Here is a 144,179-nt window from a genome sequence, read left to right on the forward strand (position 1 = left end):
ATATATATTGTACTAACCATATGTAAGAATGTGCTAAATTCATTAGTGTGTATGTCTGTTGGCATGAGAAAAATCAAGGAGGAATAGAGCATCAAGATGGCAGGAGAGTATCACAGGTGTGGAAGACAGAGAAAAGGAAAGAAGTGTCTTGTGTGCCCATGAAATGAGTTAATCACACTCAATTATGTGTATCTTAAGTTAAAAATAGCCAATGGAATAATGAATCTATGGAGATGGACAATGAATTGAGCAAGTCAAAGAGAAGCAAGATATCACATGGAAAATTAATCAGGCCACATGATGAGAAGCCTTACTTGCCTTAGGGCAAATGGGATTCAGTGGATTTTTTTGAAGGAGAAGTAAGGTGTAGAGTCTCATTTTAATAAAAATCACTCCTTTGTGACATGGAGAAAGTCTTATAAGATATGAGAAAAGAGCTTAGGGCGAAACTCAGGGAACAACAAATTTAAAGGCTAGATGAGACAGAAGAGGCTTTGAGAAACAAAGAGAGGTGAGCGTAAAGGTCTGAGAGTGGGAGGAACAAAAGACAGGATGGGGTTCCCTGGGTTAAGGGTGCTTGCAGGGCAGAGAATGATCAACAATGTGCCTGGTGCCTCAGAAACATAAGGGCTGTTTTTGGACCTTTGGATTTTGCAGTTAGAAGGCTATGCGTGAATTCTTCCCCTGCAGTTTCACTGTTTTGATGTGGAAGCCTTATTTTGTGATTCAGTGTGTTAAAAAGGAAGAAAAGGTCCAAAATAGAGTCACTAGCGCTAAGCCCGCATCACCAAACCAAGGCTCAATACCTAACCTAATTCAGCTTCAGCTTTCCCCAGGAATGCACTCTTAACCTGTCAGTCTGGAATTTTCTGGTCAGCACCAGTGAGACACTGCCTCATAGGCCCTCCCTATTCCCCAAAAGTAGCTGAGGTAATCTGCTCTTTCCTTATCCCTTCCAGTTTGTATAGCTCCTTGGAGTTCCTTCCAGCTTGCTAGATGAGATGCTGCCCGATTCCTGAGTTGTAGAATAAAGCCTACTAAATTATCCAATTTATTCAGCTGAATTTTATTTTTTAATAGATGGAAGTGGGATTTGAAGAAGTAGCCATGGTAAATAGAATAAATTTAGTTTTATCTGAAAGCAAGAGGCAGAGGGAGGAAGCAATTCAAGAGTAAAGGAAATTGAAGGTAATAACTTGCTGTTTTAAAATAGAATTTCCTACTTATTCCCAGAGTACATTTTTTAAAAGTCTGAAGGATTCATTGTGTTTGCCTTGCTAATGATAAATTTAAGTATTTATCTTTGGATGTAATCTCAACTAGCTGATGAGCTCTTGGAGGCCATGGATTATATTTTATTCATTATTTTAATCCCCATAGCATGTGATTTCTACATGTCTAAAAATCAAGAACTTGAAAAATTTTAACTCATCACCATATAGTATTTCATCTTTAAAATGATTCTCAAGTATTTTATCTTCTTTTCTTTTTCAATGTTTATTTATTTTGAGGGGTAGCAAGTGAGGGAGGGGCAGAGAGAGAGAGAGAGAGAGAGAGAGAGAGAGAATCCCAAGTAGGCTCCATGCTGTCATGGGGCTTGATCTCGTGAACCGTGAAATCATGACCTGAGCTGAAATCAAGAGTCCCCAAAGTAATAATTTCCAGGTGATAATTTCCAAAGAAAATTAAAATTTATATTTATTCATAAACACTTTTACCAAGGATGTTCAGCACACCTTTGTAATAACAGTAATAAGGAAAAAAAAATGGAAACAACACAACACAAAATGTATATTAACACAAGATTAGGTCAATGCATTCTGGTATATTTATACAAAGGCACAGTATCCAGCAATAACTGAGCCACCCAGGTGTCCCTCAAGTATTTTACCTTGAGTAGCAAATCTTGTTGGTAGTAAAGAGTGGCCTACCCCAAGTACATCTTTCCAATGAGAGGCAGCACAGTATAGAGCAGTGGTTTCCAAAGTGTGGTCCCCTTCTGGGAACCTGTTAGAAATGCAAACTCATGGGGCCCTATCTAGGGGCCCTATCTAGACACAGTGAGTAGAAACTCTGGGGCCTGGGCCCAGCAGTCTGTTTTCTTTCAACCCCTGGAGTTGATTCTAATTCGCCTTACCATTTGAAGACCACCCATGAAAAGCAACAGCAACAACAAAAAATCCTTGGATTTAACCAAACCTGTTTGTCACATACAACCACATGCAGTCAGTGTGTTATTAAGAACTCTAGAATGGAGTTTCCTTAAGCAAGGGGTGAGGGGGGTGGGGGCACCTTGAAGAGTCATGATGAGAAGCCAGTGACACAGTGGGTGGAAGCATTTATCCTGCTCTCTGCTACAATGTCGATATTCAATGTGTATTTTCCTTAAATGTGTATTTAAGATACAATGTATTGCTATTATGCAATTATGTTGTCCTAGAGAAATTTAGAAATAACATGGTTAAAAGTTGGGGCGGGGGGAGTATGGGAATTGATGTAAGCTGAGCATTTACTTTCATCTGGCAATTGTCCTGGGTTTTTTCCTAGTGTCATCCAGGTTTGAAACAAGGTCTGTTTCACTTCAAAGTCTATTTTATTTTTAGCATCAGTCCAGGTACCTTTGTGCCAAGAATGAGTTCATGAATTCCAAAAACAAACAAAACAAAAAAGATTTCTATAAGGAATTCCAGATTTTCACTTCAAAATGTCAAATTCTTTATTTTTAAACAGGGGTGCATTTAGGGATGGGGGCAGAAATATGCTATAGCAAATGCTCTAATAGCAAATTTCTAAATAAGGAAGATATATCTCATATTTGGGGAAAATAAAGGCACTGATGCTTGTTTGCCCTGTTAATGCGTTTTATTATCTGGAGAGGAATCGAAAGATAAAGGGATCAATCACAGGGAAAGGCATGCATTTTTCAGAGCTTTGTCTCTTTCTATTGTTCAGCTTTAGCAAGAGTATTAAAACAGCTCCCTATAAACAGCACTTATTCATACTGTTCACACTTTCATATGGCTTTCTCCCATCCTCTATCTTTAAATGCAAGGTCAGCTCTGTACTGTTATGAAGAAAACTGTTTTGGAATCACACCTCCCCCTCTCTTTCATGCCTCAGATATAACTCTGAGCCCTGTTCTTGAATTGACATACATTTAAAAACAATTCAGTCATGGACTGATCAGCTGATCTAGTGACACAGACCACAGCTTGCTCTTGCCATTGTTTCTTTGTTGCTGGTGGGCTTTTGTTTGAATCCTGCAGCATCAGCCCTGACTGCAATAATTGATTGACTGAGCTATGCCACGGGGCACAACGTAACAAAGGAAGAAAAATATGAACAGTTAGCGAAAGAAGCCCTGGGAAAAGACATAAATAAAGGTAGTGTACCCAAATACTGCAGTGTTTGTAGAATCCTCACCGAGGCAAGGAAACCAGGTGACGGTATCTTTATTTTAATGTTTGGGAGGTGAATTCAAGGAGAGACATTGTGTTCCAAGAGGCTGGTAAGCCTTCAGATGATCATTTCCTAAGCTAATGCGTCAGACACACCCACGTATAGATAAATTCTGAACCTCAATGGCCTTTACAGTTTGTACTTCTTAGATAATATGGTAAGGAATATTTTAGAAAAGTCTATGGTAGACAATAGCCATCAAGTCAATAAATACAGACTGGCTACATCTCTGGTAACATTAGCATATAAATCCATTTGTGTGAACCATTCAGAACTCAGCATTTAGCCTTTTCCATGAATTTGAAGAAGACTTACTAAAATCCTTTAAACTTTCAGTGAGGTTTGTGTATACCTGAGGAAATCACAGCCTTTTAAAAATCTCAGGATGGGAAAGCACCTTAAAGGTCAGATTACCCCGTTACCTTGTAATGAGTTGTTTGGGAAAATGCAGTGTTATCAAGTTATGTCTATGGTAAACTCACACACAGTTGCTAATTGGGCAGAAGCTTAGCATCTGAGGCACTTTAATTGATGACAATTCATAGAGCAAGTTTCAGACAAAATTATTTAAACAGTAAAAAAGATCATTTTGAGCTCTCTGCCTTTTGCAAGAGGACACAGAGTTTATATTGTATTGAATGAGGAGATTTCTTTAAAATGTTCTTGTTTATACCTAAGTGGGCTGGTTTCTGAAGACTTTTCTTCCATCCTCCCATTTTTCCTTCCTTTTTTCCTATTCTCTCGCTATCCCTCCTTCCTTCTTTTCTACAAGATAAAAGCCAGGTAAAAGCTAATTACGGAACTCATCTCAGGAATTGTGTAGAAACACACCTAATAAAGCTATTTAGTCTAAAATATGAGGAGAGAGAGTTGGCTGGGTAAGACTGCTTTACATAAGAATTTCACAGGATTTGTGTGTGGGTATAGTCCACTGGGAGACTGAGAAGAGCCTGGAAAAATTGCTTTGAAATATCTACCTGTGAAGACCTGGGTCAATTAAGCATCTGGCTCTTGATTTTGGCTCAGGTGATGATCTCACGGTTTGTGGGTTTGTGAGTTCGAGGCCCACATCAGGCTCTGTGCTGACAGAGCCACTTGGGATTTTCTCTTTCTTCCTGTCTCTCTGCCCCTCCCCCCCATCTTAAATAAATAAACTTAAAAAGGGGAGAGAAATACCTACCTGTGAAGAATTCCCAAAGACTATGATAGTTACAGATTTTGACCAGTCATATTTCAAAATTTAAAAATGTTTGCTGTAATATAATGCCTTTCTATTTCATCAAGATTTTAATACAGTATGAAATCATCTTTTGTTAAGTGGTTAAGTGGGGTTGAATGAAGAAAAAACAAACAAACAAAAATCTGGGCTTTATCTCTGTTAACACAGTGCAGAACCAAAACCCACAGATAATGAGAAATGATTGAGATCGAGATTTTAGCAGATTTTACATTTATTGAGGAAAAGGGTCAAACATTGTGTTATGGACTTCCATCAAGTTTTTCCCTATACTCTATAAAGAGGGATGATTATTTTTCTTATATTCTACAGTGAGAAATTAGAAACATAAAGAAATTAAGTCATATCCAAAAAGGCAATTGCCCTGCTTCAAGCCAGGGGAGTCTGATGTCAAACACAAAAAATAGATAAAATGATAAAAAATTTAGAATAGAAAGGAAAAGAAAAGAAAAGAGAAGAGAGAGAAGAGAAGAAGAGAAGAAGAGAAAAAGAAAAGAAAAAAGGAAAAAAGAAAAGAAGAGAAAAGATAGAATAAATGAATGAATTGTGGACTAAATGTTTATGTTCCTGAGAGATTCATATGTTGAAACCATAGTTCTCTAACACATTAGACATTAGGCTTTAAGAAATGGGGCCTCTGGGAGGTGATTAGGATTACAGGAGGTCTTGAGAGTAGAGGCCCAATAAATGGGATTAGGGTCCTTAAAGGAGTCACTAAAGAGCTTGCTTCCCCTTTCTGCTCTCCACCGTGTGAGGACACAATGAGAAGTCAGCAGTCTGTATCCCAGAAGAATGCTGTCACCAAAATTCAACCCTGTTGAATTGATCTTGGACTTGATCTTGGACTTCCAAGAAATAAATTCTTGGAACTCCGGAACTCTGAGAACTCTGGGTTCTGAGAACCCTCGAACTCTGAGAAATAAATTTCTGTTGTTTTAAGCCACTTTGTCTACATTATTTTGTTATAGCATCCTAAACTTGGATAGATAATAAACAGATAGGTATTTGTTAAATATTTTTTCCAAATAAAATGTTATTCTGATTTCATAAAATTATGATTAATATATGTTATAGATACATAATGCATTTTTAAAACATAGACATTATGTGCTGTGTAATATAACTGCTCCCACCTGGAGTGGTGGTTTAATGACTAACTTAATCTTTATAGTTCTGACATATTGTATTATTAATTCACAAAAAGAAGTGGTAATGAATTTAAAAGGCCTTTGTTTGCTAAGATGAATCCAAACTGTGTAATAGTAAGAGGTACTATTTCTTCAATCTGTAGTATGTAACTTGGGCCCTAATTACATGTCTGCCAATCTGTTTTGGTCCTAGGATGAGATTTCATTCCTTAAATGCTAAATTAATGATTACAAAAGGAATATGGAAATTGCAAAGACATGCATTTTTTTAAGTTTACTTATTTTTGAGAGAGAGAGAGCTCATGCACATGTGCAGTGGGGGAGGGGCAGAGAGAGAGGGAGAGAGAGAGAGGATCCCAACAGGCTCTGCACTGTCAGAGTGAAGCCCAATGTAGGGCTTAAACTCATGAACCTTGAGATCATGACCTAAGCTGAAATCAAGAGTTGGACACCTAACTGACTGAGCCACTCAGGCACCCCAGTATGTGCATTTATTGATCACGTGGCTCTCAGAAGTATTTTGGTAGTCTAAAGTAAAAGGTTTATCTATTGACTTTTTCTTGGTTTTGTTTTTAATATCTTTTATTTTTCTGCTCCCAGGTGCTATACACATTGAAAGGCTTAGCTTTTTACAAATTCATGTTCTTTACTAAAGGAATTAGAAATAGTTTACTTTAAGAATCAACTCCAAAAAAGTTAGTAGGTACGATTTAACTTCAAAGAAATTTTATTAAAGTAAAAAGAGAGATGTAAAGTGGCATAAACAATGTAATCTTATTACTTGAAAATAAGTACTTAATTATGCTTCTAGCAGAGATGAAAATACAATAACTGGATTTATCTTCTTTCCTGAAACAATTAAGAAACAGGAATAAAATACATATAATAACATTCTCAAGCCATTGGACATCAAAAATGAAGGCCAGGAATTTCTGAGAGGACACAAACAAGGAGATACCTGTCATCTCCACGGTTAAATGCCTATGAAAAATGTCCAGGCCATGAAGTAGAGCCATTAGAGGTGAACAGAGCAGGCCAGAGTCAGAGACTAGCCATCTCCCTGAGTTGAAAGGACTAAGCTGGGTATTCAGGGAAGCCAAGAAGGCTAGAGTTCATTGGCCAGAGTATGGGAGAAGAGAGACTAAAATAGAAAGTGGAGATTTGCAGTGTTCTTTCCAGTATTTAGTTGAGTACTGATTAGCATTTACACATCAGGAAAATGCCTGAGGCTGGGAAAACCACATGGAAAGACTGAGGGAATGCTAACTGCAGCTCATACAAAGCTGGGAATAGTGCCTGCTCCCTAAGCCACATTAGATGGACATTCTTATAATTCAGGAGGTGTTGGTTAGACTATTAAGAATGGTTTTGTCTTCTGGAAGAGAGTAATTAGTCCTAGACTAATGTATAATATGTAATTAGAAGGAGAGGCAGAAAAATATTAGAAGAAGTAATAGGCCACAATTTTTAACCTTTGATAAAAGTTGTTATGTGCATGTGAAGTAACACAGTATCACTTTCACATATATTCAGTTAACTTGCAAATGAATACAATAAATCCATGACAAATAAAATGAAATTTTATGAAAATTTATAATTAATGAGCAAAAAATGTTATAAAATTTAATCATAAAAATGGACAATCCAAAAGAAGAAAGAAAGGAAAAAAAGATATAGAAAAATAAACAAATAGAAAAATGATAGATTTAAATACAATTATATCAATAATCATATTAAATATAAATGTCCTGAATATCTCAATTAAAAGGCAGAGATTGTTAGATTGGATAGAAATGCAAGACCCAACTCTCCATGTATCCTACAACAAATCTAGTTTAAACATAAAGTATAAATAGTTGAAAAGGAAACGAAACAAAAGGAAAGAAAGGAAAAAAAATATGGACCATCCCAAAGCTGATCATGAACACTGGAGTGACTATATTGATATAGACATTGCCAATCTCAAAATAAAGACTATTCCAGGGTTAAAGAAAGAAATTTCGTAAGAGTATATAAGCATCGTAAATGTTTATGCACCAAATAACACAGCTTCAAAGTATATGAAGCAATAACCGATAGAATGTAAATAAATAAATAAAATCAAAGATTTAAAACCTCTCCCTAAGTAATCAAGAAAAGAGAGAAAAAAATAGTAAGATAACATAGACGTGACTACTATAGACCAACATGATCTGATGGGTATTATAGAATACTCCACTCAACAAGAGCAGAATATACATCCTTTTAAATTGCCAGAAAGTATGTATAAGTAGACCACATTTGGGACATGGAAAAATTCTCAGTAGATTTTTAAAAATTTAAGATATATGGGGGCACCTGGATGGCTCAGTCAGTTAAGCTTCTGACTCTTGATTTTGGCTCATGTCATGACCTCATAGTTCCTGAAATTGAGCCCCACGTTGGGCTCTGTGCTGATGGTGTGGAGTCTGCTTAGGATTCTCTCTCTCTCTCTCTCTCTCTCTCTCTCTCTCTCTCTTTTAAGCACACACTCCCTCTCTCCCTCTCAAAATAAATAAACACTTTGAAAAAATTTAAGACATAGTAAGTTGTCTGACCATAATAAACTTAATTAGAAATCAACAACAACATAAGATTTCTGAAAGTCCTCAAATGATTGGAAGTTTAATAACACCATTTTCTATAACCCATAAGTCAAAGAACTCAAAGGGAAGTTAGAAAGTATTTTTCAATGTAATGAAATTGAAAACACAACATATCAAAATTTATGTGATACAGGTAAAGTAGAAATTAGAGGGAAAATTATTTTTTTTTATTTATTTAAAAAAAATTTTAATGTTTATTTATTTTTGAGAGAGAAACACAGAGTGTGAGCAAGGGAGGGGCAGAGAGAGAGGGAGACACAGAATCGGAGGCAGGCTCCAGGCTGTGAAGTGTGCACCAAGCCCAACCCAGGACCAAACTCAAGAACCGCCAGATCGTGACCTGAACCAAAGTCTGATGCTTAAACAAACGAGCCACCCAGGCACCCCTATTTTTTTAATTTTTTAAAAAATATGTATTTATTTTGAGAGAGAGAGATAGAGCATGAGTGGAGGAATGGCAGAGAGAGAGGGAGAGAACAAGTGCCAAGCTGGCACCTCACTGTCAGAGCAGAGCCTGACTCAGGGCTCAAACCCATGTATCGTGAGATCATGACCTGAACCAAAATGAAGAGTCAGACACTTAACTGACTGGGCTATTCAGATGCCGCTAGAGGGAAATTTATAACACTAAACACCTAACTGAATAAAAGAAGTCTCCAATCATTGACCTAGGCATCTAATTTAAAAGCAAGAAAAAAAAAAGAGTAAACAAAACCAAAATAGTCAATACAATTAAATTGAAGATCAGAGTGAAAATCAGTGAAACTGAAAACAAAACCTACACAAAAAATAGAGAAACTTAATGAAATCAAAACTTGGTTCTTTAAAATAAAATCAATAATATTGATAACTGTCTGGCCAGACTGATCAAGAAAAAACAGAGAAAGTATATGAATCATCAATGTTAATAATGAAAGATGGGGTGCCTGGGTGGCTCAGTTGGTTGAGCATGGACTTTGGCTCAGGTCTCACAGTTTGTGAGTTCGAGCCCTGCACTGGGCGCACTGCTGTCAGTACAGAGCCTGCTTCAGGTCCTCTGTCCCCCTCTCTCTCTGACCTTCCCCTCCTTCTGCTCCCTCTCTCAAAAATAAATAAATCATTAAAAAAAAGAATGAAAGAAGTGATTTTACTACATATTCTAATATTACAAAGCATAATATAGAAATCTTTAAAAACATTCAAATACCTATATATTTTTTTTTTATAAAATGGACAAATTTCTTGCAGGAGACAAATTACCAAAGTCCATCCAAGAATAAATCAGTCATCTGAATAGCACTATACCTATGAGATACACTGAATTTATAGCTTAAAATTTTTAACAACAACAACAAAAAAATAACAAAACCTCTTGGCTGAGGTGGTGTCTCACTACAATGTCTCCCAAATAGTACCAGTTTTAGCCAAACGTCCCCCCCAGAATTGAAGAGGAAGCAATCTAACTCAATTCATTATGTGCAAACTGCATTACTTTCATACCAAAACGAGATGGAGATATTCCAAGAAAAAATGTATATATCAAAATTCCTCATGTATATAAATGCAAAAAAATATGAAAACTTCAGACAATAAAATTCAACAATGTATAAAGCTGAAGAAAAAATCCTTTTCATGATAAAAAAATGTTTTAGCAAACTAAGAAGAAAAGTTTCTCAATCTTATAAAGGATGTCAAAAAATCCTACAGCTAATGTCATCCTTAATGAGGAAACATTAATTGTTTTCCTCCTAAGATTAGTGTGTTTGCTGTCTCCACTTGTAAAAATTGTACTGGGGCTTCTAGTCAGTACGATAAAGCAATCAACATAAATAAGTGTCATTCAGATTGGAAATAAAGAAGTAAACTTGTCTTTATGTACTTCAAAAGTGATCATTTATATAGAAAATCGTATGGAATCTACAAAAGTACTAAGTAGGAAGTGACTTTAGGAAGGATGCAGTACAAAAGACTGATGGAGTTGTGACAGAAAGCGAATCAGTAATTGATTGTGCATGGCCGAGCAAGAAGCGATGGGAGAGAGAAACTCTGAGGGACGTGAGGCAACTTTGGAGGTGAGGGCATGTTTATTGTTTTGACTACATTGATGTTTTCAGAGGCATACATGTATGTGCAAACTAGTCAGATTGTTCAGTCCAAATATGTCCAGACTAAATTCAGAGGTTGCCACCATACTTAGATGGAGAGTTCTATGGCATCTACCCCTTAGTTCAGCATGTTTATTAAAACTTTAGGAAACAGGGGTTGAGAGTACATTTTATTACCTTGCTAAGGGTAATTAACCTGTAATCCAGGAAAATATGTCTGGATTTGGTAAATGCAGGCATTGAGATATAGATATAGGTAGACTTTTGAAATACGTTTAAACATAATATTCATCTCCCAAAGTTGTGAAAATTAAAGAAGTTAATGCCATTCAAGTATTTAGAATATTAGCTATCCCAAGGTCAGTCTTCAAATTCTAGATGTTATTTTTGATCAGCTTGGTTCCTTTATGTGTTCATAGCAATTTTTAAATATTTATAATAAATATTTTAAAGGATTTTTCATCTCCTTCTCTTAATCCAACTTTATCCACTTGGTTGATAGTAGTCTTAACCATCTGTCTCAAAATTAGTATTGTAATATACTAAATGTACCTAAGTAATCTGGAGAATGTATCTTTTATATTATCTATTGTTAATAAATTATTTTGATTGCTAAAAGTTTCCTTTGAGATTCTATTCACCTTATTGCCTGTCTACTTATAGAAGTTTCAAATTTCAAACAAGTTTTGGTATAAATTTAGAACCTTAGACCCTCTCAAGATAGTAGATAATTATATGGCTGAAGTTTAGTTTTTTTAATGGAGATATACTATATTCACAGTACAGTGAGAGAAGAGAAACTGATCCAGAAAACTTTACCAAACCTAGTTCAAAATATTGTTTCAACATTTTTATTCCTGATTTGTCTCAATATTTTTCATTATGTGGTGTTGGAAGAGATCATCTGTAAATAATGCAAATATTTATTTATAATATATAACCAATCAGGAAGCAAGAGAATACATATCTACAGCTTTAGTCACCACTTGAAAATTAAATGTTATATTGGTAAGATGATTATCTATAGGAAAGTTTGATAAGCGTCTTACTAAATGAAGAAATAAATATATTTTGCCTCTCTGCCTCTTTTTCTTTCTCTCTCTCTCTGTGTATACATGCATATATGTACATATACACACATGTACTCATATATATATATGTATAAAAGAATGTACAAACCAGATATATAAAAACTGGATATATATAGCTATGTACAAACTATAAATAATATACAGACATATTAATGCACATTTTACATATGCATGTAATATGTTACACTGCATTTGTGTACAAATTCTGATACATCAGTGCATATATACATGTACACATCCATAAGTACAAATATGTATATGTACATGCCATAATTGGTGTATGATGTAATAATAAAACAGTTTTAATTTACTGTCTACCGGCACGTAAACTGTCCTTGATTGTTTTTTAACTACATAAGAAACTATATAGTTAGAACTGATTGACAGGATAAAGGAGGTAAATATGAATTGATACATGTGGACTTGGTCAATGCAAATTTTGCAAGCTGTACATAAATTTTGTAAACCTAATGATTCTTGAAAACCATTTCCAAGGCTGTTTATGTCTCATGTGGAAATCTAAATGGGATCTTACAGGAACTGGATTAAAGAATTTAGCTCTTGTCAAATATTGCTGGTCTCTGCTTTTTAATTTTTCTCCCCCTCATGCCTTTAATACATGCTTAGCCATACTAGGCCAAAAGTAGAACTCTCTAGCTGATATTTTTTTCTTCCTATTGTGCAAAGGAATTCTTCTTTAATGCTTACATGGTTATTTGAGTCTTGCTGTAGAATGCTGTGTACCGCAGTTTTGCTTTGAAATGAGTGATCTTTTTTTTTGTTTCAAGGTAAACAATTTTCTGCACTACTTTTGTTGCTCTTTGTTAGAAGTCATCCTATTGCTTAGTTGTAAAAGGAGATTTAAAAAAGAAATCTGCGAACAACTAGCTGTTTGATCATCAATGCTTCCTTTTTTTTTTCTTCCTCCTTTTGTATTGGTCTTAGCTCCTATCTGTCCTCTATGACACGTCAGTGTATGACTAGCTGGTACCACTCACAGTGGACGCAACTTAATCTTTGTTAGAAAAGCACCCTGTTTCTCAGAAGTCACACAAACATCTTAGGACGAATGGTCGATTGAATTGTTTTTGCCAGCAGTTGTACATATCTGACCGCGTGCTTTCTTTGTGCAGGATTTGGAATTTTTTTCCCCCTTTCAATTTAGAGGGTATAATCAGGCTTGATTTCTCCCTGTGTGAACACGCTTTGTTCTTTGGGTATTTTCTATAGAAAGAGTCAATTTCAGTCCTGAGTTTATCTTTTAGTAGGAAAACCTCGTTATCGTTCAGGATTTTACAAGCAGAGATCATATTCTTGCTTTCCACTTCCAACTGGACTTTGTCTTCTGGACACTGAATAAAATGATTGTATTTCATAGATGGCATTTCACCTTATTATTGACGTCATTTCTTCCATTAGAGTCTGTATACGTATTAAAACTGGGGGAAGGATTTGGTAAGAGACTGGTATAAGCCGACTGAAAAGGCATGTAGTCCCCTGCTGAGAGCCTTGTCTAACACACTCTACCTTCCTGTAACTTGAGAGAAAACTGGCAATTGCTGTTCTTTCGGAGCAAGTTTAAAGTAATCATTGATTAAGGATATTTCAATGACAGTGGGTGTTCTCCAAATACAAGGCAGGGATAGGATTGGAGGCATACAAAATATTTCATCTGTTGAGACAATGAAAGTTTAAAGCAGGGACAAATATATAAGGACTTTTCATTATTATGGTTGAAGTAAGTGTATGTTGGGAGGGCACCTGGGTGGCTTTGTTGGTTAAGTGTCCGACTTTGGCTCAGGTCATGATCTTGTGGTCTATGAGTTCGAGCCCCACATCGGACTCAGTACTGACACCTCAGAGCCTGAAGCCTACTTTGGATTCTGTGTCTCCTTCTCTCTCTGCCCCTCCCCCACTTGTGCTCTGTCTCTCTCCCCAAAATAAACATTTTAAAAAATTAAAAAAAAGAAATAAGTGCATTTTTTAAGAGTATTTATTTTGAGAGAGAGAGAGGAGAGAGAGAGAGAGAGAGAGGAGGCAGAGAGAATCTGAAGCAGGTTCCACACTGTAACTGCAGAGCCTGACATGGGGCTCAAACTCATGAACTGTGAGACCATGACCTGAGCTGAAATCAAGAGGTGGTCATTTAATGACTGAGCCACCCAGGTGCCCCCCAAATAAGTGTATTTTAGTCAAGCTATATGAATGGATAACATGGAAAAGAATATCCTTCTCTGATTAAGTATTAAACCCTTATATGTATTTATAACTATTTTGAATATATTTTTATAGGACTCATAAGTTAGATTTATGTACTTGTGCTTAGAGAGTGTTCTGTAAAATATAATGGTATTTATTTTTTACTAAAAAATTTAATTAAGGTATAGTTGACAAACAATGTTACATCAGTTTCAAGTGCATAACATGGGGATTTGACAAGTCTACATGTTATGCTATGCTCAGCACAAGTATTGCTACCATCTCTCAGCATACGGCACTATTACGATACTGTATTTTAAAAAATATATATGCTAAAGCCTGAGAATGGAAGGCCAGATGCTGACTTATTTAAAAACCCAAAATTAAAAAAAATATATGAAAAAAATATTTGGAAATGGAGAAAATTTCATGTAGTTTTATGATATTTGAATTACTTTAACAAATGAACATAAACTTAACACAAAAATAAGAAAATAATACATTATTATGAAAAATGCCTGAGTTTTCTTGTGAGTTGGTTCCACGAGAAAGATTTAAAATGGCACCCCATGATAAAATTTTGGAATAGAGACTATTGAAAGGGGATGACGGAGGAAACCGCAAAGGTTTGATTTGTAATTGGCATGCTTTTAAAAGGATTAAAACATTCATAATCAGAATATTTGTTACAAATGTGTGCAAAGATATCACTCCATCTCTGTACTTAATGTTCAATTTGAGTAATGTTCTCTGTTTATGTGCTTTATCAGAAAATAACTATACCATTTTCATCACTAAACATCCATATTTAAATACACATTTGTTTCAATGCTACCATCATAGTTTTTTGCCAAAGATTATTTACATGACAACAAAAGAAAAATTCTTACTGTAGCCAAAGCATTTTCATTTTCTTTGCCATGTGCAGATGTCTATAATATTCCTTTAGATAAATGCTTTCTGTCAAAATGGTAATTTTGTGTTCTCTTAGTGAAAACTGCTTTGAAAAAAAAATGAATTTAATTTTACTTCTTTGGAACATGCGAGCAGGTTATTTCTGCATTTCTCCCACTTGGTATTCCCCACCAGTCCTTTCTGATGTCTTAACTGTGTTTTTCCACAATTTCTTTTTTTAGACATACTTCCTTATAAATCTGTTACCCATGACTCTCCATTACTGGGTTAAGTATTTGTTTTAATCTTCTACACTAATGGAGCGCCAACCATTTTTAGTAAGTTGTTAGTAATGTGTTTTTACAAATTATAAGAATGCTATACATTTTTGTTAGCTATAGCAAACAATTATCTATAATTTATTAATTTTATTAATATAGTTCATGTACCTAAATTTATAAGAAGCCCCCATGAGATAGTAATATCATTTTTTCATTTGCAGTACTCTTAGACAAATTACGTTTTCTGTCTGTAATATCAGCAGATGAAACAGAATTGAAAAAAAAAAACAGAATTGATATCTAGCTTGCAATAATATATGAAATAAAATGGAGGAAATTATGAGAAGTTTTGAACCAGAGTAAGAGAAGAATCATATATCTTTGGGGTTCTGTCACTTTCTTTTTGGTAACTCTGAAAGTTCAGAGAGATATAAAGCTAGGAGGGATATTTAAAAATACGAGACAGTGATTCTCTTCTCTCTCATTAAGTATAAATAATACATAATCAGTTACACATTTGCATGGATGGGGATAATTGAAAGTATGTGTAGTAAAGAATTTCTGACTGTAACCAAATTAACAAAATCTATTAGTAGGCCCTATGATATGAATTTAGCTTATTACAGAGTAAATTCTTTCTTTCTTTCTTTCTTTCTTTCTTTCTTTCTTTCTTTCTTTCTTTCTGTTTATTTTTGAGAGAAAGATAGAGAGATAATGAGCAGGGGAGGGGGGAAGAAAGGAAGACACAGAATCCGAAGCAGGCTCCAGGCTCTGAGCTGTCAGCACAGAGCCTGAGGTGGGGCTTGAACTCACCAACTGTGAGATCGTGACCTGAGCCAAAATGGGATGCTTAACCAACTGAGCCACCCAGGTGCCCCCAGAGTAAATTGTTTCTGATAACACTCATTAGGTTGAGAGTTTTTAGACAACATATGAAACTATGTTTTCATTAATCCTGACTTAATAAATACATTTTACCTAACGTTCAGTCTTCATTTTGGAAAAATTACCATGTTCATTATCATTTATAATTCGGATTCCTTGTTGAACTTTTTATTTTGAGGTAACTGTAGATTTACATCCACTTTCAGGAAATAATACAGAGAGATTTCACATATCCTTTACCCAGTTGCCCTGGATGGTAATATCCTGCAAAACTTTAGCATAATATTACAACCAATTCTGACATTGATACAGTCAGGATACACATGCCCATCACTATGGTGATCCTTGTTGTTGTCCTTTTATAGCCACAACTACCTCCTAGACTCAACTCCTGGCAATTACTAATCTGTTCTCTACTTCTATTAATGTGTTATATCCAAAATGCTAAATAAATGGAATTTTACAAGGTGACATAATTCTGGCTTTTTTTTTTTTCACTCAGCATAATTTTTTGGAGATGTATCTAGGTTGTTGCATTAACATAAGTTTTCATTTTTCTGGGATAAATGCCCAGGAGTGTAATCCCTGGCTCATATGATAGCTGCATGTTTAATTTTTAAGCAAACTGCCAAACTGGTTTTTAGAGTGACTGTACCATTTTTCATCACCGCAAGTAATGTATGAGTGATACACATCTTTGCACTCTCAACAGCATTTGGTGTTGTCAGTGGTGTTTATTTTAACCATTCTGATAGGTGTGTGGTCATAGCTCAGTGTGATTCAATTTGCATTTCTCTAATGGCTAACGATGTCAAACATCTTTTCGTGTATTTCTTTGCCATCTGCATACCTTCTTCAGTGAAACATCTCTTTTCATGTCCTTTGTCCTTTATCTACCTGAATTATTATTATTTTTTTAATGTGGTGTTTTGAAAATACTTTGTCTATTTTAGATTCTAGTCCTATGTTGGATATGTGGTTTGCAGATATTTTCTCCGGCTCTGTAGCTTGTCTTGTTATCCTCTTGAGAGCATCTTTTGTGGAACAAAAGGTTTTAGTTTTGATGAAGTGCAATTTATCAAATTTTCCTTTAAAGGATCATACTTTGAAGGTCAAATCTGAGAATTCTTTGCCTTCACCTAGATCTCAGTGGTTTTTCCCTACCACGCCTCGAAAAGTTTTATAGCTTTATGAGTTAAATTTTGAATTAGTTTTGTAAGAGGTAAAGTTTTTTGTGTTTTATTTATTTATTTATTTATTTATTTATTTATTTATATTTGTCTAAAGAAGCCCAAATGTCTCAATACCATTTGTTGAAAAGGCTTTCCTTCCTCCATTGAATTAATTTTGCACTTTTATTAAAAATAAATTGGGCATATTTTTGCATCTTAATTCTGAGTTGTCTATTCTGTTCTACTGATCTGTGTCTATTTCTCACCAATACTACACAGTTTTGAATACTGTAGCTATATGATAAGTTTTGAAATTAGGTATATTTCTCCCTTTATTATTCTTTTTCAAAATTGTTCTAGCCATTCTAGTTCATTTACCTTTCCACATATATTTTAGAATAATTTTATTTATATCTTCCAAAAATATTGCTTGGATTTTGGTAAGAATTTTGTGAAATGTATAGAGCAATTCATGGAGAATCGGCATCTTTACTGTGTTGAGTTAAGCTTCTGACTCTTGACTTGGGCTCAGGTCATGATCTCACAGTTTGTGGGTTTGAGCCCCACATCTGGCTCTGTGCTGGCAGTTCAAAGACTGGTTGGGATTCTCCCTCTCTGCCTGTCTCTGACTTATGCTCTCTCTCTCAAAATCAATAAATAAACTTCAAAACAAAACAAAACATAGTGTATCTTTCCATTTACTTAGGCCACCTTTCATTTACTTCATCAACATTTTACAGTTTTTTAAAATTTTTTAAATGTTTATTTATTTATTTTTTTTTTAATTTTTTTTCAACGTTTATTTATTTTTGGGACAGAGACAGACAGAGCATGAACGGGGAGGGCAGAGAGAGAGGGAGACACAGAATCGGAAACAGGCTCCAGGCTCTGAGCCATCAACCCAGAGCCAGACGCGGGGCTCAAACTCACGGACCGCGAGATCGTGACCTGGCTGAAGTCGGACGCCCAACCGACTGCGCCACCCAGGCGCCCCTAAATGTTTATTTATTTTTGAGAGAGAGACAGAGAGAGAGAGCACCAGTGGGGAGGGGCAGAGAGAGAGGGAGACAGAATCTGAAGCAACTTCCAGGCTCTGAGCTGTCAGCACAGACCCCAACGCTGGCTCAAACTCACGAGCTGTGAGATCATGATGGAGCCAAAGTCGGATGTTTAACTGAATGAGCCACCCAGGAGCCCCTATAGTTTTTAGCATAAAATTCCTGTATGTGCTTTGTTAGATTTACATTTACTTCTGGTTTTTTTTTTTTTTGAGATTATAAATGGCATTGTATTTTAATTTTGGTGTTCTTATATTCATTGCTAACATATAGATAATATAGTTGATTTCTATATTGATTTTGTATCCTGTGACATTGCTGAATACGATGCCTAGGGATATTAGCTCTAGGGATATGTTTCATTAGATTTCTTCAAAATTCCTGCACACACAATCATGTCATATGCAAATACGAATAATTTTTAAAATTCGTATGTCTTTTGTTTAGTTTTATTGCATTTGCAAAATCTTCCATTACTATGTTGCATAAGATTAGTGAAAGTAGACATTTCATTAGTGAAAGTAGTATTCCTGTGCTTAGGGGGAAAGCATTCAGTGTTGCTTCTTTAAACATTTGGTAGCATTCTCCGATGATACCATCCAGAGAAAAGTCTGGAGACTTTTTTTCTGGAGTTTTTAATTTATGAATTTGATTTCTCAATTAAAAAAAATTAACATTTATTTATTATTGAGAGACAGAGACAGACAGAGCATGAGCATGGGATGGGCAGAGAGAGGGGGAGACACAGAATCCGAAGCGGCTCCAGGCTCCGAGCTCTCAACACAGAGCCCTATGCGGGGCCTGAACTCAAACCGCGAGATCATGACCTGAGCTGAAGCCGGATGCTTCACTGACTGAGCCACTCAGGCGCCCCAATTTCTTAATTTTTTAAATGTTTTTATTTTTATTTTTGAGAGAGACAGAGTGCAAATGGGGAGGGGGTTAGGCAGGAGACGAGAGGGAGACACAGATCCAAAGGAGTCTCCAGGCTCTGAGCTGTGGGCATAGACACTGATGCAGGGATGAATGCCCGGACCATGAGATCATGACCTGAGCTGAAGTCAGACGCTCAACCGACTGAGCCACCCAGGCGCCCCTATGAATTCAATTTCTATACTAGCTGTGGATCTATTCAAATCATCTATTTTCTGTAGGGTGAGTTTTGGTTGTGCTTTCAAGGAAATGACCCATTTCATCCACGTTGTCCAATTTATACATGTAGAATTGTTCACAGTATTGCCTCATTTCCCTTTTGAGGTCTGCAGAGACTATTGTGATATGTCTTGTTTCCTGATGTTAGTAGTTGTTTGTTATCTTCCTCTGAGATCTTTTTGATTTTTGGTATGACAAGTGATTTTTTTATTAAAACCTAGATATTTTTGGTAATGTATAATTAGCTTCTTCATTTTATTTAAACATTTTATTTGGTATTCTCTGTATTCTTGCAGAGAAGGCCAGGAAGAGAGTGCCACCTTATTACATCCAGGTTGGGTACAATGCAAGTTCCCCATTGATAATTGTTGACACTAGGGATGGGAAGGTTCTCCCTCCTGGTACTGGAGGGAGGCAAGAGTTCTGGCTTCCCACAAGGCTACTGCTGCATTATCCAGGTTGACAGGTACGGAGTCCCCTATTACTGCTCCCTACATGGCCTCCATTGACACCATTAGGGGTGCAGCCTCATTACCACTGACCAGTGGTGAATGTTCTGACTTTCCACTGACTCTTAGAAAACATCACATACATGGAAATGAAACAATCATGGGATACAAACCACCTATCAAAAAGAATCATGGAATTCAATGACCTATCAAAAAGAAAGCAGTAAGATAACAATACTGTTTTCAAAATAAAATCGTAATGGAGGATTCAAGTGCACACTACACAAAGCTCATCAGATTTGAAGATAAATTAAGGAAATTTAGAGCAGAGACGAAATGGATATAAATTAAACAAAGAAACAAACAAATAAAAACAGATCCGAGGGGCACAGTGAGAGATGGCTATGCATTAAATATGATTTCCAGGGGGAGCTGGAGGGCTGAAGGGGTAGTCGGAGTATATGGGAAAGAAGCAATAATAAATAAATAATGGTAATCAAAATTTTAAAGTTTAAAGAGTTTAACGAAAACTTGAAATTTTGGACTTTAAAATTCTATTTCACAAAGAACAAAAGGAAAATAATTTTAAGAATCCATAAAAGTTATGAATTTTAAAATTCACAAAGTATACATTAAGAGAAATACAATGTAAGAACATGTAAAAAAAAGAAGGGAATTATAATCTACTACTTACAGACAATATACTTTTCTACTTAGAAACTCAAAGAGAATTAGTCCCAAAAATACTTCAATTGGTAAGCAAGCTAAAAGGCCAATCTCAAAATCCATAGAACACTATGTATTATTCACATAATAATGATAACAAAGATAAAAATCATGTGGTTCTTACTGAGTCCAGAATTTTTGAAGTACTTTATAAGGACTGTCATACAGCAACATTATGAGTTAGTTATTATTATTATTATTATTCTCACTTTATAGCTGAAAAATTGAGGCATAGAGAAAGAAAATAACTTCTTCATGGTCACACAGCTGGTAAATGGTACATAAATAGTACATAAAATTTCTTTCCCTATAAACAAGATTAAAATCCACTAGGATTTTGACTCATATTAACATGAAAATATATTTTATTGGGAAGATGGTATTAATCACAGAAACTGAGAATAGAGAAGAGGAATAGGAACTTGCCGGGACATGTGGGTCTTGGCCCCAAGAGACGCTCTTCAGATGCCTCCAGATTTTGCCCCATGAGTCTTTCTTCACAGCATCTGTGAGGAAGGGTCGATTGGTCCAGCTTGGCCCTGTGCCTGCTGCTGGGCTGGTGGTTGGGAGAGGAAGTAGGGTAGAAGTCAGTTGATTAAAAGCTACACTACAAACATGCAGAGTTAGATGAGCAGAGTTCTGCAAGGAGAAAGGGTGTAAGAAGACAAAAAGTATGTATACATTTGAGACCTGGTCTTTTGGGGGAGATGGCTAGTTGGGTTAGGCACCAGCAGGAGTGTATATCCATTACGACAATAATGAAGGGATTGATTTCCTGCTGAAACCTGAACATAATATCTGCTTTAAAGATTACATGAGGGCACATTGAAGAGTCTTATGTTTGTAACTTTCTATCTAGGATTCATTTTAAGTGGCTTTTACTCTTTCTATCTTGAATCAAATCAAACAGATGACCCTGAATAGAAGTATACTCCAGAGAATTTGAGGGATCCAAATATTGTTTTTCACTCAGTCAAACAAGGGAATTTTGAAAGTACACTTCTTATAGTACCATCAGTCATGGCGCAGAAGTTTAAAAGTCATGGAAAGAACTGAATGCATAGTTAAATTATTGTCAGATTACTGTCATCTGTTTTAATAGTGTTGGGATGCCTTTTATTGGAGCTACTTTGATATTTATAGTGCCTTTAAAAAAGACCTTGAATTTAAAGATAAACTTCTGAAATAAATGGTTTTTTGTGTAAACTAGGATTTCTCAATCTTGGCACTATTGATATTTTGCGATAGATAATTCTTTGCTATGTCTGTGGAGTCTGTCTTGTGCATTATAGGAATATACCAGAATTTCTAGCCTCTACTCATTAAATGCCAGGAGTACTGTTCCAGCTGAGATAATCACAGATGCTTCCAGACATTGTCAAATGTGTCCTTGGGAGCAAATAGTCCCTGGTTGAGAGCTACTATTATAGGCAAAGAGAGAGGGAGAGAGAGAGAGAATTCTGGGAACACCTGTTTGGCTCAGTTGGTAGAGCACGGCACTCTTCATCTCTGGGTTATAGGTTCAAGCCCCATGCTGGGGGTAGAGATTACATAAAAATAAATCTTAAAATAAAAAAGAAAGGGAGGTACCTGGGTGGCTCAGTCGGTTAAGTGTCTGACTTTGGCTCAGGTCATGATGTCTCAGTTCATGGGTTTGAGCCCCACATCGGGCTCTGTGCTGACAGCTCAGAGCCTGGAGCCTGCGTCAGATTCTGTGTCTCCTTCTATCTCTCTCTCTCTCTCTCTCTCTCTCTCTCTCCCTCCCTGGATCACTGTCTGTCTGTCTCTCTCTCTCTCTCTCAAAAATAAATAAATGTTAAAAAAAATTATAAAAAAAAAAGGAAAGGCAGAAATTCTGGACAATGCAATTAACAGAAGACCTTAACTATATATAGTAGAATATTGCCAGAGAAGGCTGAAAGGACAAAGTCCTACTGTTCTCAAAAGTGCTAACCTTAATGTTTTGTAGGAACTTGGCATCACACTTTTTGATTTTAAAATCATCCCAGGAAGTGGCTCTCAATGTGGATGCACAGTTAGAATAATCTGAGGGACTTAAAAAAAATATACTGACACTTAGGCCACAATCTAGAAAAATTATATTTGAAATTCTGGTGGTGGAACCAGAGATTTTTATTTTGGCGAAGGTCCCTCAAGAAATTTTAATATACAGCATTATAATATGCACTAATCTAAAGCAACTGTCCTTTAAAGTCCACCAGGACCAAGCCCAGGAATTTAGCACACTTGGAGTTTTGCCCGATTATTCACAAGGGTCAAGGAATTGTAGCACATACAGAAGGTGCAAGGACAGAGTGTCTCAGGACACTGCTCCAGTGATTTGAAGTACTAAGAATCTGGTTGATCATTAAACTGCATAAAGGCAAGATACAATCAGTATTCTCTGATAAACTGGTCATCAAAATGCCAATATAATTTTATATGGGTCCAGGCATTGCACCGGTTTACTAGAAAGCTAGATATTACAATTTTACCATCATATAAGACATCCTTGGGAAAGTTTCAATTCTGTTGGTATACAGTTCTACACGAAGGACAGTATAAGTTCTACCAGGACAGTATACTGTTCTGGATTTAACAGCAGGCCTGATTCTATGTCCATCTATATTTAGCCTATGGATCTAACACCACCATATGTTTGGAATCACTTCTGATCATAGGAGGATTTAAAATAAACAATCAGGAGAACATATGAACTTTCGGCCAAAGGGACTTAAAATTTTTCAAAAATACTGCGACTGGATATTCTGGGTCAAGAGTCCCAGAAGTAGAGTTTTCCACGTGATTCTTGTTCCAGTGACCTTTTAGGGGCCACTTTCAGAAGACAAGGAGTGAGGAAAACAGGGCACTGCAGAGAAAAAAGACAACAAGCAAGACTGTGGTCTTAGGTGGAGACTTGCTTTAGCTTTATCCTAGAAGGGACACTCTGGGGACCAAATTACAGGGCAGATAAAGGCTTACCTTGAGGCAAGGGGAATCAATTTGTTGATTCCCTTTCAGTCAATCAATGGCTCATTGGTGGGGGGAGAAGTCTCCTGAGATCGTGTTTGGCTGAGTGCAATTCTCTGGAGAGGCATCTGGTTTGTTGTCAGCCACATGCACAGTAGCTAGGGGACCAGTGAATCCACTTACCAAGGGGATCTGGGCAGACTACCAGCAGCATTCACTGGTGTGTGCACCGTAATTACTTCTTTTGATGTTTTCTGATGCAGTATCCTATTTTAAACATAATTGAATCAGGGAATTAAGACTGGCAATATAACATTAGGTTGTCTGTATTTTTTCATTACCTGAGCTATCTTCCCTATCATTTTCGGGGAGAATTTTTAGATATAGCCAATGAATGCTGGCGGTAATCAGCTCACTAAAATAAGACCTGGTTTGGAACCTCCTGGTTCCAAAATAAGAGGTAACTTTTATGTGGCTGATTCCTCCTCTTTTTACTGAGAAACAAAAATCCAAAAATGAATATTTCATAGAGCTTGTGTATTCATTTATTCAACAAATATTTATAGAGTACCCTGTATATACTTTATAATGTGATATAATTTGGGGGTATAGAAGTATGGAAAATAGATACTTTCTGGAGACAGTTCTCTTGGAGCTTTCATTATAATTAAGAGAAAAAGGCAACAAACAAATCAAAAGACAATACTTTATTTACCCAAAGACATAAAAACATTAATTCAAAAACATATATACACCCCTAGTTTATTGAAACATTGTTTATAAAATTCAAGATATAAAAACAATATAAGTGTCCAGCAATAGACCAAAGGATACAAAAGATGTGGTGTGGAATATTATGTAGTCATAAAAAAGGATGAGATGGTACCATTTGTGATAATATGAATCGACCTAGAAAGTATTATGCTAAGTGAAATAAATCAGACTGAGAAAGACAAATAACACATGATTTCACTCATGTGTGGAATCTAAAAAAAACAAGTGAATAAACAAAGAAACAAAAAAAGCATAATCAGACCTATAAATACAGAGAACAGACTGATGGTTGCCAGAGGAGAGAGAGGTGGAAGGATAGGCAAAATGGGTGCAGGGGAGTTAGAGACACAGGCTTCTAGTTATGGAATGAATAAGTCACGGGAATAAAAGGCATAGCATTGGCAATATAGTCGATAATACTCTAATAGTGTTGTATGGTGACAGATGGTAGCTACACTTTTAATGAGCATACCATAATGTATGGAGAAGTCAAATCACCATGTTTTACACCTGAAATTAATGTAATATTGTATATCAACTATATTCAAATAAGAAATTTTTTTTAAAAAGATAATACTTTTTAGGTGGCAAGTGCTATAGGGAAAAATAAAATAGGTAAAAAAGGATGGATACTGGTGGAGATGGGACTGAATTAATGCTATTTTAGATGCTAAGGAAGGCTTTCTGTTAAGTTAACAACTACAGAGAGCTGAATGAAGGGAGTAAGCGCTGCAGATACAACATTGCCTGGCCTAGAAGTGTTCTGTTAAAAATATGTAACACAAGGGGCACCTGGGTGGCTCAGTTGGTTAATCATCTGATCTCAGCTCAGGTCATCATCTCACAGCTCTTGAGTTCGAGCCCTGTGTCAGGCTCTGTGCTGACAGCTCAGAGCCTGGAGCCTGCTTTGAATTCTGTGTCTCCCCCTCTCTGTGCCCCTCCCCCACTGGTGCTCTGTCTGTCTGTCTGTCTCTCTCTCTCTCAAAAATAAGTCAGCATTAAAAAAATTAAAAAAATACATAACACAAAATGCCTCAATAAATTCAATGGTGGTTTTCCATCAACAAAAGTTAAGGCATGGACAACTATTTTAGTAAACATGGTAAAACAGCAGTAGTTGTCTGTCACATCTGGTCACTAATAAGTTGTGTCTGAGCTGTACCGAAGGCGTAGGGACATCAACATAGATATCGTGGTTATTTGAAAAACAAATATATTCACAATCTTTTGTAAGAAACCACCAACAGTATGCAGTAAAGTCTAGTGCATGCTTAATAAAATAAACACCCTTTATTTAATTATAAATTTACAGGTTGAGTTTGATTAGAATTTAGTGTTTATAAAACAATTTTTTTTTTGTTAAAGGTCTGGGAGCATAAAAGAGGCTGTCGATTCTAAAAAGCCTCACTTAGAAAGACATTACAGGTTTGACCTTAGGAAAACAGAAAACAACATGACTACATTTTATGATTATCAAAGGGATGAAGGAGGAAGTCAAATGAAACTGTTCATAGTATCTCATAAAATGAATAACGCTTTGAATTAAACTGTGGGCAGTGAACTGAATATCAATTTAATTTCTTAGTTATGTAGGAACTAAAATTTCAATGATTTATAGCACTTTTCCACTTACTGCCTTATAGACTCTTAAAGCTCCTAGAGCATCCTGATGGGGAAAAAAAGATTTTGGAAACTACTTAAACAAATTTTCAATATGGACAGCCTCAACTACTTAGCGAAGCTTTAAGAAACTCAGTCGCCTCAAGAGAAGCTAGTTTTGATGCAGAAATCATAGTGCTATTTCTTTCCTTAATCATATCTGCTCATGTCTAAAAATGTGTCACAAGCAATAGTGTAAGTTGCATATGGCAGTACTGAAGGATTGTTGGAAACCTTGACTGTTTACCAAAGAGCATAGTTTTGTCTTATTTCGAGCACAATAGTAGACTAGCCTAATCATTAATGGAAAGCCAAGCCAAGTTCCTACTGAACTTTCCTTTGTCAAAATTTGAGATCCTTTTATTCCTCACCACCAGATTTCTGAGTGAAATAATGTCCTTGGGAATAAATGGACATACTTAGTTTCTAATAATATCATTTTGTGAGTCAATTATTTAGAGTGTTACGAACAGATGGTTTAATCAGAGAATTGAAGCAAGTAGACTTGCCCTAGTCCTGTATCATTGACAATATGTGGCTTCACAGATCTAATGAGACTCCTTGAATTTTGACTTCTGAACCAGAAATTGTATGCTGCTGAAATGGTTACATTTGAAAAAGCTCAGATTGTGTGTGCTGCTGATAGTATATGGGCCTCTCCTCAGGGTTTACTTCAGTAATATCTGTGTTAAAATAGGTTAAAGAGAAATTGTGACATCTGAATTATTTCCAGAATCTAAAATATTCCCGTAGGCTTGGAGAAACCTCAAAAAGTACTCTTAAACCAGTGGTTCCAGAATAAATATGTTCACATGCAATGTTAAGCATGCCTGTTATAAATAAACATTTTTTAATTATTGCAAAAAGAACTTTAGGACCTTGGTAGGGAACTCCACTTCACGTTCACATCCTCAAGTCAAACACGTGTGTCTTGAAATGAAATTCTTCTCTAAGTCAGACATATTACCAATGGGGATTCTATTCTACTTTATATTAAAAGTGTGAGTCTGCCCAACAGGATTTTTTTTTTACAATTCTAGTGTGACTTTTTTGATATTAGAAATAAGTAGCTAAAAGGTCTTCTTGAAAACAATAACAATTGACTCCTGTGTTACTAAGGTGTTCACAATCCTTAAATGAAAGTGTTGGTTAGAGAACATGAATTAGAATCCATGATGCCTTTTTGATTGGTAAGTATGCTACTTTTTGTATATTTTTATACCAATTAATAAGATTCCTAAAAACAGATTAAAAGATAAAATAAAATGTGCAGACACTGTAAGCACATTTTTTGAGTCACTAAGACATGGTGAGTTTTCATTTTTCTTTCAAATGCTGAAAATCAGAAGGACTGTGACTCACCTTTAAAGGATAGATGAGTTTTAAAAATTTGTGAGCAGTTTATGGGGTGCCGGCATGGCTCAGTCAGTTAAGCATCTGACTTCGGCTCATCATGATGTCGCAGTCCGTGAGTTTGAGCCCAGTGACAGGTTCTGGGTTGACAGCTCAGAGCCTGGAGACTGCTTCGGATTCTGTGTCTCTCTCCCCTGCCCCTGCTTGTGCTCAGTCTCTCTTTCTTTCTCAAAAATAAAAAACATTAAACAAAATTAAATATTTATGAGGAGCTTCTATAGAATGAAGGATATGACTCTATAGGCTTTTTCAAATTACACCAATTCAGTCTGAATCTATTCAGGCTTGAACATCTAACTACACAACCCTTTGTCAGGTGATACTACTTTTTTATGGGAAGAGAAATCCAAGTTCACTTAACCAGATATTCTGTAAGATATATTTATTAACACTGGGAATAGGGCCTCAGGGAAGTTAAGTTTCACATCTCTATTGAAAGTCAGACGTGTGTGACTAAGATGAGACCAGGAAGCAGGAGGAGGAAGATAAGTGTTTTTGGAGAATAAAGACTCATGTGTCTAATATTCTGAGAGTGTTGTATTTCCAAGTATTTCTAAAAAAAAGGTTAATTTTCAGAAACTTTAAGTGAACACATTAAGCCTTTGGCTAATAAACTCTCAGATAGGAAAAGTGTAAAGGAAAGAAATCAGAAACGTGACCAGGAAACATGGCAGGTGCAAGCTGATCGCTTTGACTACATTTTCAAATAATATTCCTTTGTAAAACTTTACATGCTAGCATAAAATTGGACAAAGGAGTATGTGTAAAACAGGAGAGGAAAAGGTTAAAGGTTAAATTATATATAATTTTCCCTAACTAACGACTTGGATTCCCCTCCCTAGGCTCTCTTGCCCTGGTTTTTTTTTTTTTTTTTTCAACGTTTTATTTATTTTTGGGACAGAGAGAGACAGAGCATGAACGGGGGAGGGGCAGAGAGAGAGGGAGACACAGAATCGGAAACAGGCTCCAGGCTCTGAGCCATCAGCCCAGAGCCCGACGCGGGGCTCGAACTCCCGGACCGCGAGATCGTGACCTGGCTGAAGTCGGACGCTTAACCGACTGCGCCACCCAGGCGCCCCTTGCCCTGGTTTTTAAAACCTCACTATGCCCCTGATTGAAATGATTTGGTTTGAAAAACAGGGTTGAAGACTAAAAACAGCAAGCTTTAAGTGCAAGCAGATCCTATAGTTTTAAACACACTTGTTCATTGTTGTTACTATTGTTTTAACTAAAGACTAACTAAAAACAACAACAAAACTAAAGATACAGGGGACAATCCAGGAAAATGTCAGTTGCTCAATATTAGCTCAAGGTTTGGCATTTCCTCCTTCATACTCAGAGTTACGGCTCTTTTCTCCTTCCCCAAGTCCTACACTCTGATATTGACCTTCTAGCTCTTCATACTCTACAGTCAGTGAGTAAAGGGGAAAGGGAAGGTCCTGTGGGTTACCTTTCCCCCACCCCCACCCCAAAGACCAAAGATGACCTTCCAGACAAGTGCATACTTTATTTTGGCTAAAGATTTGGCTTCCAATTCTCAGGCGGTATGTCACAGTGGTGAGCTGAATGGGGCCATATATTATTCCCCAAGGACATTTGCGATCGATCCTCTTGCCTAAGGCCCAAAGTAAAAACAAGCAAAGTGTCGCCATTTGTTACTTTCGCTAGCATGGTTGGTGTTTTTCAATATGTGATACACGGATCAAAGTTATCTGAATCCCCTAGGATGCAGGCTAAAAGCGCACACACTCACTCTGTATCCTTCACTTCCACCCCATACACATATAATGAGTCAGAGTCTGTGGAGGTGGTTTCTGAAAGTCTGCAGATTCAACAGTCCATCGAGGTGATTCAGCACACTGAAGGCTGCTGGTAGCTCTGCTCCAAGAGCCCCTCGTTGTGGTGTTTAAGGTCTTGCCCTCAGGCATGAAGTGACCCAAAGACTTATCAAAGGAAAATGGGAGTATTTGTCTAAATCCACCAGCAGTTAAACTCACCTTACTGAGTTGTCACCTAGTGTTTCTTTGTCGTCTGCATCCTCAGGGAGGAATGGAGAAAATGAGTATCAGGCACCGACCTACTCTAAAATTCAAGGGGATACACATGCCCTGTGTCTAGATACTTAAAGATGATGAATGAAGCCAATAAGCTGTTAAATAAAATGTTTCACCTCCTTCTTTGGTAAACATTCCTTCAGAATGTCCTGAAAGGTCAGGTCTAGTTCAGAATTTTCAGATTCCTTGAAGTTGTACGTGGGGTACTTTGTGGCACAGGCAGAGCTGACGGCAGACACATAACCTCCAGCCCATAGCCCACCCTTTCCATCTCAGTCTGCCCAAAACTATACTTCGAGGGGTCTCGCACATATACCAGTGGATACCACATCCTGAAAATATAAGTGCCATTGTCTCTAACCACACGAAGAGCTACGCTATGGCCACGGCCAGTCTTCGGGCCTCACATTTGTCCTTGGAGGAAAAGGCCCTTGCGGCTTGTGGAAGTGAAATATGGGCTACTTTCCATGGGCTTTCAGAGGTGGTGCAATGGGCTCTTGTAAGCATGTCCCCTTGGCCTCACACCTTCTCATCCTGTGAGAAAGGGGGTGGCTAGTGGAAGGCCAGACCAGGACTTGATAAAGCACAAGCTGCCAGGCAGGGACTCGGGGCTATCTTCTGTGCATGGTTGTTAAAATTTAAATAGTATCTGGTCTAGGGGCGCCTGGGTGGCGCAGTCGGTTAAGCGTCCGACTTCAGCCAGGTCACGATCTCGCGGTCCCGGAGTTCGAGCCCCGCGTCAGGCTCTGGGCTGATGGCTCAGAGCCTGGAGCCTGCTTCCGATTCTGTGTCTCCCTCTCTCTCTGCCCCTGCCCCGTTCATGCTCTGTCTCTCTCTGTCCCAAAAATAAACGTTGAAAAAAAAAATTAAATAGTATCTGGTCTAAGTTTCTGACTGATTTATTCATTTATTCAAGTAATTTTTGAGCTGTATAAGTATTAGCTTAAACATTGGGATACATTAGTGAGTAAAACAGACTAAGCCTTTGCTCTTATGGAGCCTATTTTCTAATGGATTCTTGAGTCCCATGTACAAGATACCTAACATCTGCCGTCTGAAGACAGTCTGAACATATCCACTGATAGGCAGTTCACTTTCTTTCATTGTTGGCCACAGTTTTCACCTGACTTTTTTTTCAATTGGATATGTGGACACCTTCCCAAGATAGTAAAAATTCCAGCTGGGAGACCCTTTGTTGTATATGGAAGAAAACACAATTTCAAGGAGATAATACTTTTTCTAAAGCCGGGAAAAAAATAAAGAAAAATGATACTATATTTTGAACTGCTTCTTGATTATGATTCTGCTGTCCCAATTAATGTGATATGCTAAATTTGTTTTTAATAAAAGGACAAACCAGGAGTTTTTTTAAGAATTTCTAAACTCGTAATATTTTAAAAGTTTGTAAACTTAAGTTGGTGGACTCCAGTGATTTGTGAATTGAAAATACTTTAATCGTTGTTTAAAATATACCAAGATATGAGTTATCTATGCAAACAGCAATCACAGTATCCAATTTCATATGAGAAACTGAAGTTAAGATATTTTAAATATGGTAAATAAATCTGGATTAATTGATTACTCTCAAAAAATATCACCAGGCAAACCTGTTGACCCAAAAAAAGCTAAGTTAGTGAGACTTAGTGCAGTGAAGGTAAATAGTCCCCCGGGGGTGTCTTCGCAGTGTTTCAGAAATGAGAACTCTGGGGAGGATATGTATCATGGTTAAGGCCTTGGGTTATTTTAGTAATTTTAAGAAGTTTAGGACCTGGGTTGGGTGAGTTTCAGGTGAGTCTTGCAAGATGGAATACTGGTTGGGATTAATAGAGTTTGTGACATAGTAGTTTTGATTGGCAGGCATACAACAAAAGGGTTTTTAAGTGCATACTGATGAGTAAGTTCATTATCATATTGTCCAGGAACAAGTACTTTTCCAGAAGGTGGCTAGGCTATTTTTACCAAATCCCTGAGTTGTTTAGATTGTTTAGCACAAAACCAAGAATGTGTGCTTTGTACCAAAACAAATTAGCATGAAAACAGAAAAGTGTGGTGATTTCAGTTCTTAGTTGAACCTTAATTTTTTTTCTTCTAATAAATCAGTGTTGTAGAGAAGTTGAAAGTGATTTAGGTATATTTCATTTAGTAAGAAAGGAAACAACAGCCTAATCCTCTTCTCATTTATATGCAAACATATGCCTACACAGTCAAATAATCCAATTAATCTTCCATTTCTACCAGCCATACTAATATTTCATATTTCTATACACTGTTTTTTTAACCAATATTTCTTTTTTTTTCTTGAATGTCTTGACCTCTAGATAAACCTATGAGTGAAGGAATAGCAAATTCAATAATAAAGAGCACAATCTTGAGAACTCTGGGATTTATGATTGATTTTGATTTTTCTGCTTTTGACCAGGTCTAATCCTGCCATAAGAATGACTTCCTTGGGGCGCCTGGGTGGCGCAGTTGGTTAAGCGTCCGACTTCAGCCAGGTCACGATCTCATGGTCCGTGAGTTCGAGCCCAGTGTCGGGCTCTGGGCTGATGGCTCGGAGCCTGGAGCCTGTTTCCGATTCTGTGTCTCCCTCTCTCTCTGCCCCTCCCCCGTTCATGCTCTGTCTCTCTCTGTCCCCCCCCCCCCAAAAAAAAAAAGTTGAAAAAAAATTAAAAAAAAAATAAATAAATAAAAAGAATGACTTCCTGTAAGTAAGGAAAATAAAGAATTTAAATTTCTTTGCCTCAGAGTCTCAGCTTTAGGAAACTACCCAGAAGCTGCCCTTGAGCTAAAATTGATGTGCCAAGAACACCCTTGCACTTCCTTTATTTGACGCTAAAATAAATCTGCATTAGGTACACAAGAGCAGTTAGGAGAACTGGCTCAGCTCTAGCTGCTTTCGAATTCATGTGGACTTAACTTCCTCTGAGATTCATATCCTTCTGTTACTCTTGGTGAGCAATTATCAGTGTTAGGCTGGCTTGTAACAACTTTAAAAACAAGCATTTAGGAAATTGAATCTGGTATTAATCTATTAAGAATGATAAAACTTTCTGTGTTGCCTGGGTGGCTCAGTCAGTTAAACATGATTTTAACTCTGGTCATGATCTCACAGTTCATGAGTTCAAGTCCCACACCAGCTCCATGCTGTCAGCATGGGATTCTGCTTCTCCCTCTCTCTCTCTGCCCCTCCCCTGCTTGTGCTCCCTCTCTCTCTCAAAATAAATGAATAAGCTTTAAAAAAAGAAAAGAATGATAAAACTTTCAGCTTGATCTTATTTTGTCACTTTATTTTTATAAACTGCAAACTTTAGTTGTATTTTTTTTTCTTTTTTGCATGTTTTCAGTAGTGTTGCTGCTTGTTTGGTTTTCCTTTTAAGTCCTTTAACCACAAATAGCTTTTTTTTTAATTTTTTTTTTTTTTTTAGTGTTTACACTTGCCTGTTCTAATTTTAATCTGTTCTAATGGTCATGTTAAGAGAATATTGGCATTCATTTCTAAAATGGGACTATGAGTGTGTTGCAATGCAGTGAGAATTACAGTAGGAGTCAGGCAACCTGAGTTCTGGTCCTGGCAATCAAAACAGCTAATTGTATAAGTTTGGGAAAACTCTATGGGACTAAAGTTGTTTATTTGAACAAATGAAGGTGTTGGGCTATATGATTGATAAAATTTAGGTTTAATTTAGCTTAATTAAAAAATATACATAGTAAATTAAATTGCATGTGGAAAAGAATGTTAAGAAACTAAACAGGTGAAATCATGATGCTTTTAGTTTATTATTGATTCTAGGATAATGTAATGGATTTATATACAAAATATGAATAAGAAACCAAACATCAAATTAAAATTAAAATTTTTAAGTTAAATTGAAGACGTTAATAGAGGTGTGCATATTTGAGAAAACACTTGAAGAAAAAGCTTTAGTTTGTAAAAAATGAATTTAACTCAGCAAATTTAATATACAGAAAAAAAATGTAATGTTCCTAAAAAAAGCTCTGGCTTTTTTCTTGCCCTTCTGCTACTGGTGAACCGTACCTGAGCTCTGGAAAACAATGATGGTTAAGACATCTCCCCAAGGTTTTGTTATCCAGAATCGCCCTTTTCGTGTTATTGGAAAAAGTTTACCTTAACTACTCATGTGAAATAGATAAAACCTTCCATCTATCCTTTCTCATGACCCCTCTAAGATTTGCAGATGACTCCCTTGTGTACCTGTGACAGGTCTCAAACAGACTTTTTCCCCTTTAGCCTGAACCTGCTGACTAAACCAGACATAGACCCTCCTCCTTCCCATTCCTTGTCTCATGAATGATTAGCTGAAATTAGAACTGTTTGTCCCCTGCGAAACTAGCTAGACACAAGGATAAACATTTCCATTTTAGCTAACTGACTGAGACTTCCTTGATTGAAAAGAAAACAAAACAAAAAACCAAGTGTAGATCACTCTACCTTGAACTTTACTCCTCCCTTTAAAAGTCTAGGGTAAAACTCCACAGTTTAGACACTGGTGTTTGGATGTCTCTATTTCAATAGCCTGAATGAAATCAATCTCCTTACTGATTTGTCTTTGACATTGCCTTCTATTTTCTTCCTTTTCCTCATCTCTTTCTCTTTCTCTTGTCGTTATTGGATATCCATAGATTTTCTCAGGTTTTATTAAAGATGAGGTTTGAAGCACAAAGAAGACACTTCTCTTGCCTTCCTGAACAGTTAAGAATGATGAGTAGCAGATGTGCATGTGTCTTCTAAAATGAGAAAAGAAAAGATTAATTATATACTGAGAAGATAATGCTTCTGAACTGAATAGCATTTTAAGGGTCACATAGTACTCAGTTATGATCGAATAATTTAGTTTGGATCCATCATTAAGAAAGTTTGGATTTAAGATTCCCGATTATAGGTCCTTTAGAATAGCTGATGTTCAAAACTGTCAACTTAAATAAAAGTATTTATATGGGTTTGTGTGTGTGTTTAAAACATATTTCTGACTGTAATGTCCTGCGGATTAAAAAGACCCCAAATAGTGCAAAGTCAAATAAAAGGAAACACATGTGTGTGTATGTGTGTGTGTGTGTGTGTGTGTGTGTCTGTAATGTATACAATCATACGTAAAGTATTCTAACCATTTTACCAAATTGAGGAAAAAATCCCATATATTTAAATTATTAATAGGTTCACAGTTTTAATGAAGTTCTTCTAGCTTAAGAATTATTCTATTTTATATTTCTTTAATCTATAAAAGTAACCCAGTAATAAAGAAATGCTTATTCAGTTCCTAGAATTCTTGATTTCTATAAATTTAACTCTCCACATGCTACAACTCTATAGCATCTTTACTTCTACAAGATTTATGGATTAGCAGATCTCAAAAGATTTCATTTGAATTGGTAGCAGAAAGATATAAACATTTCTATACTCTTATTATAAAGACAGCCTGCTCTTTCTCCTTGTGAAGGCACATTACTCTAAGTGATGAGTTTCATGGCACTACACAGCATGCTTTCTTGGATCAACACCAGCTCTTCAATCCCAATGCATCTCAGAGTGTATTTTTGATGAATAAATTACCAAACTAATGAGACACACTAAGAGGTTAAGGATTGATCAAGTACTTAATCTTTTTAATGAAGGGCACAGCATGAAACACATTCCTCCAAATAGATACAATAAACAATCTTCTAAAACCTAATTAGAATAAAAATACAAAGAAAGGTGCAAAGTCTTAGGATATGTCTACCAGATAATAACTTAGCATTTTCTGCAATAATGGAAAAGCTTTAAGTCATCAACCTTATTAATATTTGAATCAGGTGAGTGCCAGAAATGCACTGGGATACAATAACATTTTGTTTTGTATTATTTTGTTTTGTTTTGTTTTCTGGGTCAGTCTGGAGATAGAAGTTGTGCTTGGCAAAATTAGTAACGATTTATTAGTAAAATAATAACAATAGAGGTGTACATATACTGAATACTTACAATTCTCCCAGCACTGTCATATCTTACTTCAGTGAATTCTCCTAAAAATCATGAGATTACAGATGAGAAAACTGAACTGTAGGTAATGTAAGTAACTTGCCCAAGATCAATACATGGTAGGTGAGAGAAGCTGATTCCAACCCCACACGGTCCAGAGTCATAAACCATTAAAAAAAGAAAACCATTAAACTATGTAAAAATTTTTTTTTGTCCTGGGTGTTTTTCCTGCAGAAATAAGTAAAATCACTTTAAGAATATTCCTTTCCTTAGTAATAAACAATTTGGAATGACAGTGATTTCAGTTTAACCCATATGACATTGTCAATGAAACTTCAAAAACATGGGTCAGCTATACCAATTCTATCTACTCTGGATGTTTGTCATTCTTCAAAGACAGAGATTGTTTCTTATTTGGTTTTGTTTTTTTTAATTTTTTTAAATTTATTTGTTTTTATTACATTCATTTTTTTAAATGTTTATTTATTTTTGGGAGAAAGAGAGAGAGACAGAGTACGAACAGGGGAGGGGCAGAGAGAGAGAGAGAGACACAGAATCTGAAGCAGGCTCCAGGCTCTGAGCTGTCAGCACAGAGCCTGATGAGGGCCTCAGACTCACGAACCATGAGATCATGGCCTGAGCCTAAATTGAACACTTAACTGACTGAACCACCCAGGTGCCCCAAATTTATTTTTTATTAAGGTATAATGAACATGCATTATATTAGTTTCAGATGTAAAATATAATGATGTGCTATTTGTATATATTGCAAAATGATCACCATAGTAAGTTTAGTTACCATCTGTCAAACGATACATAGTTACAGAATTTTTTTCCTTGTGATGAGAACAACTTTACTCTGTTAGCAACTTTCAAATATGCAGTACAGTGCTATTAACTATAGTCACCATGCTGTATATTACATCCCATTGACTTATTTTAAAACTGAAAGTTTGTATCTTTTGACTTCCTTCATCCATTTCAACTACTCTCTACCTCCAGCCTCTGGCAACCATCAATCTGTTCTCTGTATCTATGAACGTGGTTAGGTTCCAGACATAAGTGAGATCATATAACATTTATCTTTTTTTTTTTTTTTGTCTGACTTATTTCACTTAGCATTATGCCTTCAAGGTCCATCCATGTTATGGCAAATGGCAAAATTTCCTTCATTTTTATGGCTGAATAATACTCTATTATACACACACATATCATGTTTTCTTTATCCATTCATTTGTCAAAAAAAAAACCAACACAGGTTATTTCTATGTCTTGGCTATTGTAAATAATTCTGCCATGAGCATTAAGGTGCATATACCTTTTCAAGTTAGTGTTTTTTGTTTTCTTTTTTATTGTTTTTTTTCTTAAAAATATTTTTTTGTTGTTAATTTTGAGAAAGAGAGAGACCAGTGCAAGCAGGGGAGAGGGGGGTAGAGAAAGAGGGAGATCCAGAATCTGAAGCAGGCTCCAGGCTCTGAGCTGTCATCACATAGCCAGACGCAGGGCTCAAATTTGGGAACCGTGAGACCATGACCTGGGCCAAAGTCTCATGCTTAACCAACTGAGCCACCCAGGTGCCCCAAGTGTTTTTGTTTTCTTGAGATAAATACTCAGAAGTGGAATGGCTGGATCATATGGTATTTCTATTTTTAGTTTCCTGAGGAACCTCCATACTGTTTTCCACAGTGGTTACACCAATTTATATTCCCATCAAGGGTTTTCTTTTTTCCATATCCTCACCGTTATTTGTTATCTCTTGTCTCTTTGATAGTGTCCATTCTGACTGATGTGAGGTGTTAGCTCCTTAGGAGTTTGATTTGTATTTCGTTGATGACTAATGATGTTGAATATCTTTTTTAAAAGTTTTTATTTATTTATTCACTTAAATAATCTCTACACACAACATGGGGCTTGAACACAAGACTCTGAGATCAAAAGTCACATGCTCCTCTGTGCCAACCAGACACACCAATGATGTTGAATATCTTTTCATATATCTGCTGGCCATCTCTCTCTTCTTTGGAAAAATGTCTCTTCAGATCCTCTGCCCATTTTTTAAATCAGATTGCTTGTTTTTTTTTTTTTTTTCTTTTTTGCTAGTGTATTGTATGACCTCTTTATATATTTAAGACATTAACTCCTTATCAGATATGTGATTTGCAAATATTTTCTTCCATTCACTAGGTTGCTTTTTCATTTTATTGGTGGCTTCTTTTGTTGTGCTGAAGTTTTTTTTAGTTTGATGTATTTCCACTCACTCATTTTTGCTTTTGTTGCCTTTGCTTTTGGTGTCAAATCCAAAAAATCATTGCCAAAACCTAAGTCAAAAAGTTTACTGCTCATGTTTCCTTCTAGGAGTTTTATGGTTTTAGGTCTCACATTGAAGTTTTTAATCCATTTTGAATTAATTTTTGTGCATGGTGTAAGACGGTCCATTTATATTCTTCTGAATATGGTTGTCATATTTTCCCTGCACCATTTATTGAAAAGATTATTCTCTCCCCACTGTATATTTTTGGCTTCTTTGTTGTAAATTAATTGGCCATGTATAGTTTATTTTGGGTTCTCTATTCTGTTCCATCGATCTCTGTGTCTGTTTAAAGGACAATGCCATATTGTTTTGATTACTATAGCTTTGCAATATAGTTTGAAATTAAGGAGCATGATGCCTCTAGCTTTGTTCTTCTTTCTCAAGATTGCTTTGGCTATTTGGGGTCATTTGTAGAATAATAGCTTTTTAATATATTTTAGTATGTCTTCATATCTTTTGGGTCCATGAAAACTCCTTCAAAATATGGCTTTCGAGCTTCTACAGAACTTGCTGGACTTTGAGAAGATTTAGCAAGTATTTTGGAAATCTTCTAAGTATATACTTACAGTGTGAATCAGTGAGGCATCTGTGACCTTGTGACCTGGATTTAGTCTTTTGGGTATCAGTTATTTTTGACATAATTTGGAATTTAATCAAATTTTTGAGTTCATAGTTACTTTCGTTTGAATTTAAAATTATGCTGTATAACTTTATTGAGAGGCTTAGGGAAATATAAGGAATACATCATTTTTTTTTCACAATACATCTTTAAACAATGGCAATAACTCAAGGGATCAAGTGACACATTCAATCAAGAAACCCATCTGGATTAAAAATATATATATACAGCAAAAGAGGTGGGACTTGAGAAGACTAAATCTAAATAAGAGCCTAACATTTGGGTTGGTGATGTACGAACTTACATAATGCTTCGTTTTTCAAGTACAGAGTAATAGATTATTACTTATTATTGTTAATTGTGCCATAACACTGTTGCATAATATACACTGAAGTCATATACTCTTATGCTTTAAATTTCACACCATCTGCTTGAGTTGAAAACTTAGAGTATATTGCTAACTGGATCTGCTCCAGATATCACTATGGTATTTAACAAGTCACAATTGTGTAATTCAGTTTTCATTCCATAGACTGTGGAATATTTTGTAAATCAATTTAACAAAGGGCTGTGGCCTAATGGTGGGGGGCATCAGGGGTTTTGCTCACTACTGATAAAAAACACGTGAGATAGGCCATCCAACAGGTAACAGGCAGAGAAATTAAACTAAACTGGATTTATCCAAAGTTGTACTGATCTCAAATTCAAATTTTAAATGCGCCTTTTTAGGGACACCTGGGTGGCTCAGCTGGTTAAATGTCCCATATGGGCTCAGGTCATGATTTCACGATTTGTGGGTTCGAGCCCCCATCAGGCTCTGTGCTGACAGCTCAGAGCCTGGAGCCTGTTTCAGATTCTGTGTCTCTTTCACTCTCTGCCCTTCCCCCCCTCATGCTCTGTCTCTCTCTCACTCAAAAATAAATAAACATTACCAAAAAAAACTTGATTAATTAAAATAAATAGATAAACAAATGTGTTTTTTTATAAAAAAATCAGATCTCTATCCAGCGGACTGGTATCTTCCCAATACACCTTAAATCACTGATTAATGTTGAATTTCAATGGTGTGGTTCAAGGAATAAGGGCTGCAGTTTCAAATAGAAGTAACTGTGGTGTGCCCTTACTGTATTTGTTCTAGCAAGAGGCCACCAGGTGCTTAGAAAGAAATCTACTTTTAGGAGAAACACGGGCCTAATTTATTATAGTTAAAAATACAATTAAATACATATTTCCAATAGTCTTGAAACAATGATCACATTGCCTCAGAGACAAGTATTTGGTTTTCATGGAAAATAATTTGTTTCCATGGAGAATAATAATTCATACTCTTAGATACAAAATCTTATTTAGTGAGTCATTTTCTCTTGTTTGTGACTCTGTGCTTTGGAAGAGTTACATTAGAACTGCTAATCAGTTTATCGCTGTAGAATACTAGAATTCCAGCAATGACCTCTAGTATAAACTTATTTTCAAACTGTGCTCTAAGAAGTACTAGTGATTCAGTGAGGACCATGCCGAGATGGATGGACAAATAGCTGACCTGCCCCCGTCCATACTGGGAGGCCAAAGCAGACGCTCCTTGAACAGAAAGCTAAAATGCCAAACCCGAACTCCAAGAAACTTTAAGCCCTCTGAGTTAGAATAGTAAGTAGAGGAACAGTCATGATATAACCTATATTCATTTCATTATCTTAAAACATTTCTTTCTGGAAGCATATGAGTGTGTTAGACAAGTTGTTAGAAGATTTGAGTTAAACATCTGGTTTTGTATTTATCTCGATGTATGAACTTTGAGGGCTAAGCCTCCACATCTGTGAAAAAAGAATGCTGGATCATTCAAATCACCTCTAGCTTTAATATGAAAAATTTTAATAAAGTCAACACCAATGATTACAGACAAGTTGCATTTGTCCTTTGGAGATTAGATTATAGCTCAGTTTTCCTTTATTACTAATAAATAATTACCTCACATGACACTGTTAGTCAACATGACATCTAATATCTGTATGTGAAATTAAAGCTTTCAATTATTCAGATATTTATAAATACCCTCATGTTTGTTTCCAGTGAATGGTATTTGTGACTAGGATTATTTCATTCTAAACTAAGAAGTTCTCGGGCCCACTGAACTATCAGTAGTGTCTGAAGCAGTTACTAGCTTCTGTAGAAGCCTGAAAGAACTTAAAGAATTCATAAACTTTTCAAAGGTGTCCAATTATCTTTGTAGAGCACTCCGCAATTAAAAACCAAATTTGATTATATATAATTTACAGTTTCATTAATTAACAAATTTATAATTGTTTTTGAAAAACTTCATTGCACACAGTTATGGAAAACATAGATAATGTTTTATTTTTTCAAAATATGTGACTCTCTATACTTATTAGTTTGTGGATTTTTATGACTATAAAACTTAGCATTTTTTCTTTCCCATTTTGTCTTTTAGGACTCTAAGTAATGAGAGGTAATGAGACTTGGCCATAAGTATGTTAAATCATTAAAACTTTAAATTTAGTATGTTTTCCTTTTAAAGGTCTACAATACTATTTTACAAAAAAAAAAAAAAATTAACATTTGGTGTTAAATTTTCCCTTTATCTGAAAATAGCACAAACCATAAGTGTATACAGTTCAGTGAATCTTTACCAAGTGAAGGCACCCCTATAAACATATCAGAAAATAGAATATTTCCAGGAGCATGGAAAACCTTGTCAGTGTTCCCACCAGTCACTGCCCATCTCCACGGGTGATCTCCACCAAAAATTTAATATCATAGAAGACTACCTTATTTTAAACTTTATAAAAACAGACTGTGCAGCAACCCTCTGTCGTGTGTGACCTCCCTGGATCTGCAGTTTGTTTTTTAATTTGTCCATGAATTTGTCAATAAGTGTGAATTGTTGGTGTGTATCTTTTGATAGTCAATAATTGGAAAATAGTAGTTAAACTGTTTGGGGAAAAAATGTTCTTACAAGTGATACACAAATGTCTGTTCCTCATTGTTATATATTATCTCCATCTTAAACAGGATTTTCCATACTAATATAATAAAGCTTCACTGAAAATAAATGATGTATAATCTGAGAATAATCTATCCATAACTATATGTAACAGGGTTTCTCTTCCCACATCTTTCAATTTCAATCTTTATCTTAAAGATTTCACAAAATATAGTTTCTTTCCTCACATAAATAATAAGACGTGCTGAATATTTGGGACCAAAAAGAATTTCATAGATGTGGCTTTTGAATTATAGAAGAAAGCTAATCAAATAGATGATATGTTATGCTAATTCCAGATTGGTATTTATACATGTTGTCTTTTTCACCTTGTATTTTGAATGTATGCCAATTTCATTTCCATTGCTTGACTCTGTCTAGGTTCTTTGGATGGGGAGGCATCTATTTTTGTATCTCTCAATATTAGAATAACTGTAAAACAAAGTACACTCTTACTGTTTCTGTTTGAAATGTATAAAATGCTGACATCTCCATTTTTCCAAATCATGCCATAAGTAGTCAAAATCTCTATTTTTGCATTTAATCTATAAAAAGATACCTTTAATATTGATTTTTGCCCTTGATTTTAAATTCTATTATTTCTGAGGCATAGGAGTATTTTTTGTTCTGTGTAATATAATTACCTGTGTTATTCCCTTTAGAGTAAATGAACATTTTTGAAATATTCTTGAATTTTCAAACCAATAACCAAAGCTAAAGTATGAGATTTTCTTTTGCCAATAGGAAAAAAATCTAAGAGAAACTGGTAACTTTACCCTAGTCTTTAAATCAATACAGAACCATAGCCTAAGATTACTGAATTCTGTTGGATTGATAGGTAATACTCCAGGATGCATCATGGCTGACAACTTTTGCCTTGGAAACAGAAAAAAGGCCAATGGGCCAGAAAAAAGAAAAAAAAAAAAAGGATAATCAACTAAGTAATTCCACCTCATGAGAAAAAATGATGAGATATATTAAATTCAATCTTTAGGCATTTTATTGCTAACTCTCAGAAAGTCAATATAACAAAGTAAATATAGTTTCTAGTTCTTTTTGTTTTTAATTTGGTGTAGTTCAGTCTACAGAATAAATTGGAGGAGAAAATAAAAGGAACTATCTCTCATTTCTTTTAGTCATAGTTGGTTTGAAATTGTTCCACGAGGCAGACAGACATTTTGTCGGTAGAATTGGATCTAAGTGACTCAATAGTTTTTGTTCTACAAGGAGAATCTTTATTCGAATTCCCAGCCCTGTGTTTGTCTTTGTATATCACTTGGCTTAAAGGTATTTAACATCCTCCAAGCATCAGTGACGAGCATGTGCAAATACCATGTGTAAATTTCCCTTTCGGTCTGGGAAGTTATTGGTTAAAGTCATCCAGGAAGTATGGTAGAGATTAGTTTCCTTGTCCAGTCTTTCTTCTAAATGGCAGCCATGCTTGAGCTGTGCGGCAGAGGAAAAAGCAGAAAAATCAAAGAAGCCAGCAAGCAGATGGCTTAATTGTCAAGTCCATCCTATCCATCACTGGACCATGTGCTATTTTGGCAGTCCAGGAAATGTTATTTCTAGGAACAGCGGGAGCTGCTGCTAAAGCCAGCAAATACATTTTTGTGGTAACGCCATTGACCAGTAACATTTAATGTCACAGCTAGAGATAACAAAATTTTATACCACAGGTAGTAGTATTAGGTATTTAACATCACAGGTAATGGTATTAAATATCTGCTATCACATGTAGTGATACAGATACCTTTGCTTCTTACTCCATCCTTAAGAAACGGTGGAACACCCACACATCCTTATGTGCCTTTAAAACCATTTTCAAAATGTAGGACATACTTATGGGTTTGATAAACATCATTATAACAATTATAGACACACTAAATTTCACTGGTAATTTCTATTTTTAACTTGAAAGCTATTAGTAATGTCTATTTTTTCCAGGATGATGGAAACTTACAATAGAGAACTATATTTGATCATAATCTGATAACATTCAAATATTCATGGTACATACCGGTTCACACAAAATGACTGATGGTAATCAGGTTGAAATGAAAGCTTCATTTTTGTCAATAATTGGATTTATATTGAGTAATAGGAAACCAAAGTGTTGAAGAGAGTAATATTATATCACTAAAAGAATCTATGTTTCATATATTTTTGCTGTTGTGCTTGAAGAAAGAGAGAGAATATATTAAGGATACTACTTTTAAAGTTCAGTTTGGCAAAGTAGTTACTATAAACACATTTGTTTTTAAAAAAGTAAGATTTAGGGGCGCTTGAGTGGCTCTGTAAGTTGGGTGTCTGACTTCAGCTTAGGTCATGATCTCACAGCCCATGAGTTCGAGCTCCATGTCAGGCTCTGTGCTGACCACCCAGAGCCTGGAGCCTGCTTCAGATTCTGTGTTTTCCTCTCTCTCTGCCCTTCCCCTGCTCATGCTCTGTCTCTCACTTCTCTCAAAAATAAAACATTAAAAAAATTTTTTTAAATAAGGTTTACATATATAATTACTGCCTACAGATCTTCAAGAGCTTTATAGAAGAGCTAGCCAACTTTTGGAAGGAGGGAAGAAAATATCTGTATAAATGAACGGTATAGGGGTACCTCGGTGGCTCAGTCAGTTATCATCAGACTCTTGATTTTGGTTTAGGTCATGACCTCAACATTCATGAGATCAAGCTCCTCGTTGGGCTTTGCGCTGATAGTGTGAAGTCTGCTTGGGATTCTCTCTCTCCTTCTCCTTCTGCTCCTTCTCCGTTCACATGCTCTCTCTCGAAATAAATTAATAAATGAAATAGATTTTAGTATAGAATGGTGTATAAACTGTTGTGTCTATTTACTTGGCAAACATCACTTGCTTTCCTCTAACAGGAATTTCATGTTTATATGGTTCCATAATCACCACACAGAGGAGGACCATTATAATAAAAAATACGACTAGTATACAAAAATACCATTAAAAGGAGGTTTTAAAGTTTTTTACATTTTTAAAATTTATTTATTTATTTTGAGACAGAGAAAGAGAGCAGAAGAGGGGCAGAGAGAGAGGGAGAGAGAGAATCCCAAGCAGGCCCTGTGGTGTCAGCACAGAGCCTGACTTGGGGCTCAATTTCATGAACGATGAGAACCAAATCAAAAGTCGGAAACTTAACGGATTGAGTCACCCAGGCACCCCAAGTTTTTACATTTTGAAAAACATTCTACCAATTCCTATTTCTGAAATATGAAGTCATATCTGCTAACTTAAATATAATTTAAATATTTCAATTTGTAAGTTTCCTTATTTTTAAAAAGGTATCAGTTAAAAAAAAAAAGTTTTTGCGGATAGAGTCTCCTTTGTTCCCTTAAAACAGTTAAGTTAGTCCAAAAGCTATGATGATTTTAGTGAGGAAGAACAGGGAATTGATTACTTTAAGGTTCCCCACCTGAACTTGGAGGTCAAGGACAGTTGTGAAACAGAGGAGCAAGTGTTAGTTGTGTGTTAGGCATCTTTACGTAACTAAATCCAAGGTGCCTCATTCTCCAGGTAATGGGGTCTAACTTCCCTTCTCTTACCCAATCACGCTGAGCAGAGCCCTGTCTTCTATTAATCCTCCCAGAAGCAGTCCCCGAGGCAAGAATTCAGGTGCAAGTGATTTGTTAAGGAAATTCCCCTGGGAGGAAGCAGGAGAGGCATTCACCTAAGCCTGTGGCATCAGTTGAATCCCAGATTCCGCCCCAGCCCTCAGGGAGCTCTGTAATGGTAATAACAACCCAGGGACTGTCCAGGCTTGAGGCAAAGGAGCGGAGCCTGTATATTCTCATACTAGTCAGTCAGCCATACTGTTAGGGATGGTGGCTGGGCGGTGGGGGAATAATTTCCCCTGTACTTCTGGCTCCCCATAAGGGTAAGAGCTCCTCAGCAAGTAGCAAATACAGTCAGCTGCAAAGTGCACTGAAGCTGGGACAAGGTTACAGAGATCATCCACCAGTCCGATTAGGAGGGTGCCATCAGTGTCTGCTACAGCTCCATCTTGCAGGAGTATGTAGGTCCAGCTCTCCCTCAATTATTTCTGAGGAATCCCAGTAAGAGCCTATCTCTTCCTGGCTGTCGCTTGTTTCCTGTTCCTTCACTGTACCTCCTCTGGTTATGCCAGTGTGCTCTCCTGACCATCTGGTGACTGCTGCTCCAAGCTGTAACCCTTCTTCCCTAGTTAGCTATGACCTGAGGGTGGACACAATCCCTTCTCTTTAATCACAACAATGGGGACTACAAGGCTGTGTGGTGAATAGACTTAAGTAAATATTTAAGATAAAGTAACAGAATTACAAAGTAGAAAAGGAAAACCTAACTGGTTCCTGTGTGCTATGGTTCTGCTATTCCTTAGAGTGACCAGCCCTGGGCTTTCTCCCTGTTCTGCCTCTGTGTTCTTCAGATCTAACTTGCCCTCTATCCCCAAATAAGATAACGATACCCCTCTGACTTGTCATATTTAACAAACCATATTTAAGGCACTATAAGAAGTTTTTTTTTTTAAGTTATAAATATTTTTTCATAGAAAAAAAAAGATCATTATAACATCATTTATTAAACAGAAATCTGAGAGTCCAGTCTCAAGTATGTTTGTGTAGAATAATCACTTTATTCTTACTCTTTAAAGGAATAGTGGCTATAGCCTTGCCTTACCTCTGCACCACTAAATATTTGTGTGAAAGGCTTGCCTAAGACATTTTAGCTTAGACCCTAGAATGCAGAAACTGTTGCTTTTTAAATATTAGCTCTGGGGGCACCTACCTGGTTCAGTCGCTAGAGCATGCAACTAACTCTTGATCTCAGCTGCTTTCTCCCTGCCCTACTATACATTACATTTAGTTTACATGTCATTGTAAATTATTTTATAGAAGAGGAAGGTAAGCCTGAAGACTTTACGAATTTTTAGAAGTCACATGATTATTACATGGCAGAACTAGTCTCCCATCATGCATCACTCATCTTGAAATACATCTTTTACACTATTCCACTCTTTTATTTAAGAAAAGGTTTTATAGTGACAAATGTTGTCTTATGTTTGTATACCATCTTGTGGGGGCTTTAGAGATCATTTGACACATAGTGTGGCCTCTTAGGATGTTTGAAACACCATTCTCTGGTAGAAGAATGTCCCTGTTTATGAATCCTGCCTTACTAAAAGACAGGAACTAGACCTGGCCTTTCCAGGCTTCCTAATAGCTCGGGCACAAGAATACAATCCAGGAACTCAAATTTGAGGCTTTGCTACAGAAGAACAATGTAAAGAAGCAAACAGGCCCCACCTTTGATAGAGGGTGGTGGTAAAAGTGGCTGGCTTTTAAGGGTAGCACAGGTGAAGATTCTGGCATTCAGTTCCAAGGGTCAATTCTGTAAGCAATACATTCATTTCCAAATTATTAATTTGGGGATAAAATTCATGCTTACTTCTGTGGGTGTTTAAGAGAATTAAATGATAATTCATGGACAGTGCTTAAACTTATGCATAGCACAGAATATGCACTCAATATGTTAGCTTTTATGGAGATGATGATGATGATGATGGTCTCATTCTTCTTAAATCCTTCAATGGTTCCCCAGATTTTCCAGATAGACATCCAACTCCATAGCTTATGCCACAAAGGCCTTCAGGAGCAGGGCTTTGCCTCCTTTCTTTGCAAACCATTCCTGCCTCCACACAAGATACAGAGATTTTCATGAGTTACATCTACCTACTTCCAGTTTCTGAATATACAATATTTTTAAAAGTCTCAGTGCCTTCATGTATCTATCCTTTCCCAGAATTGCCCTATTCTGGCTATGAAATTGTTTTTCAAACAAAAACATTTCCAGGTAGATTTTGCTTACCAAATTTGAATTAATGCTCCTTCCACTCTCATAGTGTGGTATCTATTTCTCTATCTCAGCATTTAATACAGTATAAAGCCCTTTGGACTTAAAGATTTGTCACACTCCTACTGTCAAGGAGAGTACAGAATATGTCTTACTTGAATGGTTCTCCATACCATTTAATCTTAGAGAACATTATTGAATCAAAACAGTTTAATTGGAGACTTTTGGTAGAACAAGTAGGGAGACCCTGAATGAAAACAGTTAAGTTGATGAAGGCAACATCCACTCCCTTCTGAAATTATTGAATAACCTATTATTTACTGTTAAACGTGTGCAGATCTTCCCTTGTTAAACATAATAGTTGAATTCATCAACCTATCTCCACATAGCCACTGCTCTCTCCCTCCCTTTTCCATGAGTTTTCTATACTCACTGTGTCTACTTACTTCTTCATCTCCAATTATCCTTCCGCCCATTCCAATCTGGATTCACCATCATCTCCACCACAACACCAGGCAGTTGTCACCAATAATCTCCAGATGAGTAAATCTAATGAACTTTATCCATATCTTTACTTGCTAGACTTTTTACCTACATTGAATAATGTTGAAGCACTCCCTTCCCTTTGTAACTATGTTCCAACACTCTCCTGGTATTTCCCCTCGCCTATTTGTACCCTACTTCCCAAGCTCAGCCTCTTCTATTGTCTTTAAAACTTAGAATTCTTTATGATATGATCTGAGGCCTGTATCTCTTTTTGTTTGTTATCCAAAGAAACCTCTTCTAAGACTATGCCTTTAATATGCTCCAGATACCGTTGATACCCGGAGCCTAGACCAGTGACACACTGTCAATTTTTACTTGCTCAGTGTATGATTGAGTAAATGAGCAAACATCAGAAAGCTAGATCGAGTGACTTTTTGTGGTATACTAGGCCTTAGGATGAGCACAAATAGTCCAATAATGCTTTGGAAATAATGGAGAACCACTGTAACTATATGACTAGAATCTCTCAGGAGTTTAGAGCTTGTGGTCTCTGAAAAATATTTATCTATGAGAGGTATATTATTTAATAGCTCATTCCATCAGGAAGCTCTGTTCATAGTTTAAAGCTCATGCTCTATTTATGACCTCTTAGGCCGAGCTGAATTGGCCATGCATACTTATACAACAGAAATCCTGAGTTTAATTTCAGGCCTACGGTGCAGAAAAGAAACAATAGGAAAAGCTTCCTATTGTTAGCAGAAGGTGGAATTTTCCCCAGGGAAGCAGTAGGTTTTGTGGTAAATGGGGACTCGTGGAAGAGTGTGGCATTTTGTGTAGGTTGGGCAATGTGCAAATTGGAGAAGGAAGGATCAAGAGCAAAAAGAATAAAGACACTTCTTTATAATGTCTGTTATGTAACACATAGACATTATGCTATCTTTTGTGCTAGAGAGCTCACACTTCAACTTTAAGGGCAGTGAATTGTCCTAAATGAGAATGTACACTTTAGGGGATCTCACTAGCAAAATATCAAAAAGTCCATACTCCAAAACTATATATATACTATATGTAGGTGCTATATAAATATTGTATATATTTATACCTATACATATATGTTTATATATACATATAATATATAATATATACATATATATGTACATGTATAATACTTCGATATTATATAATGTAAGAGAACAGACACACATAAGAAACCAAATCTTCTGATTTCCCCAGAAATAACCAGAATCTCCTGTTTGTTGAGGACACAGTAGAATATAGAAATACCGAGGTTACATGACCCTAACATTTAGAACATGTCTAAGACCTAGAGGATGCCGTAAGCCTGGTGTGTATTTGACAAATGCCTTTGGATGAACAGATGATGCATTTAGCTTTTAGTTTTTAAGATCAGTATTATTCCTTTTGTGAATTCTAACACAGAAGGGAGTCCTCACTAGTATTTCACCTGAGTTCTCAGGGCTGGCAATCGGGTGAGTGCTTAAATATGTTTACTGGGTATATGAATGTTTACTGGGAGAAAAAAAAAATCAATGAATGAATAAATTAAAAAATAGCCACTAGTTTCTAAATACTAAAGTGCATAATGATGGGACAAAAAATATATACCATGCTGAACTGATGAAACATATATTCTTTAAGAAGCACACTTATGGTTTTTTGTATTGCTAACTAAGTTGGATTATAATAAAATAATGCATCTCAAAATTTCATGTATATTATGCTTACACAATTAAGGTTGGGATAAATTTTAAAATATTGAAAAACAGTTAAGATCAAATTGCTAACGTGAAGCTAAGAGAGAAAAGGAAAGGTTTCTCCTTGGAAAGATTCATTTTATTATAGGTAGTGCCTTAGCCCAGGGATCCATGTAACAGTAATTTTAAAGCTGTTGTTTTGATTGTGTACTGTTAAAGTCATTTACAAATAAAGTCGTTACCAGTCTCTTGAACAATGGAAGAGATAATACATTTAGAAAGTAAAGAGTTAGTTAGTGATGTCATCTATGGATACTAAGTGAACAGTGTAGATCATTCTTGAGCACTACCTTCCTTGGATCATCAATTAGACTTAATATTCTAGACTAAGAGTCTAGAAAAATAATTATTGCCCAGAGGTTGAAAGTTGCTTAATATAATGGAATTAACACAAACTAATCTCACAGGAGACTCACATATAAAAAACAATCTAATGAGTAGTTTCACATTACATAACTACACAGACTTGCCCAGTATTAGAAATTTTAGAAAACTTGAATTTGTTATAAAGGAGTTACTTGGTATATGTGAAAACACAACCGAGAAAGTAGAACTTACAAGGATGTCCTTTTTCTATCTAGGATGAATTATCCCCTGTTATAACAGAGCATATACCTGCAGTGATTAGAAAGTTCTTGTCCACCAGGTAAGGCAGGAAGGGGTAGAAAGATTATGATACTAAGTATATATTTCTGTTTATATAGAGGATTGAAAAGGGAATGAGCTTAAATGGCATGCATTGTCTATATCCCTGTAATTGATGAAGTAGTCCATACTTTGATTGGCTTAAGTTCCAATTCTAAATTTAGGAAACATATCACACTAATCAGAGAATTCATAGAGGTATATTTTATCTACCAAAAAACTCAGGGAGCACAATATAATTTCATTGTCATTGCTCTAGTGTGAAGACTCATTCTTAGATTTATGGCCCTTTTGGCTCTGTCATGGTTATATATGTTCTCCCTAACAAATGCCAATGACTCTTCCCTACAGAGATAACTTACCTGGAAATGTTTCTGAATGCTTCCGTTAAGTCGATCCATACATATAGTACATCGATTCTCTAACTTTGGTGAATATAAATATCATCCAGAATATGTAGTAGAATCTCATAGTTCCTGAAGAAACTCCATAGTTTCTCATTCTAAAGTTCAGGAACCTGAACTTTTAACAAGCACCTCAAACAGTATTTGGTAAGTAGTCCAAGAAACAGGATTTGTGAAAATTCTCACATAGTGATGTCACTGTATCCCGGAGTGTGTATCAATACCACTGCCCTTTGATGTTGGCTGTGCTGGTGTCCATTCCCATGAGATGCCTAACTGGGTTATGCTGGAGCTAATGATCTGGCCAGGAGGGTCAACTGGTGCCCACTGGTACAGTCACTGGTGTGTCAGACCAGCACATGTTCTGACAGGGAAGGCAACTATACTCATCAAGGCTGCCATGATGTACTGAGTGATTAATATTTCAATATTTACCCCTGCTAATGGCACTTCTTGGTCTATTTCCTGAAGGAGAACCCTTTCTGACTTGCCTCTGAAGCAAACTTACTTTTTTCTCTCTCTGGGGAAATATTGCTACTCAGATATCGCAAGAAGCAAGGCAAATCTTTTTCCAAGTCAGTAATAGAGTCTTATGATTTCTTTATAGGTAGGGTTCACATATGTGTGGCTAAAGTTTGACGATCAAATAACTCAGTTTCTTCCAGAGGCCAAATGGCCAAAAAATATCATATATAATATATATATCATATATATATATCATATATAATATATATCATATCATATAAAAATATCATATATATATATGATTTAGAATTTAAGAATTTTCCTAAATATGAGTTGTCATAAAACAAGAAAACAAGAAATAGTATTAGGAGAGGCAGCAGATTGCTTTGTTCTTTTCTTTTGTGTATCACAGAAAGAAAAAAGTTAAGCATTTACCTCTCTGAGATATATGAGATAATAGCTCATTGAGGGTGAAGCATGGTGGGAGTACATGGGTATCAAAAGCCCATCCAGCCTAGTGAACCTATTTATTTGTTCTTTTCCTGTGTTTAGATGTGGCAGTGATGAATGCTATTTTCACACAATACAATGCCTGTAACTGGCACTGGGACCACATTTTTTAATGAGCTGGGAGCAGCCATCTACTTTCATATCTTGGCTACTGTTCTACTTAACATAGACCTCGAAAAAAGCACATTTAGTTAATAAATGTTTAATCACATTTCATAAATGTGGTTTGCGGAAAGCTGTGCTCAAAAAAGTCTAATTTAGGCTATAAATTGTGTGTATTTAACTTGATTTCAACAATCTATACTGTTTTATTTTGTAATATCTGCTTCTGAACATATAAAGCTCCCCTCTTGTTTTCTTGCTTTTTAAATTTCAGCCTTTGATTTAGATTGCTACTTTAACCTGCTCCAACTACTTACCTAAAGTGATTATTTTTATGATACACTTGGAAGCACTTGTATATCCAAATGCTAATTAGGCATACCTATATATTTACATATATATTTATAAGTATGTGTAGATATTTTAAATTGAGGTAAGATTGCTATATAACGTTATACTGGTTTCAAGTGTATCACATAAAATTTGATTTTTGTATATACTACAAAGAGATCACCACAATAAGTCTAGTTAACATTCGTCACCATACAATTGACCCCTTTCTCCCATGTCGCTCAACCCCAACTCCCTTCCCTTCTGGTGACTACCAATCTTCTCTGTATCTATGAGTTCTATTTGGATTGTTTTGTTTTTTATACTCTACATAATTGAAATTATATGGTATTTATTCCTCTGTATCACTTATTTCATTTAAAATAATGCCCTCAAGTTCTATTCATATTGTCACAAATGACAAGACTTCATTCATTTTTATGGCTGAGTAGTATTCTGGTGTGTGTGTGTGTGTGTGTGTGTGTGTGTGTGTGAGTGAGTGTGTGAGTATAATCACATATCCTTTATTCATTCATCTATTGATCGACATTTATGTTGTTTCCATATCTTGGTTATTGTATATAATGCTACAGTAAATATAGGAGTGCACGTATCTTTTTAATTTCATATTTTCATTTTGTTTGGACAAATATTCAGAAGTGTAATAAATGGATCATATGGTAATTCCACTTCTAATTTTTTGAGGTATGACCATACTGTTTTCCATAGTGGCTGCACCAGTTTACATTCCCACCAGCAATATACAAGGGATTCTTTTCTACAAATCCTCATCAACATTTGTTATTTCTTATCTTTTTGATAATAGCTATTCTAATAGTTGTACGGTGATATCTCATTGTGGCTATATGTGGTTTGCATATCTGTGATGATTAGAGATGTTGAACATCTTTTGTGTGCCTGTGACCACCTATATATTTTCTTTAGAAAAATGTCTATTTAGATCCTCTGCCCATTTTTAAGTTGGACTGTTTGCTTTTTCACTATTGTCTGCATTATTTATATATTTTGGATATTCACCTTTTATCAGATACATAGTTTGAAATTTTTTCTCCCATTCAGTAAGTTGCCTTTCCATTTTGATGATTATTTTCTTTGGTATGCAAAAACTTTTTAGTTGGATGTAGTCTTATTTGTTTATGTTGTTGTTGTTGTTGCCATTGTTTTTGTGTCAAATCAAAAAAAAAACTCTCATGAAGACAGATGTTAAGTAGTTTACTGCCTATATTTTCTCCAAACAGTTTTATGGTTTCAGGTCTTACATTCAAGTGTAATCAATTTTGAGTCAATTTTTATGCATGGTGTAAGATAATCAAATTTCATTCTTTTGTATGTATCTTTCCAGTTATCCCAACATTATTTATTGAAAATGCCATCCTTTCTTCATTATGTATTCTCAGCTCCAGGTAAGCATGGATTTATTTCTGGGCTCTCTTTTCTGTTCTATTGATCTATGTGTTTTTATCTCAATACCATATTATTTTGATTACTATAGCTTTGTAGTAAAGTTTGAAGTTAGGGAGCATAATGCCTCCACCTTTGTTCTTTCTCAAGACTGCTTTGGCTCTTTGTTGTATTTTGTGGTTCCATACAAATTTGAGAATTATTTGTTCTAGTTCTGTGAAAAATAACATTGGAATTTTGGTAGGGATTTCATTGAATCTGTAGATTGCTTGAGTAGTATGGACATTTTAACAATATTAATTCATTCAATCCATGAACATGGAATATCTTTTCATTTATTTATCTTTTCTTCAATTTCTTTCATCATTAGGATCTGTCCTGGAGAATGTTCCATGTGCACTTGAGAAGACTGTGTATTCTGTTGCTTTCAGATATAATGTTCTGTATATATCTATTAAGTGTATATGATTTAATGTTTCAGTTAAAGCTGATATTTCTTTGTCAATTTTCTGTCTGGATGACCTATGCATCGATGTAAGTGGGGTATTAAAGTCCCCTATTATTATTTTACTCTTGTCAATTTCCCCCTTTAGGTCTATTAATATTTGTTTTATATATTTAGGTGCTTCTATCTTGGGTGTATAAAAATTTAAAGATGTTATTTATTCTTGTTGGATGGATCCCTTTATCATTATGCAATGCCCTTTTATTAAAATTTTTTTAAATGTTTATTTATTATTGAAGGACAGACAGGGTGTGAGTGGCGGAGGGGCAGAGAGAGAAGAAGACACAGAATCTGAAGCAGGCTCCAGACTCTGAGCTGTCAGCACAGAGCTCAACGTGGGTCTCAAACTCATAAGCCATGAGATTATGACCTGAGTAAAGGTAGGGCACTTAGCTGACTGAGACACCCAGGTGCCCCCACAAACTTTTCTTTTTTAAAGTTTATTTTGTGTGATATAAATATAGATATGTCTGCTTTCTTTTTGTAAAGAAAATGTGTCCATTTGCATGGAATACCTTTTCCATCCCTACTTTTGTCTTTTAACCTTCATAGTAGTTTTATAAGTGGTTAATCTATTACCTTTACTAGATTTGCCTTTACCAGTGGCATTTTTATTTTCATATTTTTTGTATGTTACTTGTTAGAGCTTCTTTTTCAGCTTAAAGAATTCCCTTTAATATCTCTTGCTAGACTGGTTTAGTGGTGATGAACTCCTTTAGCTTTTGCTTGTCTGGAAAACTCTTTATCTTTCTTTCAATTTTGAATGATAAACTTGCTGGGTAGAGTATTTTTGGTTGGAAGTTTTTGCTCTCAGCACTTTGAATATATTATGCCACTCTTTTCTGGCCTGCAATATCTGCTGAAAAACCAGCTGACAAACTTATTGGAGTTCCCTTGTATATAACAAGTTGTTTATGTCTTGCTGCTTTTAAGTGTCTCTCTTTTTCTTTAGACTTTGACATTTTAACTATAATGTGTCTTGGTGTGGATCTCTTTGGCTTTATCTAAGTAAGAACTTTTTGCACTCCTTGAAAATGAATGTCAGTCTTCTTCTCTAGGTTAGGGAAGTTTTCAGCCTTATTTCTTCAAATAAGTTCTCTACCACTTCTTTCTCTTCCTTGTGGTATCCCAATAATAATAATGTTATTTCATTTGATGTTGTCTTAAATGTTTCTTAAGCTACCTTCACTTTTTTTTTTAATGAGAGAGAGAGAGAGAGAGAGAGAGAGAGAGAGAGAATGGGGGAAGAGAAGAGGGAGAGAGCATGGAGCCCAATGTGGGGCTCAGTCCCACAACTCTGGGATCATGACCTGAGCCAAAATCAGGAGTTGGATACTCAACTGACTGAGCCATCCAAGTGCCCCAAACTACCTTCATTTTTTAAAATTCTTTTTTGTTTTCTGCTCTGTTTGGGTGAGCCCTATTGTTCTATCTTCCAGGCCACTGATCTATTCTTCTGCTTCATTTAGTCTGCTGTTGAAGCCCTCTACTGTATTTTGCAGTTCAGTTATTATATTCTTCAGCTCTGTGACTTCTGTATGATACTTTCTTGGTGTTTTGTTTTGTTTTGTTTTTGTCTTTTTCTTGAAGTTCTCACCATGTTCATCCATTCTCCTGAGATTGGTGAACTTCTTTATGACCATTGTTTTGAACTCTATTAGATAAATTACTCCATTTCACTGAGGGTTTTTCTTGGGGCTTCATCTTGTTTTTTCATTTGGAACATATTCCTCTGTTACCTTATTTTGCTTGACTCTTTCTCTCTGTTTCTATGTATTGGACAAAACAGCTACCTCTCCTCCATCTTGAAGAGTGGCCTTGTGTAGGCAATGAACTTTATCATTCAATCTTGCTGCAGCTCTTGGTTATCTTTCAAATCTTTGTGATTGTCTAAGCTGCCCAACTTATTCTTAATAGTTCCCAGTTGTTATAGGTGTGCCAAGCCTTGTCAGTGTTCCAAAGGGAGAGATCTCAGTCAGCATCTAGTTTCAAGCTTATTGGAAGCCAGACTCTCAGGTAGCAGCTTTTAAAGTATGCACACAGGAGCACTTGGGTGGATCAGTTGGTTAAGCATCTGACTTCAGCTCAGGTCAAGATCTCAGGGTTCATGGGTTCAGGCCCTGCATCAGGCATTGTGCTGACAGCTCAGAGCCTGGAGCCAACTTTGAATTCTGTATCTCCCTCTCTCTCTACCCCTCCTCCACTCATGCTATGTCTCTCTCAAAAATAAAATAAACATTAAAAAAATAAAATATGCAAACATATATAGTCCTGTGAAACTACCATCATAACCTCTACTGGCCTTCAGTCCAGGTGATTTGAATATATCTTCTTGGTGACAGTGCAAAAAATAGAGCTCCCGACAACTGGATAATCTCTTTTCTGACAGGTACCAGTGAGATCCACAGAGGCCCAGGGAGAGTGTGACAATGGTATCCCCTGGCCTATGTTCCCTGAGATCACCTCTGTTAGCCCCTAGATGTGTGGTAAATCTGTATTTGCCCTTCAGCCTGAAGCTCCAGGACAAATAGGCCTTTTTCACTGGAAGACTGGGAGTTCAGTCTGCTGTCTGTGTTGTGCCCTGGGGATGGTAGTTTGCCAAGAACTGTCTTTCTGATTGTTTTAGTCCAGACACATAATCCCTTCCCCTCCCCTAATCACTAGAGTCAGGTGACCGAGGGGTGTCCCCTGTGTGGACTACATAAATCTTCTGGCTTTAGCAAGCCCACTGGTGCTAGCAAGGGGTAATGAAAAGGCAAAATTGGTGTCAACCAATGCCTTTGCATCCAGAGAAAGTCCCAACTGATCCCTGCACCCCTGGCAGATGCTTTGGGATTAGCTAAGAAATCTCCTTCATGTTTGGTCCAGGTGTTTTTCAAACTGTTGCTTTTGTACTGGTTCTCAGGGTGAGTGAATCTGTGCATAAGCCCTTTGAGAATGGACTTTCCATTCCCCACAGACTTTTGTGTCTCCTGGCCCCATTGGTTTTCTAAGCTGGATGTTTTAAGGGATAACCCCTCCAGTGTGGACCTCAAGGTTGAGCTGCCTGATGTAGGAAAAAAACTCTTTGGTCCTCAAGGATAAACTCCATAACTGTGATATCCTTCCTGGTTGTGGGTCACTACACCAGGGATGGAGTAAGACTGTGTCTCTGGTTCTCCAACCCCTTTCAGTGTGGTCTTGTTAATCTTTGTTGTGCATGAGCTGTTCTACTAGTTTTCAGGTGTTTCTCAGAGGGAATTCATCCATATGAAGCTGTAGATTTGGTGTGTTTGTGGGAGGAGGTAAGTTCAGGATCTTTTTATTCTGCCATCTTGAGCCTCCCCTCTCCTTTCCATTTAATGAGACTTATATTTATCTCTGTATTTTGTGGTTTAAAATTCTATCTGATAACAAAGAGGCACAGTGTAGGAATGCATGCTGAACATTCATATAGGGTGTATTGTTTTTCCTAGTGGCACATAACATTTTAAAGAGAGAGATAACTGTTAAAAAGGGTAAAAAAAAAACCAAAATAAAAAAGAAATCTACAACTCTTTTGTGCATTTTGAAAATCAAACAATAGTGCAAAATAAACATAAGAATAAAACTAATTTTTTTTCTAGAAAAGTTTTTTTCCAGAAACTTCGTCCTCCTTTTATCTTCTATTCTAACAGTTCCTTAGAGCATTGCAGTTTGTTTCTGCTCATTGGTTTGAAGCTGACAGAAATATTTTGAACTCTTCCATTAGTGGACTATACACTTTTTCCTTTTTCACATATTCATCATCACAATTTTGAAGTCTGGGTATTGGAAGAGCTTTAGGACATAACTGAATGGGTCTTTTAAAATTTCCCTGAAGGCAATGTTGTTCTGATGTGGCTGACGGTAAACCTGGACTCATTGATATAATGGTATCTGTGCTGGGCAGTAAACAATGACTTTAATCAAGATTCTAAATGTTCTTCAGATTAAATTGCTTTCCAGGGTTCTCTGATTTTATAGAGTGAGAGTGGGTGTATCTGTTTCTATTTTGTAGTTCCATTCCCCTAGATAGTATTTCTTTTAACTCTCAAAGCTGTAAAAGAAACTAAGACAAAAACCTTGCTATTTACCTAGTGATCGCTTTTTGTTTCTCAACCCGAAGTACATCAATGTTAGTAATAGTAGAAAGGAAACAAATGTGCTCTAGTTTTTCCTTTTCATTATCATTTCTTTTGAACAGATAGGAGGAATATTACACAAAGGCAAATTTGGTTACTAGTCATGTGATAACTTATCTGAACAATTACATGTTGGTTGGTTGAATGGTGTCACCTTAAAAGGCAAGGCTCTGATTTCACTCAGGCTGCAGTTGTCCTGTGTAGCTTTGATCCAAAATTTTAGAATTGTTTTCAGAACAAGAGGTAGATTTTTATGCTTTCTTTTTATTTTTTTTCTATTATTTCCTTCCTCCTCCCCACCATCCTTTCTTCCCCTTCTTTCACTTTCTACAATCTCTTTTTCCTTCTTTCCTTCTGTTTTCCTCCTGGTTGGGCACCTGGAGGTACAACTCACAAAAGTGTAGGAGCTTCCCTAAGACTGAGGCTCTCTTGAGTTTTTTTTTTTTTTTTTATGTTTACTTATTTATTTATTTATTTATTTATTTTTTCAACGTTTATTTATTTTTGGGACAGAGAGAGACAGAGCATGAACAGGGGAGGGGCAGAGAGAGAGGGAGACACAGAATCGGAAACAGGCTCCAGGCTCTGAGCCATCAGCCCAGAGCCCGCCGCGGGGCTCGAACTCACGGACCGCGAGATCGTGACCTGGCTGAAGTCGGACACTTAACCGACTGCGCCACCCAGGCGCCCCTATGTTTATTTATTTTTGAGGGGGGGAAGGGGCAGAGAGAGAGGGAGACGCAGAATCCAAAGCAGGCTCCAGGCTCTGAGCTGTCAGCACAGAGCCTGACGTGGGGCCTGTGAGATCATGACCTGAGCTGAAGTCAAATGCTTAACTGACTGAGCCACCCAGGCATCCCATCCCTTGAGTTTTTAACTCAGTCTTGTTCACACTGAGCCTCCAGCAATTCACCAATTATAGTTTAAGTGTTCCTTCCCCAGTATTGGTTCTGATGGAAGCTTTTGCTTATTGTAAGCTTTGCTTATTGTATCAATAAGATACACCATATCTTATTAACTTTATGACTGTGTTTTTTCAGACTTCTATAGTCTTAAAATGATGTGGTGTCTTACAGTTGGTTTGCAGTGATTGATGCTGCTTCTGACTTTGACTCAACTAAGGGAGAAGTCCAGCTGCTGTTAGAGTAAGACTTTCCACCACAAACCTCTCAGGTCCTATCTATACAATTATTTTGCAACAACTCCTCTCTGTCAAGCATGAGCCTTAACATCCCTGGATTGGCTTTTCCATAAGGCAAGAACACTGCAAGGCAATTTAGGTTTCTTTGAGCTACTACCCAGTTCTAGTGATAGCACATCTATCCAGAACTCCCTTTATCTGCATATCTTTCCATCTCTTTCAGTTTATCAAGTTGAATAGAGGATGGGAAACCCTTCTGGAGCCAGAGAATCTTTGAAAGAACTTATCTAGTAAGTGGGGGGCAGCGGGGAAGACTAATAAGAAAGCATTTTGTAATAATTGAATTGACAGCATTTACTTCTTCCTGGTAGCTAAAATGGTGTTGTACAATCGATAGCAACTTATATCTGATCAAATAATCCAGTGCTTTGCTGCAGCCAGGTCCTCCCCTTGGCTCATGAAGTAGAGTGTGTCCATCTTTTCCCAACTCCATTCCCAGTGATGCCAAGTTGGTGGCTTGAAGACAGTTATGATAGAAGAAATTTTAACACTATGAAAATCAGTAAAAATTAAAAATCGACACCTCCTCACCAAGAGGAAGTTGTTAGATATTTTCCAGATGACCACTGATTTTATTTCTGAGTTAAAATTTTCACTCTGGAAAAGCATTGTCTGTATGTGATTGATTCCATAAAATACAAATGTGCAAAATATAAACATATTTTAGAAGTTTACAAACCTCAACACATATTGGCATGAACTAGCCACTGGTGAAGTTAAATGAGATTACCACAGATTTTTCTTTTTTAATCTTATTTAGGTTGATGACAACATCAGTAAAACTCTAATTACTTAGTTTATTTATTTCTTTTTTGAATATTAAGTTTAAATGTTTTTGAAGAATTTTTTTCAATAACAAAATACAGTTGAGTGTTAAAAAAGGACCTTAATGACTTCTTTGGACCTTTCAAATTTATAGCAACTGGACATTCTTAGACTTTTAAAAAACTGTGTTTCAGATTTAGCTAGTAGTTAAAAGGTTTTTATTTAAGGAACTTTATAAAGTTGAGAAACTTTTTTCAAAGAGCAGCAATTTTTTTAGCTAATATTTTTCTCTTTGACTATTATTAAACCATGACCTTAGAAAGACCAGTTTCTTTTTCTTTTGAGATCTACCAATGAAGAGGCAATCCTCTGCTTATGGGACAAAAGAAACAATGTCCTCTGGAGAACAGCAGGTGAGAGACTGTCATTTTCTGAGAGTCCAGTACAAATGAGTCATTAAGATGGAAGTCCTTATTATGGTATTTATACCTTCAATGAAAATAGCAAGTAGAAATTTTTTCATAAAAAAAAAATTACACCTAAGTCACTCCTTGTCTACACATTGCTTTAAAATTTTTGTCTAGGTCAAGTGGATATCCTTAGAAAAGTTATCATTCATTTCCTTTTCACATCTTCAAGGTTTTTATTGTTCATCTATTTAATACCTCTTTGATTTTATCTAATATATCTCCAGGGCTTAGGACAATGTCTTATACATAGTAGAAGTTTAAAAAAATATTTTAATGCATGAATATATGTGTGTATCTATTTATAGATCTATCTTAATAAATTTATGACAGCATTCAGATATAATATATGACAAAAAGAGAGTATCTAGAAATTAGGGACATTTAATCTGGACTAAACAAATCTCTTTTCCTACACAAATTCAACTTTAACTTTCCTTTCTTTCACTGAAGTTCTTTTCCAACCCCATTTCTTGCATCCTTTCCTTTTGCCTGTTGCTGTTTTACTCACTAGCTTCTTATATTACTTCTTTATTCATACCACTTCTTTTCATAGGAATTGCTGAATAATACAGGCACGTGAAATATTGACCCAGTTCATTACCTTCATTCATATTGAAATGTATTACTGAGTTACAGGTCACAGAAATGATTGGTGAATAGAAGCTGTTGTATGGTTACATTTCTATGCATCAAAAGATAAATATAGCACATAGTACCAGAAAGCAGGGAAATATAATCAAGGATTTCATACATGGCCATTACTATTCAAGTGGAAAACCATTTCTGAAATGTAAAATGTTAGTCTGACTCTATCATTGATAAATAAATAATAAATGAATACTTCCTTCCTCAAAATGGTTTATAAATCAATATTTTGAGTATCAAATATCAATATAAAGTATTCCATAATTTACACATGGGTATTTATTGAAATAATTAATAAATATTAACCTTGTTTTTTTAAGGGTGTATATATTTTAACCTATTGAACTAAATGATACTTGCAGAAAGACTTCATTCTCTTTTAGTTAATGTAAGTTTATTCATTTTTTATATTTTAAACAAAGATCAATTATTATTCATGTGATATAAGGAAAATTTTCTTCAAATGAGTAAGAAAAAACACTTAACTATGTTTGATGTACAATATAATTAAGAATATCAACACAAATAAATTCAAATAATTTGTTTAGAAAGAAAAATATTGAATGTTTTAAAAAAACAGATGTGTTTACATATATAACATATACCACTTGACAAGATATTTGGTTTGTAAGTATTCTGATCTCTGCAGAAGGTAGTTACTATATAAAGAGTTGTATTCATTTGAAAGGCAAGTAGAGCTGGTATTTAAATGCAATTAATCATATGTTGGTGAAAGTATCAAATTCAAACCTCAAAGTCCATACAGCTTTCCACTGTAGGATTATGGAAAGAATGGGCATAGTGAACAGGGGGGAAATATCCCCTGTCCGTCTTGCTCTTTTGTCTAGAGACTCTGAACTCAAAGTTCCTTGCCTAATCAGGAAATTCCACACCTGAGCAGGTACCGTAAGATGGTTTTTAATGCAAGAATTGAACCCATTTACTTCCTTCCTTGATTCTATTTAAATTAGATTGACCCAAGAGAGAAAGATGTAATTTGGTTAGGTTGTAATTATTTTTTTTAATATTAATTCGAAAATTATGTGGCAATTACCTGTGGAAAATATGAAGTGTTTACATCTGTTAGTACTTTGGAGATTAAGCCTGAAGTTATTCTCCAGGGAAGAGTCGCCAAGAAGCTTTGGAGGATTTTTTTTTTTCCCTTTAAATTTCTAACCCTTCACAGTCTTGCAAGACAGATTTCTGAAATAAATTTTAAGGCTCTGAAATGATTAGCAGAAATGCAAAGAAATGATCATAATTCAGCAGTTGATCTGCTATGATCAAGGACATGGTGTCCATTTTGAACATTTCTTTTAGGGGGTGGGGTGTGGTAGTGCTGTTACTCATTCTTGATTAAAAAATACAAGAAAAAATAGAAAAGTTAGCATAACTCAGTGAGGTTTGTTTACTCAAAAGTGCAATACAACACACCGGTTTATTTGCAAAGTCATTCTCACATAATTAGATGATATTGCTTATATTCAAAATTCATAAACTCCTAGGGAGCTTTACAATTTTTAAAACGTTGCTAACCTGAATATAATTTTTTCCCCCTTCACAGTCAGTTCTTCCCAAGGAATTTGAGGGAGAAGGTCACATTTGCCCAAAAAGGCTGATTTTACTTTAATCGATGTAAAAACCTATCTCAAAAAGCTCTTGAGATGTAATTTAGAAGTTTTTAAGAAGTAGCAGAAAACACTTACCAATAATGTTGAAGGACCCATCTTTTCTTTTAACCACCTGAAATCAGAAGTCCTATTATAAAAAGGAATAGACACTAGGGTGATCATGTTCAGGGCGTGGGCAAAAACAAAATAATTTTTTTAATCTGTCCCAAAATATAAATTCTAAAGATAAAAGTAATCAGAGAGGGGTAACTGTTTCCAATATCCTGAACTGACTATAAAATTAGTACAAAGAAATCTTCCTTAAGATTTATGTGTTGTTCACAGACAAAAGAGGGAGGTAAGGAGTTTTGCATTGAATGTGACCTAGAGAAAGCAATCTTTCCTTTCCTCAGTAGTCTCCATGTGATCCTATCACTAAACACTGGTTTCAGGTTTCTGAAGTTAATTGTTTCCATTTATTTATTTCAGAAATACCTAGATTCTATAAAGCTTAAATAATTATCAAATATGAAGATACTGAGTCAAATCAAGTCCAATTAATAGTTTTAGAATACAACGCATATAACAACCAAAAAGATTCCTATTTTCTGAGCTAATGATTACTAATCTAGGTCAACCTGGGATAGAGAAAAAAATAAATACACCACCAAAGATCAGTTAATGTAATAAACATCAAACAAAATATTATAAGATAAGCAAAAGAAATAAAGAGCATGCACTTGAGATCGGGAAAATCATATTTGAAATTCCAACCATTTCCCCCACTCACAACGTGGATTTTGAAATGCTTCATGTTCTTTCAAATGCTCTTTTTCTTCATCTATAAAATAGGATAATAAAATAATGACAAACATTCAGTATGTTGAACCTTATAGCAATGGCTTTGCTTATAATTTCTTCATTTCAAAAGGATTAAAGTACCATAGTTATAATCTTACAAAGATTTTATCATCTATTTAATTCTATAAGCTAGCAAATAACTCACATTCTTATTTGAGGGGTACCGATAACAGTTATTTTTATACATTTTGGATAAATCTTCCCTTAGAATTGCAGAATATATCCATACATATAGGTATGCACAGAAACATGCACACATACACATATGCATGCTTGTATTATAAATATAATTGTTCTTACAGGAGTTCAGGAAGTGACATCACAGTTGTATAATTTTATAATGTTTGATACATTCAGAAATTATTCCTCATGAGAAGAAGATGTATTTAGACTCAAATCCATAACATAGTTGCTTCTGGATCGTATCTCAAAATGACTCCTATAAACATACTCACTTTTTGGTTTTGGAGTTTTGGTTTTGGGGTTTTTTGTTTGGGTGGTTGGTTGTTTTTTGCCATATTTTCTTTGACTCTTTTGTTGTTTTTGTGGGGAAATGACAGCATTTTTCATCATTACGTTCATATCACAGTCTGACAGATCTCATTTCTACATCTACATTTTAATACACTGATTTTTAAATGGACCTATACCTTTCCAATAGACACTACTTTTTTTTCTGTTTGATTTTTCTAGTTTTGCTGCTTACTTTTGCTACAAATTTATTGAGTCTGGCTCACAGATGTATTTTACCTGGTAAGGAGATTGGCACGTGTCTCTGTGTTCCTGTTTGCAAATATAAAGGTACAAATAAACGCATATATGTGTAAGCCATGGTTAGTTGGGGCATGCATTGTCCAGGTCAACACGGGCCCTGCCTCTCTCAGTTACCTTATTGTGACATGCTTCACACTCTGTCTTCCAGAAGATAAGTTCAGCTGCGTCTTTAGAGGCCTCCAGATTAACAGAACCATTTCTTAAATCACTGCTGTTGCCACATTGGGACACAGTGGTTTTCGTGTTCTCCAACAATTTTTCTGCTTGCTTTTGCTGCTGAACTTATTGCTTAAATATGTGGCAGTTTTTATTTATTTATGTATGTATTTATTTATTTAGTGTGTGTGTTTTCTTATTAATTTTTTTTCTATATGCTAGTGATATGCATTTTTACCTCTCTTCTTGGGGGTTCACAATCCTATTGTTCACACTTTTTTTTAAAATATAATTTATTGTCAAGTTAGCTAACATACAGCGTATACAGTGTGCTCTTGGTTTCAGGGGTAGATTCCGTGATTCATCACTTACATACAACATCCAGTGCTCATCCCAACAAGAGCCCTTCTCAATGCCCATCACCTATTTTCCTTTCTCCCCCACACTCCCCATCAACCCTCAGTTTGTTCTCTGTATTTGAGTCTCTTATGGTTTGCCTCTCTCTATGTTTGAAACTATTTTTTCCCCTTCCATTCCCCCATGGTCTTCTGTTAAGCTTCTCAAGTTCCACATATGAGTGAAAACATGTATCTGTCTTTCTCTGACTAACTTATTTCACTTAGCATAATACCCTCCATTTCCATCCACATTGTTGCAAATGGCAGAATTTCATTCTTTCTCATCGCCAAGTAGTAGTCCATTGTATATATAAACCAAATCTTTATCCATTCATCTGTTGATGGACATTTGAGCTCTTTTCATAACTTGGCTATTGTTGAAGGCGCTGCTGTAAACATTGGCAGTTATTTATTTTTAAAACAATGCAGATTAACTTTATGGACTAATAGAGATCTTGGGCTATGCAACATATAACTAAGTCTACATAAAATAGTCAAGAGGCTTTTATTCTTATGACGTTGCATTTGTGAACAAAATAGTTAACCTTTGCCTTTAAAGTACTTTTAAAGGAGAAGTTAACGGCATTTCGAAATTTTTACGTGTCTCTAACATAAAAATGAAGAACTAAACTTCACAAATTTTGGACTAACCATTTTACATGTATTTGCCCTTTGTGAAAATGTGCCATTATTGTCGCCTTGCAAGAGCACATTCAATCAACTCTAGTTATTATAAAAATGACAAGCAGATAGCATTGGTTATTTCTATGCTTTGTGTGGACTTGTGCTTAGTCTCTTTCCAAGAACTCTTCTAAGGGTCAATAGATTTTTAAAATTGTTATTTATAAATCTTGGCTTTTTCTTAAATAGTAGTTATAGCACAATATATATCCTTTGAGTTTTAATGTGTAAGGAAAGAAAAGACTATATGCAAATATAAAAATATACGCATATGTGTATATATACAATATATGTATTTATATGTACATATGTGTATGAATATGTATATAGACATATACATGTATATATATATATGTATCTTTTGCATTGGATTGGAATTAAGTATTGTTTCTAATGACTTTTTATAGAAGCATGGCAATTTGAAAAGTCTAGGAGGGTGGGTTGGAGGGGTTGGTGTTAGATCTGTCAAGAGATTGAGGGAATTGAAACTGATGCTGACAGTGGAATTTCAAACAAGTGAACACATGAATGGACTCTAATTTTTATAAAGTTTGGTCAATATAGAAGAAAATATTAGCTATGTCAGCCTGATGGAAAAGCAGGGATTTCACACAGTATCAGAAATCTAGGTCATGCTATCATTTACTGCCTTCCAAGTAAACAGATCCAAGAAATGCGTGCAAGGAAAAAAAGACTAAAGCTTAGGTTTCAAGGTAAAATATGAGTCTCTAGAGAAGGTGTTTGGCTACCAGGTAGGGTTTTAGTCCTCGTCAGAGGGTGGGATGGAAAATGGTAAGCACGTTGGCAGTTACTGAGGGCTCTATACTACATACTGGGCTCGATGCAGGAGATTGAGATTGAATTTGCAACAGGGGTTGAGAGAAAGTCTCAGCAAATGGGAGCCACGAGCTCCTCAGAAATGGAGAGCTGAGAGTCAGGGAGCCTTGTGCCCGAAAAACCACACACAGGATGGAGATGGAGGGGGCAGAATGCCAAGCCCTCTAAGTGAGATACTCATGTCCTGGGGCTGCTTCCTGCTTTTTAGTCAGTAAGAGTTCAGAAACTGAGTCCAAACTGGCCTACAAGTAGGGATTTTTTAAAAATGTTTATTTATTCATTTTTGAGAGAGAGAGAGAGCGCATTCATGGGCACACATGCAAGCAGGGGAGGGGCAGAGAGAGGAAGAGAGAATCCCAAGTAGGCTCTGCACTGTCAGCACAGAGCCTGACTGGGGGCTCGAGCCCACAAACCAGGAGATCATGACCTGAGCCAAAATCAAAAGTTGGAAGCTTAACTGACTGAGCCATCCAGGTGCCCCGACAAGTAGGATATCAAGTGGAGCCTAATCCTTGAGGAGCTGGAAAAAACAACCTAATAAATATATTTGATATTTAGTATCTAAAACAATGAGGTTTAAATTAGGAATGCTTTAGATTAATAAGTGCACATTTAAAAAAAATCATGAGTATCAGTCTTTTATGTAATTTCAGTCATAACTCCTACCCTATGGAATAGATGTATGCCTAAAGTATATATGTAAATAATTAATGTTTTAATAAATTGATTTGTATTTTAAGTGAGCAAAGAAACTCACTGTTTAAAAAATATCAAGTGAGGGGTGGCTCAGTTGGTTAAGCAACCACCTCTTAATTTTGGCTCAGGTCACAATATCAGGGTTCATGAGTTTGAGGCCCACCCTGTCAGCACATAGTCTGGGATTCTCTGCCTCTTTGACCCTTCCCTGCCTATACATGTACACATGCATGCTTGCGCATGTTCTCTTTCAAAAATAACTAAACATCAAAAAAAAAAAATATATCAAATGAGGTCATTAGAAATTTGAACTTTGTTCTTCAATGTATGACTTTATCTTTTTATAGCAGTTTGCAATTTACAATAAACATTTTCACTTCTTTTTTTCAAATTTTTTATTTTAAACGTTTATTTATTTTTGGGACAGAGAGAGACAGAGCATGAATGGGGGAGGGGCAGAGAGAGAGGGAGACACAGAATCGGAAACAGGCTCCAGGCTCTGAGCCATCAGCCCAGAGCCCGACGCGGGGCTCGAACTCACGGACCGTGAGATCGTGACCTGGCTGAAGTCGGACGCTTAACCGACTGCGCCACCCAGGCGCCCCAAACATTTTCACTTCTGTTGTCAGCCTTGAATCCCATAGCTCCATAGGTTACACAAGTGAGTGAATTAGGTGCAATTTTGGAAGTTCCAGGGAGTGGGAAATATGCCCATTGTCACAAGCTTCTAAAAGTTAGCTCTGGACCTTGGGCTATCATCCTCCCCTCTGCTCCCCTTTCATAAATAACACACTACCTCTATGCTTTGTAAAACTGTGTTTTTACTTCCCATGTTACAGTCAGTGGTTGGGATCTTATTAGTGAGAGAGGCCACCTCATTTGGTAACAGCAATGGTTTTGTCCACCCTCTGGTAGGTGGCACAGCTGCTTGGAGTTTGAGGTTTGACTCTTCCGTCTGTAACCTTTGTTACTCATGTTCTCACTCAATACTCTGACACTGATTCTGGGCTCTGGAGAACCCTCCCTTAAACTGTGTGTCAATTTTCCATGGAGCTTTAATCGTACATACTAGGGCACCCTGTAAAATTGCCCATGAATGGGTAGGGTTGGTGGACTTTTCCTCTCTTCCCATTCTAATTCTCTTGCTACCACATAGATTCCTTACATGCCATTATTTCTATCTCCCTACCATTCTGAAATAATACACTTCCAAGCCTCAGTTCTTACACTGTCTCAACAGTTGAGGATGGACTGTGCTACATCTGGTTTTAGATGGGCCCATAGTCCTCCTTTTGCTAAGCTGCCCTGCTTGACTCAATGATTTCCACGTTCAATAAGCATGCCTCAAGGATAGGCTCTATGGCTTAAGGTTTTTTGTTTTTTTTTTTTTTTATATATATACTATACAAAGTCACCAGCAAAATGGACCACCCTTAATCTTTTCCTTCAATATTAACCTTTAAGGTAAATAAGACAATTATTATTTTCTTGCTTTAATTTATTCACTAGATTTGTTACTGGACAACTTAAAAAAGTTTTATTATTGCTCTTTGAAATGTTACAGGGCTACTTTATAAAATAGGCTAAATGCAAACTGTGAGCTGATTTGCAGAAACAAGCTGCCACATACAAGAATGATTCCTTTGGAGAAATTCCTAACAGATTCCAAATAATTCAGTTCTAAATTCAAAAAGAAAATCAATCTATTTGCAGCTTCAAGATTCCTTGTATTTGGTTGTTTTGAAATGAAGCACACCTGCTTGACTCAAATTACTAGAACCATACTTATCATTTCTTTGGACTCTTGCAGCTGAGTTTACAAATACTACCTGTTCAGTGGAAGTCACTTATAACACTGAGGTGGGTAAAGTGAAATACTGTCACCTTAGAAGGTTTTGTTGCTCCATCATGCTTTAGTTGAATTCACGTATTGTGTTTCAGAAAATGAGGCCTGACCTATGGAATCCCAGAATTCCCATAATAACCAAGAATCATAGTCTACCTTGAAGTAGAATGTATTTGAAAAGAAAATATGCCATTCAATTGAAATATTTTTACATTGAAATGGGGAAAAGATAGAGGAAAGAAATTAATGGGATTAAATTCAAACTACAGGCTATTTGAGAAAGCTATGTATATGACCAGCAATTTTAGAGAAAGGCTATTATGGAAAAGGAGACTAGTAGTTTTGGAGAAAATAATAGAAGAACATTAACAAGTCTGAATATTTGTTTAAAAATCCAGATGATAGAAGCAAATGGAGAAATTTGGGTGACAATGAAAGCGACATAAGTGTAGGAATAAGGTACAAAGTAGTAGACTAACAGAAAAGAACATGCACGATACTTCCTTAAGAGACAAGGTTGACAGCGATTGAGGAAATCCATGCAGGAGCTTCATTTTTTTCTTTTTTGAAAGCAGACAATCTGACAAATTTTTGTCTTGTCAATTTTATCTCTTACAAGCAATGAGAAAATATATATGGACTGTCAGTGTTTAGATTGGAGAAGATTCAGAGGTATCATGATGCCTGTCTTTAAATAGAGGAAGATGTATTATGTGAAAAAGGGAGTACTTAGCCTAACACACACAAGTCCAGAGGCTATAAATAGAACCAATGTACAGAAATTCACAGGGAGTTAAATTTAACTTAATAAATGCATTTGCTGTTCTTTTTCTTTTTAATTTTTTTTTAATGTTTATTTATTTTTGACAGAGAGAGAGACAGAGCATGAACAGGGGAGGGGAAGAGAGAGAGGGAGACACAGAATCCGGAGCAGACTCCAGGCTCTGAGCTGTCAGCACAGAGCCCCACGCAGGGCTTGAATTCACAGACTGCAAGATCATGACCTGAGCCGAAGTGGGACGCCCAACCGACTGAGCCACCCAGGCGCCCCGCAATTGCTGTTCTTGATTTATTTATTATTAATGAGTGGGAATATGTAACAATGGAATAGGCATTCCAATGAGGAAGCAGGATGGTAGTCATGGATTTATTTGTGACTTAAAAGTCTAAATAGGTGAAGTCTCTGAGACTAAAGGACACTAATCTTTATTAAAAGGGAAGAAATTTCTGCTACTACTAATAATTATAACTAAAATTGATTGAATGCTCACTATAAATCACGCACTATTTTAAACTATTATTAACTTATTAGAGAAGAGCAATGGTCACCAAATATGTTGACAATAATCAAGAGAAAACTGGTACAGGATGCTACTTGAGAATGTCATGTTGAGAACTCTTGATGAGGAAAAAAAAAAAGATAGCTGTCAATATTGGCTGCTTGAGCTACAAAAAGGGATGTGGAGTGGATACCTGTAATTTTAAGAAGATATTAGTAACTTCAAGAAGGCACTTTTGATATTAATATTGAAAAGAGTCTAAACAAACCTAAAAGTCGGTAAGGACTCTGGATATAGTAATTATAATTCAGGATTTCAGATCAACAGTCAAAGATAGTAGAGAGTTGCAGGAAGATAATTAGGACATTGGAATTTTAAAAAAGCTTTTGGGGTTTAATAAACCCAGGTAGAATAAATGAACTCAATTGGCTTCTATCACACTCTATATGTGTTTCCTTCTAACAAATACTACTATTTACATGTCTAAAATTAAAGTATGAGATATGACTATCTTAAGATCATGTTTGACGAGATACTATGCCATTATTTACTTGCATGATCATTGAAAATGCATCTTCCATATATTTTTAATCTAAATAAGCATTCTGTTTCCATGGCACCATTAAAATCATATTTATATGGCAGATGATTTAGGTATTGTAAATCATGTTCTGCCTACAGCACTTTGCTTTACTTATAAGAAATAGAAACTTATTCTATCTCAAATTGAAAACCGAGGTGGGAATGTTGTAAACAATCAATGGGCATTATCAATGATATTCATGGGAAAGTAATCCAGTACAAGGGAATATCATAGGAGCTGAATTAAGAAATCAAGTAGGTGGAAGCAAATTCTTTTTCTTTACCAAAAAAGCTAATTTTTATTTGCTTTCATATAATTAACTAATTTGATTCTGCTTTATGAACATTTCAAACATAGAAATAACAACGGGAAATAACAGAAGTGCTTCTTGCTGTTATCTAAAGAATCATCTTAATGGAAGTAGCTTGCTTATACATTTTTAAAGATATAAATTATAACATAATCACCACTTACATGATTAGTAGTTGCACATTCAAATATGCATTTTTTAACCAGGTAAATAGAATCTCTACTTCTCATAATCTGTACTTCTCATAATGTCTTTTCTTTAGAGATTCCATATACTTAAGTTCTTCTTGAGGATCAAAAATTTTAATTTGAAATACTTTTTTTTTTCTTTCATTCGAATAGGTTGCACACAGTCTTTGCATAATCTTAGGCTCTAAACTGCACTCAATATCTTGTAAATATTTAAACATAAAATTATGCCTTAACAGTATTTGTAATTAGTAGGTATATGAAATGCTAATTTCCAAAGGAGGATGTCAGAATTTGTGAGTAGCATACATTGCTGTTTTTCTGCATATTCTCAACTCTTATTATAGTGGTAGGACCCACCTACATAGAGGTAAGTATTTGAAATGCAAGAGATTAAATGATCTAACTTTGAACAAAAATAAATCATTATGAGGTTTTGACAAATGTTTTTTGGAAAATGTATTCAAGCCACTGTAACTTATACTGAGCAGTTATGCTCATTAGAGGTATGTCACCCCATTTAAGAAAAGAAATAATTAGAAGCTATAAGTAAAAGAACAGTTTTCAATAATCTATTGTTTAAAGTTGTAACTAGAGCAATTAAAAGGGTTTTCTATTGTTTAAAGTTGTAACTAGAGCAATTATATAGGTTTTATATACCTTTTCTCCTCTGGCAGAAATATGATTGTTCATAATTCATTGTTTGTTTTTTTGGCTTCTGTGTTACTTTGAAGAAATGTTTTAATACTTTATCCTTTAATCTTATAAAGCTATCTACATAAAACACAGTAAACAAAATATTTCATGGTGAAATGTTGAAAGTATTTCCTTTAGAATTAGAAACAAGAAATAGGTTACCGTTATCACAACATTTTCAATTTTTGGTGTTCAGTGCAGAGAGGCGAAGAAAAAAACTGTATGTGGACTGGGAAAAACAAACAAACAAACAGCACACAAACAAAAACCTGTCTATGTTGGCAGATCATGTCAATGTGAATTAAAAACAATGTCATAGAATACACAGATAAATTATCAGAATCAGAGTGTTGAATACAGATTTAATAACTAGAAATCAAAATCATTACATACAAATTTACCTGAAGTTAAAAAATAGTAAGAAAATTTAAATCCCATTTCAAATGAAAAAAAAAAATACAAGCTATCTAGGAATTTATTGTACAAAAGCCAGACAAAAATTTATTGTATAAAAGTTGTATAATTCTTGGGGCGCCTGGGTGGCGCAGTCGGTTAAGCGGCCGACTTCAGCCAGGTCACGATCTCGCGGTCCGTGAGTTCGAGCCCTGCGTCAGGCTCTGGGCTGATGGCTCAGAGCCTGGAGCCTGTTTCCGATTCTGTGTCTCCCTCTCTCTCTGCCCCTCCCCCGTTCATGCTCTGTCTCTCTCTGTCCCAAAAATAAATAAATAAACGTTGAAAAAAAAAAAAGTTGTATAATTCTTTTGAAAATAGAAAACCAATCTAATTGAGAAAAAAATTAAATGTAATAAATGAGGAATATACCAGATTCATAGCTTAAAATACTCAATAATCCAAAAATATAAATTCTCTCAAAATTGATCTATAGATGCAATGCAGTTCTAATCAAAATCCAAGGTGTGTGCATTTAACTTGATAATTTTATTTATTTCTTAAATTTCTAAATGTTTATTTAATTTTGAGAGAGAGAGAGAGAGAGAGAGACAAAGCATGTGTACAAACAGGGGAGGAGCTGAGAGACAGAGAATTCAAACAGGCTCCACGCTGTCAGTGCAGAACCCGATGCAGGGCTCAATTTCACAAACTATGTGATCATGACTTGAGCCAAAGTCAAGAGTTGGACATTTAACCAACTGAGTTACCCAGGCACTCCTAAATTGATAATTTTAATGCAAAGTTTATATGAAATGGAAAGAAAGTAGAGTATACGGGATGATTTTAAAGAACATAATGGTGAGACTTGTCTTTCAAAGGTATCATGACTTATGATAAAATCATCATGATCAAAAGAGTGTGGTTTTTATGTAAAGATAGACAAAGCAGAAAACAGACATCAAAGATAATTGTGTGTGCATGCACGCACACACACACAACTTTATGTAAATGGATCAAATGGGAAGAGTTACTTTTGCCATGTTCTGGAATGAGTGATTACATCAATGTAAGGGGAGGATTTAATTTCTTTTTACCATGACAAATATAAGTTCCAGGTAGACTGAAAACCTAAATATGAAAGAACAACCTATAGGAGAATATTTTCACTCACAACCTTCAAAAAGAAATGGATGTATTAACTGGGCAACAAAACAAAACAAAAATTCATGAGGAAAAGAATTACTGAAATCAACTTAAAACAATTCCCCCCCAAATAATTTCTATATATCAAAGCATACAACAAAAACAGTGTAAAGTCATACCATATTTGCAACACATACAAAACATTTTCAGAATATATGAACTTCAGTGAATCTGTATAAGAAAAAGGCAAAAATCTAATAGTATTGGGAAGAGTTTTGTCCAGACACTTCACAGAAGGGAAGGTCCAGTTGGGCCACAAGCAGATGAAGTATTAATCAAAGACATGAAAATATAATTATTTTCTTACACATATTTTCTTCATTAGAAAGACTGTGAATGACACACTTTCTAAGTCTGTAGAAACTTGAAATTGTCCCATGTCTTCTAGCATTTACTTTTGTAGATAATTAGTCTTGAAGTATTTTCTCTTCAAAAACAACCTAATTTTTTTGTCTGGAAGATTGTACACTAATTTTTCTCACCCTTTAATTTGAAATGTTACAAGGCTATGACTTATTTTCCAGGTACTTAGTGAGGTGTTTCTACATATAAATTTGAGTCTCTTATACTGGGAATTTTTTAAAACATATTTTTCTTTATTTCTTCTGTTTTTTTTCGTATTTACCCCATATGGACTCTTATATATAAGATTTCCCAAATTAGCTCTCCCCATCTCTTTTATTTAATTCCTAACTTCCATCTGTTCGCCTTTAATTATTCTTCTAAGTTCAGAGAATTTCCTGGGATTCTCTTTTGATGTAATAATTTTCTATTCTGGCTAATTCAATCTATTATTCACTTCTTTAAAAACAAAATAACAGCCTTGCAATTATGATTTGCATCTCCAAGAACTCCCTCGTTTTGTTATTGCTCCATTTTTATAAGAGCCAGTTCTAGATTTACAGATGCAACATGCTTTCTAATTTTTCCCAAAACAAAAGAATTCTTTTCTTTTTCTTATAATGACTGTTTTTATAAAGCATTATTTGCTCTCAATTCTCATTTTATCCTATTCTTTCCCATGCTGAGTGTTTTTATATTACTGATTTTTTCCCCTTTTCTTCCTCTTATATGGAAAGGTCTGCATATGTTGGCACTGTGAGAGAGTTGAGTCCTTATCCAACATTGTTATTACTGATCAATTCCTTAATTTTGGATATAAATCTAATTATTTGGATACATTGTAAAATTTCTTTTTTATGTTAAGTATTAAATTTTCTGGAGAGTGTTTGGCTTTGGGCAGAGAGAGACAGTTTTGAAATAGAGAGTTTATTCCTGTTTTAGAAACTGTCTTCTTACGTATGCGTTGGCAGTCCAAAGACAGATAAAGCGCACAGTCCCCCTCTCTACCTGGCCACCTGGCTTATGTGAGTTTTCTCGTTTTCCCCATTCCACCCAACGAACCGCTTCCATAAATTCATTCCCTGATCCATGCAGATTAAGGATGACTTGTGGGCTCAAGCAGGGTCACAATGTATCCTTATGCCCTGTTAAGCAGGGTCACAATGTATCCTTATGCTTTGATATCCTGTTTTTATCTCTTTTGGATATATACCCAAAAGTGGGATTGCTGAATCAATCATATGGTGGTTTTATTTTTGATTTTTTGATGAACCTCCGTACTATTTTCCATAGGGTAGTCTAAGTTACATTCACAACAACAGTGCACAATGGTTCCCTTTTCTCCGTATCCTCTCCTATACTTGTTATCTTTTGTCTTCTTAATGATGGGCATTCTAGCAGGTATGAGGTGATATCTCATTGTGGCTTTGATTTGCATTGCCCTGATGATTAGTGATTTTGAGCACCTTTTAACATACATGTCACCATTTGGAAGTATTCTTTTGGAAAAAATTGTATTCAGGTTCTCTGCCCATTTTTTTAAAAATCAAATTATTTGTAGTTTTGCTATTGAGTTGTATGAGGTTTTTTTTAAATATATATCTTGGATATTAAAACCCCTTATCAGATATGTGATTTGTAAATATTTTTTCCCATTCTATACACTGACTCTTCTTTTTGTTGATTGTGACTTTTACTATGTAGAAGCTTTTTTGTATGATGTAGTGCCATTTACTAATTTTTGCTTTTGCTGCTTGTGCTTTTAGTGTCATATCCAAAAGGTTGTTGCCAAGATCAATGTCAAGGAACTTATTTCCTATGTTTTCTTCTAGAATTTCACAGTTTCAGATCTTATGTTTAAGTCTTTAATCCACTTCAAGTTAATTTTTTTTTATTTATTTAAAAAAAAATTTTTTAACGTTTATTTATTTTTGAGACAGAGAGAGACAGAGCATGAACGGGGGAGGGTCAGAGAGAGGGAGACACAGAATCTGAAACAGGCTCCAGGCTCTGAGCTGTCAGCACAGAGCCCAACGCGGGGCTCGAACTCACGGACCGTGAGATCATGACCTGAGCCGAAGTCGGCCGCTTAACCGACTGAGCCACCCAGGCGCCCCAAGTTAATTTTTGTAAGTGGGGTAAGGTATGGGTCCAACTTCATTCCTCTGCCTGTGATTGTCTAGTTTTCCCAACACAATTTATTGGAGAGAACTATCCTTTCCCCACTGAGGATTTTTGGTCCCTTTGTCAAATTTTAATTGACCGTATATGCAAGCGTTTGTTTCTGAGCTATTGGTTCTGTTTCATTGGTCTGTGCGTCTATTTTAATGTAAATATTATACTCTTTTCATTACTATAGCTAGCGTGATGCCTCCAGTTTTCTTATTTTTCTCAGAATTGCTTTGGGTATTATGGGTCTTTGTGATTCCACACAAATTTTAAGATTCCGTTTTCTATTACAGTGAAAAAAATGCCATTATCTTCTCAGCTTTTGTTTAGGAAATTCTTTATCTCTTTTTCATTTCTGAAGGACAAGTTTGTTGGATAAAGTATTCTTGGTCAGCTATTTCTTTTCTCTTTAATCACTGAATGTATTGCCCTACCCTCCCGACTTACAAGATTTCTGCTGAGAAATCTTCTGATAGCCTTATGGGTGTTCTTTTGTAAGTTACAAGCTTTTCTTCTCTTGATGCTCTTAAGATTCTTTCTTTGTCTTTAACTTTTGACAGTTGCATTATAACATGTCTTGGAGAGAATCTTTTTAATTAATTTTACTTGATTACCTGTGAGTTTCATGAATTTGGATATCCAAACATTTCCTTATATTTGAGCGTTTTCAGCCATTTTATCCTTAAAAAAAGGAGATAGGAACAGAAAAAAAAATTAAGACACAATGGCTGAAAACTACTCAAATATAGGGAAAGATTTATTTATTTATTTATTTATTTATGAGGTAAATACCTCACAAATAATTCAAAATCACTGTTTTAAGGAAATCAGTGAGCTACAAGAAAATACAGAAAGGCAATTCGATAAAATCAGGAAAATGATGTATGAACAAAATGAGAAATTTAACAGATAAAAATCATGAAAAAGAATCAAAGAGAAACTGTAGAGCCAAAGAAGATAATGAATTACATTGAAAAAACAAAAAACAATAAACAGAGCATCAATAAATCAAAAAGAAGAAAGAATCTGTGAGATAGAAGACAGGAACTTGGAAATTATTCAGTCAGAGGAAAACAAAGAAAAAAGAATGAAGAGAGTGAATAACACTAGCATAATCTAGGGAATACCATCAAGGGACCACTTTGTGGATTACTGGAGTTCCAGAAGGACTCCTATAATATCTATATGAATTATTTGTGTTAAGATAATTCTTTTTTATTTAAAAAAAATTTTTTTTTTTAACATTTATTTTTGAGACAGAGAGAGACAGAGCATGAACGGGGGAGGGTCAGAGAGAGAGGGAGACAAAGAATCTGAAACAGGCTCCAGGCTCTGAGCAGTCAGCACAGAGCCCAATGCGGGGCTCAAACTCACGTACCGCGAGATCGTGACCTGAGCCGAAGTTGGACACTTAACCGACTGAGCCACCCAGGCGCCCCTGTGTTAAGATAATTCTAAACTTCTTTTGATGTTTACCTTATGAATTTTATTTTTTTAACTCTTAATTGCATTATATTTTTTCAAGTCAGGAAGTATTTTTTATTTTCCCTAAAGATATATGTGTAAATATTTTTATTTACTTCATATATGAAGGATTATTCAAATCGCTATAGAATTCTGTTGCAGAAGATAAGGTTTACTTACTTTTATTTATTTTTTATTTTATTTTGTTTTCTAAGTTTTCAAGATCCTCTTTTAAGTCAGAAAATATTTTTCTGTTGCAATTTTATAATTTCTTACATTCTGCTACCTTTGCATATTTTATCTGAATTTTTAATTATTTGTACACATAATGTTTTTTCTTTGTGTTCTATGTAAAACATCATCTTTCCTATTTTTTTTTTTTTTGTACTTCTAGATACGTTTTACATTCTGAAAGAGTTCCTCCACCTCCTCCAAGGGCTTAAAAGGGAAATGTATTTTCCATTTCTTATTCACTCTTTCCTTTAGGATGCCACATAAAACATACCAGAAACATTGGTGGTTGCCTGGAGACATGGCAGCTACAGAGATGGGAGGAATGGATTATAACAAATACAAATAACTTTGGGGGATAATGGATAGTTTCATTAAATTGATTATGTCAATCATTTTATGGGTCTATACATATGTACATTTTATTGGGTCAACTATACCTCAATAAAGATGTCAAGGATAAGGAAAGGGCTTGATTATTGAATAGAATATATAAGTAAGGCTTATGCTATCTCTTTATTGAAGATTTGCAATGAACATTACTATAGTCAGTGTTTGAAATACTCTGCCTCAAAAAGTCTGTTTTGCTTTGTTTGAACTAACATTTTTCAAATGCATTTTGTTTTGTTTTATTTTATTTTATTTTATTTTATTATTTTATTTATTTATTTGGAGAGAGAGAGAAAGAGTACACATGAGCCAGGGAAGGGCAGAGAGGGAGAGAGATAAACCCAAGCAGGGTCCCCACTGTGCAGAGCCCCACACAGGGCTTGAACTCACAAACTGAGAGATTATGACCTGAGCCAAAAGCAAGAGTCAGACTCTTAACCACCTGAGCCACCAGGCAGCCCTCAAATTCATTTTATATTGGGATCAATTTTCCTTTTCACACATTGCCTCTAACTATGCTCAAGTACTACTAGAATTCCACGGATCTCAGTTTGAAATCTGGTTTGAGCTGTAAGCAATGGAACTAAGTCTGATTGTGAATTTGTTATGGAAAATATTGCCAGGATTATCAAATATAGCACTAGAGAGAATAAAGCTCTAATCTTATACTAGGGGTGGCTTCTGGAGTCCTTAATTGGATGTATACTCGGGTAATGTTACCAAATTATCCAAGTAGGTATTAACAACAAAGTTACATCACAGGATGACAATTAAGGTCTGGAAGGTAAGCATCCAAGAAACATCCATAGGAAGTAGAAAGAAATGGTAGGGTGTAAAGAAAAAAAAAAAAAAGAAAACATAGGCAGGTCAATAGGTCTAAGGCTCTGAGATATTTTTGTAAGGGATCAATTCCGGGCTTAACCAGAATAAGACCAATGGGTAGAGTTAGGAAAGTGATTGTATTTGAGAGAAGACTTAAGTGAAAATTTGAGCATATTCTGAAAGACTGCATATTTTCAAAAAGATCTGCATAGGTATTTCTAGAATTTACAATTGTGTGATGACACAATTTTCCTGATAAATGCTATTTATACTGTGGACAAGTCTTTATTTGTGTATATCAATTTCTAAAATTACTAAAAATGGTACCATCAAGAGTTAGAACCAACAGTCTTCTATCAAGCTTTGATGAGACATCTCTGAAGACTTTAAGGTCATTCAGAGTTAAATAAAACGACAGGTTGCAGACAAAATTGCAAACATGATCTGACTCTTCTGACTACCTCCCTTTTGAAATGTGTTCCTGTACTCAACTGTGATTACTCCAGGATAGATAAATGATGAGCCTGACAAACAATAAAATATTAAGGTATTTTTGGTTTTACTTGGCAAAATGTGATTTTACCAAATCTGTCTTTAATATATTTTTTTAAAATTTATTTATATATTTTTAGAGAGAGAAAGACAGCACGAGTGGGGGAGGGGCAGAGAGAGATGGAGACAGAGAATCCCAAGCAGGTTCTGCACTGTCAGCACAGAGCCTGATGTTGGGCTGGAACTCACAATACCATGAGATTATGACCTGAGCTGAAACTGAGAGTAGAATGTTTACCCGATTGAGCCACCCAGACACCCCTAAATCTGTCTTTACCATTAAACTGCAGAAGCAAATAAGGGAAAATTGGTATCTGGTAAAACAACTCTGGAGTTGGGTAGGTTGGGTATAATAACATATCTTCCTATTTTAACTTCACTGATAAATCTTTGCTCTTCAATATAGGATCAGAGACACTTTCTGACTAAGACTTCCTTGTTTACAGCAAAACACCAAAATGTTGATACACTGGTCTTTTTATTTATTGTTTTTCTACTAGAGGGATCATAAACATTTGTGTCTTAGCCTGGGTTTCCTAGACTCACAGGCCTAGATAAGGAATCAGTTACAAGCTATTATTATTTTTTTTAATGTTTATTTATTTTTGAGAGACAGAGAGACAGAGTGTAAGCCGGGGACGGGCAGAGAGAGAAAGGGAGACACAGAATCTGAAGCAGGCTCCAGGCTCTGGGCTATCAGCACAGAGCCTGATGTGGGACTCGAACACACAAACTGTGAAATCATGACCTGAGCTGAAGTCAGACGCTTAACTAACTAAGCCACCCAGGCTCCCGAACAAGCTATTTGTTAAGGCAGTACTCCCAGGAGAAACCCACATGGGATTGGGGAAAGCAAGATGCAAGATGGGAAGAAGCCAAAAGTGAGGTTGCAGGCAAAGTACTAGTCTCAGCCTGATTCTTCAGGGAAGCTCTGGAATGTAGATTAGACCTCAGAATTTGTCCCAAGTTCATTAGAGGGAGCTGGGCTTTGTAACTGCATACCAGCTATCTTTGGTTAAGAGCTATCCTGGATGCACTTAAATTCCCAGGTACCTGTGTCTCCCCTCACTTGTGAGCAGAGCAGCTTTAATAGCTCAAGGACATTCCTCCAAACAAAAATTGAGGATGTAGGATGAAGGAAGCAAAGCACACAGAAGCTGAGAGAATGGGGGATCCTGCCCGAGTAGATGGTGTCTACTACACGCGTTTTTGGCGAACTATGTGAGGTCGGTCATGATGCAGTGAAGTACCAGGGGCATTTCCTGCTAGTACTGTTTTAAAATGAAATTTAAAATGCATTCATTAGTTTTGGTGACAAGTATACACTATCCATTCATAAGTCGTACATCTTTACATTTTTCTGTGTGTTCCTGAGAAGAAAGAGCAAGAGAAAAATGACAGAAAAATTGGTTTTTCCACTGCGAACAAGGAGATTCTTTCTTAAGAGCAGTGTGTTTTATAAAATGCCAAAACTTTGCAATTTATGAATATTTTCTTACTGGCTTATTATAAGCAATGGTTGGGCTGATAACTTGTTACTATTATAATTAACTTCCACTTTCTTTATAAATAGAGTAGATCAGAGGTTCAATAACTGAGAACTTTTTGCAATTGGTTGTCAGGCTTCCTATTGGGAGGATGCAATAGAAGAATTTTTTTTTTTTTTTAATCCTGTACTCTTTAAAGCAGCATTTTTTAGATTCCAACCCCACTGCCTCCTACATCAAAATTGTTTGGGGAGTTTTTGAAACCTTCATGAGTCTTATCCTAGAATATTAATTCAAATTTCTGATGGTCTGATCCTCAACATGCCTTGTTCAAAAGATCCCCCAGTGATCCCTATATACACTTACAGGTGAAAACCTGTGTGGTAAATGGTAGCTATGCTATATCCAGATGTTACTTTTTTTTTTTAGAAATAAGAGCTACTACCAAAGATTTGCTGAAGGTGCAGGAGTTCAGAAGTAAAGCTCTGGTCTATTGCTTGTTATCTTCTGTTTTGTAATGGCTACCTAGATATTTTCCCTAGTTTTAGCACTGCTTCTGTTCCAATATAATTTCCATTTCTGCTGACAAATCACTCTTAAACTCTAACTATAATCATGCTTTCCTTTCCCCCCCAAATCCTGATCCCCATGCTTACTAAATCCAGGCCAAATGCCTTAATGTGGTCCTCAAGGACCTTCAAATATAGCTCCCACAATGTATTTTCAGTCTTATATTTCAGTGCATTCTTAGGAATCCAACCAAGTTCATCTGTTCACACCCACTTATATAGTTTACACATTTTAAAATCCACTCTTTGCCTTTTATCTTACATATCAGTGTCTTATCATCCCATAGCTACCTCAAGGCCCAGAACCAATGTCATCTTTTGTAGCTAAAAGGGGCTGCTCTAGCCTGTGCTCTCTCCTAATAACCATTAAAAGAATTTCAGATTTTGTCAGTCATGTGTACTTTAATGGTCCTATCTTATGGCTATTTGGGCTTACCTTTATTTCCCCTGTTTCTTATTGTAAGGTCCTCCTCATTGAATTGTCAACCCAATTAATTTGTCAATACAAATTTGTATCTATCAGTTTCTTGCATTTGTCTTTTTATGTAGTCATGCTCAGCAGATAGTTATATGAATAAAATAGTTGTTAGGTTATAGAGCCTACAAAGGACATCTAGGATTAGCTTACACAGCTGACAATTCATTTCAGTTTTATAAATAAGTAAGTTCACTAATCGTATGGCCATCTATGCCCCTCCATACATAATCCAAATAAGCCATCCCTCAAACTCTTCCATATAAACATACATTCTAAGTAAATACATCCTACTTACCAGGCACAGATTATTCAGAAGAAAAATCCACTGGCCTTATTCCTATTTTTTTCCTTTAACCTTATTGCTACTCTGAATATTAACCATATTAAAATTACATTGATTACAGTTTTGTGCTAAATGCTCTATTTCTACTTCTATAAGAATCCTGAAGACTTTAACTGTTCAACATTATTATCTTGAACAGGTTCTGTTAGCTCTTCTATTGTCCAGCCTACCTCTATAGCCTGAACCTTATCCCGTGGGTCATACTATACATACAGACCCTTAGAATAAATGGGTGACCAGAAAGGAACTCAGCTGGAAGAGGCTTGAACTTGCTGAATAGTGAGAACAACTGTGTATTTGCATTAGGTGAAGCTTATTGATCTTTTTTCAAAAGCAATATGGAATTTTGGAAAGTATTTTAGTGTAAGGTTTGTAACAGGAGAGCAAGGATCTTAGGAGTTGACATTATATGCAATTAAAGACATCGTTTCTGTATCAGCTCAATGATTTATTAGCTTTGTGAACTTGCAGGAGTCAATGAACTTTCTGAATCTTAGTTTTCTCATCCAGTATTTGGGATAATGACACCTGGACTTCATGTTGTCAACACTGAACGTTTACTTAAGTGCATAGAGATTCAGGATTTAATTCTAGAATGATTCACAAATGGAAGAAAACACTAAAGTGTTTTTAAAGTGACATTTTTCTCATGTAGCATATAAACAAGTTTTTTTATCAGAACCATTTTGGGGACTCCGTTAAGAAGTTTTTTTGGACTAAACCATAAACTTCATGTTTGTCAAAAAAGTTGCAACACATATTAAAAATTATTTAATCCCAATTTTAGGAGTATGCATGCATTCTACTGCTCTGATTTTGGAAGGCAATTAGGTGGGGTGTCTATGTGGCTCAGTTGGTTGAGTGTCAGCTTGAGTCAGCTCAGGTTACTATCTCTTGAGTCGGCTCAGGTTACTATCTCACAAATCATGATCTCATGGATCATCTCAAGGGTCGTGTGTTCAAGCCCTGCCTAGAGGTCTGTGCTGACAGTGTGGAGAACTGCTTGGGATTTCTCTCTCTCCTTTCTCTGGCCCTCCCATGCTTGCACTCTTTGTCTCTCAAAAACAGAAAATAAATAAAACATAAAAAAATTAAGAGTAAATAAAAAAGGCAGATAAAAGATAAAATTTGGTACATTAATGTACATTAATCTTATATTGGCTATGTCAATTTTTATTTTATTTTTTTAATTTTTTTTAACATTTATTTATTTTTGAGACAGAGAGAGACAGAGCATGAACAGGGGAGGGTCAGAGAAAGAGGGAGACACAGAATCTGAAACAGGCTCCAGGCTCTGAGCTGTCAGCACAGAGCCCGATGCGGGGCTCGAACCCACGGACCGCGAGATCATGACCTGAGCTGAAGTCAGATGCTTAACTGACTGAGCCACCCAGGTGCCCCGGCTATGTCAATTTTTAGTTGCCCTTGTGTGAGTAGCTTTAACAGAAATATAACTCAAGTGTTCTTAGCATTTTCTTTACTTTAAAAATAGCTACTGTGAGGAGTAAAAATGTGTTTTAAAAAGTTGCCAACATTAATGAAAGCTAACAGAAAGCCTTCCTGTTAGTTTAAAGAAAAAAATAGTGAGATTCTTCTAAGAAAGTAAAAATATAAAGTTAATATTATCAGTTTAGTTGAGTTAAATTATTAGAAATATAATAAATGAGCAAACGGTATACTTTCCACTGTGTATATGAATTCTTCTACCAATTCTGAGTGTATACTATGCTTTCCATGCCTCAGCTTCTTTTGGAAGGTCACCTACAATCTTTTAAAAAAGATTTAATGTTTATTTATTTTTGAGAGTGAGACAGAGAGACAGAGCACAAGCGGGGAAGAGACAGAGAGGGAGACACAGAATCCGAAGCAGGCTCCAGGCTCTGAGCTGTCAGCACAGAGCCTGACACAAGGCTCGAACTCACAGACTGTGAGATCATAACCTGAGCTGAAGTTAGATGCTTAACCAACTGAGCCACCCAGGCACCCCAGAAAGCCACCTATATTCTCAGTGTGATTTATATGCATACCCCTTCTGGAAAGACCCAGAACTCTGAAAGCACTTCCATCACAATCCACTTCATATTGCCTCCTTCAACTTTATATCTCCAACACAAGACATTATTGGCTAGAAGTAGATGCTGAATACATAATAAATACATTTATTGATGATTCATCAATAAAATAAATGTATTTTGAAGAAAAAGTACTATGACCTTTTGACCTGTTAATTTTTCCATGTTTAGAAATATGATTTAGAGGTGCCTGGTTGGCTCAGTTAGTTAAGAAATCAACTTTGGCTCAGGTCATGCTCTCACAGTCTGTGAATTCGAACCCCACGTTGGGCTCTGTGCTGTCAACTCAGAGCCTGGAGCCTGCTTCAGATTCTCTGTCTCCCTCTCTCTCTGCCCCTCCCCAATCTGTCTCTCTGTCTCTCTCTCAAAAATAAATACACATTTAAAAAATAGAAATCCGACTTAAAAAGCTACTGGAAAGCATCTAGTATGGTAAATCACAGAGCTGTGTCCTCTTGGGGTACAGAGGTGCAAAAGAAATGGTCTCTGCTTTCCAGTTTTTAATCTAATAGGACAACAGAGACATTGTGGACACATAGCTATGGTGTAAGACATTACATACTGTGTGGTGTGTGTGTCCCTCCTTCTCTCTTTCCTTCCTTCTTTCTTTCCTTCCTTCCTTCCTTCCTTCCTTCCTTCCTTCCTTCCTTCCCTCCCTCCCTCTTTCCTTCCTTCCTTCCCTCCCTCCCTCTTTCCTTCCTTCCTTCCCTCCCTCCCTCTTTCCTTCCTTCCTTCCTTCCTTCCTTTCTTGCTTATGGAGAGCATCACAATCAATGAGAGAAAATTTGAAGAAAGAAAAATCACTCTACTTATTGAGATAATCAAAGGGTGTCATTTAAGCATAAAGATTGCTCCAATAGAGGTAGGAGTGGAAAGAAGTAAGGGTTGGCATGAACAAAGCATTGTAGACAAAATAGGGGACACATGCTTCTGAAACAGTGAACAGCACAGTTTGACTGGAACTGATGTGTCAGAAAGATAACTGCTGTTAGGAGAACTGAGGAAAGAGCAATCCCATTTTTGAGAGCCTTAAGATTATAAGGTTAAATCTCCCTTCTGAATGCCTTACCCATGGATCCAACTAACTTCTAGAAATCTTTATGGGATGTTTCACTTCAAATTCATCATGCTCAAAAGACAAAGGAAGCTGATGACAATTTTTGAGGAGGTAATTACCTGGTGACTGATTCAATATGAGAGAAAGGAAGAATGTGGTAACTTTATTGTTAGAAAGTAATATTTGAAATTGAGAAGTCCCATGTGGGGTCTAAAATAAGGAAATATGAGGATAGCATGAGAAAGATTAGTATCCTCAGGAGACATCCAAGCACAGCAACAGAGCATGATGGATGAGCTCAGAAAGAGTTTGAAAAACGTTTAATTGAAGGCAGTAGAGATGAGAGGTTTGTGGCCAGAGATCCAACTGGTTAATAGAGATATAAAAAAGGGTGTTTTTCAGATGGGAGAGAAAGGTGCCTGGATGACGTAGTGAAGTGTTGTGTGGCGGGGGTGAGAAGATGAAAACACAGGTTCAGTGAGGGGATGCAAAATGTAAACATCCAAGTATAGTGAAGCACAGCATAGATCATTACTTAGTGTGTCATTTTGATTAGGAAAAATATAATTGCTTTAATGATTAGTGATAGAAAGGGAAAACAGAGTATAATCACTGTGTTGCATTATTTAAAACTTTTTTGTAGCACAAAAGTGACTTTAAAATTATACTTATGGAGAACTAAATAAAGATTCCTCCAAAAGGATATCAAAATGTCCAATAGGCACATTAAAAGATACTTGACATTACAAATCATCAAGGAAATGCAAATCAAAACCACAATGAGATATCATGTCACACCTGTTAGAATGGTTATCATCAAGAAGACAAGAGACCTGTTGGTGTCGGTGAGGATGTTGTGAAAAGGAACAGTTACACATTGTTGGTGGGAATGTAAATTGGTCCAACCACTATTGAAAACAATAGGGAGTTTCCTCAAAAAATTAAAAATAGATTTAGAATACAATCCAGCAATTCCACTTCTGGGTGTACCCAAAGAAAATGAATATGGGATTTTATGAGATATATGCACTCTCGTGTTTATTGCAGCGTTATTCACAAGTGAAAATGTGGAAACAACCCAAATGCCCATCAACGGATGAATGGATAAAAAATATGTGGTACATTTACACAATGTATTCCATTCCATTCAGCCGTAAGAAGGAAAGATAACCTTCCATTTGTGACAACATGGATGGACCTTAATTAAGCACATTGTGCTAAGCAAGGTAAGCAGAGAAAGGTAAGTACTGTGTACTTATCACTTATATGTGGAATCTTAAAAGTTAAACCTTTATAAAGGATAGTAAAATGGTTGTTACCAGGGGCTGGGAGGGGAGGAAAAGAGTGATGGTTTTAAGGGTACAAATCTGTAATGAGTAGTAAATAAGCCACAGACATCTAATGCACAGTATAATGAATATAAGTAATAATATTGTACTATAATTATGCAATATGATAAATATCTCTACATGAGCTATCATTACAATATATAAATATATTGAAGGAATGGCATGCTGTACACTTTAAACTTATACAATGTTCCATGTCAAAGTTATTCAATTAAAAATGGTCCTATGGAAAAATGTATAGAAAAATAAGGAAAGGAATATGAATGAGGTAAACTACACACCAGCAAAGGTTGGGTTCCTTCTAGTAATTGTAATTGTTTAAATTCAGTATTTGCTTCACCAAGGTGAAGCTTATAGTAGTTTTTAACTTATTTTCTTGAAAATGAGGACACATCTTGAAAAGAACTGCAATCTTTCAAATCATACTTGCTATTTAAATTTGACATGACCTCTCCACAGAGCAGTAGTGAGAAATTAAATATACATTTTTCTCACAACTGCACATGTAAATACATACATTTAATACATTAAATAGAAGTAGAAGCATAGTCTTATGAATAATCTAAAACAAACCAATATTGATAACATTTTCATAAATCATTCTTTTGTTCATTAATTAATTATCTGTGAGTTATCATTAGTCACATAAAATTTCTTTTGCCCTTCAGCATAAGATAGAAATATTACTATTCTGCCAAAATGCCTGTTACATACAGTGAAACTTCCAAAAAGTCGAGAAGCTCATAATTTATAGAACAAACTTTATGATGTGCCTGAATTACTGTGCCTGAAAGACCTCCACATTCCTCTCATATTGCCTTATGCCTACAACATTTTGTGGGACTCCACTCTTAGACTCTTTTTTTTTTTTTTTTATTTAAAAAAAAAATTTTTTTTCAACGTTTTTATTTATTTTTGGGACAGAGAGAGACAGAGCATGAATGGGGGAGGGGCAGAGAGAGAGGGAGACACAGAATCGGAAACAGGCTCCAGGCTCTGAGCCATCAGGCCAGAGCCTGACGCGGGGCTCGAACTCACGGACCGCGAGATCGTGACCTGGCTGAAGTCGGACGCTTAACCGACTGCGCCACCCAGGCGCCCCCTTAGACTCTTTCTTAAGGCATCCTTAATTCCCTTTTAGATTCATATTTTCAATTTATTTACCATTACCACCATCATCCATGTTTTCCTGCCCTGGGTCCAATAACTTAGAGTAGCCTGCAAGATGACAATTATACGACATTCTTTCTCCCATGTCTTCCATGGAACAATTATTTATTAGTTTTCTCCTACATTCCTTATATTCTCCTTGTCCTATAAATATCTATTAAACAGTGATATTTGCTAGACTTTGTATTTGTGGCTTCTCATGCCATAGTTTTCTTGGCTGACCATTTCATTTCTATGCTTCCACTCCCACCTCTGTTCTTATGGCCCTCAATTTTATAGAGCTCTCTCCTGAGCTCTAACATATATTGCAAACCACTTACTAATCATCTTTGTTAGATATCTATAAGGCCCTTCTAATTTAACATGCCCATCATTGAACCAAGTGTGTTTCTTCACAACACCTTTCCTCTTCCTCTCCTTTACTGACTGATCCTTCCCTTTTTTCTCCGTTTACTTCCACAGATATGGAATGCCAGGGGATATGATAAGAAATAAGTTAAACATAGTTCATGCCTCATCGGGGTAACAGTCAAACGGGATAAAATGATTCTCTGATAAATATGGTGGTCAGATGATAAAGAAAATTGACATAATGTGAACGTGAAAAGATAAGCTGTTGTAATAACAGTGTTGATGATATTCTCTATCAATTTGGCAGTAGCTTGTGGTTACTGACATTTTGAATGTTAAAATGCCTTCATAACCAAATCTCTTTCCCAGTAGAATACTGATAGTGCCTCCCTTCACTCCACCCCTACCTTCTTACCTCTAAGTATTGGACAGAGATGTCAACAGAAAATTGTATTAGATGTCCTCCTTCCGCGTTCTACAAAATTATGAAGGACATGCAGTTGGTCCAAAAGGTCTCTAAAGTAAAAAACAAAACAAAACAAAACCAAACCAATTAAAAGTACAAAGTTAGAGTGAGCAGGAAAATCCACCTCTTGCGAAAATTTTCTACTAAAGCTCTACATTAGTATTGGTTAAATGAGAATTACTGGTTGTTTCTGTACCTGATTGAAATGTTTGCCAGTTGATGCTTTTGTAGAGCAAACGTAGGCAGCCACTGTACTGCCACATTTAATTAATTTTTTTAATTGGGACAAATTTTTGAAACACTAAACTGAAAGTATCCCGTTTGTTTTCTACCACACCATTAGCCCTTAGGCTTTACTCAAAGATGAGGAAATAGCTTTAAACCTTTAAGGGTAGGTCAGTCCTCATTCCTCCTCATTTGTCAAGGGATTTGTGTTGATTAGAATATGTGGACTGTGATAAACTGAGAATAGCTTAAGGGCAAAAACCTTCTGGAACATGCTGGTTGCCTAAGAACTAGAGATTACATCATTTTTATTCTGCTCTCTCTCTCTCTCTCTCTCTCTCTCTCTTTTTGCCAGGATGCTGAAGCCAAGCACTAAATGAAAACACATTCACTATCCTTTAAATGTGCTTTAAATTAACTATGTTAGATTAGGTTTGTAATCAATTCACTTCTAAGGATTTCAATGTTAATGTGCTTTCAAACCAAGTGGGATTGTCCCTGATAGGGTAAATTTGCTATCGGTTTGATACCCCAGGCAAGTTGATGTAATAATGTATGTATCTTGAGGCATTTCACTCACTACTGCTAGAGTCCCCATCATTGGCTTAATTGGATTAATCTCAGGAAAAGCAGAGATTAAAGAAATTTGGTTTTTTTTTTAACTTTAGTTCTCTGATTAGGTAAGATTTTTCTGAGTCTGCAGGCCCATAAAAGAGCTTCATGCTTTCTGTCCAGATGTGAGATGCAATGAAAAGTTTCAGTGAGGATTTGATGGTTTGTCCCTCTTCCCCAATACAATTCATTCTTTCTTCATATGTAACAACCATTCTGAAGCTATTGGTTTTTTCTTGTCTATGTATGTATCCATGAACAATACACAGTATGTGTTTCAAAGTTAAACAGATATCATAATGAACATAATTTTGTACAACATTGTTATTGAGATTTACATGTACTGATATAGAGATCTAGTGTGTTACTTACATTTTTTACCAACATTTAGTTTTCCATTTTACAAATATACCATTATTCCATTATCCATTTCCCTATTTGTGAACAGTTAGGTTGTCTCCAATTCTGTGCAAACACTGTTAACATGAACAACCTTCTACATGTCTCCTTGTACACATATGCAATACTTTTTGGAAAGTGTATACAGTCCCCAGAAATGAAGTTGCCATGTACATTTGTATCTTTAACTTTTTTGCTCTTTGTTTTCATGGGCTATGTTTTTTAGGCCTCCATTTTCAGAAATATCCTCCTAGTGTTTGGTTTCTTTGGCCAGATTACATAAGTTCTTGTTATTCCTTGTTTGTTTTTAATAAAGGTCTGTTTTGTTTTCATTACTCTTCCTGTTCAGGTTTTTTGTTGTTGTTTGTTTTGTTTTGTTTTGACTGATATTTGACTGATTTGACTGACACATTTTGCCACCATTTGCTTTCAACATATCTGCCTCATTATGTTTGAATGTGACATTTATAAACAGCATAATGATGGATTTTTAAAAATCCTACTTGGGAATTCTTGTCTTTTAAGGGACCAATCATTTTTTTTGTTTGTGTGTTTATTTATTTTTGAGACAGAGAGAGACAGAGCATACGGGGGAGAGTCAGAGAGAGGGAGACACAGAATCTGAAACAGGCTCCAGGCTCTGAGCTGTCAGCACAGAGCCCGACGCGGGGCTTGAACTCACTGACTGCGAAATCATGACCTGAGCCGAAGTTGGCCACTTAACCGACTGAGCCACCCAGGTGCCCCAGGACCAATCATTTTTATTTAATTCACTTACATTTATCATTTTTACTGATATACTTCATATTAATTCTACTATTTTATTTTCTATCTTTTACTTATTGAGAGTTTTCTTTGCTACGTCTTAGTCTTTCTATTCTTCTATGAAATTTAACAACTTTTATTTATTTCATTTTTCCTTTTGTACTAATTATGAGGCTATACAATCCATTTCTACTTGATAGTGAGTCTATTTTCCAATCCATATAATTGAATTAAATCTAAAATTTACCAATATTTCTACCCTTCTTATGGAGAACACATGGACCTTAGAACATGTTACCTCTGACTACACCCCTCTCATTTTAGAAAGTATTTTTTCTCTTGTGATAGTTTAGATCCATGTTTTTAATGATCCTCAATTACTTGTAAATTTCATTCACCTGTAATTTTCATAATGACTTATCATTGTTTATGTGTAACACTGTCATTTGGGGTTCACTTTCTTTTTTGCAGAAATATGTTTAGTTGTTATGAAACTGAATTTTGTATGAGTGGAAAATACCTGGCCTGTTATTATTTTTTGGGCCTGAGATTACACCTTGTCCTCGGTTTTTATGACAATATCTGGGTTATTGATTCTACACCGACAGCTGAATCACATTGAAGATAATACTACATTGGCCCTTATTGTTATTTTCTGGAAGAATCGTCTCAATACAATGGCGGCTTCTTTGAAGGTAATCTGTGTTTTTGTTATTGTTGCTATTCTTCTTTCCTACACTGTTTTTCAGTTTCACTACAATGCATTTAGTTCTTAGTTTATTTATTTTATTGAAACTTATGGTTTTCTGGTATTTATGACTTTCAACATTTCTGGCAAATTCTCAGTAATTTTCTCATTAAATAATTCTTCTTCCTATTTCTTTTCTTTCTCCTTGGATCACTTATTTAATCTATGTAGCAATTTCTCATTCTCGTTTCCACATTTTAATTAATCTTTCATATTTTTCATCTATGTTTCTTTGTGCTGATTTATGGATGATTTTCTCAGCTCCAACTTTTGCCCACTGAGTGTTTAATTGCAATGGTATTTTTCATTTCTACAAGTTCATTTTGATTCTTTTCTGTACTTGGTTTTTCCTTTAAAAAATTCTTTATCATTTTTAATCCTTCTTTCATGTCTTCAGTTTCTTTAAATATACACGTTTTGTAATCTTTTTCAGAATTACTCTTATATGAAATTGTTGAGAATGAACCTATACCTTATTATGCATGCTCCCTCTCACTCCTTTGGATGTTTTTGCTTGTGTGATTCTAGCTGTTTTCTTTTGAGCTAATTTTAGTTGTCTTTTTTTTTTTTTTTTTAAGTTATAGAGTGAATTTGCATTTTTAAAAATTCTAATGAATAATCTAGGGTTTTCACTGACCTGGGACTTGTCTGAAAGATAAATTATCATTTTATGAATTTGGTTTCCATGCCCTTGTATAAATTTGGAAACTACTCTTGTGTCTGGGATAATCTTAGTTTGATGAAATTTCTTTTCCCCACATGGAGTCTGGGGCACAGACAAGTCCCCAGAGATAATAAAAGGATTTTTTTTTTTTTTAATTTTAAGGATAGGATGTTTTTCTTAACTTTAAGTTTCTCTAGCATGCTCAGATCAAAGTTTACATATCCCCTTCCCAGGCGGGATTCCCAGGTTCATAAAGCCTATATCCAGATCTCAAATAATCTTTATAAAACATGATGATCATCTTACCACAAAGTTTCAACCTATGTTTAAACATTTCAGCAAGCTTCCTGTTATTTTTCTGAAAGCTAAATATGTTCAACTTTGCGTATGAATTTTTTCCAGGTCTTACTTCTACTTATTCCTTCTTCCTGGTATCTTTTTATTTCCACCTTCACACTCTATTTTCCAGTTACACTTGACTTCTTTTAGTTTCTTGAATATGCCATGCTCTTTCTTGCTTCTGGGTCTTAATCAGCTCTTTCTACTTCATAGGCTATACCTTTCCCCTTCCCTTCCTAAGATAACTCTTTTTTCTTTCTTTTAGATTCTCCCTAACTATGCCATAACTATATGCCTAACTATAGCATGGAGTTTTCATAACCCATGTGCTTCTTTATCTTAAAATTTACCATCTACTATTGAAATATCCTATTTGTTTGTCTTCTTTTCTAGACTATACACTCAATGAGGGCAGGAAAAATAGCTACCATATTTACTCCTGTATATCTAATGCCAATAAACTTTCTATACATAGTAAATATTCAATTCTTATTTGTTTTATAAAACAAAAAAAATGTATACATTGAATAAATGAATAAATAATGGCTTTAATTTTTTTTTTTGTTTGTTTTGGTTTTCATTGTCCCATTATAATACTGTTGAATCTGGTTAACTTGCAATTAACTAAACTTCAATCTAATTTTATATACAAAGTTGCTTGCTTTATCCTATATATGAAATATGTTATAGAAATATACATGGATTTGCATGTAGAAATATATTATCTAGGGGTGCCTGGGTAGCTTAGTTGGTTAAGCGTCTGACTTTAGCTCAGGTCATGATCTCACGGTTTGTGGGCTCAAATCCCGCACCAGGCTCTGTGCTGATAGCTCAGAGCCTGGAGCCTGCTTCGGATTCTGTGTCTCCCTCCTCTGCCCCTCTCCTGCTCATGCTCTGTCTCTCTCTCACAAAAACAAATAAACATTAAAAAAATTAAGAGAAAAAGAAACGTATTATCTATAGCTACCTGAAGTTAATTCAGTTCTCACTAATTCCACTAAAGTGATCTGTTCTGGTGGTTATAATTTAATTTCATATACATTCTTTTCTTTTTAATGTTTATTTATATTTGAGAGAAAAAGAGACAAAGTGCCAGCAGGGAAAGGGCAGAAAGAGAGGGAGACACAGAATCCAAAGCAGACTCCAGAGCCTCGAACTCATGAACTGCAAGATCATGACCTGAGCTAAAGTCAGAGGCTTAACCAACTGAGCCACTCAGGCATTCTTCATATAAATTCTCAAGGATCCTTAAACTATACAATCTGCCTCGTTCATTGGCCAAACTTTGGGCTAATCCTATGCTCTTATCTTACCAGTCCACTCTGTTTTGATCATAGCAGTGGAGAAGCTGAAACCATGTTAATATTTTATTGTACCAATTAAACTGCTAACAATAATCTGTGAATATGGGTAAGAGAAGTGGGTTTTCTTACTGGGAAAAGAGAAATAAATTTTCTCTGAAGAGAGTTAAAGCCATCCTCAGTGGAAGATGCAAGGAGGCAGATACTGCATATATGATCCCCTGCTGGTACAGGCCTATCACTGCAGGAAGAAATTCTGAAATGAAATAACAGAGGCAGTCTTCATGCTGCCTTACCAGGGGGGGACCTGGATTAGCTGTCAAGAACACTTGACCTGAAGTTCTAAGTGGGAAAAAAAAAAAAAAAAAAAGCAAGTAAACATCAGTGTACATCTGCTTACATTTATTAAAGGGGGAGATAATGGTACTCTTTTAATCAATTATTCTGCATTGCATTTTAAAATACAAAAAATATATACTGTAAGTGGAAAATGCAGAAATATGTGTTTGTTATCTAGGCTCTCAATAACAGGTTGGGATTCTTTCATGTGGAGAGAAGAGATATTTTTCTTCATAGTTTTCAGAACTTTGTTGTTAATGTCCACACTGAAAGAAGGCACACCCCAGTGCATTCATTCTCTGTATATACTGCATATGTACTTTTGAAATGTACTGAAAGAACAAAAATGGAAACAAAAAGAAACCCCAAACCTGTGGCTGAATTTCATCCTAAAAGAACTGGGAACTGAAAGAGCAGCAAGTCTGCAAATTTTCTGTTCCTCAGACCTGTTCAGAGTATATATACTCTTGACTTTAGGATTTTAAATTCCATTCTGCTCTAACCTTGTGTTATAAAACAAAAGATAGCAAGTTGATTGCAGTTTAGCAGTGTTCTTTTGTTTCCATATGTTACCAGCAAGCTGTATTTAAAACATCATTTTTTTTTTTTTATGGAACAACACCCAGAGCTTGAATTCCTACACAATTTTGAGTAGTATTAAGCAGAAAGCCAGACCTTTAAATATCTCTGAATATAGTAATATGTCCTGTTAGAAAACTGATATAGTATTCTTCTAACATCCCTAAAACACTTGTCAGGGTGGCAAAAGTGATTTGCTCTATGGAAATTCTCTGACCACAAAATCCAGGCTGATGTCTTACGGGAAATGTGTTGAGTTATTTTTACATAGAATTCTATGCATTTTATGTTGTGGTCTTCTTTCATTCTGTAGAAAGTGCCAGAATAAATTTGAAGTGCTTTTTGTATGAGATGAATCCATCTGTTTTCTAAACACTGCCTCTGTGAAAAGTGTTTTTAATTTAGTAAACAAGTACAATTACATTGTAAGCTTCAAAATGAAAGGGGCAGCAATATAATAGTAAATCAATATTAGATTAATTTGAGGAATGGAAGTTATGTAGCATTGCCAGATGAACTCTAGACTTTAGATTTGATGTGTATGTGTGTGTGTGGAAGGGGATTGCCAAGCCTGTTAAAATGAAAGCAAATTGGTATTTCCTTTCATTTTTTGAGCTTATATATCCACTGTAATTAATTATGGAAAGTATTACAAGATCCAAAGGCTTGGATAAGAATGGTTTGGAATATTTCTAGAATTAGCTAAGTTGATAATACTGAGTATCCTAGATACAAATGATTTTTGTTTCTTTAAAGAATCCTCTCATTAATTTAATTAACACTTGAGCAATTTAAGGAGCTCACAAAGCTAACACATAATATGATTATGGATATACCAGTGTTTGTTTGTTTTTTTTAAGTGTATTCATTTATTTTGAGAAAGGTGGGGAGGGACAGAGAGAGGGAGAGAAAGAATCCAAGCAGGCTCTATGCTGTCAGTGCAGAGCCCGAGGTGGGGCTCGATTCCAAGAACCCAAGAACCGCGAGATCATGACCTGAGCCAAAATAAGAGTCAGATGTTCAACTGACTGAGCCACCCAGGTGCCTCTATACCAGTAATTTGAATAGGGATATCAAGTGCCATTAGATAATGATCTGTCCATTTTATAGGTAATTTCCCCCAAATTACTGAGTTTAGACATAAAAGCCTTACAGTAGCCTGGAGAAGAAAGGCTTTCCATCTGCATTTCATGAGTATTCCACAGTGTTTAATAGCATCTGCCTTGGAGTGACTTTTCCTGGGTTCCCACTTTAGCTCAACCACTTAATAACTTCATAACTTTAAATCCTATGTGTTACTTAGTTTTGTTATCCTTCAATTACTTTTTCTTTTCTTTCTTTCTTTTTCTTTTCTTTTCTTTCTTTCTTTCTTTTTTTTTTTTTTTTTTTGGAAAATGAAGATATTGAGAGTGTCTACTTCACTGGTCACTATAAAGATTAATTTATAAATCCACATACAGCTCTTAGCACAGTGCCTGGAAAAGTAAATGCTGACTAAAGTATATAGTGTTAATTTGTGTTATTATTTAACCAAACAATTATAATGACAGGCTTCTCTCAGAAATCAGAACTCCCCACACTATGTTTTCCTTGGACTTTATATAATAACTCTTTTTCAGTGGTTACAAACTTGAAATTCATGAGTGTGAAATAACACACACAAAAATATTTTCATTTTTATATAAATGCTACTTTTCAGAACTTTTCCATTTTGGTACAATTTTTAACCTATCAGGATTGCTTTATATATCATTGTAAACCTATCTTTATTTCTCTGTCAAAACATCAGACTGAAATGGGAAATTTCCAGGCCCTGAAAGCATCCTTGATTACTTCCTTAATAGAATTTGGACACTATTTTTATCGTTGTTTAACTTTATAGGAAAGTCCAACATATAGTTTTCCCCTTTGGATTTAAAGGTAGCATTTGCAAAGTAAAAGAGTAAATAAAATTTTCTCTGAAATCTTTATCAGGGAGCCTGAAAGTCTGTATTGATTTTGCCACAAGTGTGTTTCATGGCCTGTGATGATAAATTGATTTGGGGACTGTCCACGTTGCAACATCTTTGCACACAGCCAGTTTTACTGACAACAACGCTGCTCTGGAGACCCCAAGAACTATGATCTCTGACTTGGGGACTTTCATCCCTTGTCATCTAAAATGTCATTTCAGAAACATTCATCATAAGTCTGTCACTGGACATAAAAATGGGCCACTGTGATACTCACTCAAATAGACACAGTTTCGCAGCTTGTGTGACAGGTCCTGCTGTTGGCTACTTGAGATTATGGAGAGGTTCAGACATGTCAGATGCAGAATGGGGCAGACATGAGATTGCAGCTGAAATGGCACTGTGCCTGCCCACTGAGGCTGCTGGTAACGCAAAGGGATGATAGAAGAGTAAGAGGGCTCCTTGCTGCTTGTGTTGCAAATATTAAGTGGCTTACATTACTTGAGGCATATAGCTTGAGTCGTTACTATTAGGACACTTTTGATTTGGGAGCGGAACCCACCCTGTGTTCAAGGATTCAAGGATTCAAGGATATGCTATAAGGCATATCACACAAGCCATATTTGCCGCATCTGTAAGTGTGCATGGTGGTTCAGTGCAGTAGAGGCTCGCCCAAATCATCAGATGCCTTTCAGGGCCACATGGACCTATTACATCCATTCTCTTATGATGAAACAGCACTTTCTGTACCATTACTATCACCAGCAATCCTGGTCTGTCCGTTTTATCAAACTTACACTCTGTGAATTCCTCATTAATATTTGAGACAGATGTATTTCCCAGGGGAATAAGTTTATGAGGAGAGAAATTAATGCAGCCTTGATAACTTCATAGAATATTTTGTGTCATCCTTCTCTATCTGAGCCTTCAATGTTAATGTAGGGACAGTTTTCAGTTGCTGCTATATTGGGCTCCTCCCACTTGCCTACCTTCTCTTCAGGTGAGATGACTTTCATGTTGGAAATAGAATCTGTTCCATCAGTGTTAATCATTCTCCAATCTTTCTTTTTTTATCTTACAAATTATTAATTTCTGAATGTAATCTCAACATACCAAACCAGGGACTTAAAGAACTGAAAGTCAGACTCTTCATAAAAACTAGGCTTATTTTGTTGTTTGTTTTTATCTAACACATTTTCCTTCCTTTCACTAAAAGACATTTAAGTACATTTTGGTAAGTCATGAGTTAATTCTAAATTCAAGTTCCAAAAAAATACATATCTCTACCTCCAAAATTTAAGCAAACCTTGAATGTTGCTAGTGACTGAAAACATTACTGAAGTTAGGGCTTTCTCTTAGTAAATTCTCTAAAAACTCAGCTGCCTTCTTCCTTCAGTGATCCTACTAATGCCTATTGATTTGTTGATAAAGAAGGAAATATTTGGCCTCTATCATTTTGTAATAGGAAGGAAAGACAGACATCTTGGTGGGAAATTAATAAATGATGTGCTTACAGAAAGAACTTAGGCTTCCCAGTGACAACCTCATAGATTGTCTGCCACTTAACTTATAAAGCACATTCAACGTTTATGGAGAAAGCTTTCTCTATTCATGTTAGATGAAGAGTTTGGGGCCTGAGAAACATAGAGCCTCCCTAGATCCTACATTCCTCAGCGTTCCTTTGAGAATTCAGGAGGTTAGCCAAGGCATGATGTTTGAATCCACTGATGCTTGCAGACAGTTCATTTAATAGTCCTTGTCTTTAAATTTGACTGCTTTTAAACTGTTTTCAATTTCCCATTATACCATGGCATACGATTATTTGTGCATTACTATACTGGAAGCTCCTCAAGGGCAGGTTTTAAAAAAGAAGTAGTAGTGTTATTCATACTTGTCTTGTAGCACACTGTATCTGTCAATTTACACTTCTGAGTTAAAATCGATTGAAGCTAGAAACTATGTTAAAAGAATAAAAGTTCATAATGAATTGCTCAGGGAGGAAATATAGGACCTACCTTGCTTAAATGTTTTCTGTTTCTCTTATTTGCCTTAAATAAAGGCATATCTGACTAATTTGGGTTATTTTCCTCTCTTTATTGCCAATATATGTCAGCAAAGGAAATCACCCAACAGCTAAGGTAGATGCTATCAGCAGCACACTCAAAACTCTGGGGAAGCTCAGGCTTATTCTATCCCCAGGGAAAAGGAAACCTGGTTATATTCAAGTGTGTGATTTCTATTCTAGGCATGAGGATTTATACCACTCTACTAGGGGAAGCTGTTAGAGCCAGAAGTAGGAGCATAAATGGAACAGGTCTGGATGGATGTCTGTTGGATCACATCCACACGACCCATCTCTTTGTAGCCTGTGTCATAGCCAGGCTTGAGGATCCCTTCTGTTGGTGACGGATGATCACCGCCCACAGAAGGCCAAAAATGAACCAAGATGAGGTCAGGATAGGTGAACTGGGGAAAGCCACTTAACCACGAGTCTAGACTAGACAGGAAGAACTCTCAGGAACCATCTGAGATTTAAATGTTCATGATGACAAAAAATACACTAGCCTCCAATATCCTGCTTTCTTATACTCTAGTCCTAACAGCAACTCGTAAGGCTAAAAACAAGGGATTTCTTGTCTTAGACTTGTCACTGAATCAAAGTTCTAGTAACTATTTCCTACTCCTACTCCTTATTTGACCCATTTCTGAAAATGAACAGAAAATGAGCAATAATGGTGATCTCAGGACAGAGGTAATATGATAAAATATGTAAGGAAGCAGGTACGTGGTTTTATATTTGTTTTATTCTAACATATTCCAAATTCCTCTCTTCCTTTGCTCTCTCTTAGTGTTCTCCTCTCAAACTTTAGGCCCTTTCTTAAAAAGAAAGATTGTTCTAGGTTGCCTGGGTGGTTCAGTCACTTAAGCATCCAACTTCGGCTCAGGTCATGATCTCATGGTTTGAGAGTTTAAGCCCTGTATTGGACTCGCTGCTGTCAGCACAGAGCTTGCTTCAAATCCTCTGCCCCGTCTCTCTCTGCCCCAGCCCCCACTTACACACTCTCTCTGTCTCTCAAAATAAATAAATAAACTTAAAAAAATTGTTCTAAATTGAGTTAGTCTAAAGGTAAGAGGTTATGTTTCAGGGATTATTCCTAGCTACAAAAAAGTGCTCAAAGGTGGTTTTTTTGACTTTCTAGAAGCTTGAAATTATGCACTTAAAAATATACTTACTGACTTGTATATAAAATTCATGTTAAAAATATATAACATATATATGCATGGTTACACACATTTCCACATTGCATATCTCTATTACAAAAGAAGTATTTAGAATCAATCTGAAATTTCTCATGAAGCTACGTTTGATACTTACAAAATGCTAAAAAAAAAAAAAAAAATCCAGTGTATCTAGAATCCTAATTTGAGCAGCTAAACCAGTCACTTTATAGCTACAGTTGACTTCAGCAAACATCTTACTTTTCCAAGTACTAACACCTCTACTACCTGCCAGGGGGTTCATTGCTTATTTGCTTCTTTTGTCTGAAGACAGGAACCTGAAAGTAACTGCCTAATTAAGATAGTACTGGGGAGACGTAGTGAGCAAAACTAAGTGAAATTAGATAATTGCTCTCAATCCTGACTGCACACTGGGAATCAACCTGGGAAGGTTTAAAAAATATATGCTTATGAGAATGCAAGTTGGTGCAGCCACTCTGGAAAACAGTATGGAGGTTCCTCAAAAAACTGAAAATAGAACTACTGTAGGACCCAGCAATTGCACTACTAGGCATTTATCTACGAGATACAGGTGTGCTGTTTCAAAGGGACACATGCACCCCCATGTTTATAGCAGCACTATCAACAATAGCCAAAGTCTGGAAAGAACCCAAATGTCCATCGATGGATGAATGGATAAAAAAGATGTGGTATATATATACAATGGAGTATTACTTGGCTATCAAAAAGAATGAAATCTTGCCATTTGCAACTACATGGATGGAACTGGAAGGTATTATGCTAAGTGAAACTAGTCAGTCAGAGAAAGACAAAAATCATATGACTTCACTCATATGAGGACCTTAAGAGACAAAACAGATGAACATAAGGGAAGGGAAGCAAAAATAACATAAAAACAGGGAGAGGGACAAAACAGAAGGGACTCATAAATATGGAGAACAAACTGAGGGTTACTGGAGGGGTTGTGGAGGGGGGATGGGCAAAATGGGTAAGGGGCACTAAGGAATCTACTCTGGAAATCATTGTTGCACTATATGCTAACTAATTTGTATGTAAATTTTTTAAAAATAAAAAATAAAATTAAAAAAATAGAAGGTTCTAATCCAAGTTAAAAACAATATGCTCCATCCCCAAAGATTCCTTTATAATTGAAATGGGGGTGTGGCCCAAGTCTTGGGATTCTAAAAGCTCCCTAGGTCATGTCAATGCACCCAAGGCTACAGACCACTGAATTCGAACTTGAGAGATATCATACTTCATCAGTTAATCTTTACTTACCAACAGTATTTTCACCAGATCCTCTGTGGGACTTGGAAATAATATAGACTATATATATATATTCTTTAAAATATGACACATAACTCCTATAGAGGTTGGAGAATAAAGGAATTCTACAGAAAGGAAGAAATACTAGAGTTCCTTGTATTTCTGAATGTACCCATTATTTATGTTATTTTCTAATGAGTTATAATTGCAGTGATGTTATTTGGAACAAGGAGTGCTCCTCTTTTGCTACACAACGTTACCATTATAAATGGTTTAAAGATGAAGATTGGAGATTAGGGTGCTATTGTATTTATAGCTGTTAATTTGATTTTTTCTTCTTTACTATTCTAGTAATAACCAAGGAGAAGGAGTTCATGGGAAAGTGTACAGCAGGCATTCAATTATATATATTTTATGTAGGCAGGAGGTAGCTGGGGTAGAGAACATGTATGTCAGGGGCAAACTATCTGACTTGAATCCCTGTTTCTGCTTATTCTATAAGTATCCTAGGAGACTTGCTTAGCTTACACACTTACTATTTTCAATTTCATAGGATCCAGAGGGAAGTTAACTTGGTCAATTTTAAGCATTTAGAATATCGCAAGTCCTTAATAAGAACCAGATATCATTAAATGGTTTGTAAACTTTAAAGAATTATAAAACAACAACATGCTTTTAACATTGGAGCCCCAAGGTAAAGTACCGACTCTATATCTAGATCTAATATAGTATGTCATATATTATAGTATCTCTGCCTTTTTTGTAGTGAATCAAAGGAAAATTGATAGTTTTGTTGCTTTTAACAGTGTAAACAATAGTTATCCATGAAAATGATTTTGCAAAATCCAGGAAATAAGCAAACTTGGATGACATTAATTAGGCAATGAAAACATTACAGTACTTTGTAGAACTTTTAATCTGATTGTCAAATAGGGTTTTTTGTTTGTTTGTTCGTTTAAGCAAATAGTAGGTAAGTTTCATATTTTAAACATAAGCAAACTGCTATTTCAAAAAGATTTTTTAAAGGAATATTTAAATGTTATGTTTTTAACTTTGAGGAAACAGTTCATTAAAAAATAAAACTTGGAGTGCCTGGGTGGCTCAGTCAGTTGAACATCTGACTTCAGCTCAGGTCATGATTTCATGGTTCATGGGTTTGAACCCCACATCGGGCTCTGTGCTGACAGCTTAGAGCCTGGAGCCTGTTTCATATTCTGTGTCTCCCTCTCTCTCTCTGCCCCTCCCCTGCTTGTGCTGACTCTCTCTCAAAAATAAATAACATTACAAAAAAAAAAAAAAAAAAAGTAAAACTTGTTTGGAAGTATAAAAGATAAAAAAAAAAAAAAAAACCCGTATAAAGTTGATCAATCAATGAATCCAAATTTAAGTGCTTATCTTTTGCCTTTTTATGGTAAAAATGAACTGCCCTGTAACTACAGTGTCAGCTCTATTAATAAGCTATTCTGTTCCTCTAAGCAAGTTAGTGAAAAGTAAATAGTTTCACTCTTGAATTCTAAAGTGTCTTATTGTTTTATTTTATTTTTTTGAGAAAAGATGTTAAACAGAGCTCTTTTGAAAGGCCAATTGTCCTGGTTTTTGTTTTTGTTTTTTTTTTCCCCTTCTACTTTTTTTTTTTAATTTTTTTTTCAACGTTTTTTATTTATTTTTGGGACAGAGAGAGACAGAGCATGAACGGGGGAGGGGCAGAGAGAGAGGGAGACACAGAATCGGAAACAGGCTCCAGGCTCTGAGCCATCAGCCCAGAGCCTGACGCGGGGCTGGAACTCACGGACCGCGAGATCGTGACCTGGCTGAAGTCGGACGCTTAACCGACTGCGCCACCCAGGCGCCCCTCCCCTTCCACTTTAAAAGCAGACTGGCTGTGCCATTTTTATTTGTGTCAAGTAGTCTTTGCTTCCCATTTCCATTTTCTTCAGCTACTAATGCTATCTTGTGGCAATGCTGTTCAGTGGGCCCAGGGGAGCCAAGTGTCAGTTTTTCCAGATGGCAAGCTGCCAGTCGACAGTAGACTGTTGAAAGTCACCGAGGGAATTCATTTCATTGCAAAACCAAAGAACATCATTTCATGCACACCTTGTACATGATCAGCTCCCAACAGCTGATGAGTAGCCACTAAAAAGGGACAGATGGAGAAAGACAGAGAGGAGAGAGACACACACAGAGGAGAGAGAAGGAGGGAGGGAGAGACACATGCCATTTTAGTGAGTTTAGCCCATGTTCTAGACTATTATACAGTGACATATTGTGTTTTGCAAACAAAGTTTTTAAACATTACTGCCAATTTAGAGGAACTTCTCTCCTAATAGCTAGAACAAAATTCTTAATTTGCCCTAATTAAAATACTAGTTTTGGGGAATGAGTTTTTCTCCTTCATCTTTAAACTGAACATTAAAAATAGTTAAATCACTTTGAATGGTCTTTAAATTGCATTCTCTCTTTCAGAATTGTTAACTCTTTTTGCCTGAAGAGAAAAAACGTCAATGTATAAATATAGTATCAGAGTGGAATAGAAAGTGGTTTTTCTATAATAAATATGTTGGCTAATATAAGGTTTGTATTTAAATGGAAAGTATTTTGAGTTCTACCAATGGGGAATGCTAACGGAGAAATATGTTACTTTTTAACAGTTATGTTAGTGGAAACTCAGAGCATGGGGAACTGTCTGATCTAAAATATTATTTTACGAATCGAACAGTTATATGTACAGGTAGAAAGTTTAGATTGCAAAGCACTGTAAATAATAGGATGCAGGAAAATATAGTATATAAATTATGAAGCTAAGAGACAGATTCCCGCTTCAAATTCACTAGTTACCAGGGATCTTGGGCAGCCTCTCTGGGTTTAATATTTAGAAGAATCAGTTTGGTTTGCTTCTCTGAATATCTCCCTTCTCTTAGGGGATAGTTTTATTTGGTTAAACTCCAAGTTAAACACTTGTCTGAGTAAGGGTTACATTGTGATACTTTTGTTACTATAACACATCTTCATTTTATGATAACACAACAATTTCTTTATGGAGGAGAAACTCAGAAAGGTAATGTTTTTCTGAATGTTACTATAAACATCGACAACTTGTAGCATGTATATATACTGACTAAACACACTGTTAACACCGGCATCCAAGTGCTTCTGCTGTGATTATTGTTATCCTTACATTTTTTTAGCACCTTCAAATGTCTTTAATCAAGTATTTCCTGAATTTTATCCATCTAAGAATTAAAGAAGTAATTATTTTACTGAAAAGGAATTATTTTAATTCACAATTAAAAGTGAAATTGTATTTGTCATAATGGGCGGTGACAGAGACAAGATTATTTTTCAGGTAGCCTGAAGCTAGACTATATTTTAAAACATATTTTAAATGTATTCTAAAATATATTCTAAAAGTAATAATATATAGATTATCTGTTGTATTTAGTACCTTTTACCATGGCAAATTTTGAATTACAATTTTGAATCTTCTTTTTTTTTAATGTTTATTTATTTTTGATAGAGAGAGAGAGAGAGAGAGAGAGAGAGAGAGAGAGCATGAGCTGGGGAGGGGCAGAGAGAGGCAGACACAGAATCCAAAGCAGGCTCCAGGCTCCAAGCTCCAGGCTGTCAGCACAGAGCCCGACGCAGGGCTTGAACTCACAGAAGCCAGATGATGACCTGAGCTGAAGTCCCACGCTCAACCGACTGAGCCACCCAGGCACCCCTACAATTTTGAATCTTCTTTAAGAGCTTTAAGAGCTTTATGGCAAGATTTAAAAAAAAAAAAAGTAGCCAAAAATGTTTTGAATTTTAAAAACTCTACTTGATAGTCACTATTTTGCTAATTTTCCCATTCCTTTATCTAGACTCCCCAAAATGTAGAACGCTTGTTCAGGTCCTGTGAAATTTAAAGAAAAGCAATCATTCACCCTGCTTTTCATAAGCTTAAGGTCTCAAAAAGGACAAGGTAGTCCTTGGTGTCCACAAATACATACCATAATCATATAAACCAGCTGTATACATTTTTAAAAATTATGATTAAAAGATAATTAATTCTATATTCTAAACATAGAGTTTTTCGACGTGGAATCTTTGATGAGTAATTGGAGAACAAGATTCTTTCTAAGTTTATTTATTGAGAGAGAGAGAGAGAGAGAGAGAGAGAGAGAGAGAGAAAGCCCATGAGCAGGGGAGGGGCAGAGAGAGAGCCAGAGCGAAAATCCCAAGTCAAGAAGTCAAGAGTTGGATGCTCAAACAGGTGCCCCCAGGGCACAAGGTTTTAAGGAAAATCATCTATTTTCCTAATAAGAGAAGCAGAGGGGAGTTTGTTATGAATTTGAAAGCTGAACATACATAGCCCTGTATTACAGGGGAGAAATCTACAGCTCACGTACACTAACTAGCTATCCCAAGATTCAAGGGCGACAGCACGAGGGCTGCGTGGATGCCGGAGGGTCCTGGGCCTAGTGTGGGACTCCCTGCACTTTTCCCCAGAGAGGACAGACTTTGTGTGGTTGGGAGTATTTAAAGTAAAATAGTTCAGTCCTTCATTGCTTTTGCCTTCAGTATTGCGAAAACAGCGGCTCCTGCGTAGCAGGAACGTGAGCAGAAGTGCAGGGCTGAGGCCAGGGGTCAGTGTAGATCCCCTGGAGGAGCTCAGGGAGCCCAGGAGGAAATGTGAAAATCTGAGGGTGGGAGTACTGGGAGTTCTAGGAGACAGACTAGAGCAGCCAAGCGCCTATTTCTCAATGTCTTGGGGCAGACTGTCTAGATCTCCTCATCACTGCTCCACGCAGGTGTACAAGTAGGGTGATCTCCAGGGAGCCACGCTTTTCCAAGACTTTTAGACACTTTTTAATTAACATAATATTAAGTGCTTCATGTGTTATTAATATAATAATCAGTTTTCACTGTAACAGGAACTGAGCGCAGCACCCCTTCTCAACCCAAATGGATGCTACTATTACCCTTTGAAAGGAAAGGAACAAAGGTGTGAGTCTTTGAAACTTTCTCAGGTCAAACTGCTAATAAGCAGCAGGTCTGGGAATTCAACCCTGTGCTGACTGACAGGAAACCTTTGCTCTTAACAACTACAGGAATATCGTACATAAAACGTATGCTGTGCATAAATTAATTTCATTGGTTATAAATAGAAAAAAAGAAAAATGATTCTGCTCTGTTTGAAAAGTATGTTGGATCCAAAAAGCGTATTTGGCTTTTCAAAATAAGATTTCGTGAGATTTTAATTTGCTATGTGAATTATATTACCAAAAGAATGGAGGAATAATGTATATTGCATTGTGGAAACTTGCTTAACCATGTGGCACTTTGGCTGAAGTTAATTCTTTTTTCTAATTCATTCATTTGTTTCTAAGTTACTATCTATTTACTTTCTTGTCTCTTCCACACATCTAAGTCTTAAATCAGAGCCAGGTCAGACTGTTCCGGGTCATGGTAAACATATACAAGGTGACTGAGAGATATTTCTTCAAAAATAGATCCACATAGCATTCGGATAGTTTGGTTGCTATTGTCTTATTTTAAAAGCACCTTGTCCTTTGGTAACTGAAGAAGTCAAAATCTACTTTCCAGATTTTTCCTGGTAAAATTATCATTATCTATTAGCTGAAATAATGTGCTACACTTAATATTTAAAAAATTTTTTTTTCAACTAAAGTGAATACTTCTCGATGGCAGGAATATTTCATATTGATGTTTCTCTATGCAAATGGTAGAACCTCAACATTTTCTGAATATTACTTCTTTCTATTCCCCTCCTAAATTGAGTGTCTATTTGAACACTTCTATATAAACTATATGTAATTTCTTCTTTCCATCATTAAGATTATTTGCCAGGTATTCCTACATGAGGTTTTAGATTATCAGAGATCTTCTCAAGGAGGATTTGCTAATGGACCCAGCTTTCATAGGGCTCTTCAGTTGGTAAAGAAAAGGACTTGGAATTTATTTTCCCTTAGCAAAGGGTATTTTCTAAACTATATTTTTTTCTTATTGTAACAGATAACAATTTGAGGTATCACAGCATCTGCTCACACTAGGAAGTCGAGGGGAAAGGAGATTACAGTTATCCAGCTTGGATGTGACGGGCCATGATGCTGGGAACGGAAAGGAAATATCAGCTTCAAGCAGTGGTGTAAATAGGGTGGTGTGGTCACACCGGTTACAGACACAGAAGGAGAGAACAGGGCCAAAAGTATTTGTTCTGGGTGCCTTCCTACAATTCATCCCATCTGTTCTGCGATGACACTTGTTAGTCACCATTGCAGAGTGGCCCTGCTTCACTTTGACCTTAATCTGCTCATCAGTGGTCCCACGTTTCTCCCCATAGCCTTGTACACATCTAATGAATCACCTGTGCAGGGTCATCTTTTCTTGAGTCCCTGAGAAGTTATCTCTGTTTCTGCCCTGCTCCAACCCCAGTGCAGAATGAATGTTTTCTTAAGATCCTGAACCAGTCAAGGATTTAATAGATATAATCATATTGATCCTAAGAATCGTCAGTTTACAGGAGTGCGTGGTGACTCAGTCAGTTAATCATCCAACTCTTGATTTCAGCTCAGGTCATGATCTCACGGCTCATGCTGAGCCTGCTTGGGATTCTGTCTCTCTCTCTCTCTCTGTCCCTCCCCTTCTGATGCATAATCACAATCTGTCTCTCTCTCTCAAAAATAAATATTTAAAAACAAAGAATCATTAATTTATAGCTTTTTGTATTTACTTTCTTGTACTAAACTTGTACTAAACTGACTAAATTTTCATTTTCTCTAGTTTTTCTCTCAATTCTATGCTTTTAAAAAAAATCTATATAGTGCCTAAATAAATTCTGACCACTTCTGTCTCCCGTGGTGGCACCAGCTATATTTATGAGGTTCAAGTAGTTAATAGATGTCCGTTCACTAAAGCCACTCAATGACATGTCCCAAATCTACATCTTTTGGAAAAACAGTTTTGCTGTTGTTATTGTTTTTTTTTTTTTTTTTTTTTAATTTCCAAATTTCCTTTATTAGCCGCGGAGGTTGGGTAAGATTTTGAGAATCATGCATGGCAATATTCATTATGCAAAATGAAGTTTACTGTGATACTTGAGCAAGGAAAAGGATGTGCTTGGTGTACTTTCTTTCTTTGGGGTTCTTCAACTGGTTCTGAAAGTAATTTCAGAAGAAGAATTTTCAAAAGGTAGCATCATCTGAATAACCGGTGGTTAGACTTCCAGAATCATTATTTCTGAGTATGAATGTATTTATTTGTATACATAAGTCCAGTCCCAGAGTACAAATCACTAAAGACAAACCTAGTAAAAATAGTAAATTATCAGAGATCTCCCCAGGTAAGCGGTATCCACTTACGTACAGTGGTGACATTTAACCAGACTCCTACCAGAAGCTGTAGTTTTAGGCAATCTAATGCCTTGGCTTACTTGTGTCTGCCTGGACAAGTAGTGAGGTGACAGAATGCCAGAGATGGAAACCTCGGCTCAGAGAAAGCAGTGTTTTCTTCCCTGTCAGGGCTGCTCTCATTGTTGATGCTAATTCTAACTTGGCTCCTGCTGATCACTGGCAAAGGGATCTGATACTGTTTGACTTTCAATTTGGGGAAATATTTTAGAATTTGCCTGGGGGCAGAAAGCACACATTATAACTGGTTTTGTGCCAGCAGAATGAGAAGTTGTCGATACATGTTTGTTGAATCAAATTGATTTGAATTGAACACCCACTGGATGCAATTAGTGTTATGACAGGGAAGAGAAGCTTTGCGGCAATTACTCAATATTTGTGGATCACCTACTATACACACTAGTATGCTATGAAAGAGAGAGCAAAGTTGACGTTTCTGACCTCCAAAAGCTTCCTATCATGCGGGGGATGAGGGTGAGATAGAAATCTTGACTTCCTTCTAAGCATACAACTATACCGAGTGACAGCAGAGTCAAGGATCACCATGTTCTAGATGACATTATAGAGACATTTCAAACAATGTTTCAGGCCAAGGCTGTAAATACATGCCCATGGTATAAAATACATTATACCAGTTATATATACTTCCTTAGTAGTGTTGTCATGCATATGAATATTTACCTATCATTTAACATAAAGCTTGCCATCTAGTAACTGTTCAACAGTAGACAATCTTGCAGAATCAGACTAGAGGCTTCTCTGCCATTTGCTAGCTGCAGTGCTTTCTTATGAACATGCATTTGGAAAACAACCAAGGAAACCATGGCAGAGCAAGGCTGTTACCCCACAGAACTCATCTAAGTCATGACTTATGAAGCAGTGGAATTAAGCATTGGGTATTTTCTATGTCTTTATGGGCTACATTTTCCTTATCTGGTTATTGTGTAGTCGCTCTGTAAGAGAATTTAGAAAGTACCTCTCCAAAGTCCCAAATGAGAACGGAAAACATAATTGGAAGGCATCTCTGGTATGAAAGAGAGAGGCAGGGAATTTCAGGAAAGGAAGTGAGAGTCAAATATTGCCCAGCATTCTCTGTCAAAGTAAAAGACATCTTTAGACCTCCTCTCCAAGCACAAAGAACAATATCAAATGCCTGTTCAGACCATTGTAAGAGTCCAGGAATTAGATAAGATACTTCTTCACCTAAGAGTTGGGCAACTAGTTTGGGTAAATATGGTGATTATATGGTATTTTCTAATAAAAGTAGATGCGCTTGACTAAAAGTCTTTTGTCGCTGATTTCAGTCACTTAGAATTTTAATCCATTTACTCACTGACTTAAAAACCAACCTCTGTTTTTTTTTGTGTGTTTTTTTTTAATTGGGCTTGGTAAAGTCAAGTGATTCTCCATGAATCAGATTTTCCCTAAGTCAAGTACCAATGTTATCTGCTTTTCTTCACTTTTTCTGTCTTCCTCCCATTTCAACCTCCACTTATATGCAATTAATTTCCTCAGGCTCATCAGGTCACTGACTGAAAAATTTGTCAACAGAGGTCCTTTTCTGCCCTATTTCTATGCTGCGTGTCTGATGTTACCCTCTCCTCTCTATTTGTTACTACATTTTTCCACTGGTAGTTTCCCTCTCCCCTTCAGATTTAGATCTGATCTTAGTGAAACTTTCACTTACTGCATTGTAGTAGCCAGCCTCAAAGATATTACCCATTCATCCCCACTCCTGGTATCCTTACCTTTGTGTAATTTTCTCCCAGATTGTACCAGAGTTTGTGTGATCAACAGAATGTAGCAGAAGTGAAGGGTATATCATTGCCAAGTTTGGCTTCTAAAGACTACTGATTCTATCTTGGTTTTGTGTATGTGCATGTATGTGCATGTGTGTGTTTGAGTGCAGTCACTTGCTCTCAGGGAGGTGAGCTGCCATGTTATAAGAACACTTAGACACCCCGTGTAAAGGACCATGTGATGAAGGATGGTGCCTTTGGGCCAATAACCAGAAAAGAATGGAAGCTAACCAATAAGAACTTGAGTGAACTTAGATGCTGATTCTTCAGCCTTGGTTGAGTCTTGAGACGACTGAAGTCTTGGTCTACATAACCTAATGAGAGGACCTGAGCCAGAACCATCCACTCAGGCTGTTCCAGAATTCCAGACTCAGAAACTGTATGAGATAACAAATATTTGTTAAAAGTCCCTATATTGGGGGGCAGGGGGTGATTTGTTACATAATAATAGAAGCAATACAAGCATAATGTGTACTTATAGCAGGACCTCATCACATTGTCATCCCTTCTTTTGAGAAATGGAAGTTAATACATACTTCCTACATCCTGGATTCAACACACTACAGTTGACTCTTAGGTTTTGCTAAAACTACTGCATGGTGGGATTCTCTACCTTTCATGTTAGTCCAGAATTTAGGGCTGACCTTTGGCTTTCATCTTCATCTCAGAGGAAGGAAAGCTGAATTATCTGGTACTAGACTATCCTCAAAAACTGGGTCATACACTTAACTACTCTGCTTGATAGAGGGTTGGGTATATGTGTAGAGGAGAATACAGTTGTACAACCAAGTTTTAGCATGCTTTATTTAGGCCAGAATCTATTTTTCTTGTCCCTTTTTATCATTGCAAAGAATAATACTCCACAGATAGAGCTGATTCTCATTTTTGTTCTATAATGTCATGGCAAACCCTGGATTAGCAAATACTGCACCATTGCTCCTAGGGGAAATGGAAGGTTAGATTCCTGCAAGATTCCTGGTCATATTTTCTTAATTGATCAACATATAACCTTGTTTTATGTGTATTTCTGCCTGTAGGAACTTTATTCGACATACACAGGCATATCTCATTTTATTGTGCTCCCCTTTATTGCACTTCACAGAATTACGTTTTCCATCAGTTGAAGGTTTATGGCAACCCCAGGTCAAAGAAGTCTATTGCCACCATCGTTCCAATAGCAATTTGCTTACTTCAAGTTCCTGTGTCACATTTTGGTAACACTTGTCATATTTCAAACTTTTTTGTTTTTTTAATATTTGTTATGGTGATCTGTAACCAGTGATTATGATTCACTAAATGCTCAGGTGATAGTTAACATATTTTAGCTATTAAATATTTTTTAATTAAAGTATGCACATTGTTTTTTAAGGCATAAAGCTACTATAAACTAGACTATGGTTTAGTGTACTTTTATATGCATGGGGAAAGAAAAAAAATATTTCGCTTGGCTTTATAATGATATTTGCTTTATTGCAGTTGTCTGGAACTGAAACTGCAATATCTCCAAGGCATGCCTGTACTGTTGACCCATTAACATTGAACTCACAAGTGACATCGCTGTTACTCATGCCTGAACAAAATGTATTTAACGTATATTTTCTTTGTAAGGCATATCACAACTTTCTTGCACTAATCAACATTACATAGCATTTCAGTACTATACTTGAGGGCTATTATAAACAATGTAATGACCAATCAAAAAAACACAAAATATGCAAACATTTGGCACTAAATAGATTGTGAAAAGGGCACTTTTTGTAGTATGAGAGCTGAAACAAGAAGGCAGAGTACTGTCTTGTTCAACCTCAGCTAGGAATAGGCACGTTGGGCAACTCAGTCTTTCACCACCTTGCAAATGTCTGCAATGTGCCTTGGGAATGACTTGCAAAAGTGCCTTGAGTACTGGTTTTGAGGTTGCAAATGAATGTTACCAAGTAGGCAAATTTGCAAATACGGAATCCACAAATAATGAGGCTCGACTGTTATTTATTTTGTTCCTCATATATCCCTAGTGGTAAATGTGACAGAGTCTTTGTCATATATTTACCTGCTCTCTAGTGGATATGAAAAATTATAAAAGGCAATATCTGCTTTGCTGCACTGGCTCCCGAACACTTTAGTTAACCTGAATACCTACTGTCATCCAGTATCACACTGATTTGGAGGGGTGGAGATCAACCATTCTGAAGCTGGAACAGATGGGACCCTTTACCCAGTGAGGCTAGACAGCATGCTGCTCTGTACCATCAGACTCTGTACCTGGATAGAATCACTGATAACCACCTCTACCTGCCCAGCAGTTTCTGTTTTCACACACTCCCAACACTCAATATCCAATATCAGTAGATACAACAATATAGATCTTTACCAAACAAACAGATTTCTTCTTTCTTACCCCTTCAAAACCTTCTCTGCCACCTATCTCCACATCAACTAGGAAACTTATACACAAATCTAATCAGAGTCGCCTAATTATAAAATTACCTACAGAGCATACTGAAAAAAAAAAATCAACTTCTCCCAAAATATGTAACAGAATTTCCAGGGAAAGGCCTTAAAATTCTATATTCTTATCAAATATTCTATAATGATTTTTATGATTAGGCAAGTTCTCAGCCTTAACATTTCTCTAAACACTTGAAAACTTGAAAAAGGATAAATAAAAGAAAATAAGTTACCTGACTGAAGACTTCTTTTAGGTCCACTTGAACCCAGGTTTTTAATTGAAATGAGCTATCAGAAAGGCTCAGCTTTAAACAATTTTCATATAAGTAATAGTTAAGAACATCCTAATAGAATTAAATAAGTTAGTCAGAAGTATGTCCTATGGTCCTGAGGTGGCAATAGTTGTTGTAAAATAATTAATATATTCGATTTGAGACTCTAGACTCACTGTTTCTAGTGCTTTCTTGATCTTACCCAAAGGCATCAATGGAAAATTTTTAGCAACTACAACAAAACTACTACTTGCCTGATAACAATGATAAGACAGAAGGGCACAATTAATATTAGATGAATTTCCATTGTAGATATACTAATATGTAAAACAAACAAAATAACAGAGGCATCAAAAAAGTGATGAACTGATGAATGAAACAATTGATGAATTTAGATTATATTATTATATTATTACATTACACTTATTTATTTCATGTAAATTATAATTGTCCAGTCATGTTAAAGACTATTTTCCCAACTAGAAAAAAAGTAAACTGAGATAGTCTTGAATAATGTATCCCATATCTGCAGGCTTCTATGATTTTTTTAAGCTTACTAAGAAAACAAAACAAAACAAACCATCCTCTTTTTTTTCTAATTTGTATTATTTACTTCTTAACAGTATCTATTTTCCTTTATATCCATTACCTGCCCCCTCCCCCCCGGTTGTATGTTGATTATTAATTTAAGACCTTATTTACATCCTTGAGCTGTGGTGTCAATTTTTACTGCTCTAGTTACTCCTTTGAAACACATCATGGAAAGGTGCTGTGTTAATAAAGAGCTCTATTTTTACTGAATCTCAGAGTCCGGCCTCTCATGGATCACTTTCCTCTAGGGATAATTAGTGGAAATTAGTGATCCTCAAACTCTGGTGCAAATCTGAATCTTCTCTAGCACTTCTTAAAAACAGCTGCTACAGCTGTATCTTAGCTTCTGAGTAAGATCCTGAGTGTGGGATCTAAGCACAGGAAGCAGAGGATGCATCGTAAGGAGAATCAAGAGTGAACGTTGCCACCCTTAGACTTACCCACATTCATAAGAAAGGCATGTGCACACACATTTTGCTGTCCCTGGCTGCACTGGCTTTAATTTTGGCTTCTTAATATACCTAACCCTGCCAGCCCAAATTTCTACTCCTGATAGCTGAAGGTATACATTGCCATTAATTTATAGAGTTTATTTGCTCCATTTTGATAACCATTAAATCATGCAGGGTTTTCAGCTAAGAAATTTAATTTAATTTATGCATGCTATTAAAAGAATAGGTGTGAATTAGTTAATATGATATCATTTACAGGATGGGAAGGTGCATTTTAATTTGTCTGAGAAAATGCCTTAAACAAAAGGTTACATTAATAAAGAGAATTCCACGTTGTGAGCTAGAGTGTTGAAGTGATTCTTTTATCTTGATTAGAGTCTTTTGAGTCTTCAAATCGGATCCAGAAATTGGTCTCCTATTTTCCCTCTGTGCATGGCTAATCTATTACCACTTTTTGAAACACATCCTTTAAGAAGCCTACCTCAATTGTTTGGTATTATTTCATAATTCTCCTCCCTTCAGGGTAATTTAATCTTTTCCTTTTTAAATCATACCAAGCAATATAATAATCAAAATGTTATGTATGAATGAAAATGGTTTTGCAGCCTTTCGTTCCATTATAAGAATAGTGAAAGAAAACTGAATGCAAGAAATATATTCACATGTTCTAAAAAACTGCATAGCATAGATTGGATGCTGAATGTGATTTGCCATTAAAACAAATCAATAATGAAACCTTTTAAACACTGAAGCAATCAAACACAGCTGAATAACATTAATTGGAAATCGTGATATACTTTATAAATCAAAGATGGCAAATCAATAACAAGGTTGAAGGTGCACCTGTGGTGATCCTTCTTGGTTGCATTCTCCTGACAAGTGACCACATAATATTGATTGGGAAGAAGCTTATACTGAATAGATGGCATAAACTGATGTTTGGGTCATTCACGGCTTATGGCCACAAAGAAGAATGAGACCTAAGCAATCAGTCCCTTTATGTGTACATAATTACATAAGCAAACAAAAAATACTCATGTGAGCATAGTGGTATTGTTAATTAAATGGTCAGTTTATGTTGGATTATATGGAATTAAAAACAGGAACCTGTGTCATTAATCATGGAATCTTGGAAAGGTACTTTAGAGACCCTAATTCAACATTCTTATTTTATAGGGTGGAAACAAAGAGAGCAGATAAATGATTTGATCAAGTTAAAACAATAAGTAATATCTAAATCTAGAACCCAAGACAATACTCTCTCTGTTTCTGATGCATGTATACCAATGTCTAGGAATTAAACACATACACACATCTAATTAAATAATATTTCTATTGCAAAGTGTATTTTGGGAGTTGGTTCAATGGAATTTGGATTCTATTTTACCAGAAATAGAATTTTACTTAATAAAAGTTAAATCTCCAGAGAAATCCATAAAAGTTTTCATGCCATCTTTCCTTCTACAGTTGGAAGGAGAACTGGCAAAACTTTTTCATTCCTGTAACTTTAAGAATAAAACATTAAAAATCTAAAGTGTTTCATTATAAATTTATATAGTCACAGTGAATAAAACTTCTCGTATGTTTTCTACGTTGACATTGTACAGTATGTGTCTACACTTTCCACTAATGCAAAATTTCAAGTTCAGTAAGGGTGAGATAGAGCCTGGAATTGTGCTTTAAGGAACTCCAGTTAACTTAATATATATTTCAAGATACTTTGCATTATATATAGATTCCTTCGTGTTCTTAAAAAGGAATGCCCTTTATTTCTTTCTCTTACAATCCCAATTAGCTATTTCCCTCAGCTTTCAAAACAAATAAAATGATTCATAGTCATCTTCTAATACATATTTTAAATTATCATGGAGAATTTTATGCTTCCAGTGTTTCCATTCCCAAACTCTAATGCGAGCTTAATCACCTCCAACCTTAATTCCCACTAACTCTATGTATCACTTACCTATTGCTTTGTAACAACCCCAAAACCTAGTGGCTTGAAACAGCCATCTATTTAGCTCACGTTCTTCACAGTTTGAAGTGGTCTCGGATGGGTTCTTCTATTGGTCTCAACGAAGATCACTTACGTGAATACAGTCACCTGCCAGTCAGTTGGAAGGCTCTGCTGCTTGGATTGGCTGGCAATAGTGGGTGATGACAGAAGTGACTGGGCCACATGTAGGCTATCAAACAGCAGACATCCAGGGCTTTGTCAAATGGTGGTGGTGGCGGGAATTCAAAGAGCACAAGTAGATGGGAAACCTCATTGTGCAATAATTTTTTTTAGTCTCTGCTTGCATCATACTGCTAATGTTCCACTGGCCAATAAAAAGTGGTATAAGCCAACCCAGAATCAAGGAACAAATTAATAGGCTCCATTTCTTAAAAGGAAGATCTGCAAAATCACACCACCAGAGCATAGGTGCAGGGATGAGAAGAGTTTGTCATCATATTTGCAATCTATCATATATTGATCCTGCTTATGACTACTTTGTTGCCAGGATAGAATGTTAGAAAATTAAATAACTAGATCAAAGCCCCACACCTAGTCAATTTTAGGGAAATATTCAAGCCAAGATATATTTGACTCCAAAGGTATCAAGTCCATCTTATGACAGACCTTAAATACATCTCATACCTCTTCCTTCTTTCATCTTCACTTGTAGGTCAAGCCATCATCTCTGACCTGGATATAATCTCCTTCCAACTGATCTTCTTGTTTCCATCTCCCCTATCTGCAATACATTTTCAGTGACATAAACTGAATGATATTTTAAAATGTAAATGAAATTATGTTATTTCCCTAATTAAAACATTCCAATAATTATCATCCTCCTACTTAGAAAATAAAAATTCCAAGTCCTTATCTTGTGTATAAAACCATAGAAGATCTTCTTCCCTTGCTTTGCTTTCTGTACATACATCATTATATCCTGCCCAGGGTTCATTATGCTTGAGCTACACTGGCCTGTTTATTGTTTCTCTAATATATTGAGTTTATTCTCTTTAAAAGCCTTTATTTTTGCTGTCCCTGAAGACAGAACTTCTGAAAGGAAGACTCTTCTCTCTTGGACTACATGGCTCTCTTTCATTAGGCAGGCTCGTTAACAATGTCAACCTCATAGAAAGGACTTTCTTAACTGTTTTCGTAAAGTAGCCATGCTTTTCCCTGGGTCCTTAACAAAGGAAATTTATTACATTAATATTGGGGTGGGAACTAAGGAGTGTCAGTCAATATAATACACATTAATAATTATCTTGCAAGTTTGTTTATTTGTATAACATCTATTTTCTTGTGATCCTTGTAAACCAAATAATAGTAGAGACCATGTCTATCATAATCACTGAGGCATTCTAAATGACACAATATTTGTTGAATTAGGAAATGACATGCTTCAGATCTTGGAAAAAGCCATGAAAAATAACAGGGCTCTTTCCACATCTTTGGCAGCTTTCAGTAATGAGCTGAAGGCTAACTGTTCCAAAGCTCATTCTCCTAAGAATTTTTCTTTGATGAGAGTCTCTACACTATTGTTGTACATGATTCCAAAAGGATTAAAGCTTTCATCTTTAGGGTATTTAGGCCAGGTATGACTTAAGGGATATCTACATAACCGAAGTGGAAACAATAGTCTTTGAAATTAATTTTCTCTAACATTTAAATGATATTATACCCCTACAAGGTATGCAAAGGGGGAATGATAAAGATTGAAGAATATCAAAGACCTGAGTAGTGGAAGGAAGTAAATATTGAGAGGAGAAACATGAAAGACTTGTAGATTTAGTGACACAGAAGACGAACTACATTGACTTGCTTTGATTAACCCTATTTTCCTTTAACTTGGTAAAGATAAAAATATAAGCTACATCTGGAGTATTTTTGTCATTCCTGACTCAAAATATAGGCAGCTGTGTTTTAGATGATTTATGAATATTTTTAACACAGATTGTGTAAAGGATTTCAGTCTCAGTGGAATAAAGTATGCTTGACAGAGTCATAACTAGAAGGGCTGTTGAGAATAGAGTTATGGAGATTAAGGAATATGTCCTAGATTTATAAGAGTATATACCAGATAGTCTTACAATTACCTTAGAAAATTGGTTAAGGGGCGCCTGGGTGGCGCAGTCGGTTAAGCGTCCGACTTCAGCCAGGTCACGATCTCGCGGTCCGTGAGTTCGAGCCCCGCGTCAGGCTCTGGGCTGATGGCTCAGAGCCTGGAGCCTGTTTCCGATTCTGTGTCTTCCTCTCTCTCTGCCCCTCCCCTGTTCATGCTCTGCCTCTCTCTGTCCCAAAAATAAATAAACGTTGAAAAAAAAAATTAAAAAAAAAAAAAGAAAATTGGTTAAAAAAAAAGAAAATAAATGTTTAAACTACAAAATATACCATCTTCTATTTTAGTGCGGCTTTTTGGGGTATTTGTAAAGAAATGTTGTTTGGACATGGTAACAAAATGACATCCTTGAGATTGTTTATGTTGGAATACTGACATTTCCAGGAGATTTGTGATATATCAAAATGTCTAAAAGAGTCTATTTTAGACATTGACTAGAGAGAACATATATCTAGCTTAGCTGAATTCTCAGTTGAATAATGCAGTATACTTTATATATTTACTATATACTATGTGTAGATGTATATATGTTATATATACATATGTGTATGTGTTTATTTTTGAAAATTTTATTTTTATTGGAATGGTAATATCCTGATCCTAGACTTATTCAAATCTTTGTAGAACTATATTTTTAAAAATGAATAATTTTAAAATCTGGTTCTGTTTTCATGTGTTCAGACCCCTGAATATTGCAGCAATTGAAATGTAAATATATACTCAAGTGGATTAAGAATATTTAAAAAAGAATATTTAAGAATCAACATATTTACTCATTTATACGCTGAAGCTGGGCTTATTGAACATCTACTAGATGGAGGGAGTACATAAGTGACTGTGCATAATATAAGATTAGAAGACAAATTTCTTTTTAAAAAGTTTTTTTTTTTTTTTTTTTTGATTTCAGAGAAAGAGAGCACCTGTGAGCAGGGGAAAGGGAGAAACAGAGAGAATCTTAAGCAGGCTCCATTCCCAGCACAGAGCCTGACACAGGTCTCAAGCCCATGACCCTGAGATCATGACCTGAGCCAAAATCCAGAGTCAAATGCTCAACCAACTGAGCCACCCAGGTGCCCCATAAAAAAAGTAAATTATTTTTTTAACAAAGATAATATATATGCACAAATCAGTAAAGCATAAGATGGAAAACATGACTTAATTGCACACCGGATAATTTAGATGCTATATAAATTTATATCTCAATAAATTCTGTTAAAAACACTATGTACAAAGTGATATTTACAGAACCATGACTAATCAAGGTAGATTCTTTGAAGGCTGATATCAGCTGGTAGGCATGGGCACACTGTGCTGTTTTTTACTTTTGTTATCTATTCTTTTCGGGGTGTTCTCTGTTATTTTTTAAAAAAATGTTTATTTATTTTGAGAGAGAGAAAGAGGTAGAGAAAGAGGGAGAGATGATCCCATGCAGGTTCCATGTTGTCAGCACAGAGCCTAATGTGGGGTTTGATCTCATGAATGATGAGATCATGACCTGAGCCAAAATCAAGAGTTGGACCCTTAACCAACTGAGCCACCCAGGTGTCCCTGGGGTGTGTTCTGACTGTTTAATGTAGAGGCTTCACCATTTATTAAGCATTGGATCATCATCATTCCATGAGGAGAGTTTGGAGTACGAAATTTAATATATTAAATGTTCTAACAAAAAAGAGAACAACATGAAATAATAGGTGGGTTATTAAGAATAAAAAAGGAAACTATTAAAAAAGAATCAAATAGAAGTGTGAGAAATAAAAAAAAAAATAACAAAGATTAAGACTATCACTTACAGGGTCATAAGTGTACCAAGTACAGCTGAATAAACAATCAGTGAACTTGAATATAGCAACATGATGTAGAAACCACAAACAGAAATAAACATACACATATACACACACCAGAGAATCCAAGACTGTTTTATAATAAATGGTCTAACCAACAGAGTTGGCAACCTTGTAAGAGGAATGAAAGAGAGTATAAGGCCAAAGAAATATTTGAAGAAAAATACCCAAGAATTTTCTCTAATTAATGAAAGATATCAAACCACAGATATAAGAAGCTAAGGAAATATCAAATAAGATAAATACCAAATAAACCACATCCAAGTATAAGATAGTCGAATAAAAACAAAAGACTGAGAAAATCTTGAAGGAGGCCAGGGGGAAAAAATCACCTACAGAGGAATAAAACCTACTACAGACTCAGGGTACCTGGGTGGCTCAGTTGGTTAAATGTCTGACTCTTGATTTCAGCTCAGGTCATAATTTCCTGGTTCATGAGTTCAAGCCCCACATCGGGCTCTGTGCTGACAGTGTGGAGCCTGCTTGGGATTCTCTCCCTCACTGCCCCCTCCACACCACTTGTGTTCTCTCTCTCTCAAAACAAGTAAATAAACTTTAAAAAAAAATTAAAAATAACATAAATACTACAGACTTGGAGTGACATCTTTAAAGCAAAAAAAAAAAAAAAAAAAAAAAAAGTGAAGCCACTTTTGAAATAGCCTTTAAAAGTGAAGCAAAATAAAGTCTCAGCAGAGAAAACCTGAGGGAACTTGTTGTGAGTAAATCAGTGCTATTAGAGATGTTAATAGTTCTTCATCAGGAAGAATATGAAACCATACAGAAACTCTAATGTTCACAAGCAAATGAAGTAATTGGAATTATAATAAATAATGGTAAAATAAACTTTTAAAAATATTTTTAATTATTCTGAAATATAACTGATTATATAAAGCATAAATAATAGCAATGTATCATATGTTTATGGCATATAAAAAGAGCATCTTACAACAATATTAACACAAAAGACACAATAAAAAACAGAATATGTTTTTTAAGCTTCTTAATATATAAAGTGGTATAATATTGTCTAAAGTGATGGGAAAATCGCATTAACTAAAGATGTAATTATAAACTAAGGCAAACAATAAAGCTTAAAAAAAAAGAAGTATTAACAATGTCAATGGAGAAGATAATATAAAACAATAAAAAATGCTCACTCCAAGAGAAGGCAGGAAAAGGGGGAAGGGAGCACCAAAAACAGAAGAGAGAGAGAATACCTACTAAGATTTGAATCCAACACTATCAGAAGTGTCACACAAATATGAACTAAGTGAACCACCAATAAAAGGCAGATTGGATAGAAAAGCAAGGCACACATCTATTCTTCAAAAGAAACTCCTTTTAGGGGAGCCTGGGGGGCTCAGTCAGTTGAGCGTCTGACTCTTGATCTCAGCTCAGGTCATGATCTCACAGGTCATGGGATTGAGCCCTGAGTCTGGCTCCACGTGGAGCATGGAGACTGCTTGGAATTCTCTCTCTCTCTCTCTCTCTCTCTACCCCCCCACCTCAAAATAAATGAATAAACTCTATTTTTTTAAATTCTTTTTTAATGTTTATTTATTTTTGGCAGAGAGAGAGACAGAGCATGAGCGGGGCAGGGGCAGAGAGAGAGGGAGACACAGAATCTGAAGCAGGCTCCAGGCTCTGAGTTGTCAGTACAGAGCCCGATGCGGGGCGGGGCTTGAACTCACAGACTACGAGATCGTGACCTGAGCTGAAGGCGGACGCTCAACTGATTGAGCCATCCAGGCGCCTGTATAAACTTTAAACAGAAAAGAAACTCATTTTAATATAAAGGTATAAATAATTAGTATAAGGAAAATTTTCAACAAGGATGCTAAGACAAGCTAATGTGAAAATAAAAATCTTCTGAATGAATGGTGCCAGAACAACTAGTAAGTCCCATGGTAAAACATGAAGCTGGACTCCCTACCTCACAATAGTACACGAAAAGTAATTCAAAATGGGCTGTAGACCCAACTATAAGAGTTAACACTACAAAAGAAAACAAGAAATTTTCATGATCTTGGATTAGAAAACAGTTTTTTAAGTATGACGCCAAATAACAAACAAAGATAACAAAAATAAATAAACTGGACTTCACCAAAATGAAGACTTTTTGTGATTTAAAGATGTAATCACAAATCTGAAGACAACTCAAAGAATGGAAGAAAAATATTTGCCAAAAATATCTGATATGATACTTGTATTCAGAATATATAAAGAATAATTATAATTCAATAATAAAAAGACAGATAACCCAATTTTGAAATGTGCAAACAATCTGAGTAGACATTTCTCTAAAGACGACATACAAATGATCAATAAGAGCATGAAAAGAAGTTCAACATTGTTACTCATTAGGGAAATGCAAATTAAAACCACCAGGAAATATATCACTTGTCACTAACTAGAAACAGATATGACAAAATGAAAAAGATAGATGATAGCAAGTACTGGTGAGGATGTGGAGAAATTAGAAGGCATGACTTTTAATGGACATGGGGTTTCTTTTAGGGTTAATAAAAATGTCTTAAAATGAAATTGTGGTGAAAACACTAAATATTCATATAACTGTATGAATATACGAAGGAACTGAACTGTGCAATTTATATATGTGAATTTTATGGATGTAAATTATATATCAATAAAGTTGTTTTTAGAAGTTCAGAGATGGGACACCTGGGTGGCTCAATCAGTTAAACGCCCAACTTTGGCTCAGGTCATGAGCTCATGGTTTGTGAGTTCGAGACCCACGTCAGGATCTGTGCTGACAGCTCGGGGCCTGGAGCCTGCTTTGGATTCTGTGTCTCATTCTCTCTCTGCCCCTCTCCCACTTGTGCTCTGTCCCTCTCTGTCTCTCAAAAATAAATAATAAATGTAAAAGAAAAAAAAGATTTTAAAGTTCAGAGATGAAGGAAGATAGAGTATTTAAGCATCAATCTAAACAACTGGATAACTTTATTCATATCAGATGAAGTCAGAGGAAAGATATTACCAGGGATAAACTGGATAATCTCATAATGAGAAATGTCAGTTAATCAAGAGGGTATAACCAATGTAAATGCGTATGCACCTAAATAGAACTTCAAAATAAATGAAGTAAAAACTAATTGGACTGAAATAAAAAAGAGACATATCTACAAGTATAGTTAGAGACTACGATACTGCTCTGTCAGTAATTTTTAGAACACTAAGACACAAAATCAGCAGGGCATAGGGGATCTGAAATAGGTTATTAGCCAATAACCTATTGAGCTGATTGACATTTATAGAAAATTCCACACAACAGAAGAAGAAAACCCATTCTTTTCAAGTATACATGTAACATAAACCAGGGAAGACCGTACTCTGGGCCTTACAACACAGTTTAGCAAATTGAAAATAATAGAAATTATACAAAGCATATTCTTAAAACATAAGGGAATGAAATAAAAATTGATAATGGAAGGATATCTGTATAATCTCCATTTGGAAAGTAAACATCACACTTCTATATAATCCATGGATCAAATAAGTAGTCTCAAGGGAAATCAAAATATATACTTAGCTATATGAAAATTAAAAAACAACATATAAAAATTGTAAGTGGATAATAGATGGCTTATGTGAAATATACAGCATTTAATGCTTTTTTTTAGGAAATAAGAAAGCCTAGAATAACGAACCTAAGCTTCTACTTTAAGAAACTAGATAAAAAAGAGGAAATTAGACCCCAAATAAGAAAGAGGAAGGAAAACAACAAAGAGCAGAAGAAAAAAAAAATTGAAGACAGAGTAACAACACGGAAAACCAAAACCAACATTTGGTTCTTTGAAAAGTTCAGTAAAACTGATAGATGCCTAGTCAAATCGACTAAGGAAAAGGACAGAAGCCTCAGTTCACTATTATCATGAATGAATGGTAATTCATCATCAGTGGATGTCACTACGGATTCACAGACATTACAAGGATAATAAATACTATGAACAATTCTATTCTATGGCCATACAATAAACACTTAGATAAAAGGGACAATGCCTTGAAGAGCAGAAACAATCAAAATTCACTGAAGAAATAAATAGCATGAATGATATTATGTATATTAAAGAAATTATAATCACAGTAAAAAATCTTTAAAAAAAATATTAGTTTCACTGGAGAATTTATTAAAATTTATGTAAAAAGAAAAATTCCAATGAACAAAAACTCTTATCAACTGATATCAGAATGGAATTAACATATTATCAAAGTCAGATAATAATATAAGAAAACTACAGATCAATGTCCCTCATAAACACAGACACTAAAATCATAAAAAATTAGCATATCATATTCAATGATATATCACAATCAAGTAGGTTTACCCAGGAATTTAAAGCTGGTTTAACATTAAAAATCAATTAATATAATCACCAAATAAAAAGTTTAGAGAAAAAAAATATGATTATCTTAGTAGATACAGAAAATGCTTTAATCAAACAATCCTTTATGATTTTTTTTTAAAACTATCTGTTCTATGAATATAATACTCACAGGATACAGCTGTTTTACACCTGAACCGAGTCAACTCTACATTTGTCTCTGGGCATGCTGGGTATCTGAGATTGATGCTCAGATCAGATAAAGTTCATGGATCCAGTAACAAATTACCTAGTGATTTAGGAGGTGCTGTTTAAAGTCTGAAACTCCCTCGGTGTCACCCAGAGCTGGTATGTTTGTTCATGGCTTTTAACTTGTGTAATTCTTTAGACACCCTGATTTGGTTGCATGGCCAGTGGGCCATTAGAGTCCCTGCTGAGAACTTCTTCATGAGCTCTCCTGAGGCCAAGATTTATTGTACAAATTTTGATTGTTTAATTTGGAGACAAAATGCATCTTATGTGAATAAGAAGGGCACTGTGGAACTGCATTTTGATGTGTCTCAAGCCCCTAACACTTGCCTGCACTCTGTCTTACTGTAACATATACTTTGCTTTTATCAAAAACCTTATCCGAGTAAGTCTTAGTATAGTACAGTCATAGTATAGCATAGCATAGCTATAGTATAGTATAGTATAGTATAGTATAGTATAGTATAGTATAGTATAGTATTAGTATGGCATAGGAAGGGTAAAATATACCTGTGACATATTGTGACTTTTTAAAAATGCTATATGTGTAAGTGTTAAAGAAGAGAACTTCTTTAACCTGATACGGACACATAAAATGCAAAGCTAGCATCATAATTAATGGTGACAAACTGAATTCCCTTCAGATTCAGAAAAAAATAATAATGTGCTCTCATCAATCCCATCCGACATGCTACTGGCAGTCCCAATCAGTGCAATTAGGCAAGGAAAAATAAATGGATACACACTGGAAAGTAAGAAATAAAACTGTCTTTTGGAACACAATGTGGTTGACAATGCTGAAAGTCCCCACGTACAAAAAATCCTAAGAAATAATTGGGACTATCAAGAAAAACTTGATGAGTTTAGCAGGTCACAAGACATAAAGTTGTAGGATACAAAATCAACATACAGAAATCAATTTTGAAAACAGCATTTTTGTTAGATACTGCATGGATAAAGACATAAAAAAACTATAACACACAAATACTGTATTCCCTAGTTAGTATATTTTTTTTAGCAAGTCTGAAATTGCTTTATATATGTATATGAGAATTGAAGAAATAAGTAACTATATTGTTGGTATTGAGAACCAAGTTTTTAATTGCCAGAGAAAGAAGTTGCAAATAAGGAAATTTTGAAGACTACAATAATCCCTAAGGTGTTCACTGAAGGTTCAACTGGAAGTTTCAGAATTAATTCACTTTTTTAAACATACACATACAGAATATATTTAGATATGGAATTAAATATGAATGTGTGTCTGCGCAGGAAGGGATACAGACCTTTATTTTCTAATTCTGTATAGTAAGAGTGAGCTAAGTAGCAATGACATGTTAATAGCAATAAAATAGTTCCCACGTCTTAATTTCCAAATATTATTTTCCAATAGAAGGAGTCATTATTTCCAGTAGTGGGGCGGGGAAAATACAAGAGGAGCCTGGGACATCTGGTATTCCAAGAAAGTAAGGGAGTGCTCTTAAAAGATGAGGATATATTGGAAGGACATAGGAACAAGCCTTAAACGACACTGGCAATGGCCAAAGCTCTGATAATATGAACACCAAATACCAATATTATTGATTATAGACTACAGAATAAAGTGAGTATCTATGAGTAAATGTTAATATAAACAATTAATTGGGAGGAGGGATAGCTCTTTCTTACAAAAGAATACAAATTTAAAAATGTAAATGGAGGGGCACCTGGGTGGCTCAGTCAATTGAGTGTTTGACTTCAGCTTGGGTCATGATCTCACAGCTTGTGAGTTTGAGTTCCGTGTCAGGCTCTATGCTGACAGCTCAGAGCCTGGAGCCTGTTTCGGGTTCTGTGCACCTCTCTCGCTCTACTCCTCCCGCGCTCATGCTCTCTCTCTCTCTCTCTCTCTCTCTCTTAAGAATGAATAAACATTAAAAAAAAATTAAAATGTAAAAGGAATGAGGTGAGCCTGGGTGGCTCAGTTGGTTAAGTGTCGGCTCAGGTCATGATCTCGTGGCCCATGAGTTCGAACCCCCCCATTGGGCTCTGTGCTGACAGCTCAGAGCCTGGAGCCTGCTTCTGATTCTGTGTCTCACTCTCTTTCTGCCCCTCCCCCACTCATGCTCTGTCTCTTTCTCTCCCCAAAATAAATATTAAAAAAAACTGCTTAAATGTAAAAAGAAGGAGAGAAATGGAAAATTACCACCAGAGCATCACAATAATAACTGCTGCATACCTGATATATTGACGGTTGTTAAAATTTATGGATGAAAATATCATCAGAAACGAGATACTTGCAGACTCTGAAATTACCTTTCTCCAAATAATTATTCATTGCAAAGGAAACAATGTTAACTCTACAGTGGAGAAATTCATTTTTTTTCAATATATGAAGTTTATTGTCAAATTGGTTTCCATACAACACCCGGTGCTCATCCCAAAAGGTGCCCTCCTCAGTACCCATCACCCACCCTCTCCTCCCTCCCACCCCCCATCAACCCTTAGTTTGTTCTCAGTTCTCAACAGTCTCTTATGCTTTGGCTCTCTCCCACTCTAACCTCTTTTTTTTTTTTTTTTCCTTCCCCTCCCCATGGGTTTCTGTTAAGTTTCTCAGGATCCACATAAGAGTGAAAACATATGGTATCTGTCTTTCTCTGTATGGCTTATCTCACTTAGCATCACACTCTCCAGTTCCATCCACGTTGCTACAAAGGGCCATATTTCATTCTACAGTGGAGAAATTCAGCGTACACCATTTTAATAAAGTGATCAAGGTTAACCTCACCATTGGTAAGACATAGTTACATCAGGCAGACCTTGATATGATGCAATGAGAAGGGGATATCACTTCTGTGGTAGTCTTCCCTTTGCACTATCTTAGCTTAATCATAAGAAGATAACAAATAACAATAATAATAAATTAGATTAAATAACCCTAACTGAGGGAAATTCTACAAAAAAAAAAATTGACTATTAAACTTCAAAAGTGCCAGAGTCATGAAAGTCAAGGGAAGTCTGAGGAGCTGTCACAAAGTAGAGGAGACTAAGGAGATCTGAAGCCAAATGTAGTACAAACTAAACTGATAGGATACTTGGGGAAAGAAAGATATTAGTGGAGAAACTGGTAAATGAAAACAGTCTGTAGTTAATAGCATTGTACCAAAGTTATTTCCTTGGTTGGCACTCTGATAACGTAGTAAAGATATGGGAAGCATACATAAAAATTGTCTGTGATATTTTTCTGTTTTTCTTTACCAAAATTTCAAAACAAAATGAAAAGAAATGTAACAACCCTGAGAGCAGACAATGTATATTAAAGCAGTAATTATTTTCAAATAAAAGCATAAAATGAAACATAATCAAAAATTATGCCACAGATTGGCATAATTAAAAAGCCACAGATTGAGAAAGTTGTCTCTGCTTCGACATGTTCTTACCAGTGTGAGAATGTATATGTGCATACATATGTGTGTATATGACAGTCTGGCTTATGTATGTATGTTTTTCTGTGTATTGGTTCTTTTGTGGTTGATAATGACTCAGCTCAGAATTGAATCAAACAGGACGCCAGTGTTTGCAAGTGGAATAAGAGATTTGCACACCAATGGGATGTGCTTCTCTCTCTTATCTCTGATTCGCCTTGGAGAATGGCAAGATTTTCACAAATCAGCCAACATTACATCACTCAACAAAGATGGCCTCTGATAGAATTTGACTCACACCAGTTTAGAGTCATGTGATTAAAGTGGGAGAGGAACAATTCTCCAAAATAAAGATGCATTTTCCAGAAGGATAGAATATGGTACAAGATAGTTAATATCTTCACACCTAAATGAGATATATTTTCATAGAATATTCAAGAAAAGGAAAAAGAAAAAATAGGAACAATGAAGCAACACAGGGAAATTTGAAATATTTTTTGTGACAGTTAAATAATGGCATTTTAGAAGTAATAAAACAATAAGAAATATTAATGAATCACACCAACGGGTATCTGAAAAGGATATTCTTTTAAAAACAACAAAAAATTTAAGTGTAATGCTTTGAAACGTTCATGGAATGATTTTAAATTGTATTATTGATTTAAGTAACTATTTCTGTATGAAAACAGACTCTTTGCTCTACTGCAAAAATAAAGCATCCTGGAATTGACAGGTTAATATAGCAAGGTTGTGGGATACAAGGTTAATATACAGTAGTCATTTATTTTTCTTCTTATCTGCAATGAACAAACAGAATATGCGATTAGAAATATAACACCATTTATCTTAGTACTCCAAAAAATGAAATACTTAGGTGTAAATCTAACAAAATGTATGTAAGATCTGTATTAGGGAAACTACAAAACTCTAATAAAATCAAAGAAGAACTAAATAAATAAAGGATATTTCATGTTCACAGACAGGAAGACACAATATTATTAAAATGTCAGTTCTTCCCAACTTTGTTGGTAGATCTAATACAAGTCCAGTAAAAATCCCAGCAAGTTATTTTACGAATGTTGACAAACTGAGTCTAAAATTTATGTGTGTCTCAGAATAGCCAACACATTATTGAAGAAGAACAAAGTTGGAGGATTGACACTACCTAACTTTAAGGCTTACTATAAAACTACCCTAATCAACATAGTATGGTATTTGTGAAAGAATAGACAACTAGATCAATGAAACAGAATGGAAAGCCCCCAAAGTAGACTCACATAAATACAGTCAACTGATCTTTGACAAGGAGCAAAGAGCATACAATGGAACAAAAAGTCTTTTCGACAAATGGTTCTGGAAAAACTAGACATGCACACGAAAAAAAAAAAATCAGACACAAATTTTATATTCTTCACAAAAAGTACCTTCAAATGTATCATAGAGGCAAATGTAGAATGCAAAACTATAAAACTCCTAGAAGATAACATAGGAGAAAATTTAGACCACATTGGGTATGGTGATAACTTTTAAGACACAACAACAAAATATGATCCATGAAGAAAATAGCAGATAAGCTAGACATCATTAAAATTAAAACCTGCTCCACGAAAGACAATGTCAAAAGAATGAGAAGACAAACCATAGACTATGAGGAAATACTTGCCAAAGACACATCTGATAAAGAACCAGAATCTAAAATAGACAACTCCTAAAACTTAACTAAAAGGAAAAAAGGAAAAAAAAACTTAACAAAAAGAAAACAAACCTCATTAACAAATTGGCCAAACACCTTACTAGACATCTCACCAAAGAAAATATATCGATTGAAAATAACATATATAAAAATATCCTCCAGGTGATATGTTATCAGGGAAATGAAAAATAAGATAACACGATAATAAGACACCATTACACAACTATTAGAACGGTCAAAATGTAAAATGATGACAACACCAAATGCTGACAAGGATGCTGAGCAACAGGAACTGTCATTCATTGCTGGTGGGAATGTGACATGCACTTTGGTGGACAGTTTTGCTGCTTTCTTTTTTATAAAACTAAACATAGTCTTAATGTACAATCCGGGAATTTCACTCCTTAGTATTTACTCACAGGAGTTGAAAACTTATGTCCATGCAAAGACCTGCACATGAATGTTTATAGCAGCTTTATTCATAATTGCCAAGACTTGGAAGGAACCAGGGTGTTCTTCAATAGGTAATGGATGAACTACATATGGTATATCCAGGCAATGGAATATTATTCAGCACTAAAAAGAGTTATCAAGCCATGAATACACATGGAAGATTCTTCAATACATATTACTAAATTAAAGAAGCCTATTTGAAAAGGTTACATACTGTATGATTCCAATTATAAGACATTCTGGAAAAAAATAACTATGGAGATAGCAAGATAAGTATTTGAGGGGCAGAGTATAGATTTATATGGAAATGAAAATAGGATACTATAATGATGGATACATGTCATTATACATTTGTCTAAACTCATAGCATGTACAAAACCAAGAGTGACACTTACAGGCAATCTATGGATTCTGGATTATGATGTGTCAATGTAGGTTTGTCCTTTGTAAGAAACGGCCCCCTCTGGTGGAGGAAGTTGATACATGGGGGAGGCTATGTCTGTGTAGGGGCAGGGGATAAGTGGGAATTCCCTGTATCTTCCTTTCAAGTTTGCTGTGAACCTAAAACTGTCAAAAACAATAAAGCCTTTTAACAAATTAAAGCAACAACAAAACACCTACTTGGAGAGTAAAACGCAAGAATTATATATTTCTTTATTTGAAAGCAATTCTTTGTCCCTGCAGTTATTTATTTTTAGCCCCAGAATGTGATACTAAACCTTATGCTATTTTCTTTTTTATCTCTTAGATAGATTTGAACAAGGACGTGCTGCTATTCTTATATCAGAAATTATTGCTAACCTCCCCTCCCAATTTTTTTCTGCTTTCAGAAGCTTTGGATTTCTCTTTTGAACTTGCTTTCTAAGATTTTAAAGGCTTGTTGTGATAACTAAACGTTACCCTGATGTGAATGAGGCAAAACTAGACAACCACAAGAAAAGAAAAAGAAAAAAAAATAATTTGTGCCTCTACCAATTATAAGAGGTGTGATCCTGAACACATTGATACTTGACCCTTAATTTTCTCATATTTTAACTGGTAATAAAAAGGCTTCCTCTACTAATTTATTTTCATTCTTGTTAGTATCAAATGAAGCAATATAATATGAAAAAGGCAAACATAGCATAAAGAAAAAAAAACAACAGATTAATACTGAGCAAGGCAGTAAGCAAAATGCTTTTAACCTCCTAAGCTGCAGTTAGTGACGTTTGGCGGTAAAAGAGAACTATCCCCGAATAAAAGGATTTCTGAAGAGAACAGGACAATCTTCCATGTGAACTTTACCCTGGAAAAGCACCTCTACCTTCACCTCCCATGTAAAGGCTGAAGTTATATGTTTCAGCTAGTGCAATCTATCAGGACAGCTGCAGAAAAGTAATTTACAGAAATGTTGTAGCAGTCATTTATTTATTGATTTTTTGGAAAGCATTGACAGAGACCATTCAAATATTTAGGTAACTCAAATACCAGCTGTAGCCCAGGCTTCCTGGCCCAACTCTGTTTAACCTTGTGCTAAGTTGTGTGGACACCTGGTCTCTCCTGCCTTTCAGTGGTCATGTGTTTGTAGACTGTGGTGAATATTTTGTGCGTGGAGATAGTGTTGGTGGTAATATGCCTATCTCCCACAAGGTAATACCTCATTTTACACATACATGCATACTCATGCATGCACACGCACATTTTTTTCTCTCTCTTTAAAGTTCCCCTTAGGCCATCTATCTAACCAAATAATGGCACTTTCTTCCACAATTCTTCTCTCCACTAACTGTTTAACCATACTCCCATATTCTACCACCATGTCATATATTCCTTTGGAAATATCCAAATTCTTTACCATACATCATGAAGGTTAGTTTAACTTTTCCTTAGGAAAATGGAGTACCCACTTCAACGCCTGCCTCTTGACTCTTGCCTTTATCTTGCAGAAAGTTTTCATTCTCAAAAAGGAAGTTTTCTCCTCTTAAGAGAATTATTTTACCAGGTGCTAAGAATATAATTTTTACCTAAATTATTACACTAACTATTGAATATTGGATTTCAACTGCCCCACACCATCCCTAACCTTCTCTTGGATGTGTGTAAAGACTATCTTTACTTCTGAATAGCTAATAAAGTCTGTTAAAGCACAATATTGGTAGCTCTCTTTCTAGTTAAAATAGGGTTTTGCTTTTGTTGTGTATGGGTGACTATCTGCTTTCAGAATTTCAGAACTATTTTTATTTTATTTTATTTTATTTTATTTTATTTTATTTTATTTTATTTTATTTTTATTTTATTATTTATTTTTTCAGCAGCATTGTAGAAAGCAACTCCATGAACACATCAATAACAGGCAATGTGTAGGGCAAACTTTTTTCTGATTGGAGCTGTTCATTTTCTGGGTTTTCTACTTTAGTGTGTAGTTAGTAACCAGCAGAACATTTTATATATACATGTATGTCACTATTGGTTTAGGCTCATACTTATCTCTAGTTAGGATCAGCTGTGTTTCTTTGGATTCAGACTCATTTTGGTTAGATTTGCCTAAACATGATCTTGCTTGGTATTTGACATTTCTATCTCCCTTGCTTTATGTCTTGAAATCTATGACCCATTCTCACTGCATTTCACTTTGGTAGAATTTGCTATTGTAAGTTTTTTTTTTTTTCAAAATTTATCTGCAGTAAAATTCACTCTTTTTGGCATACAGTTCTTTTTTTATTATTCCAGCAAAACATTTATTTTAGAAAAAAAAAATTATTAGCATATTTATGTAATATTTTAATATAACTTTAATCTTTACCTCTGTAGCTTTATTCCCTTTTTAATAACTAATATTTGCTTTCATTCTTTTTTTAATTGATGCCAAAGCTTTGTCTATAATATCAAAAATGTTGGGGTTCCTAGGTGTTTCTGATGGTTAAGTGGCTGACTCTTGATTTCAGCTTGCCTCATGATCTCATGGTCATTGGATCGAACCCCGCGGTGGGATCCACGTTGAACGTGGAAACTTCTTTATTTTTTTTTCTTTTACTATTTTTTTTAAATTTAAATCCAAGTTAGTTAACATATAGTGTGGGAATGGTTTCAGGAGTAGAATTTAGTGATTCATCACTTCCATGTAACACTCAATGCTCAACCCCAACAAGTGCCCTCCTTAATGCCCATTGCTCTTTTAGCCCATCCCCCCACCCAACTTCCCTCTTTTTGGCATACAGTTTTATGAGTTTTTACATGTAAATAGATTCTTATAACAACCGGTACAAAATACAGAATAATTTCATTATTCCAAGGAATTCCTTCATGTTGTCCTTTTATATTCAGACTCTGCCCCACTCCAACCCCTGACAACCTACTGATCTGTTTTCTGCTCCTGTATTTTGGTCTTTTCCAGAATAAATGGAATTATACACTATGGAAGCTTTTGAAACTGGATTCTTTCACTTAGCAAAATGTGTTCAAGATTCATTCATTTGTGAGTTGGGTGAATCAATAGTCCTTTTATTTTTATTATCGAATAATATTCCATTCTGTTGATGTGCCACAGACACCCAAGACACATTGTGTACCCAGACACACATTGAAGGACATTTGGATTGTTTCCAGTTTTGTCTGTTTTGAGTAAAGCTGCTATAAACTTTTCACACAAGTCTGAAGTATATTTTTCTTTCTTTTGGATAAATATCTAACAGTGAAATTGCTGAGTCATAGAGAACGTTTATGCTTAATTTTACTTAAAAAAACCCTGCCAACTCTTTTTCCACAGTGGTTTTACCACTGCCCTTTATTTAAAAAAATTTCTTACTTAATAGTCATATGATTTTCTTTTATCTTAGTGAGCAAAGAATGTTGCAACTGTTTTGCAAATTTGTCTATAGGCGATTAATATATTCTAAGGGAAGACTTCTCTTGAGGTCATACATGGTTGGACTTACTTTATGTTGCAGGATTCTGAAAAAATTCAGGAATGTTTTCTTAGCTAACTCTCCTTAATACTTCTTTACTTTTCACTAATGTTGTGCAGAAATAACATTCACTTGATTGTCATGCCTTACCACCCACCTTGCAGATAAACTAGTTAGATTTATATGGTTCTTGTGTTGGACAGCAAGATCTTGGAATAATATCACTTTTACATTCTGGATATCTGGACTTGAAGCATTGTTACAAATTAGAAGCCTATTTAGGAATAAGGCTAGAATAATTCGAAGGAAACAGAGTTGATAGTACAGATATCATTCCTTTTCTCTAGAAGTTTCCTGAATTTCAGTGGTCATTACACTTGGCATTTTTCTCTGGTGATGTATAATCCAATCAGGTCATGGATGAAAAAAGGGTACCCAGGAATATGTAATTTTTACTTTACAGATAGTGGCCTTTTATACACCTCCAGTCAATGGTGTAGTATATGAATGAACGGCAGGCCAGAGCTAGAGTTGGAAATCATTTAAGAACTATGTTGGTTGGAGAACAGCTATGCTTGTGTTCAGCAATTTAATTCAATTATCTCTAATTTTTAGGTAGGTCTTGCAATCATTTTTTGTCAGCTTTTTCTCCCAGACTCCAAGACCTCATATTGCACACCGCTATGGCAGACTCCTTATTGCCAAGAATATTCTTTTTATTGATGTATAAATGAAACCAGTGGGAAGAAGTTTCCTAACATCTTTCTCCTACAAATAGCTCAAAAAATAATCCTAGTAAAGGTAATCTAATAGACATCTCTTCCCTGGTTTGTCTATCTTAGACATTAAGATGCTTACCCCCTACTCTCAGGCAGGATTCTCCCTGGTCAGTATTGTCTGTAACAATGCCTGAGAGATTATTCATTCAAGGCCATGGGAAGATACAGGAAGATTACAGGGTGGCCAACTGACACCAAACCATGTAATGGAAAGTGTGAACTAATTATAAGCAACCCATTTGATTACAATCACACACGTGGACCCATGTTTTATCCTTACTAGTAACATGGTAAATGGTTACTATATAAAGCTCAGTAAATGCTTTTGTTTTTTCTTTTTCTTGTTCTTCAATCTATGCTTGTCTAAATTTGGCATCTACCTTTCTGCTTTAGCTCTTTGCTCCACATTATTCTCGTCCCTGCCAGTATACTCTGAATAGCCAATTATCGAATTTTGGGATTCTTAGTACTAACTGTTCTCTTTTTTATTGTATAATTGTTCACAGTTTTACTATCAAGAGTTTACGCTGTTCTTTACCATTGAAGTTTTGCTTTTCTTTAATGTTCTCAGTGAATATGATCCACTAATTACTCAATTTTTAAAGGTTTATAATATTATTAAATTAACACAGGCATGTGGCTAAGCCAAAAGTATTGTGCTGAACTTAGCTCCAATCCTGTCCCCAGAGGTACAATTGCTAGCATCTTAATATTTTTTCTCCTGATACCTCCATATACCTCAGTATTATGTTTCCACAATATTTTTAAATTTACTTGCTTTAGACATTACACATTAATTCCTTGCTTTAATAGGCAAGGATTTAGCTGCCTTGCACCAATCTCCAACTTTTGTCCCCCATTCTGATGATATCAGGTTGCCATATCTCACAAATAAAAATACACAATGCCCAATTCAATTGGAATTTCCTATAAACAAAATAATACCTTCAAAAAGTTTGTCTCAAATATCACATGTGCTGTAGACTTAAGGTGCCTCCCCAAATTTATATGTTGGAATCTAATTCCCAACGTGAGGGTATTTGGAGGTGGGGTCTATGGGAGATGATATGGCCATGAAGGTAAATGGAGCCCTCAAGAATGGGATTAGTGTCCTTATAAAAGAGGTCTGAGACTGTTCCACCCCTTTCTGCCATGTAAGAACACAGTGGGAAAACCTCCATCTGTGGGCCAGAAAGCTGGGTCTCTCCAGACAATCTACCAGCACCTTGATTTTGGACTTCCTGGCCTCCAGAACTGTGAGAAACAAATTTCTCTTGCTTATAAGCCACCCAGTCTATGGTATTCTGTTATAATAGATTGAACAGACTAAGACAACAGGAGACATGCTTATACTAAAAAATTATTTGTTTATCTAAAAATCCAGTTTAACTGGATTTATATTTCATTTGGCAACCAGATCACAATAGTAATATCACTTTTTTTACTCTGTTGGTTATCTTTCATAAAAATGTATCTTTAATTCTTGTGCCATCAAAGTCTTTTAACCCCCACTTTGTAAGATGCATACATTTATAATTCCTCCCCTTTCTTTTAACTGTATTCCTTTTCTTGTTTATATATACTTGTAATTTCTCCACAGGCAACATTCATGTAAACAATGTTTGTACTATTTAAATTACATAAAAATACTGACTGCAGAACTAAGTCATTAATGATGACTATATTGGTTTTCATAACATTTTTGTGTTTCCTCACTCTTAATATTTTCTAATACCATGTTTTCCCTTATTCCACTCTCCTGTTTTCATATATTCTCAAACTTTGCAAAGACTGACTTCTTGGGACCCTTCTGAACTGCAGTGAGACTGAGAATTGATTCCATTTAATGCTATCTTGGATTCAATCCATTTTTTTTTTTTTTTTTTTTTTTTGGTCTGGATCTTCATTATTAGTTTGTTTGTTTTGCCAGAGCAAAAGAGCTGCATTTTCAAGTAACTATCTAAAGAGTTTGTTGAAAGTGATTTTTCTGGAGATCTTGCTTATTTGAAAATAGCTGAATCCTTTCTTCATACATGATTGGGAGTTGGGTGTGAATAGAATACTGAGGTAAAAATAATTTCCCTGGGGAGGTTGGAGGGAGTTGCTCTCTTGTCTTGTGGCATTCAGTGTGGCAGCTGAGAGTCATGCTGTTCTGGTCTCATTCCTGTGTCTGCATTTCCCCGCCTCCCCCCCCACCCCTACCCCCACCCCTTCTTGTTTAATGCAATCTCTTTGCACTTAACAATTCTGAGACTGTATTATGTTGTAATTAAGTGCATAGTTTCCTCACTAATTGTGCTGGGTGAGCTCCTTCAATCTAGAGACACATAACTTAATTTAGAGGAAAAATTTTATGTATATTTTTGATTCTTCACTCCAGTTTCTCTAGAATTTCTGAAACAGCTTTTAGTTGTGTATTGGGCTTCTGGATTGTTTCTTTATGTTCTTTACTTTTTTCACATCATTTTAATTCCTTTTCCTTTGTTTTTAACTCTTTTGGGGACACTTACAAAACTTCATTCTCTAATATTTCTATTGATTTTAATCAAAGTTTTATTACAAATATTTTCCAACATCGAATAGTTGAAACAATTTTTAGTAAAATCTTAATACCTACTTTCCATATTCTATTTATTGAGCTTTAAAATTTTTGTGTTTATTTTATACATTTAAGTTTCAAAAAAACCTCAGGTCCTCCAATTGTTTCTTTTGCGGCATATCTTGCTTTAAGGATGTACATTTTTTCACATGTCTCTTTCTTTGGGAGTAATTTTATGTTCATCTCTGTCACTTTTACTTAGAGGAAATTTCCAAATAACTCATGTGCTTATCTTAGTAACTCACTTTTCTAATTAAGAATTATTAGTTTGGCAACTGCTTACATGATGGGCCTTGTGAACAGGTGGGCTTTGCTCTTGAGGGTTTGGACAGTGGTGATCTTCCCCTGGGGAGACCTAAATACCAGATTGAATGGCCTACTCACGTTCCAGAGGGGAGGACTCTGTTTTGTTACTTTCCCAGTTGAACAGGGGACACTTCTGCAGACTTCTGCACACGAGCAGAAGCATATGTATGAGAGCATACATAAATGTGTGAATGTGTCCGTGTAAGAGTGAGTGTGTATGGTTCTGGGTGGGTATGTTGTCTGTCACAGTGTCATCTAAGCTTTCCTTTTTCCTGCCCACTGGATTTACAAAGCTGGAGACTTTAGGGTCCTACCAGACAGAGTCACATCCTTATCACTCTTGGGGTTAGGTCTTACTAGATTTCGTATTCTTTCAGGTTTTGCTTTGTTTTGTTTTCCTCTATCTGTTTCTCTCTCTCCTGGCCTCTCCACAATTTTTTTATGCCTTATATTCCTTCATTATAAGTTTAGTGAGATTTTTCTAGGGAGAGGGGATAAGTATAAGTGAATATTTATTATTTCCAGAATCAGCTTTCCTTTTCCACTCTACTCAGTAATGCAAGTGTGGTCTATCTATTTCTGAGCACTCTGAGCTGTGCTCCGCACCCTTGCAGTAAGCTGCATTTTAGTATCTGTTTAGGATTTCTGAAATAAATAAATTAGTTAATTAATTAATAACAAATAAAACCATTTAGAAGTTAAATTTGTTTGAGCAAAACATTCCCAGATGCAAAGTTCCTGTGTTGTAAAATGGAGCCTTTTGCCTGGGACTAGTAACCTTGGGTTTCATACCGATTGTCATGCCTTTGCAGAAGTCCTAAATATTCATTTCTAGAAGAGATGTCAGGGATGTGAAGGCCAGAATTTTCTGGGTTCATATTTTGACTATGCTATCAGCTGAGTACGTTGGGGGAATTTATTTAATTTCTATGAGGATTAGTTCCCTACCTCAATATTTGAAGAGTTACCTAAAACAGTAATTTGTACCTAACAGCTGATATAAATAGCTATGAGAACTTTTCCAAACACATGATCCTATACCTGAAACTTTGTAGACTAACTAGCTTTGAATCTAAATACTTCAGAAGTATTACATATCAAATCATATTAATTATATTATGACTAAGCCCAGCCAACATATTGTGACATTACCAAGTATGGCAGAATCCAGCATGAAGATAATAGTGTCTGTTTCACAGGGTTGTCATTGGAATTAAATATGTTAATACATATAACGTGCTTGGAAATGTGCCTAACAGAATCCCTTAAATGTGCACTACAATAGTTGTTTTATATTATTATTATTATTATTATTATTATTATTTGATTTCTGTATGCCATGAACTTGTCTTTTTTTTTTAAGTTCATTTATTATTTATTTTGAGAGACAGAGATAGAGAGAGCACAAGCAGGGGAGAGACAGAGAGAGAAAGAGAGAGAAAATCCCAAGCAGGCTCTGCACTGGCAGCACTGAGCCCCATGCGGGGCTCAGACTCATGAACTGCGAGATCATGGCCTGAGCTCAAACCAAGAGTCAGGTGCTTAACCGACTAAGCCACCCAGGCACCCCTGCCATGAACTTTTCTAAGAATTTACATGTATCATCTCTTACCTCATCTTCTCCCTACCACATCTCTTTGAAAAGATACTATTGCTATTCCCATCTGCAGAGGAAGATAAGAGGCACAAAAGAGTTGTGTAAATTTACTCAATGTGGAGCAGCTAATAGTTGGAGTAGGCAAGATGTGAGTCCACGCAGTCTGGTCACACAACTCATCAACCAATCACCAAACCAAACCATCTATTTGAGCAATAAGAGTGTGAAAATCAGATAACAAAAATTATTGTAGGCTGGGGTAGTAGAGAAAAAGGGTTTTTACTGTTTTTCAGGCATCTTCTCTGTAGCCCCTAGATAGGGTTCAGATTGACATAGGAAGGAGAGAAAGGAGGGCTTCAGAAAGGGTTAGTGGCACAAAGCTGGCCATTGTGCTACAGGGGTGATGAATTCACCTGCCTGGAGATACCAACTTGGATTTTTTTTTAAAGGAATCAGAGTTAAGTGTTCATTTTGGCAATGAGAACTTTAAATATTAGTAACAGGAATACTTTGAAAGTGATTGAACCTAAATGATGAATGTTAAATGTTATTTTCCTTCTTCTAGTTTTGAGGAATTGTAAAAACAGCTGCAAATACTCATAAAGCCTAAATTTTGTGAAATCAGCAGTCTCACAACATGTTGCTTATATATACATATGTACACACACATATACATATATACATACATATACATATACATGTATATGTAGGTATATATATATACACACACACACACACTGTGATCATTCCATTATAGCCTCCATTTCCTGTCTGATGAGTGTTTTACTTTTGTTTTCAAGGCACTTCTTTTCCCTTTTGCCCCCTCCAGATTGATTGGCTTATTTAGATACTTAATCTTAAAATCCACATGTTGTCCATTTTCTCGGTATATTTTAAATTCATCACAATCCTCTCGTTTGATTTAAGGGAGCAAATTTAATTCCGCACTGTAAACAAAGACACTTTGAATATGTAATAGGGATGCCATTTCTCTTTCCCCAATCCTCATTCTAGACATTGAAGTTATTCACAGCCGCTGTTCCAATAACACTTAAAGTGATTATATCTATTGCCAACTTCTATAAATTATTTACGTCAAAGCTAGCGGTTCCTCGGCACACAATTTCAGCCTTTCACCAAAAGGGGAAAACTCAGGGAGGTGTAAGTAGATTAAGGAAATTCAGTTGGTAACATGATCACTAGAAATTTAATCTTTGTTTACAAATGTTTCCCTTTGTCTTCTCATTGGTTCTGTGAGGAAGACTATTGTAGGAGGCAGAGTCTGTGCAGATTCTAAAAGTTCGGATGACTGAAGAAATTTCGTTCTGCCTCATCTCCTTCCCACAGTTTTAAGTAATGAGGCTGTACAGCCACTTCTCACTTAACAATATCTTGCCATTATTACGGTTTATTCAGCAAGGACTTACAGGCTGGATTCATAAAACAAGAATTTATTGAATTCAAGGAAAGGAATGATGAAGATAAATTGAGAAACGTCTAAATGAAATACAAAATTACTACTTTCTCAGAAATCAAAGAGTGGCTGGCTATAATACAAAATATCCAGTTAACCACGTTGGAGATTAAAGGTATGCAACCGATAAAGGTGGATGTCTTACTTTTGCGGGTACAACTGGGCAGTTTAAAATAAATACTATAATAATCGATCTTTCTGAATGATGTGCAAGTGCTAAATAATGCTTGATATATGGTATCACCTTCCTGTCTTTGACATTGATAGATGGTCCTTATATTTCTCCTAACAAAAAGATAGGCAAGCCTTCAATTATAGAGATCACAGTGCTACAAATAAAGCTCCATGAAAGTGGGTGGGATACTCACTCACCGTCATTTTAATATGACCCTAGACTAAAACCATTTCTGCCACACAGGCTGACAGTAGGGAGATGTCACTGCAGATTAATGAGACTCAAATTACACTGTCATAGTAAAGGAATGGGGGAGGGGATGTATTACTTCTCTCTCTCTCTCTCTCTCTCTCTCTCTCTCTCTCTTTTACAGCAGCTGCCTGGTTACCTCACTAAGAAGCAGCTTCTGAAATGTTATTAATAGCTTTATTGACATTCTGATTGAAAGTAATTTTTCAGCAGGCTTGGGTGTAATTCAGTAGAGATTTTACTGGCTCTCGACCAGCAATTTCAAAGAAATACTTCAATTAGTAATATAACAATATGTTTGTAGTCAAGGTATGTTTATGAAAATTATGCCTCAGCTCAGCTTTGAATTGTCTCATAGATAAGAGTTTGCCTGTCTGTTGGGTCAGGGTCATTATGACTCTTCAGACTCCAAGGGTAAAAAATAACATTAGATGCTTAAATCAATCAGAGTACATTGGCCGAATATTCTATTATTGGTGCCCAGAATTACTACAGACTTTTAAGTTTCTAGATCACATTTAAAATACAAACAGCATCACAGTGGGTTTTCATCTTTTGTTCTGTTTAAAAATCCAAAGATATATTACTCTGAGTTTCTTCCCTTTTTTATTTTGTAATAATAAATATTTATTTCTTCCTATGATGAAAGAGTTAGTGATAGATAAAGTTCACAGATAAATATTTCGCTACAAAACCATCAAGGGTTTTGGATACAGAAAGTCAAACTGAGATCCTCTAGGAAATATAATCCCCCCTTTCATTGTTTTCTCGAAACCAATGCTGTCATAGGACAATTAATTTAAACAGTTGCATATTGATGTGACTTTTGTATCCTCTGTACTCCACCTTATTAACAACAGCTTCCCTAATGTGAGAAAGTGTTACATGAATTTAAGTTCAACTTAATAAACTTTGGGATAAAGGGAGTTGGGTTGAATGGAGAGTGGTAGGCAGGAAGGGATGCTACTATCCTGTGGTATACGTGTGTGTTTTACTATGTATGCCTGTTGATGTTTTTAAAAACTTTACATTGAAGTGTAATGTATATAGATGATAGATGTTTCATTAAAAGATTTTTTTTTAATATTTAATTTGAAGCAGGTGCAGAGAGAGAGGGAGAGAGAGAACCGCAAACAGTCTCCGCAGAGCCTGAGGGGAGCTCCATCCCACAAACCATGAGATCATGACCTGAGTCGAAACAAGAGTCTGACACTTAACCAACAGAACCACCCAGGTGCCCCGATAGATACGTTTTAGATACACACACATACACATACACACAAGAGTACACCATTATAAATATGGTGTAAATATTCATGAAGTAAACCCACCTAATGTACCCAAGCCCCCCAAACGCCCTGTGTTCCTCGTTAGTTACTGCCCCTCTAATCATTATTAGGACTTCATATGGCAGACATGAATTTTACATTTTTTTTTTTTACCAAATATACATAGAATTAAACAATAAGTACTGTGTCTGGCTACTTCTGTTCTACATTGTGAGAATCATTCATATTGTTGCATGTAGTTGTATTTCAGTCAGTTATCGCTGCCATAATGATATTCCATTGCAGAGATAATTTTATTTATTTTTTTAATGTTTGGTAGGGCATTTGAAAATTTTCAGGGTTGGAGTTATTATAGATTATGCTGCTTTGAACATTCTAGAACATACTTTTATGGTAAACATATGCACAAATTTCTGATGGGCATATTATCAGGAGTAGAGGTTGTATCATTCTTACATACTCAGCTTTAGTAAATACTGTCAAAAAGTTCCCCAAAGTGGTTGTACTAGTATAGACTCATGCTAGCAATGTATGAGAATTCTGGTTGCTTTATACTTTCACCAGTAACTGATATTTCTTGTCTTTTTAGTTTTAGCCATCCTAATAATTGTGTAATCATATTTTTATTGTTTTAATTTGTATTTCTCTGTGGTTTATTGCCTTTCTTAGATTTATTAGCCATTGGGTATCCTATGTAGTAGTGACTTTTTTACTATTGTGTTGTCTTTTTTATTGCTTTATACTTCCTCAAAATATTCTGGATATATGGTTTTGGTGAATATATGTACTTTGATAATTTGCTTTCTATTAGTGGTTTGCGTAGTTTCTCTATTAATTGTTTTGTTTTGTGAACAGAAGTCCTCAAATTTAATATAGAACAACTGGATAGGAAATAATTAACAGCAGATCTATAATTCATTCCCTGTCTACTGCAGACCATGTGGAAGAACAATGGATACATTCAAATTCCCTTGAGAGCAAGTTAATGGCCATATACCAGAACCTCCATGCTAGTGACAATGACTACCACAAGTGAGAATCCTACCCACAAAATGATGTTTTGATAGGACACACCTGATTTCTCTGACTGCATATTGAAAATAAGTCTAGATATTATGAACTTACAGTAAACTGCTGGCTGGATATTGGGGACATTTGTACACTGTATAGCTAGCTATAGTAGATAACATTAAAAGAATCTAAAACCAAAATGAAACCCATTGTGTTAGTAATGTTTCCATATACATTCCAGAAGGATAAGGATGTTTTGGGAACTGTCTCAGACATCTCTGAGAAAATAAACTAATTTAAAAATACTGATTATTTTTTTTGCAAAAATTTATACCAATGATTCTTTGTTTTCTATGTATTTTGGAATTTCCTTGCTTTTTATGAATCATATGTCACCGTAGGGACACTGGGTCAATGTTTAATTGAGATACTGGGACATGGAATTCTTACTTCTCATAACAAACAGTTACTGAATAAACAACAAAAGTTTTGAAAACATAATTTGAAATATCAGTTTAATCTAATGTTGAGGGCTTTAAATGCTACAAGGGGCCTAAGAAAC

General features: G+C 35.7%; 1 long non-coding RNA gene across 4 annotated transcripts; it reads right to left on the reverse strand.

Annotated features, from left to right (window-relative positions):
• Positions 1 to 19,050: 19,050 nt before the first annotated feature.
• On the reverse strand, positions 19,051 to 116,311 carry LOC147575565 (uncharacterized). 4 transcript variants are annotated; one of them, XR_015242518.1, is made up of 9 exons: positions 116,129 to 116,311; positions 110,637 to 110,782; positions 88,718 to 88,818; positions 63,345 to 63,395; positions 62,651 to 62,702; positions 35,307 to 35,347; positions 27,225 to 27,438; positions 23,613 to 23,696; positions 19,051 to 21,015 (listed from the first exon to the last, which is right to left on the reverse strand). It is a non-coding gene; the product is annotated as an uncharacterized LOC147575565 (long non-coding RNA). The 4 variants fall into 4 exon arrangements; XR_015242516.1 differs by having other exon boundaries at positions 20,815 to 21,015; positions 62,651 to 62,687; XR_015242519.1 differs by lacking the exon at positions 23,613 to 23,696 and having other exon boundaries at positions 20,815 to 21,015; positions 62,651 to 62,687.
• Between the last annotated feature and the right edge of the window lie 27,868 nt (positions 116,312 to 144,179).

This window comes from Puma concolor, chromosome D3, assembly GCF_028749965.1.
Source record: "Puma concolor isolate L17-30 chromosome D3, mPumCon1.1.hap2, whole genome shotgun sequence".
NCBI lineage: Eukaryota > Metazoa > Chordata > Mammalia > Carnivora > Felidae > Puma > Puma concolor.